The sequence below is a fragment of the Eucyclogobius newberryi genome, unplaced genomic scaffold (genome assembly GCF_026437365.1).
Source record: "Eucyclogobius newberryi isolate DKJ021-1_F unplaced genomic scaffold, fEucNew1.0.hap1 SCAF_3, whole genome shotgun sequence".
Classification (NCBI taxonomy): Eukaryota; Metazoa; Chordata; class Actinopteri; order Gobiiformes; family Gobiidae; genus Eucyclogobius; species Eucyclogobius newberryi.
Window position 1 is genome coordinate 34,401,926 of NW_027315945.1, and position 110,000 is coordinate 34,511,925.

Consider the following 110,000-nt stretch of genomic DNA (forward strand, 5'->3'; position numbering starts at 1 on the left):
AGGGCGTCTGCTGCAGCGCCACGGAACCCGGGGGCCACTTCTGGAGCTGCAGCAGGGCGAGGTGAAAGTACACGTGTGACTGGCATGAGGTACTCGAGTACGAGTCAAGACACTGAGCCATGAGATACTCGAGTACAAGGCAAGACACTGAAATACTCAAGTACAAGTCAAAACACTGAAATACTCAAGTACAGGTCAAGACACTGAAATACTCAAGTACAGGTCAAGACACTGAAATACTCAAGTACAGGTCAAGACACTGAAATACTCAAGTACAGGTCAAGACACTGAAATACTCAAGTACAAGTCAAGACACTGACCCATAAAATACTCATGACTTAAGACATAACTTATCAAATACATAATGCGATTGATTAGGACAAACACATTTTTTTTTACATTTCCAAATAATATAAACCATGAAATGAGTTAATAAACACAATTATATCTGAAGGAAAACATGAAAGAAACAGAAATGTTGAATCATCATGAAAATTATCAACGTAATCGACCAAAACATTAAAGCTGCAACAATTATGACCAATCAACTGTCAAAGATAGTAATACTTTGATGACTATATATATATATATATATATAAAACTACCATTTATAACAAAAACTGTGGCAACAATAACAACATTCTGATTGGTCCAAAGTGTATTTATTACTCAAGAGGAGGAAGTACAGTTTCTCCAGTCACACGAGTGAATGTCAGTGAATAATGAGACAGAATAACAATGAAGGAAGAGCGGTCAGCGACTGTCTGGACACTGGTCAGAACGCCCATTACGAGCGAGGGAAAACCCAAACGAGAGGAGCAAAGAGGTGTCCAGACCTTGAAGGATTCGTCATGCTCTCAGTTCCACGGAGCATTCGGGGCCCGAGGATGAGGGGAGTTTACGAGGTGGAAAAGCTGAGACGCAGAAGAGCGGCAATCGCACGAGTGTGTCTGCACGCTCCACTGCAATGTGCATGATCCAAACAAACAAACAAACAAACCTGTGCAATTCTGATTTATAGATATGTAAGAATGGGCTAGTGGCTTTAGATTGAAACGCCCCTCTTACATGGCAGAGATTTGTTTTATTTAAGTTATATTTTTGTCTCATTGAAGTTATTTAGTCCAAATTAAAAGTACTTTTCTAATGTGGGCCGTTACCTGCTTGTTTCCATGGAGATAATCAGCGGTATCATCCAAGTCTCAAGAAAAACTCAAAGTCCAAGTCAAGTCCAAGTCAAGTCCAAGTCAAGTCCAAGTCCAAGTCAAGTCCAAGTTAAGTCCAAGTCAAGTCCAAGTCAAGTCCAAGTCAAGTCCAAGTCAAGTCCAAGTCCAAGTCAAGTCCAAGTTAAGTCCAAGTCAAGTCCAAGTTAAGTCCAAGTCAAGTCCAAGTTAAGTCCAAGTCAAGTCCAAGTCCTCTGATTTGAGTTTATGATTTGAGTTATTTCACCAAATGACCAGATGCAGTTCGGGTTTTTGTAAATGGTTCTGCTTTAGAAAAAAGTGCTGGAATAAGTTAATAAAGGAGTGAGAATGACATGTTCCAGTTTGTTTATGTAAAACTAAACAATAAAAAGAGAAGACTGTTCTAGAAAACAAACAAATGACATTTTTTGAGGAGAAACAGCAAGTCGCCTCAAGTCACAGGGTCCGAGTCCAAGTCCAGTCTAAAGTTATAGTCCATTTTACCAGGTCAAGTCAAAATAGTGACTCTGCAGAGACATGAAGACCCTCCATCAAAAAAGTTTTTATATTGACTTTGATATTTACTTATTTAGCTTTTTTTAAAATGTTTTATATTTATTTATTTTATTTATTTTATTTATTTTATTTATTTTATTTATTTTATTTATTTTATTTATTTTATTTATTTTATTTATTTTATTTATTTTATTTATTTTTTATGCATTTAAGGAATAGGGGACCAGTGCACATTAATTAACATTTTAAATAAAAATAAATACAAAAAGACAAGTAAATACAGTTTTTTCCCTAATATATTATATTCCCTATGTATTTGATTGTGTCCAAATATATATTGAACTCTGTATAATCCTGTTATTCACAGACAAAGCACAGTTACAGTTACATTGCATTTCCTGGTACGACTCTGTAAAACGCTGACTCATGCTTCACTCGTCTCATTTATGATTTTGAATTCATCTCGTCCAACCAGATGTTTTCTTTGTTTAAAGCCGGATGTTTATGTTTAGTTGCAGCTCTATATGTTTTCACTTCCCTCTCATCTCGCACTTTCACTCATTCTCATTTCACCTCCGTGTCTCCCTGACGACCGGCGCGAGGCCCTGACGACCGCTCTCGATATGATTGCCAAACTCGACAGGTGAGTGCGCCGGATTCGCCCGCGATTCAGACCAGTCGCTGTTTTATTAATCGATAATATAAAGTTAATTTACATTCTCACTAAATAATCGAACAGTGGTGGTTTTCCATGCTGTGGGCCGCGTACAGTGGTTTCAGTGTAACTTGTGAAAGTGAGAAAATGCTGAGTAAAAGTTCTCACGACTAACACTGATTTATGCAGCAGAGTTAAAAATAACACGAGCACTAAAATTAAAGTTGCGTAGTATAAACATGTGTCCACGTATTAGAAGTGCTGATCTAATTTAAAGAACCAAATAAATGATTTAAATGTGATGTATATTGGGGTTTTTGTCTGTGGGTTTTTTCCGTCAACTCTCAAGTGCATTTACATGTTTAATATGAATATGTACTATTATTATTTCTTTATTTTCTGATGCCACGCCCTTATTTCTACTTATGTTCCACCTGGTTCAGCTCGTTATGTGTGTGTGGTTTTTTTGCATTCTTTAGTGGGTTTTTATTTATTTATTTATTTTCTGTTGTGTTAAGTTGTTGTTTTGTTTTTATTGATCTAAATTCTAATAAAAATAAAATAGCTAAAAACCCACGCATCGGGTCAAATCCTCCAGCAAAGTGTTCCTGACCAAGCTCAAGATCTACAGCCAATAATAATATAATAATATGTAACTTTCCTTAACCTTAAACATGTTAAAGCTGAAGGGCCTCATTTTCAAACTGTGAAATAAGGAAGTGTGTATTCAACCCTTTATAAGGAAGTGGGTATTTAACCCTTTATAAGGAAGTGTGTATTTGAACCCTTTATAAGGAAGTGTGTATTTAAACCCTTTATAGGGAAGTGGGTTTTTAAACCCTTTATAAGGAAGTGTGTATTTAAACCCTTTATAAGGAAGTGGGTATTTAAACCCTTTATAAGGAAGTGGGTTTTTAAACCCTTTAGAAGGAAGTGTGTATATAAACCCTTTATAAGAAAGTGGGTTTTTAAACCCTTTATAAGGAAGTGGGTTTTTAAACCCTTTATAAGGAAGTGGGTATTTAAACCCTTTATAAGGAAGTGGGTTTTTAAACCCTTTATAAGGAAGTGTGTATTTAAACCCTTTATAAGGAAGTGGGTATTTAAACCCTTTATAAGGAAGTGGGTTTTTAAACCCTTTATAAGGAAGTGGGTATTTAAACCCTTTATAAGGAAGTGGGTTTTTAAACCCTTTATAAGGAAGTGTGTATTTAAACCCTTTATAAGGAAGTGTAGGAAGTGTGTATTTAAACCCTTTATAAGGAAGTGGGTTTTTAAACCCTTTATAAGGAAGTGGGTATTTAAACCCTTTATAAGGAAGTGTGTATTTGAACCCTTTATAAGGAAGTGTGTATTTAAACCTGTATAAGGAAGTGAGTATTTAAACCTGTATAAGGAAGTGGGTATTCAAACCCTTCATAAGGAAGTGGGTATTCAAATCCTTTATAAGGAAGTGGGTATCTAAACCTTTATAAGGAAGTGGGTATCTAAACCTTTATAAGGAAGTGGGTATTTAAACCTTTATAAGGAAGTGGGTATCTAAACCTTTATAAGGAAGTGGGTATTTAAACCTTTATAAGGAAGTGGGTATCTAAACCTTTATAAGGAAGTGGGTATTCAAACCTTTATAAGGAAGTTGGTATCTAAACCTTTATAAGGAAGTGGGTATTCAAACCTTTATAAGGAAGTGGGTATCTAAACCTTTATAAGGAAGTGGGTATTTAAACCTTTATAAGGAAGTGGGTATCTAAACCTTTATAAGGAAGTGGGTATCTAAACCTTTATAAGGAAGTGGGTATTTAAACCTTTATAAGGAAGTGGGTATCTAAACCTTTATAAGGAAGTGGGTATCTAAACCTTTATAAGGAAGTGTGTATTTAAACCCTTTATAAGGAAGTGGGTATCTAAACCTTTATAAGAAAGTGGGTATTTAAACCTTTATAAGGAAGTGGGTATCTAAACCTTTATAAGGAAGTGGGTATCTAAACCTTTATAAGGAAGTGGGTATTTAAACCTTTATAAGAAAGTGGGTATCCAAACCTTTATAAGAAAGTGGGTATTTAAACCTTTATAAGGAAGTGGGTATCTAAACCTTTATAAGGAAGTGGGTTTTTAAACCCTTTATAAGGAAGTGGGTTTTTAAACCCTTTATAAGGAAGTGGGTATTTAAACCCTTTATAAGGAAGTGGGTTTTTAAACCCTTTATAAGGAAGTGTGTATTTAAACCCTTTATAAGGAAGTGTGTATTTAAACCCTTTATAAGGAAGTGGGTATTTAAACCCTTTATAAGGAAGTGGGTTTTTAAACCCTTTATAAGGAAGTGGGTATTTAAACCCTTTATAAGGAAGTGGGTTTTTAAACCCTTTATAAGGAAGTGTGTATTTAAACCTTTATAAGGAAGTGGGTATCTAAACCTTTATAAGGAAGTGGGTATCTAAACCTTTATAAGGAAGTGGGTATTTAAACCTTTATAAGGAAGTGGGTATCTAAACCTTTATAAGGAAGTGGGTATCTAAACCTTTATAAGGAAGTGGGTATTTAAACCCTTTATAAGGAAGTGGGTTTTTAAACCCTTTATAAGGAAGTGTGTATTTAAACCCTTTATAAGGAAGTGTGTATTTAAACCCTTTATAAGGAAGTGGGTTTTTAAACCCTTTATAAGGAAGTGGGTATTTAAACCCTTTATAAGGAAGTGTGTATTTGAACCCTTTATAAGGAAGTGGGTATTTAAACCTGTATAAGGAAGTGAGTATTTAAACCTGTATAAGGAAGTGGGTATTCAAACCCTTCATAAGGAAGTGGGTATTCAAATCCTTTATAAGGAAGTGGGTATCTAAACCTTTATAAGGAAGTGGGTATCTAAACCTTTATAAGGAAGTGGGTATTCAAACCTTTATAAGGAAGTGGGTATCTAAACCTTTATAAGAAAGTGGGTATTTAAACCTTTATAAGGAAGTGGGTATATTAACCTTTATAAGGAAGTGGGTATCTAAACCTTTATAAGGAAGTGGGTATTTAAACCTTTATAAGGAAGTGGGTATCCAAACCTTTATAAGGAAGTGGGTATCTAAACCTTTATAAGGAAGTGGGTATTTAAACCTTTATAAGGAAGTGGGTATCCAAACCTTTATAAGAAAGTGGGTATTTAAACCTTTATAAGGAAGTGGGTATCTAAACCTTTATAAGGAAGTGGGTATCTAAACCTTTATAAGAAAGTGGGTATTTAAACCTTTATAGGGAAGTGGGTATCTAAACCTTTATAAGGAAGTGGGTATTTAAACCTTTATAAGGAAGTGGGTATTTAAACCTTTATAAGGAAGTGGGTATCTAAACCTTTATAAGGAAGTGGGTATTTAAACCTTTATAAGGAAGTGGGTATTCAAACCTTTATAAGGAAGTGGGTATCTAAACCTTTATAAGGAAGTGGGTATTCAAACCTTTATAAGGAAGTGGGTATCTAAACCTTTATAAGAAAGTGGGTATCTAAACCTTTATAAGAAAGTGGGTATTTAAACCTTTATAAGGAAGTGGGTATCTTAACCTTTATAAGGAAGTGGGTATCTAAACCTTTATAAGGAAGTGGGTATTCAAACCTTTATAAGGAAGTGGGTATCTAAACCTTTATAAGGAAGTGGGTATTCAAACCTTTATAAGGAAGTGGGTATCTAAACCTTTATAAGAAAGTGGGTATCTAAACCTTTATAAGAAAGTGGGTATTTAAACCTTTATAAGGAAGTGGGTATCTTAACCTTTATAAGGAAGTGGGTATCTAAACCTTTATAAGGAAGTGGGTATTTAAACCTTTATAAGGAAGTGGGTATCTAAACCTTTATAAGGAAGTGGGTATTTAAACCTTTATAAGGAAGTGGGTATTTATAAATAAATAAATAAGGATCGTTGCCATTGCAACTGGCAATTTAACTAATAATTTGACTATTCTTTTAACATAAATAATCATTATAACATTTACTTCATTGAAGTAGAGTGCAGATACAACTAATGAAACTAAATAAAACAAAAATATGCACTGCTAAAAAGAGTCTAAATTTAACATTTGTTGGATTAACTAATGTGTTGTTTGTTTGTTTGTTTGTTTGTTTGTTTGTTTGTTTCAGCGTACTTTTACAAAAGAAAAAGTTCATCTACCACTATAAGAACATGCGCTGGGCGAAGGGTCGACATGAGACGTACTTGTGCTTTGTGGTGAAGCGACGAGTCGGGCCGAACTCTCTGTCCTTCGACTTTGGACATCTCCGTAACCGTAACGGCTGCCACGTGGAGGTATGTACAACCCACGCCCGGTCAGGTCTGTGGAGAGGCTGCCACGTGGAGGTATGTACAACCCACGCCCAGTCAGGTCTGTGGAGAGGCTGCCACGTGGAGGTATGTACAACCCACGCCCGGTCAGGTCTGTGGAGAGGCTGCCACGTGGAGGTATGTACAACCCACGCCCGGTCAGGTCTGTGGAGAGGCTGCCACGTGGAGGTATGTACAACCCACGCCCGGTCAGGTCTGTGGAGAGGCTGCCACGTGGAGGTATGTACAACCCACGCCCGGTCAGGTCTGTGGAGAGGCTACCACGTGGAGGTATGTACAACCCACGCCCAGTCAGGTCTGTGGAGAGGCGATCACTGTACTACTGCCATCAGGCCGCCTCACAGGTCAGGTCTGTGGAGAGGCGATCGCTGTATTGCACTGCCATCCGGCCGCCTCACAGGTCAGGTTTGTGGAGAGGCGATCGCTGTATTGCACTGCCATCCGGCCGCCTCACAGGTCAGGTCTGTGGAGAGGCGACACGTGTAACTGAAGCACAAGGTGGTGCTTCTACATTAAAGTGAATGGAGCAGTAGTTCTGATCCTCTGTCTGTGCCGTGTGTTCAGATCCTGTTCCTCCGTCACCTGAGCGCCCTCTGCCCCGGCCTCTGGGGCCTGGGGGACTCTGAGGAGCGCCGGCGCCTCAGTTACTCCATCACCTGGTTCTGCTCCTGGTCCCCGTGCAGCGACTGCTCCATCAAGCTCTCGCAGTTCCTCGCGAAGACCCCGAACCTGCGTCTGCGGATCTTCGTGTCGCGGCTGTACTTCTGCGACCTGGAGGCGAGCGTGGAGCGAGAAGGCCTGAGGATGCTGCAGAGAGCCGGCGTGCACGTGAGCGTCATGAAGTACAAAGGTAGAACGTCAGCGCCATGGAAACGCTCACATTGATTTACATAATATTATAGTGTAAAAAGGTGTCATAGGAATCAAACAACTTCACATTTGCTTCATCCTTTGTTATGCATTTATCTATCTGTCTAAAATGCTGTGTCCATAATGTGAGAATACAAAATGTGTATAAACTAGTTATTTCACAACACTGTCTTCATCATAAACCTCACCTTTGCTCTTCAAATGTCTAAATATCACTGTTTTGTCTGTTTTTGTAGATTACTTTTACTGCTGGCAAACATTTGTGGCTCGAAACCAGACCAACTTCAAGGCCTGGGAGGGACTTCACCAGAACTCAGTGCGTCTGACCAGGAAACTGAGTCGCATCCTCCAAGTGAGCGTCTTCACAAGCGATAAATGCTATAAATATCATTATTATTAGTGCAGTTTGTGGCTGACGATGCACTCTCTCTGCTCTTACAGTCGTGTGAGACAGAGGATTTAAGAGACGCCTTCAGACTCCTGGGGTGGCTGTGACTACCATTGTGTCGACTGAACGTGGTCCTGACCCTTCTCCTGAGAATGAACCTGAGAAAAGCCAATGCTCACTTTTTATAGCATTATTCTTGTACCTTTTGATGTGAAAATAAACCCTTAAGTATTTGCACAGAAACTCAATGCTCTTTCTTTTCCCTCAATGTAAAAAATAGGTCTGGAAATTAAAATAACTGATTGAATAGTTCTGTTTAAGTGACAGGTTTGTGAATGGGATCTGGGTTTGTAACTGTTTATAATGAGTCTTTGTGATTGTTAAGGTTGTAAAAAGTAGGCTATCAATACCAGATACTAATAATACTAAAACAAGAATCAAAACTATGTAGATACACATAAATATGAAAAAAATTGGATCTTTCCTAAATAACTTTAAAATAGTCAGTATAGTTAGTATAATGACCACACTATTATATATTTATATTAGGGAATAAATACATATAGATATATTTTAATCTAAATGTGTGTGAGTGAACTGTGCTGCTGTCTTGGCCAGGAATATTTATGGTTTCCTAAATACATTAATCATAATAATTATGATCTGATATTAAAAAAAAAAAGGAAATCATTTAGATTTGAAGGTGCTCTAGGTCTATTTACCACCTGCATATGGGAAATAAAGCACTTTTTTATTCTAACAGTCTAACCACTGTAAATTGAAATACAATAAAACTAGGCTTTTTGCAGTGCTACATTTCGCACGCCTCTCCACCATCATCATCCTCACGCCGTGCGTAACCGCGGCGGCCGCGATCACGTGCGTAACCGCGGCGGCCGCGGTCACGTGCGTAAACGCGGCGGCCGCGGTCACGTTACGCACGGCTCATCCCCGCCGCGCGCAGCCGCTCGTTTATCCGCCGCCGAACACAGTCAAGATGGCGTCCGAGGGTCAGTCCGAGTACGAGTCCGTGCTCTGTGTCAAACCCGAAGTCAACATTTACCGGATCCCGCCGCGAGCCTCAAACCGGGCCGTGAGGTGAGTGTGTCCTCCCCCCGTCTCCCCCCGGGCGCACCGTCCCGCGTCCCCCCCTCCGCCCCCCGGGTCTCCATCCGCGGCCGCAGCGCTGGAGGAGGAGGTGGAGGAGGAGGAGGAGGAGGAGGAGGAGGAGGAGGCGACGCGCGCGACCTCCAGCCTCTGTCCGGTGCTGATTTACGTGTCCGTGCGTAAAGACCGCAGCTCGCGAGCCCTTGTTTACGCGGTGCGCTTTACAAGGTCACGCAAACGTGCCACAAACAGCGCGCTCGCCCTGTAATTAAGCAGCTCATTAAGCAGATGATCTCGTGAGGATGGAGCACGCGCCTTCACCCCGCGTTTACCGTCTTCTATGAGGAGTCCGCGCGGTCCAGCGTCACGTTATGAGCCGCATTCTGAGGACTTTTCACCGTTCAAAAGAGAAAAGAGCAATACATTACTTGTTTTTCATTCTACTAGAACCCATAAAGAGTCTTTATTATCTGGTTTAACATTTTAGCACAAAATTACTATGTGTTCAGTTCTTGTGGCGTTAATATCTATTGTAATTGCGTTGTTGTGACCAGATTATGGAAAGAATGCTGTCCGTAACCATAGTGATGTCAAGATTGTTAGGTTAATCGACAATCGTGATGATTCAGGTCACAATATAATCGTAAGGAGCCAAAAATATAATAATTCTGATCATTTTAGAGGCAAAATTACGTATTTTTAGTTAAAAAATAGACAAACAACTTTTTGGAATCTGGCTGTTTTTGTCGTATTTCATTTTAGTTTGTCTTTTGAAAGTTCAGTTTGGTAAAGCCGGTCACAAACTTGAACAACAGTGACACATCAGACCACAGGAATGAAAGAAAATTAAATATGTCGCTGTTGTTTAGTCTCAATAATCGTGAATAATCGTTAAATCGTGTAATCGTAACGCTGACATTTTATATTGTGCCGTGCTTCTCTGTAACTATGACCATCACACTGTCCATCTTTCCCAGGGTATTTAATTAAACCTATTTGTTCTTCTTCTTTTAGGCCTATTTCAGAGTCAGTTTGTGCTTAAATTCACAAAACATTTGAAACATTTGTGGGACGGTCGTCAAAGCAACGGCACATTTCAAATCAAACCAATACATCTTTCGAAAGGGCTTTATAGGTATAGGCCAGGGCTTGATTTGAAATCCGGTTTGGGGAAACGCACTGCCCTTTCTCTTGACTTTTGGCGGAAAGATTTCGGTGTAGCCGGAAACTATCAGTGAATTTACACTGGCGTCTAACGGAATGGATCTGGCAACGCGTTTTGTCCCCAACAGCAGCTTTAAATCTCCCGAAAAAGCAGAAAATGTGATTTGAAATGCGGCGTCCGTCTGTGCCCGGGTCCAGAACGAACTGATCAAGGGCGGTTTCAAAAGGGTGTTAATGCCTTTTACCGCTTTATGATGAGGGCGAGTCAGAGCGAAGAGGACAAAACGGCAGCGTCTCAGCTCCACAAAACGACCACACGTTTTCTCAATCTCCAAAAGGTCCAGAAACAGCTTCAGGTTTAGTCCTGCAGGTCATTTTAATCGGTTTCTTGATTTTATTTAATTTATTTTTCGATATACAGATGATCAGAAAACTACAAATGTCTCGGCTCAGGCACAAAGCGCGAATGGACCATAAAATGACCAACAAAAGTGCAGGAATATGACTTTGTACTGTTGCATTTGTGTTTGTTTTATCGCATAAAAGCTCTTTTCGCGGTCGTTTCAATCGTTTTAAACCAGAAGCATACGCGTAATATTCCCATTTCGACATTGCACACGTTATTATGTTTTATGTTTGACTTGAGCTGACGTTCACTGACCCCCGCGGACACGACTTCGGCAGTACGACTCCCTGGACGCTCGTCTGGCTGACCGCTCGCCGGCCGCATGAGCGATAGCATCGAGAGGATGATTTGTTACTCGCGGCCGGGGAAATCAATGTATAATACTCACAAGATCATCGGCGCATTGAGAACTCACTGTAATATCGTAAAATCTTTTGTCTTTCTTTTAGAACACAACTTAGAGTGTGCTTTTATAACATCATGAGTTATATCATAGGACTGCAATTTATCCTTATGATTAGTCAAACTATTATTTTATTAAGAGATTTTTTTGGCCCTGGTTTTAATGGACAGGAAAGTTTAGGTTTTTTTTCGGGATTACCAAACAACAGCGCCAAACTATTATTTCTGTTACAATATGAATACGAATGAAGTGTATTATTGATAAAAAAAAATCTTTATTTATGTTTCCATTTTTTACTTAATAATTTTGGTAAACAAAGGTCTTTTTATGTTGATTTGTTTGTTTGTTTGTTTGTTTGTTTGTTTGTTTGTTTGTTCATGCCAGCACCACTCCACAAAGAACGGCTAAGACTCTACAGAGAAAACGATCATTAAAACAATATAAAATAGAATCGAATTTCATAGTCTGTATAATGCAGATATATGAAGATAAGTTTGTTATCTTAAGTTCGGGAGCAGGGCCACACCCCTTTCACGCCCCTTCCTGCGGCTACACTATTCAAGCATCCAGTTCACACACATCAGCGTTCGTGACTTCGTGCCCCTCATTACGACCCTCTTTTAATTATTCTCCTTTATCTCCTAGATGGGGGGATCGAGGCCCGAGAGCCTACAGCCCTCATCGCCAGAAGCCCCAAAACAGCTTCAACTTCTGTACATTTGTGTTCTTCATGCTTCTCTTACGCCAATAAACACTTTTGCTAGTGAACTGCTACGATTATCAAAATACAATTACTAATATTTCTTATACTCGTCACAATGAGTCAGGTCATCGTCGCAGCCTTTTCAGAATCTTTTATGGACATCACAAGATCTGTTTTGTCTCGCAGTGTTGTTGGCCATCCCCAGCCCTACAACGGATACAAACAGACAATGTTGTAGTCGAGACGGCGAAAAGAGCAGATTAGAAACAGAACTTGCAATGTAATCTTTTAAATGAGGGTATGACGTGATATTTGTGGTCAGTTTGTGGTCCGTTCACGTTTTTGCCGCGCTCGAACCACAATCACGATCATGGGCACGTTTGAAAGCAGCACGTTTCCGATCTACCGCCTTCAAACGGTCTGATGGCACACGCGCCGAGTCTCGCACGCGCCTTCACTAACCGTCTTGTCTGTCCAGAGCTGCGGACTGGAAGCTGGACGCCCCAGACTGGCAGGGGCGCATGCGCGTGACGGCGCGGGGGAAAGTGGCCTACGTGAAGTTGGAGGACAAGATCTCTGGTACGAGCGGCACCGATACATGACACGCACAGGTACACGTAGAGGTTTACGCAGACGACAGCGCGACATGCAACGTTTTAGCGTTTAGCGGTAAAGCCGTTCGAGTGTTGGCGGTGAGTAATGACTTTTTCTACAGCGAGGGCTCCAAACACAGCGGAAATATGAAATGTAAAAGTCTACACTCTGGATAAATATTTAGTTTGAAACAGCTGTGGAAAAACAGATAATCAAACAGGAACGCACACACTTACTGATGCAGACACACACACATCACCTTCTGAGTCTGTTTGTCGAGGAAATGAATTGTGTGGCAGCTGAAGTGTCCTTTATCTCCCCCTGCCGTTAGCAAACACGTCGGAATAATGAGAGAAAAACTACTTTTCCGTTTTACGCTTTACCCAATAAAATTAACCCTTAATGGACAAAAATGAGGCAAAAAAATTCTAAATGACGTATATTGTTGGTATCTTATATTGACCTGTGATTATAACGGTAAAAATAATCGATACGCAGTAAATGATCAAGACTCAAAATGTCAGTATTGTGACATCGACGACACAACCTGTGGCGCACGTTTGATCGTCTTTGTTAGACAGTAAAGCAACGCAATTTAGTGGGTGACGAGCGAGGAGAGACATTCGGCATTGTTGTCAGCATTTCGAGTCGATCTCACCGGCGAGATAAAAGATTGTGTATCGCGACCAGACCCGGAGCTTTTACTTACAAAACATGGAAATATTTGTTAATAAAGACAATAAATGATGAAAAAAGAAAAGTAAACTCAAAATAAATACAGAAAAATATGCATTTGATGGTCATTTTTAAACATTTCTTTCCAGGAGAGTTATTTGCACAGGCGCCGATCGATGAGTATCCGGGCATCGCCGTGGAAACAGTGAGCGACTCCAGCCGCTACTTCGTGCTTCGAATCCAAGACGAAAACGGTGAGGAACGGCGTTGACTTTGTAAAAGTTTAATAAAAACACAATCACGTAATCGAGGCAAATGTGAAGTGGAAAATGTGTGATTTCAATGGGGAAAGTATGATTTGCCAAAGATCATCACAAAAATATAAAAAATAAAGGTTTTTTTTTGGCAATTGATAACCAGATACATGTGAGGGATATAACATTGTGTTTATTCCATGATTTGTTTATTTATTTGGAGATTATGTGAGACATTTAGCATTATAAGGGCAAGGTTCAGATTTTTAGGGGTTTTACTGGACAATAGATTACAGAAACGTTGTCCCCAATGTTGTTTTTCATTATATCTGCAGACAAACTTTACTATAAATACAATTTTGAGGCTTTTTTTTCATGTTTTGAAACAGAAAAGCAAAGTAACTAAACTTTCTATCCTGGAAACTCACTAAAATTTTTACTTATTTTAGTTATTAAAGACCCCACATCCTTATCATTTAGATCAGTTCATCACAGAAAATGTGTTATGAGTCGACTTCATTTCTCCTCCAATTTGAACATTCTCCTCAACATTCTGATTACATTATTATTATTATTTATTATTATTATTATTATTATTATTATTATTATTATTATTATTATTATTATTATTATCATTATTTGTATTATTATGTTTTGTTTTTATATATTTATTTTTTCATTTTGTCATTGTTATTATTATTATTATTATTATTTTAAAGGATCTATTTCTAAGGTCAATTAATTTATTTTTTTTAATTCTGTGTTTTTTTTAATACATTCTTTTCCCCAGGTCGTAGTGCATTCATAGGCGTCGGTTTCGGAGACAGAGGTGACTCTTTTGACTTCAACGTAGCTCTTCAGGACCATTTCAAGTGAGTATTTCAATAGCAGTTCTAATTCTAACATTTTAGCCAAACGTTTACGATCACGTTTACGTTTCCTCTTCTTGCAGATGGGTCAAACAGGACATCGAGCTGAAGAAACAGGCCCAGACTCCAGACACGACTCCGAAACTGGACCTGGGATTTAAAGAAGGCCAGACGATTACCCTGAACATTGGGGTGATTATCATAACAATTTTCGTAACAATGCATTTAGTCACAATTTGGCCCCGCAACAGTCTCCCGATGTTTTCCACGCATCCCCTTTTCGGTCCGCCTCTTTTTAATGCTCTGAGTGAGTGACAGGGCCGTTTTAAATACCCGAAACGAAAAAATAGTCCGGAAAAAGAGCTGTCGTAAAGCTCCTCACGTCGTCAAAAATGTATGTATGTGAATACTAATGACAGAGCCTTTCTTTGTGGTGTGAAGATCAGATAATGTCGCTTTAATAGCAATAGTATTCAACTTCTAAAATCAAAATAGCGACATTAGCGCTGATAAAACTGTGCTGCACTTTGGAACAGTTGTTTTAAAGGCGGCGTGCGTCTTCCTTCTTCACATTTACTCAAGAAATAAAATCTAAATTGCACCTGAACTCCACTTTTTCTTCGTAAGGCTGTAATTCCATGTTTTGTGCATGGCGCCGATGTGGCTAAAGCTAGCGTAAAAAAACGACTTCCGGTCTATTTGCAGCTTTTTTCCGCATTTATTTCCCCTTCTCTGCTGTTTTAACATATCTTTGTGTAACGGGTTTGGCTGATGTGAGATTCATCATAAGATATGTTAGCTCTCGTCGCAACAGCTGTCGCTAACACACGCTAGCTTTGTTTTGCTAGTCGCGTGTCCGCTCAACATCATTGTTTTCTGTTTCTATCTGCTTTATGCCGTCTTGTTTTCTGCGTTCTCTCTGGTCCAATCGCCTCGCTCAAAAGCCAAAAGCGAGCCAGACATCTTTGGGTCACTAAATAGACCCGTTTGGACCAATCGGCTTCTGCGCGACCAGTGGAAACACGCCCAAACTCTTCACTCAGATTATTGCACACGCTTTATTTGCATGCGCTTTAACGCTTTGTATCGATCATTTCAGCAATCGAAGAAGAGGGAGCGGTCTCGTCCCCAGAGCTCTGGCGGTCTGGGGCTCCTCCCACCACCACCCGGAGGGAAACTGGCCCCGCCCCCTTCTAAAGCCGCCAATAACAACACACAGCCAGCCACAGAAGGAAGTGACGCAGGTACGACAGCTTCTGGTTAGGGTCATGTTTCAGTGGGTGATGTGCCATGGTTATGTTTCAGTGGGTGCTGTGCCATGGTTAGGGTCATGTTTCAGTGGGTGCTGTGCCATGGTTAGGGTCATGTTTCAGTGGGTGCTGTGCCGTGGTTAGGGTCATGTTTCAGTGGGTGGTGTGCCATGGTTAGGGTCATGTTTCAGTGGGTGCTGTGCCGTGGTTAGGGTCATGTTTCAGTGGGTGCTGTGCCATGGTTAGGGTCATGTTTCAGTGGGTGCTGTGCCGTGGTTAGGGTCATGTTTCAGTGGGTGGTGTGCCATGGTCTTGTTTCAGTGGGTGCTATGCCATGGTTAGGGTTATGTTTCAGTGGGTGATGTGCCATGGTTAAGGGTCATGTTTCAGTGGGTGGTGTGCCATGGTCATGTTTCAGTGGGTGCTGTGCCATGGTTAGGGTTATTTTTCAGTGGGTGGTGTGCCGTGGTTAGGGTCATGTTTCAGTGGGTGATGTGCCATTGTTAGGGTCATGTTTCAGTGGGTGTTGTGCCATGGTCATGTTTCAGTGGGTGGTGTGCCATGGTTAGGGTTATGTTTCAGTGGGTGGTATGCCATGGTCATGTTTCAGTGGGTGTTGTGCCATGGTTAGGGTCATGTTTTAGTGGGTGTTGTGCCATGGTCATGTTTCAGTGGGTGATGTGCCATGGTTATGTTTCAGTGGGTACTGTGCCATGGTTAGGGTCATGTTTCAGTGGGTGCTGTGCCTTGGTTAGGGTCATGTTTCAGTGAGTGGTTTGCCATGGTCATGTTTCAGTGGGTGCTGTGCCATGGTTAGGGTCATGTTTCAGTGGGTGGTGTGCCATGGTTAGGGTCATGTTTCAGTGGGTGGTGTGCCGTGGTTAGGGTCATTTTTCAGTGGGTGATGTGCCATGGTTAGGGTCATGTTTCAGTGGGTGTTGTGCCATGGTCATGTTTCAGTGGGTGGTGTGCCATGGTTAGGGTTATGTTTCAGTGGGTGGTATGCCATGGTCATGTTTCAGTGGGTGTTGTGCCATGGTTAGGGTCATGTTTTAGTGGGTGTTGTGCCATGGTCATGTTTCAGTGGGTGTTGTGCCGTGGTTAGGGTCATGTTTCAGTGGGTGTTGTGCCGTGGTTAGGGTCATGTTTCAGTGGGTGTTGTGCCATGGTCATGTTTCAGTGGGTGTTGTGCCGTGGTTAGGGTTATGTTTCAGTGGGTGTTGTGCCGTGGTTAGGGTCATGTTTCAGTGGGTGTTGTGCCATGGTTATGTTTCAGTGGGTGCTGTGCCATGGTTAGGGTTATGTTTCAGTGGGTGGTGTGCCATGGTCATGTTTCAGTGGGTGTTGTGCCATGGTTAGGGTCATGTTTTAGTGGGTGTTGTGCCATGGTCATGTTTCAGTGGGTGATGTGCCATGGTTAGGGTCATGTTTCAGTGGGTGATGTGCCGTGGTTAGGGTCATGTTTTAGTGGGTGTTGTGCCGTGGTTAGGGTCATGTTTCAGTGGTTGTTGTGCCGTGGTTAGGGTCATGTTTCAGTGGGTGTTGTGCCATGGTTATGTTTCAGTGGGTGCTGTGCCATGGTTAGGGTTATGTTTCAGTGGGTGGTGTGCCATGGTCATGTTTCAGTGGGTGTTGTGCCATGGTTAGGGTCATGTTTTAGTGGGTGTTGTGCCATGGTCATGTTTCAGTGGGTGATGTGCCATGGTTAGGGTCATGTTTCAGTGGGTGATGTGCCGTGGTTAGGGTCATGTTTCAGTGGGTGTTGTGCCATGGTTATGTTTCAGTGGGTGCTGTGCCATGGTTAGGGTTATGTTTCAGTGGGTGGTGTGCCATGGTCATGTTTCAGTGGGTGTTGTGCCATGGTTAGGGTCATGTTTTAGTGGGTGTTGTGCCATGGTCATGTTTCAGTGGGTGATGTGCCATGGTTAGGGTCATGTTTCAGTGGGTGATGTGCCGTGGTTAGGGTCATGTTTTAGTGGGTGTTGTGCCGTGGTTAGGGTCATGTTTCAGTGGGTGTTGTGCCGTGGTTAGGGTCATGTTTCAGTGGGTGTTGTGCCATGGTTATGTTTCAGTGGGTGCTGTGCCATGGTTAGGGTTATGTTTCAGTGGGTGGTGTAACATGGTCATGTTTCAGTGGGTGTTGTGCCATGGTTAGGGTTATGTTTCAGTGGGTGGTGTGCCATGGTCATGTTTCAGTGGGTGTTGTGCCATGGTTAGGGTCATGTTTTAGTGGGTGTTGTGCCATGGTCATGTTTCAGTGGGTGATGTGCCATGGTTAGGGTCACGTTTCAGTGGGTGATGTGCCGTGGTTAGGGTCATGTTTTAGTGGGTGTTGTGCCATGGTCATGTTTCAGTGGGTGTTGTGCCGTGGTTAGAGTCATGTTTCAGTGGGTGGTGTGCCATGGTTAGGGTCATGTTTCAGTGGGTGATGTGCCATGGTTAGGGTCATGTTTCAGTGGGTGTTGTGCCATGGTTAGGGTCCTGTTTCAGTGGGTGATGTGCCATGGTTAGGGTCATGTTTCAGTGGGTGGTGTGCCATGGTTAGTGTCATGTTTCAGTGGGTGATGTGCCATGGTTAGGGTCATGTTTCAGTGGGTGGTGTGCCATGGTTATGGTCATGTTTCAGTGGGTGATGTGCCATGGTTAGGGTCATGTTTCAGTGGGTGGTGTGCCATGGTTAGGGTCATGTTTCAGTGGGTGGTGTGCCATGGTTAGGGTCATGTTTCAGTGGGTGGTGTGCCATGGTTAGGGTCATGTTTCAGTGGGTGTTGTGCCATGGTTATGTTTCAGTGGGTGCTGTGCCATGGTTAGGGTTATGTTTCAGTGGGTGGTGTGCCATGGTCATGTTTCAGTGGGTGTTGTGCCATGGTTAGGGTCATGTTTTAGTGGGTGTTGTGCCATGGTCATGTTTCAGTGGGTGATGTGCCATGGTTAGGGTCATGTTTCAGTGGGTGATGTGCCGTGGTTAGGGTCATGTTTTAGTGGGTGTTGTGCCGTGGTTAGGGTCATGTTTCAGTGGGTGTTGTGCCGTGGTTAGGGTCATGTTTCAGTGGGTGTTGTGCCATGGTTATGTTTCAGTGGGTGCTGTGCCATGGTTAGGGTTATGTTTCAGTGGGTGGTGTGCCATGGTCATGTTTCAGTGGGTGTTGTGCCATGGTTAGGGTCATGTTTTAGTGGGTGTTGTGCCATGGTCATGTTTCAGTGGGTGATGTGCCATGGTTAGGGTCATGTTTCAGTGGGTGATGTGCCGTGGTTAGGGTCATGTTTCAGTGGGTGTTGTGCCATGGTTATGTTTCAGTGGGTGCTGTGCCATGGTTAGGGTTATGTTTCAGTGGGTGGTGTGCCATGGTCATGTTTCAGTGGGTGTTGTGCCATGGTTAGGGTCATGTTTTAGTGGGTGTTGTGCCATGGTCATGTTTCAGTGGGTGATGTGCCATGGTTAGGGTCATGTTTCAGTGGGTGATGTGCCGTGGTTAGGGTCATGTTTTAGTGGGTGTTGTGCCGTGGTTAGGGTCATGTTTCAGTGGGTGTTGTGCCGTGGTTAGGGTCATGTTTCAGTGGGTGTTGTGCCATGGTTATGTTTCAGTGGGTGCTGTGCCATGGTTAGGGTTATGTTTCAGTGGGTGGTGTAACATGGTCATGTTTCAGTGGGTGTTGTGCCATGGTTAGGGTTATGTTTCAGTGGGTGGTGTGCCATGGTCATGTTTCAGTGGGTGTTGTGCCATGGTTAGGGTCATGTTTTAGTGGGTGTTGTGCCATGGTCATGTTTCAGTGGGTGATGTGCCATGGTTAGGGTCACGTTTCAGTGGGTGATGTGCCGTGGTTAGGGTCATGTTTTAGTGGGTGTTGTGCCATGGTCATGTTTCAGTGGGTGTTGTGCCGTGGTTAGAGTCATGTTTCAGTGGGTGGTGTGCCATGGTTAGGGTCATGTTTCAGTGGGTGATGTGCCATGGTTAGGGTCATGTTTCAGTGGGTGTTGTGCCATGGTTAGGGTCATGTTTCAGTGGGTGATGTGCCATGGTTAGGGTCATGTTTCAGTGGGTGGTGTGCCATGGTTAGTGTCATGTTTCAGTGGGTGATGTGCCATGGTTAGGGTCATGTTTCAGTGGGTGGTGTGCCATGGTTATGGTCATGTTTCAGTGGGTGATGTGCCATGGTTAGGGTCATGTTTCAGTGGGTGGTGTGCCATGGTTAGGGTCATGTTTCAGTGGGTGGTGTGCCATGGTTAGGGTCATGTTTCAGTGGGTGGTGTGCCATGGTTAGGGTCATGTTTCAGTGGGTGGTGTGCCATGGTTAGGGTCATATTTCAGTGGGTGGTGTGCCATGGTTAGGGTCATGTTTCAGTGGGTGCTGTGGCGTGGTTAGGGTCATGTTTCAGTGGGTGGTGTGCCATGGTCTTGTTTCAGTGGGTGCTGTGCCATGGTTAGGGTTATGTTTCAGTGGGTGATGTGCCATGGTTAAGGGTCATGTTTCAGTGGGTGGTGTGCCATGGTCATGTTTCAGTGGGTGGTGTGCCATGGTTAGGGTCATTTTTCAGTGGGTGGTGTGCCGTGGTTAGGGTTATGTTTCAGTGGGTGGTGTGCCGTGGTTAGGGTCATGTTTCAGTGGGTGGTGTGCCATGGTTAGGGTCATGTTTCAGTGGGTGTTGTGCCGTGGTTAGGGTCATGTTTCAGTGGGTGATGTGCCATGGTTAGGGTCATGTTTCAGTGGGTGTTGTGCCATGGTCATGTTTCAGTGGGTGGTGTGCCATGGTTAGGGTTATGTTTCAGTGGGTGGTGTGCCATGGTCATGTTTCAGTGGGTGTTGTGCCATGGTTAGGGTCATGTTTCAGTGGGTGTTGTGCCGTGGTTAGGGTCATGTTTTAGTGGGTGTTGTGCCATGGTTATGTTTCAGTGGGTGTTGTGCCATGGTTAGGGTTATGTTTCAGTGGGTGGTGTGCCATGGTCATGTTTCAGTGGGTGTTGTGCCATGGTTAGGGTCATGTTTTAGTGGGTGTTGTGCCATGGTCATGTTTCAGTGGGTGATGTGCCATGGTTATGTTTCAGTGGGTGCTGTGCCATGGTTAGGGTCATGTTTCAGTGGGTGCTGTGCCTTGGTTAGGGTCATGTTTCAGTGGGTGGTTTGCCATGGTCATGTTTCAGTGGGTGCTCTGCCATGGTTAGGGTTATTTTTCAGTGGGTGGTGTGCCGTGGTTAGGGTCATGTTTCAGTGGGTGGTGTGCCATGGTTAGGGTCATGTTTCAGTGGGTGGTGTGCCGTGGTTAGGGTCATTTTTCAGTGGGTGATGTGCCATGGTTAGGGTCATGTTTCAGTGGGTGTTGTGCCATGGTCATGTTTCAGTGGGTGGTGTGCCATGGTTAGGGTTATGTTTCAGTGGGTGCTGTGCCATGGTCATGTTTCAGTGGGTGTTGTGCCATGGTTAGGGTCATGTTTTAGTGGGTGTTGTGCCATGGTCATGTTTCAGTGGGTGTTGTGCCGTGGTTAGGGTCATGTTTCAGTGGGTGTTGTGCCGTGGTTAGGGTCATGTTTCAGTGGGTGTTATGCCATGGTCATGTTTCAGTGGGTGTTGTGCCGTGGTTAGGGTTATGTTTCAGTGGGTGTTGTGCCGTGGTTAGGGTCATGTTTTAGTGGGTGTTGTGCCATGGTCATGTTTCAGTGGGTGTTGTGCCGTGGTTAGGGTGATGTTTCAGTGGGTGTTGTGCCATGGTTATGTTTCAGTGGGTGCTGTGCCATGGTTAGGGTTATGTTTCAGTGGGTGGTGTGCCATGGTCATGTTTCAGTGGGTGTTGTGCCATGGTTATGGTTATGTTTCAGTGGGTGGTGTGCCATGGTCATGTTTCAGTGGGTGTTGTGCCATGGTTAGGGTCATGTTTTAGTGGGTGTTGTGCCATGGTCATTTTTCAGTGGGTGATGTGCCATGGTTAGGGTCATTTTTCAGTGGGTGATGTGCCGTGGTTAGGGTCATGTCTTAGTGCGTGGTGTGCCATGGTTAGGGTCATGTTTCAGTGGGTGATGTGTCATGGTTAGGGTCATGTTTCAGTGGGTGGTGTGCCATGGTTAGGGTCATGTTTCAGTGGGTGATGTGCCATGGTTAGGGTAATGTTTCAGTGGGTGGTGTGCCATGGTTAGGGTCATGTTTCAGTGGGTGATGTGCCATGGTTAGGGTTATGTTTCAGTGGGTGGTGTGCCATGGTTAGGGTCATGTTTCAGTGGGTTTGTGCCATGGTTAGGGTCATGTTTCAGTGGGTGGTGTGCCATGGTTAGGGTCATGTTTCAGTGGGTGGTGTGCCATGGTTAGGGTCATGTTTCAGTGGGTGGTGTGCCGTGGTTAGGGTTATTTTTCAGTGGGTGGTGTGCCGTGGTTAGGTCATGTTTCAGTGGGTGGTGTGCCATGGTTAGGGTCATGTTTCAGTGGGTGGTGTGCCGTGGTTAAAGTCATGTTTCAGTGGGTGATGTGCAATGGTTAGGGTCATGTTTCAGTGGGTGTTGTGCCATGGTCATGTTTCAGTGGGTGGTGTGCCATGGTTAGGGTTATGTTTCAGTGGGTGGTATGCCATGGTCATGTTTCAGTGGGTGTTGTGCCATGGTTAGGGTCATGTTTCAGTGGGTGTTGTGCCGTGGTTGGTTTCATGTTTTAGTGGGTGATGTGCAATGGTTAGGGTCATGTTTCAGTGGGTGTTGTGCCATGGTCATGTTTCAGTGGGTGGTGTGCCATGGTTAGGGTTATGTTTCAGTGGGTGTTATGCCATGGTTATGTTTCAGTGGGTGTTGTGCCATGGTTAGGGTTATGTTTCAGTGGGTGGTGTGCCATGGTCATGTTTCAGTGGGTATTGTGCCATGGTTAGGGTCATGTTTTAGTGGGTGTTGGCCATGGTCATGTTTCAGTGGGTGATGTGCCATGGTTATGTTTCAGTGGGTGCTGTGCCATGGTTAGGGTCATGTTTCAGTGGGTGCTGTGCCTTGGTTAGGGTCATGTTTCAGTGGGTGGTTTGCCATGGTCATGTTTCAGTGGGTGCTGTGCCATGGTTAGGGTTATTTTTCAGTGGGTGGTGTGCCGTGGTTAGGGTCATGTTTCAGTGGGTAGTGTGCCATGGTTAGGGTCATTTTTCAGTGGGTGATGTGCCATGGTTAGGGTCATGTTTCAGTGGGTAGTGTGCCATGGTTAGGGTCATTTTTCAGTGGGTGGTGTGCCATGGTTAGGGTCATTTTTCAGTGGGTGTTGTGCCGTGGTTAGGGTCATGTTTCAGTGGGTGGTGTGCCGTGGTTAGGGTCATTTTTCAGTGGGTGATGTGCCATGGTTAGGGTCATGTTTCAGTGGGTGTTGTGCCATGGTCATGTTTCAGTGGGTGGTATGCCATGGTCATGTTTTAGTGGGTGTTGTGCCATGGTCATGTTTCAGTGGGTGTTGTGTCGTGGTTAGGGTCATGTTTCAGTGGGTGGTGTGCCATGGTTAGGGTTATGTTTCAGTGGGTGGTATGCCATGGTCATGTTTCAGTGGGTGTTGTGCCATGGTTAGGGTCATGTTTCAGTGGGTGTTGTGCCGTTGTTAGGGTCATGTTTTAGTGGGTGTTGTGCCATGGTTATGTTTCAGTGGGTGTTCTGCCATGGTTAGGGTTATGTTTCAGTGGGTGGTGTGCCATGGTCATGTTTCAGTGGGTATTGTGCCATGGTTAGGGTCATGTTTTAGTGGATGTTGTGCCATGGTCATGTTTCAGTGGGTGATGTGCCATGGTTATGTTTCAGTGGGTGCTGTGCCATGGTTAGGGTCATGTTTCAGTGGGTGCTGTGCCTTGGTTAGGGTCATGTTTCAATGGGTGGTTTGCCATGGTCATGTTTCAGTGGATGCTGTGCCATGGTTAGGGTTATTTTTCAGTGGGTGGTGTGCCGTGGTTAGGGTCATGTTTCAGTGGGTGGTGTGCCATGGTTAGGGTCATTTTTCAGTGGGTGATGTGCCATGGTTAGGGTCATGTTTCAGTGGGTGGTGTGCCATGGTTAGGGTCATTTTTCAGTGGGTGGTGTGCCATGGTTAGGGTCATTTTTCAGTGGGTGTTGTGCCGTGGTTAGGGTCATGTTTTAGTGGGTGGTGTGCCGTGGTTAGGGTCATTTTTCAGTGGGTGATGTGCCATGGTTAGGGTCATGTTTCAGTGGGTGTTGTGCCATGGTCATGTTTCAGTGGGTGGTGTGCCATGGTTATGGTTATGTTTCAGTGGGTGGTATGCTATGGTCATGTTTCAGTGGGTGTTGTGCCATGGTTAGGGTCATGTTTTAGTGGGTGTTGTGTCATGGTCATGTTTCAGTGGGTGTTGTGCCATGGTTATGTTTCAGTGGGTGCTGTGCCATGGTTAGGGTCATGTTTCAGTGGGTGCTGTGCCTTGGTTAGGGTCATGTTTCAGTGGGTGGTTTGCCATGGTCATGTTTCAGTGGGTGCTGTGCCATGGTTAGGGTTATTTTTCAGTGGGTGGTGTGCCGTGGTTAGGGTCATGTTTCAGTGGGTGGTGTGCCATGGTTAGGGTCATGTTTCAGTGGGTGGTGTGCCGTGGTTAGGGTCATTTTTCAGTGGGTGATGTGCCATGGTTAGGGTCATGTTTCAGTGGGTGTTGTGCCATGGTCATGTTTCAGTGGGTGGTGTGCCATGGTTAGGGTTATGTTTCAGTGGATGGTATGCCATGGTCATGTTTCAGTGGGTGTTGTGCCATGGTTAGGGTCATGTTTTAGTGGGTGTTGTGCCATGGTCATGTTTCAGTGGGTGTTGTGCCGTGGTTAGGGTCATGTTTCAGTGGGTGTTATGCCATGGTCATGTTTCAGTGGGTGTTGTGCCGTGGTTAGGGTTATGTTTCAGTGGGTGGAATGTCATGGTCATGTTTCAGTGGGTGTTGTGCCGTGGTTAGGGTCATGTTTTAGTGGGTGTTGTGCCATGGTCATGTTTCAGTGGGTGTTGTGCCGTGGTTAGGGTCATGTTTCAGTGGGTGTTGTGCCATGGTTATGTTTCAGTGGGTGCTGTGCCATGGTTAGGGTTATGTTTCAGTGGGTGGTGTGCCATGGTCATGTTTCAGTGGGTGTTGTGCCATGGTTAGGGTTATGTTTCAGTGGGTGGTGTGCCATGGTCATGTTTCAGTGGGTGTTGTGCCATGGTTAGGGTCATGTTTTAGTGGGTGTTGTGCCATGGTCATTTTTCAGTGGGTGATGTGCCATGGTTAGGGTCATGTTTCAGTGGGTGGTGTGCCATGGTTAGGGTCATGTTTCAGTGGGTGATGTGCCATGGTTAGGGTCATGTTTCAGTGGGTGGTGTGCCATGGTTAGGGTCATGTTTCAGTGGGTGATGTGCCATGGTTAGGGTCATGTTTCAGTGGATGGTGTGCCATGGTTAGGGTCATGTTTCAGTGGGTTTGTGCCATGGTTAGGGTCATGTTTCAGTGGGTGGTGTGCCATGGTTAGGGTCATGTTTCAGTGGGTGGTGTGCCATGGTTAGGGTCATGTTTCAGTGGGTGGTGTGCCATGGTTAGGGTCATGTTTCAGTGGGTGGTGTGCCATGGTTAGGGTCATGTTTCAGTGGGTGGTGTGCCGTGGTTAGGGTTAATTTTCAGTGGGTGGTGTGCCGTGGTTAGGGTCATGTTTCAGTGGGTGGTGTGCCATGGTTAGGGTCATGTTTCAGTGGGTGGTGTGCCGTGGTTAGAGTCATGTTTCAGTGGGTGATGTGCAATGGTTAGGGTCATGTTTCAGTGGGTGTTGTGCCATGGTCATGTTTCAGTGGGTGGTGTGCCATGGTTAGGGTTATGTTTCAGTGGGTGGTATGCCATGGTCATGTTTCAGTGGGTGTTGTGCCATGGTTAGGGTCATGTTTCAGTGGGTGTTGTGCCGTGGTTAGGGTCATGTTTTAGTGGGTGTTGTGCCATGGTTATGTTTCAGTGGGTGTTGTGCCATGGTTAGGGTTATGTTTCAGTGGGTGGTGTGCCATGGTCATGTTTCAGTGGGTATTGTGCCATGGTTAGGGTCATGTTTTAGTGGGTGTTGTGCCATGGTCATGTTTCAGTGGGTGATGTGCCATGGTTATGTTTCAGTGGGTGCTGTGCCATGGTTAGGGTCATGTTTCAGTGGGTGCTGTGCCTTGGTTAGGGTCATGTTTCAGTGGGTGGTTTGCCATGGTCATGTTTCAGTGGGTGCTGTGCCATGGTTAGGGTTATTTTTCAGTGGGTGGTGTGCCGTGGTTAGGGTCATGTTTCAGTGGGTAGTGTGCCATGGTTAGGGTCATTTTTCAGTGGGTGATGTGCCATGGTTAGGGTCATGTTTCAGTGGGTGTTGTGCCATGGTCATGTTTCAGTGGGTGGTGTGCCATGGTTAGGGTTATGTTTCAGTGGGTGCTGTGCCATGGTCATGTTTCAGTGGGTGTTGTGCCATGGTTAGGGTCATGTTTTAGTGGGTGTTGTGCCATGGTCATGTTTCAGTGGGTGTTGTGCCGTGGTTAGGGTCATGTTTCAGTGGGTGTTGTGCCGTGGTTAGGGTCATGTTTCAGTGGGTGTTATGCCATGGTCATGTTTCAGTGGGTGTTGTGCCGTGGTTAGGGTTATGTTTCAGTGGGTGTTGTGCCGTGGTTAGGGTCATGTTTTAGTGGGTGTTGTGCCATGGTCATGTTTCAGTGGGTGTTGTGCCGTGGTTAGGGTGATGTTTCAGTGGGTGTTGTGCCATGGTTATGTTTCAGTGGGTGCTGTGCCATGGTTAGGGTTATGTTTCAGTGGGTGGTGTGCCATGGTCATGTTTCAGTGGGTGTTGTGCCATGGTTAGGGTTATGTTTCAGTGGGTGGTGTGCCATGGTCATGTTTCAGTGGGTGTTGTGCCATGGTTAGGGTCATGTTTTAGTGGGTGTTGTGCCATGGTCATTTTTCAGTGGGTGATGTGCCATGGTTAGGGTCATTTTTCAGTGGGTGGTGTGCCATGGTTAGGGTCATGTTTCAGTGGGTGATGTGCCATGGTTAGGGTAATGTTTCAGTGGGTGGTGTGCCATGGTTAGGGTCATGTTTCAGTGGGTGATGTGCCATGGTTAGGGTCATGTTTCAGTGGGTGGTGTGCCATGGTTAGGGTCATATTTCAGTGGGTTTGTGCCATGGTTAGGGTCATGTTTCAGTGGGTGGTGTGCCATGGTTAGGGTCATGTTTCAGTGGGTGGTGTGCCATGGTTAGGGTCATGTTTCAGTGGGTGGTGTGCCGTGGTTAGGGTTATTTTTCAGTGGGTGGTGTGCCGTGGTTAGGTCATGTTTCAGTGGGTGGTGTGCCATGGTTAGGGTCATGTTTCAGTGGGTGGTGTGCCGTGGTTAAAGTCATGTTTCAGTGGGTGATGTGCAATGGTTAGGGTCATGTTTCAGTGGGTGTTGTGCCATGGTCATGTTTCAGTGGGTGGTGATCCATGGTTAGGGTTATGTTTCAGTGGGTGGTATGCCATGGTCATGTTTCAGTGGGTGTTGTGCCATGGTTAGGGTCATGTTTCAGTGGGTGTTGTGCCGTGGTTGGTTTCATGTTTTAGTGGGTGATGTGCAATGGTTAGGGTCATGTTTCAGTGGGTGTTGTGCCATGGTCATGTTTCAGTGGGTGGTGTGCCATGGTTAGGGTTATGTTTCAGTGGGTGTTATGCCATGGTTATGTTTCAGTGGGTGTTGTGCCATGGTTAGGGTTATGTTTCAGTGGGTGGTGTGCCATGGTCATGTTTCAGTGGGTATTGTGCCATGGTTAGGGTCATGTTTTAGTGGGTGTTGGCCATGGTCATGTTTCAGTGGGTGATGTGCCATGGTTATGTTTCAGTGGGTGCTGTGCCATGGTTAGGGTCATGTTTCAGTGGGTGCTGTGCCTTGGTTAGGGTCATGTTTCAGTGGGTGGTTTGCCATGGTCATGTTTCAGTGGATGCTGTGCCATGGTTAGGGTTATTTTTCAGTGGGTGGTGTGCCGTGGTTAGGGTCATGTTTCATTGGGTAGTGTGCCATGGTTAGGGTCATTTTTCAGTGGGTGATGTGCCATGGTTAGGGTCATGTTTCAGTGGGTAGTGTGCCATGGTTAGGGTCATTTTTCAGTGGGTGGTGTGCCATGGTTAGGGTCATTTTTCAGTGGGTGTTGTGCCGTGGTTAGGGTCATGTTTCAGTGGGTGGTGTGCCGTGGTTAGGGTCATTTTTCAGTGGGTGATGTGCCATGGTTAGGGTCATGTTTCAGTGGGTGTTGTGCCATGGTCATGTTTCAGTGGGTGGTATGCCATGGTCATGTTTTAGTGGGTGTTGTGCCATGGTCATGTTTCAGTGGGTGTTGTGCCGTGGTTAGGGTCATGTTTCAGTGGGTGTTGTGCCGTGGTTAGGGTCATGTTTCAGTGGGTGTTATGCCATGGTCATGTTTCAGTGGGTGTTGTGCCGTGGTTAGGGTTATGTTTCAGTGGGTGTTGTGCCGTGGTTAGGGTCATGTTTTAGTGGGTGTTGTGCCATGGTCATGTTTCAGTGGGTGTTGTGCCGTGGTTAGGGTGATGTTTCAGTGGGTGTTGTGCCATGGTTATGTTTCAGTGGGTGCTGTGCCATGGTTAGGGTTATGTTTCAGTGGGTGGTGTGCCATGGTCATGTTTCAGTGGGTGTTGTGCCATGGTTAGGGTTATGTTTCAGTGGGTGGTGTGCCATGGTCATGTTTCAGTGGGTGTTGTGCCATGGTTAGGGTCATGTTTTAGTGGGTGTTGTGCCATGGTCATTTTTCAGTGGGTGATGTGCCATGGTTAGGGTCATTTTTCAGTGGGTGATGTGCCGTGGTTAGGGTCATGTCTTAGTGCGTGGTGTGCCATGGTTAGGGTCATGTTTCAGTGGGTGATGTGTCATGGTTAGGGTCATGTTTCAGTGGGTGGTGTGCCATGGTTAGGGTCATGTTTCAGTGGGTGATGTGCCATGGTTAGGGTAATGTTTCAGTGGGTGGTGTGCCATGGTTAGGGTCATGTTTCAGTGGGTGATGTGCCATGGTTAGGGTCATGTTTCAGTGGGTGGTGTGCCATGGTTAGGGTCATGTTTCAGTGGGTTTGTGCCATGGTTAGGGTCATGTTTCAGTGGGTGGTGTGCCATGGTTAGGGTCATGTTTCAGTGGGTGGTGTGCCATGGTTAGGGTCATGTTTCAGTGGGTGGTGTGCCGTGGTTAGGGTTATTTTTCAGTGGGTGGTGTGCCGTGGTTAGGTCATGTTTCAGTGGGTGGTGTGCCATGGTTAGGGTCATGTTTCAGTGGGTGGTGTGCCGTGGTTAAAGTCATGTTTCAGTGGGTGATGTGCAATGGTTAGGGTCATGTTTCAGTGGGTGTTGTGCCATGGTCATGTTTCAGTGGGTGGTGTGCCATGGTTAGGGTTATGTTTCAGTGGGTGGTATGCCATGGTAATGTTTCAGTGGGTGTTGTGCCATGGTTAGGGTCATGTTTCAGTGGGTGTTGTGCCGTGGTTGGTTTCATGTTTTAGTGGGTGATGTGCAATGGTTAGGGTCATGTTTCAGTGGGTGTTGTGCCATGGTCATGTTTCAGTGGGTGGTGTGCCATGGTTAGGGTTATGTTTCAGTGGGTGTTATGCCATGGTTATGTTTCAGTGGGTGTTGTGCCATGGTTAGGGTTATGTTTCAGTGGGTGGTGTGCCATGGTCATGTTTCAGTGGGTATTGTGCCATGGTTAGGGTCATGTTTTAGTGGGTGTTGGCCATGGTCATGTTTCAGTGGGTGATGTGCCATGGTTATGTTTCAGTGGGTGCTGTGCCATGGTTAGGGTCATGTTTCAGTGGGTGCTGTGCCATGGTTAGGGTCATTTTTCAGTGGGTGTTGTGCCGTGGTTAGGGTCATGTTTCAGTGGGTGGTGTGCCGTGGTTAGGGTCATTTTTCAGTGGGTGATGTGCCATGGTTAGGGTCATGTTTCAGTGGGTGTTGTGCCATGGTCATGTTTCAGTGGGTGGTATGCCATGGTCATGTTTTAGTGGGTGTTGTGCCATGGTCATGTTTCAGTGGGTGTTGTGTCGTGGTTAGGGTCATGTTTCAGTGGGTGGTGTGCCATGGTTAGGGTTATGTTTCAGTGGGTGGTATGCCATGGTCATGTTTCAGTGGGTGTTGTGCCATGGTTAGGGTCATGTTTCAGTGGGTGTTGTGCCGTTGTTAGGGTCATGTTTTAGTGGGTGTTGTGCCATGGTTATGTTTCAGTGGGTGTTGTGCCATGGTTAGGGTTATTTTTCAGTGGGTGGTGTGCCATGGTCATGTTTCAGTGGGTATTGTGCCATGGTTAGGGTCATGTTTTAGTGGATGTTGTGCCATGGTCATGTTTCAGTGGGTGATGTGCCATGGTTATGTTTCAGTGGGTGCTGTGCCATGGTTAGGGTCATGTTTCAGTGGGTGCTGTGCCTTGGTTAGGGTCATGTTTCAATGGGTGGTTTGCCATGGTCATGTTTCAGTGGATGCTGTGCCATGGTTAGGGTTATTTTTCAGTGGGTGGTGTGCCGTGGTTAGGGTCATGTTTCAGTGGGTGGTGTGCCATGGTTAGGGTCATTTTTCAGTGGGTGATGTGCCATGGTTAGGGTCATGTTTCAGTGGGTGGTGTGCCATGGTTAGGGTCATTTTTCAGTGGGTGGTGTGCCATGGTTAGGGTCATTTTTCAGTGGGTGTTGTGCCGTGGTTAGGGTCATGTTTTAGTGGGTGGTGTGCCGTGGTTAGGGTCATTTTTCAGTGGATGATGTGCCATGGTTAGGGTCATGTTTCAGTGGGTGTTGTGCCATGGTCATGTTTCAGTGGGTGGTGTGCCATGGTTATGGTTATGTTTCAGTGGGTGGTATGCTATGGTCATGTTTCAGTGGGTGTTGTGCCATGGTTAGGGTCATGTTTTAGTGGGTGTTGTGTCATGGTCATGTTTCAGTGGGTGTTGTGCCATGGTTATGTTTCAGTGGGTGCTGTGCCATGGTTAGGGTCATGTTTCAGTGGGTGCTGTGCCTTGGTTAGGGTCATGTTTCAGTGGGTGGTTTGCCATGGTCATGTTTCAGTGGGTGCTGTGCCATGGTTAGGGTTATTTTTCAGTGGGTGGTGTGCCGTGGTTAGGGTCATGTTTCAGTGGGTGGTGTGCCATGGTTAGGGTCATGTTTCAGTGGGTGGTGTGCCGTGGTTAGGGTCATTTTTCAGTGGGTGATGTGCCATGGTTAGGGTCATGTTTCAGTGGGTGTTGTGCCATGGTCATGTTTCAGTGGGTGGTGTGCCATGGTTAGGGTTATGTTTCAGTGGATGGTATGCCATGGTCATGTTTCAGTGGGTGTTGTGCCATGGTTAGGGTCATGTTTTAGTGGGTGTTGTGCCATGGTCATGTTTCAGTGGGTGTTGTGCCGTGGTTAGGGTCATGTTTCAGTGGGTGTTGTGCCGTGGTTAGGGTCATGTTTCAGTGGGTGTTATGCCATGGTCATGTTTCAGTGGGTGTTGTGCCGTGGTTAGGGTTATGTTTCAGTGGGTGGAATGTCATGGTCATGTTTCAGTGGGTGTTGTGCCGTGGTTAGGGTCATGTTTTAGTGGGTGTTGTGCCATGGTCATGTTTCAGTGGGTGTTGTGCCGTGGTTAGGGTCATGTTTCAGTGGGTGTTGTGCCATGGTTATGTTTCAGTGGGTGCTGTGCCATGGTTAGGGTTATGTTTCAGTGGGTGGTGTGCCATGGTCATGTTTCAGTGGGTGTTGTGCCATGGTTAGGGTTATGTTTCAGTGGGTGGTGTGCCATGGTCATGTTTCAGTGGGTGTTGTGCCATGGTTAGGGTCATGTTTTAGTGGGTGTTGTGCCATGGTCATTTTTCAGTGGGTGATGTGCCATGGTTAGGGTCATGTTTCAGTGGGTGGTGTGCCATGGTTAGGGTCACGTTTCAGTGGGTGATGTGCCATGGTTAGGGTCATGTTTCAGTGGGTGGTGTGCCATGGTTAGGGTCATGTTTCAGTGGGTGATGTGCCATGGTTAGGGTCATGTTTCAGTGGGTGGTGTGCCATGGTTAGGGTCATGTTTCATTGGGTTTGTGCCATGGTTAGGGTCATGTTTCAGTGGGTGGTGTGCCATGGTTAGGGTCATGTTTCAGTGGGTGGTGTGCCATGGTTAGGGTCATGTTTCAGTGGGTGGTGTGCCATGGTTAGGGTCATGTTTCAGTGGGTGGTGTGCCATGGTTAGGGTCATGTTTCAGTGGGTGGTGTGCCGTGGTTAGGGTTAATTTTCAGTGGGTGGTGTGCCGTGGTTAGGGTCATGTTTCAGTGGGTGGTGTGCCATGGTTAGGGTCATGTTTCAGTGGGTGGTGTGCCGTGGTTAGAGTCATGTTTCAGTGGGTGATGTGCAATGGTTAGGGTCATGTTTCAGTGGGTGTTGTGCCATGGTCATGTTTCAGTGGGTGGTGTGCCATGGTTAGGGTTATGTTTCAGTGGGTGGTATGCCATGGTCATGTTTCAGTGGGTGTTGTGCCATGGTTAGGGTCATGTTTCAGTGGGTGTTGTGCCGGGGTTAGGGTCATGTTTTAGTGGGTGTTGTGCCATGGTTATGTTTCAGTGGGTGTTGTGCCATGGTTAGGGTTATGTTTCAGTGGGTGGTGTGCCATGGTCATGTTTCAGTGGGTATTGTGCCATGGTTAGGGTCATGTTTTAGTGGGTTTTGTGCCATGGTCATGTTTCAGTGGGTGATGTGCCATGGTTATGTTTCAGTGGGTGCTGTGCCATGGTTAGGGTCATGTTTCAGTGGGTGCTGTGCCTTGGTTAGGGTCATGTTTCAGTGGGTGGTTTGCCATGGTCATGTTTCAGTGGGTGCTGTGCCATGGTTAGGGTTATTTTTCAGTGGGTGGTGTGCCGTGGTTAGGGTCATGTTTCAGTGGGTAGTGTGCCATGGTTAGGGTCATTTTTCAGTGGGTGATGTGCCATGGTTAGGGTCATGTTTCAGTGGGTGTTGTGCCATGGTCATGTTTCAGTGGGTGGTATGCCATGGTCATGTTTCAGTGGGTGTTGTGCCATGGTTAGGGTCATGTTTTAGTGGGTGTTGTGCCATGGTCATGTTTCAGTGGGTGTTGTGTCGTGGTTAGGGTCATGTTTCAGTGGGTGTTGTGCCGTGGTTAGGGTCATTTTTAGTGGGTGTTGTGCCATGGTCATGTTTCAGTGGGAGATGTGCCATGGTTAGGGTCATGTTTCAGTGGGTGATGTGCCGTGGTTAGGGTCATGTTTTAGTGGGTGTTGTGCCATGGTCATGTTTCAGTGGGTGTTGTGCAATGGTTAGGGTCATGTTTCAGTGGGTGTTGTGCCATGGTCATGTTTCAGTGGGTGATGTGCAATGGTTAGGGTTATGTTTCAGTGGGTGTTGTGCCATGGTCATGTTTCAGTGGGTGGTGTGCCATGGTTAGGGTTATGTTTCAGTGGGTGGTATGCCATGGTCATGTTTCAGTGGGTGTTGTGCCACGGTTAGGGTCATGTTTCAGTGGGTGTTGTGCCGTTGTTAGGGTCATGTTTTAGTGGGTGTTGTGCCATGGTTATGTTTCAGTGGGTTTTGTGCCATGGTTAGGGTTATGTTTCAGTGGGTGGTGTGCCATGGTCATGTTTCAGTGGGTATTGTGCCATGGTTAGGGTCATGTTTTAGTGGATGTTGTGCCATGGTCATGTTTCAGTGGGTGATGTGCCATGGTTATGTTTCAGTGGGTGCTGTGCCATGGTTAGGGTCATGTTTCAGTGGGTGCTGTGCCTTGGTTAGGGTCATGTTTCAATGGGTGGTTTGCCATGGTCATGTTTCAGTGGGTATTGTGCCATGGTTAGGGTCATGTTTTAGTGGATGTTGTGCCATGGTCATGTTTCAGTGGGTGATGTGCCATGGTTATGTTTCAGTGGGTGCTGTGCCATGGTTAGGGTCATGTTTCAGTGGGTGCTGTGCCTTGGTTAGGGTCATGTTTCAATGGGTGGTTTGCCATGGTCATGTTTCAGTGGGTGCTGTGCCATGGTTAGGGTTATTTTTCAGTGGGTGGTGTGCCGTGGTTAGGGTCATGTTTCAGTGGGTGGTGTGCCATGGTTAGGGTCATTTTTCAGTGGGTGATGTGCCATGGTTAGGGTCATGTTTCAGTGGGTGGTGTGCCATGGTTAGGGTCATTTTTCAGTGGGTGGTGTGCCATGGTTAGGGTCATGTTTCAGTGGGTGTTGTGCCATGGTCATGTTACAGTGGGTGGTGTGCCATGGTTATGGTTATGTTTCAGTGGGTGGTATGCCATGGTCATGTTTCAGTGGGTGTTGTGCCATGGTTAGGGTCATGTTTTAGTGGGTGTTGTGCCATGGTCATGTTTCAGTGGGTGTTGTGTCGTGGTTAGGGTCATGTTTCAGTGGGTGTTGTGCCGTGGTTAGGGTCATGTTTTAGTGGGTGTTGTGCCATTGTCATGTTTCAGTGGGTGATATGCCATGGTTAGGGTCATGTTTCAGTGGGTGATGTGCCGTGGTTAGGGTCATGTTTTAGTGGGTGTTGTGCCATGGTCATGTTTCAGTGGGTGTTGTGCCGTGGTTAGGGTCATGTTTCAGTGGGTGGTGTGCCATGGTTAGGGTCATGTTTCAGTGGGTGGTGTGCCATGGTTAGGGTCATGTTTCAGTGGGTGATGTGCCATGGTTAGGGTCATGTTTCAGTGGGTGGTGTGCCATGGTTAGGGTCATGTTTCAGTGGGTGGTGTGCCATGGTTAGGGTCATGTTTTAGTGGGTGTTGTGCCGTGGTTAGGGTCATGTTTCAGTGGGTGGTGTGCCATGGTTAGGGTCATGTTTTAGTGGGTGATGTGCCATGGTTAGGGTCATGTTTCAGTGGGTGATGTGCCATGGTTAGGGTCATGTTTCAGTGGGTGGTGTGCCATGGTTAGGGTCATGTTTCAGTGGGTGGTTTGCCATGGTCATGTTTCAGTGGGTGGTGTGCCATGGTTAGGGTCATGTTTCAGTGGGTGGTGTGCCATGGTTATGGTCATGTTTCAGTGGGTGGTGTGCCATGGTTAGGGTCATGTTTCAGTGGGTGGTGTGCCATGGTTAGGGTCATGTTTCAGTGGGTGGTGTGCCATGGTTAGGGTCATGTTTCAGTGGGTGGTGTGCCATGGTTAGAGTCATGTTTCAGTGGGTGGTGTGCCATGGTTAGAGTCATGTTTCAGTGGGTGGTGTGCCATGGTTAGGGTCATGTTTCAGTGGGTGGTGTGCCATGGTTAGGGTCATTTTTCAGTGGGTGATGTGCCATGGTTAGGGTCATGTTTCAGTGGGTGGTGTGCCATGGTTAGGGTCATTATTCAGTGGGTGGTGGGCCATGGTTAGGGTCATGTTTCAGTGGGTGTTGTGCCATGGTTAGGGTCATGTTTCAGTGGTTGGTGTGCCATGGTTAGGGTCATGTTTCAGTGGGTGGTGTGCCATGGTTAGGGTCATGTTTTAGTGGGTGTTGTGCCATGGTCATGTTTCAGTGGGTGTTGTGCCGTGGTTAGGGTCATGTTTCAGTGGGTGGTGTGCCATGGTTAGGGTCATGTTTCAGTGGGTGATGTGCCATGGTTAGGGTCATGTTTCAGTGGGTGGTGTGCCATGGTTAGGGTCATGTTTCAGTGGGTGATGTGCCATGGTTAGGGTCATGTTTCAGTGGGTGGTGTGCCATGGTTAGGGTCATGTTTCAGTGGGTGATGTGCCATGGTTAGGGTCATGTTTCAGTGGGTGGTGTGCCATGGTTAGGGTCATGTTTCAGTGGGTGGTGTGCGGTGGTTAGGGTCATGTTTCAGTGGGTGATGTGCCATGGTTAGGGTCATGTTTCAGTGGGTGTTGTGCCATGGTCATGTTTCAGTGGGTGGTGTGCCATGGTTAAGGTTATGTTTCAGTGGGTGGTATGCCATGGTCATGTTTCAGTGGGTGTTGTGCCATTGTTAGGGTCATGTTTCAGTGGGTGGTGTGCCATGGTTAGGGTCATGTTTCAGTGGGTGATGTGCCATGGTTAGGGTCATGTTTCAGTGGGTGGTGTGCCATGGTTAGGGTCATGTTTCAGTGGGTGGTGTGCCATGGTTAGGGTCATGTTTCAGTGGGTGGTGTGCCATGGTTAGGGTCATGTTTCAGTGGGTGGTGTGCCATGGTTAGGGTCATGTTTCAGTGGGTGGTTTGCCATGGTCATGTTTCAGTGGGTGGTGTGCCATGGTTAGGGTCATGTTTCAGTGGGTGGTGTGCTATGGTTATGGTCATGTTTCAGTGGGTGGTGTGCCATGGTTAGGGTCATGTTTCAGTGGGTGGTGTGCCATGGTTAGGGTCATGTTTCAGTGGGTGGTGTGCCATGGTTAGGGTCATTTTTCAGTGGGTGTTGTGCCGTGGTTAGGGTCATGTTTTAGTGGGTGGTGTGCCGTGGTTAGGGTCATTTTTCAGTGGGTGATGTGCCATGGTTAGGGTCATGTTTCAGTGGGTGTTGTGCCATGGTCATGTTTCAGTGGGTGGTGTGCCATGGTTAGGGTCATGTTTCAGTGGGTGGTGTGCCATGGTTAGGGTCATGTGTCAGTGGGTGGTGTGCCATGGTTAGGGTCATGTTTCAGTGGGTGGTTTGCCATGGTTAGGGTCATGTTTCAGTGGGTGGTTTGCCATGGTCATGTTTCAGTGGGCTGTGTGCCATGGTTAGGGTCATTTTTCAGTGGGTGGTGTGCCGTGGTTAGGGTCATGTTTCAGTGGGTGGTGTGCCATGGTTAGGGTCATGTTTCAGTGGGTGGTGTGCCATGGTTAGGGTTATATTTCAGTGGGTGGTATGCCATGGTTAGGGTCATGTTTCAGTGGGTGATGTGCCATGGTTAGGGTCATGTTTCAGTGGGTGGTGTGCCATGGTTAGGGTCATGTTTCAGTGGGTGTTGTGCCATGGTTATGTTTCAGTGGGTGCTGTGCCATGGTTAGGGTTATGTTTCAGTGGGTGGAATGTCATGGTCATGTTTCAGTGGGTGTTGTGCCGTGGTTAGGGTCATGTTTTAGTGGGTGTTGTGCCATGGTCATGTTTCAGTGGGTGTTGTGCCGTGGTTAGGGTCATGTTTCAGTGGGTGTTGTGCCATGGTTATGTTTCAGTGGGTGCTGTGCCATGGTTAGGGTTATGTTTCAGTGGGTGGTGTGCCATGGTCATGTTTCAGTGGGTGTTGTGCCATGGTTAGGGTTATGTTTCAGTGGGTGGTGTGCCATGGTCATGTTTCAGTGGGTGTTGTGCCATGGTTAGGGTCATGTTTTAGTGGGTGTTGTGCCATGGTCATTTTTCAGTGGGTGATGTGCCATGGTTAGGGTCATGTTTCAGTGGGTGGTGTGCCATGGTTAGGGTCATGTTTCAGTGGGTGATGTGCCATGGTTAGGGTCATGTTTCAGTGGGTGGTGTGCCATGGTTAGGGTCATGTTTCAGTGGGTGATGTGCCATGGTTAGGGTCATGTTTCAGTGGGTGGTGTGCCATGGTTAGGGTCATGTTTCAGTGGGTTTGTGCCATGGTTAGGGTCATGTTTCAGTGGGTGGTGTGCCATGGTTAGGGTCATGTTTCAGTGGGTGGTGTGCCATGGTTAGGGTCATGTTTCAGTGGGTGGTGTGCCATGGTTAGGGTCATGTTTCAGTGGGTGGTGTGCCATGGTTAGGGTCATGTTTCAGTGGGTGGTGTGCCGTGGTTAGGGTTAATTTTCAGTGGGTGGTGTGCCGTGGTTAGGGTCATGTTTCAGTGGGTGGTGTGCCATGGTTAGGGTCATGTTTCAGTGGGTGGTGTGCCGTGGTTAGAGTCATGTTTCAGTGGGTGATGTGCAATGGTTAGGGTCATGTTTCAGTGGGTGTTGTGCCATGGTCATGTTTCAGTGGGTGGTGTGCCATGGTTAGGGTTATGTTTCAGTGGGTGGTATGCCATGGTCATGTTTCAGTGGGTGTTGTGCCATGGTTAGGGTCATGTTTCAGTGGGTGTTGTGCCGTGGTTAGGGTCATGTTTTAGTGGGTGTTGTGCCATGGTTATGTTTCAGTGGGTGTTGTGCCATGGTTAGGGTTATGTTTCAGTGGGTGGTGTGCCATGGTCATGTTTCAGTGGGTATTGTGCCATGGTTAGGGTCATGTTTTAGTGGGTGTTGTGCCATGGTCATGTTTCAGTGGGTGATGTGCCATGGTTATGTTTCAGTGGGTGCTGTGCCATGGTTAGGGTCATGTTTCAGTGGGTGCTGTGCCTTGGTTAGGGTCATGTTTCAGTGGGTGGTTTGCCATGGTCATGTTTCAGTGGGTGCTGTGCCATGGTTAGGGTTATTTTTCAGTGGGTGGTGTGCCGTGGTTAGGGTCATGTTTCAGTGGGTAGTGTGCCATGGTTAGGGTCATTTTTCAGTGGGTGATGTGCCATGGTTAGGGTCATGTTTCAGTGGGTGTTGTGCCATGGTCATGTTTCAGTGGGTGGTATGCCATGGTCATGTTTCAGTGGGTGTTGTGCCATGGTTAGGGTCATGTTTTAGTGGGTGTTGTGCCATGGTCATGTTTCAGTGGGTGTTGTGTCGTGGTTAGGGTCATGTTTCAGTGGGTGTTGTGCCGTGGTTAGGGTCATTTTTAGTGGGTGTTGTGCCATGGTCATGTTTCAGTGGGAGATGTGCCATGGTTAGGGTCATGTTTCAGTGGGTGATGTGCCGTGGTTAGGGTCATGTTTTAGTGGGTGTTGTGCCATGGTCATGTTTCAGTGGGTGTTGTGCAATGGTTAGGGTCATGTTTCAGTGGGTGTTGTGCCATGGTCATGTTTCAGTGGGTGATGTGCAATGGTTAGGGTTATGTTTCAGTGGGTGTTGTGCCATGGTCATGTTTCAGTGGGTGGTGTGCCATGGTTAGGGTTATGTTTCAGTGGGTGGTATGCCATGGTCATGTTTCAGTGGGTGTTGTGCCATGGTTAGGGTCATGTTTCAGTGGGTGTTGTGCCATTGTTAGGGTCATGTTTTAGTGGGTGTTGTGCCATGGTTATGTTTCAGTGGGTGTTGTGCCATGGTTAGGGTTATGTTTCAGTGGGTGGTGTGCCATGGTCATGTTTCAGTGGGTATTGTGCCATGGTTAGGGTCATGTTTTAGTGGATGTTGTGCCATGGTCATGTTTCAGTGGGTGATGTGCCATGGTTATGTTTCAGTGGGTGCTGTGCCATGGTTAGGGTCATGTTTCAGTGGGTGCTGTGCCTTGGTTAGGGTCATGTTTCAATGGGTGGTTTGCCATGGTCATGTTTCAGTGGGTGCTGTGCCATGGTTAGGGTTATTTTTCAGTGGGTGGCGTGCCGTGGTTAGGGTCATGTTTCAGTGGGTGGTGTGCCATGGTTAGGGTCATTTTTCAGTGGGTGATGTGCCATGGTTAGGGTCATGTTTCAGTGGGTGGTGTGCCATGGTTAGGGTCATTTTTCAGTGGGTGGTGTGCCATGGTTAGGGTCATGTTTCAGTGGGTGTTGTGCCATGGTCATGTTACAGTGGGTGGTGTGCCATGGTTATGGTTATGTTTCAGTGGGTGGTATGCCATGGTCATGTTTCAGTGGGTGTTGTGCCATGGTTAGGGTCATGTTTTAGTGGGTGTTGTGCCATGGTCATGTTTCAGTGGGTGTTGTGTCGTGGTTAGGGTCATGTTTCAGTGGGTGTTGTGCCGTGGTTAGGGTCATGTTTTAGTGGGTGTTGTGCCATTGTCATGTTTCAGTGGGTGATATGCCATGGTTAGGGTCATGTTTCAGTGGGTGATGTGCCGTGGTTAGGGTCATGTTTTAGTGGGTGTTGTGCCATGGTCATGTTTCAGTGGGTGTTGTGCCGTGGTTAGGGTCATGTTTCAGTGGGTGGTGTGCCATGGTTAGGGTCATGTTTCAGTGGGTGGTGTGCCATGGTTAGGGTCATGTTTCAGTGGGTGGTGTGCCATGGTTAGGGTCATGTTTCAGTGGGTGATGTGCCATGGTTAGGGTCATGTTTCAGTGGGTGGTGTGCCATGGTTAGGGTCATGTTTCAGTGGGTGGTGTGCCATGGTTAGGGTCATGTTTTAGTGGGTGTTGTGCCGTGGTTAGGGTCATGTTTCAGTGGGTGGTGTGCCATGGTTAGGGTCATGTTTTAGTGGGTGATGTGCCATGGTTAGGGTCATGTTTCAGTGGGTGATGTGCCATGGTTAGGGTCATGTTTCAGTGGGTGGTGTGCCATGGTTAGGGTCATGTTTCAGTGGGTGGTGTACCATGGTTAGGGTCATGTTTCAGTGGGTGGTGTGCCATGGTTAGGGTCATGTTTCAGTGGGTGGTTTGCCATGGTCATGTTTCAGTGGGTGGTGTGCCATGGTTAGGGTCATGTTTCAGTGGGTGGTGTGCCATGGTTATGATCATGTTTCAGTGGGTGGTGTGCCATGGTTAGGGTCATGTTTCAGTGGGTGGTGTGCCATGGTTAGGGTCATGTTTCAGTGGGTGGTGTGCCATGGTTAGGGTCATGTTTCAGTGGGTGGTGTGCCATGGTTAGAGTCATGTTTCAGTGGGTGGTGTGCCATGGTTAGAGTCATGTTTCAGTGGGTGGTGTGCCATGGTTAGGGTCATGTTTCAGTGGGTGGTGTGCCATGGTTAGGGTCATTTTTCAGTGGGTGATGTGCCATGGTTAGGGTCATGTTTCAGTGGGTGGTGTGCCATGGTTAGGGTCATTATTCAGTGGGTGGTGTGCCATGGTTAGGGTCATGTTTCAGTGGGTGTTGTGCCATGGTTAGGGTCATGTTTCAGTGGTTGGTGTGCCATGGTTAGGGTCATGTTTCAGTGGGTGGTGTGCCATGGTTAGGGTCATGTTTTAAGTGGGTGTTGTGCCATGGTCATGTTTCAGTGGGTGTTGTGCCGTGGTTAGGGTCATGTTTCAGTGGGTGGTGTGCCATGGTTAGGGTCATGTTTCAGTGGGTGATGTGCCATGGTTAGGGTCATGTTTCAGTGGGTGGTGTGCCATGGTTAGGGTCATGTTTCAGTGGGTGATGTGCCATGGTTAGGGTCATGTTTCAGTGGGTGGTGTGCCATGGTTAGGGTCATGTTTCAGTGGGTGATGTGCCATAGTTAGGGTCATGTTTCAGTGGGTGGTGTGCCATGGTTAGGGTCATGTTTCAGTGGGTGGTGTGCGGTGGTTAGGGTCATGTTTCAGTGGGTGATGTGCCATGGTTAGGGTCATGTTTCAGTGGGTGGTGTGCCATGGTTAAGGTCATGTTTCAGTGGGTGGTGTGCCATGGTTAGGGTTATGTTTCAGTGGGTGGTATGCCATGGTCATGTTTCAGTGGGTGTTGTGCCATTGTTAGGGTCATGTTTCAGTGGGTGGTGTGCCATGGTTAGGGTCATGTTTCAGTGGGTGATGTGCCATGGTTAGGGTCATGTTTCAGTGGGTGGTGTGCCATGGTTAGGGTCATGTTTCAGTGGGTGGTGTGCCATGGTTAGGGTCATGTTTCAGTGGGTGGTGTGCCATGGTTAGGGTCATGTTTCAGTGGGTGGTTTGCCATGGTCATGTTTCAGTGGGTGGTGTGCCATGGTTAGGGTCATGTTTCAGTGGGTGGTGTGCTATGGTTATGGTCATGTTTCAGTGGGTGGTGTGCCATGGTTAGGGTCATGTTTCAGTGGGTGGTGTGCCATGGTTAGGGTCATGTTTCAGTGGGTGGTGTGCCATGGTTAGGGTTATTTTTCAGTGGGTGGTGTGCCGTGGTTAGGGTCATGTTTCAGTGGGTAGTGTGCCATGGTTAGGGTCATTTTTCAGTGGGTGATGTGCCATGGTTAGGGTCATGTTTCAGTGGGTGTTGTGCCATGGTCATGTTTCAGTGGGTGGTATGCCATGGTCATGTTTCAGTGGGTGTTGTGCCATGGTTAGGGTCATGTTTTAGTGGGTGTTGTGCCATGGTCATGTTTCAGTGGGTGTTGTGTCGTGGTTAGGGTCATGTTTCAGTGGGTGTTGTGCCGTGGTTAGGGTCATTTTTAGTGGGTGTTGTGCCATGGTCATGTTTCAGTGGGAGATGTGCCATGGTTAGGGTCATGTTTCAGTGGGTGATGTGCCGTGGTTAGGGTCATGTTTTAGTGGGTGTTGTGCCATGGTCATGTTTCAGTGGGTGTTGTGCAATGGTTAGGGTCATGTTTCAGTGGGTGTTGTGCCATGGTCATGTTTCAGTGGGTGATGTGCAATGGTTAGGGTTATGTTTCAGTGGGTGTTGTGCCATGGTCATGTTTCAGTGGGTGGTGTGCCATGGTTAGGGTTATGTTTCAGTGGGTGGTATGCCATGGTCATGTTTCAGTGGGTGTTGTGCCATGGTTAGGGTCATGTTTCAGTGGGTGTTGTGCCGTTGTTAGGGTCATGTTTTAGTGGGTGTTGTGCCATGGTTATGTTTCAGTGGGTGTTGTGCCATGGTTAGGGTTATGTTTCAGTGGGTGGTGTGCCATGGTCATGTTTCAGTGGGTATTGTGCCATGGTTAGGGTCATGTTTTAGTGGATGTTGTGCCATGGTCATGTTTCAGTGGGTGATGTGCCATGGTTATGTTTCAGTGGGTGCTGTGCCATGGTTAGGGTCATGTTTCAGTGGGTGCTGTGCCTTGGTTAGGGTCATGTTTCAATGGGTGGTTTGCCATGGTCATGTTTCAGTGGGTGCTGTGCCATGGTTAGGGTTATTTTTCAGTGGGTGGCGTGCCGTGGTTAGGGTCATGTTTCAGTGGGTGGTGTGCCATGGTTAGGGTCATTTTTCAGTGGGTGATGTGCCATGGTTAGGGTCATGTTTCAGTGGGTGGTGTGCCATGGTTAGGGTCATTTTTCAGTGGGTGGTGTGCCATGGTTAGGGTCATGTTTCAGTGGGTGTTGTGCCATGGTCATGTTACAGTGGGTGGTGTGCCATGGTTATGGTTATGTTTCAGTGGGTGGTATGCCATGGTCATGTTTCAGTGGGTGTTGTGCCATGGTTAGGGTCATGTTTTAGTGGGTGTTGTGCCATGGTGATGTTTCAGTGGGTGTTGTGTCGTGGTTAGGGTCATGTTTCAGTGGGTGTTGTGCCGTGGTTAGGGTCATGTTTTAGTGGGTGTTGTGCCATTGTCATGTTTCAGTGGGTGATATGCCATGGTTAGGGTCATGTTTCAGTGGGTGATGTGCCGTGGTTAGGGTCATGTTTTAGTGGGTGTTGTGCCATGGTCATGTTTCAGTGGGTGTTGTGCCGTGGTTAGGGTCATGTTTCAGTGGGTGGTGTGCCATGGTTAGGGTCATGTTTCAGTGGGTGGTGTGCCATGGTTAGGGTCATGTTTCAGTGGGTGGTGTGCCATGGTTAGGGTCATGTTTCAGTGGGTGATGTGCCATGGTTAGGGTCATGTTTCAGTGGGTGGTGTGCCATGGTTAGGGTCATGTTTCAGTGGGTGGTGTGCCATGGTTAGGGTCATGTTTTAGTGGGTGTTGTGCCGTGGTTAGGGTCATGTTTCAGTGGGTGGTGTGCCATGGTTAGGGTCATGTTTTAGTGGGTGATGTGCCATGGTTAGGGTCATGTTTCAGTGGGTGATGTGCCATGGTTAGGGTCATGTTTCAGTGGGTGGTGTGCCATGGTTAGGGTCATGTTTCAGTGGGTGGTGTACCATGGTTAGGGTCATGTTTCAGTGGGTGGTGTGCCATGGTTAGGGTCATGTTTCAGTGGGTGGTTTGCCATGGTCATGTTTCAGTGGGTGGTGTGCCATGGTTAGGGTCATGTTTCAGTGGGTGGTGTGCCATGGTTATGGTCATGTTTCAGTGGGTGGTGTGCCATGGTTAGGGTCATGTTTCAGTGGGTGGTGTGCCATGGTTAGGGTCATGTTTCAGTGGGTGGTGTGCCATGGTTAGGGTCATGTTTCAGTGGGTGGTGTGCCATGGTTAGAGTCATGTTTCAGTGGGTGGTGTGCCATGGTTAGAGTCATGTTTCAGTGGGTGGTGTGCCATGGTTAGGGTCATGTTTCAGTGGGTGGTGTGCCATGGTTAGGGTCATTTTTCAGTGGGTGATGTGCCATGGTTAGGGTCATGTTTCAGTGGGTGGTGTGCCATGGTTAGGGTCATTATTCAGTGGGTGGTGTGCCATGGTTAGGGTCATGTTTCAGTGGGTGTTGTGCCATGGTTAGGGTCATGTTTCAGTGGTTGGTGTGCCATGGTTAGGGTCATGTTTCAGTGGGTGGTGTGCCATGGTTAGGGTCATGTTTTAGTGGGTGTTGTGCCATGGTCATGTTTCAGTGGGTGTTGTGCCGTGGTTAGGGTCATGTTTCAGTGGGTGGTGTGCCATGGTTAGGGTCATGTTTCAGTGGGTGATGTGCCATGGTTAGGGTCATGTTTCAGTGGGTGGTGTGCCATGGTTAGGGTCATGTTTCAGTGGGTGATGTGCCATGGTTAGGGTCATGTTTCAGTGGGTGGTGTGCCATGGTTAGGGTCATGTTTCAGTGGGTGATGTGCCATGGTTAGGGTCATGTTTCAGTGGGTGGTGTGCCATGGTTAGGGTCATGTTTCAGTGGGTGGTGTGCGGTGGTTAGGGTCATGTTTCAGTGGGTGATGTGCCATGGTTAGGGTCATGTTTCAGTGGGTGGTGTGCCATGGTTAAGGTCATGTTTCAGTGGGTGGTGTGCCATGGTTAGGGTTATGTTTCAGTGGGTGGTATGCCATGGTCATGTTTCAGTGGGTGTTGTGCCATTGTTAGGGTCATGTTTCAGTGGGTGGTGTGCCATGGTTAGGGTCATGTTTCAGTGGGTGATGTGCCATGGTTAGGGTCATGTTTCAGTGGGTGGTGTGCCATGGTTAGGGTCATGTTTCAGTGGGTGGTGTGCCATGGTTAGGGTCATGTTTCAGTGGGTGGTGTGCCATGGTTAGGGTCATGTTTCAGTGGGTGGTTTGCCATGGTCATGTTTCAGTGGGTGGTGTGCCATGGTTAGGGTCATGTTTCAGTGGGTGGTGTGCTATGGTTATGGTCATGTTTCAGTGGGTGGTGTGCCATGGTTAGGGTCATGTTTCAGTGGGTGGTGTGCCATGGTTAGGGTCATGTTTCAGTGGGTGGTGTGCCATGGTTAGGGTCATTTTTCAGTGGGTGTTGTGCCGTGGTTAGGGTCATGTTTTAGTGGGTGGTGTGCCGTGGTTAGGGTCATTTTTCAGTGGGTGATGTGCCATGGTTAGGGTCATGTTTCAGTGGGTGTTGTGCCATGGTCATGTTTCAGTGGGTGGTGTGCCATGGTTAGGGTCATGTTTCAGTGGGTGGTGTGCCATGGTTAGGGTCATGTGTCAGTGGGTGGTGTGCCATGGTTAGGGTCATGTTTCAGTGGGTGGTTTGCCATGGTTAGGGTCATGTTTCAGTGGGTGGTTTGCCATGGTCATGTTTCAGTGGGTGGTGTGCCATGGTTAGGGTCATTTTTCAGTGGGTGGTGTGCCGTGGTTAGGGTCATGTTTCAGTGGGTGTTTTGCCATGGTCATGTTTCAGTGGGTGGTGTGCCATGGTTAGGGTTATGTTTCAGTGGGTGGTATGCCATGGTCATGTTTCAGTGGGTGTTGTGCCGTGGTTAGGGTCATGTTTCAGTGGGTGGTGTGCCATGGTTAGGGTCATGTTTCAGTGGGTGGTGTGCCATGGTTAGGGTCATGTTTCAGTGGGTGATGTGCCATGGTTAGGGTCATGTTTCATTGGGTGATGTGCCATGGTTAGGGTCATGTTTCAGTGGGTGGTGTGCCATGGTTAGGGTCATGTTTCAGTGGGTGATGTGCCATGGTTAGGGTCATGTTTCAGTGGGTGGTGTGCCATGGTTAGGGTCATGTTTCAGTGGGTGATGTGCCATGGTTAGGGTCATGTTTCAGTGGGTGGTGTGCCATGGTTAGGGTCATGTTTCAGTGGGTGGTGTGCCATGGTTAGGGTCATGTTTCAGTGGGTGTTGTGCCGTGGTTAGGGTCATGTTTCAGAGGGTGGTGTGCCATGGTTAGGGTCATGTTTCAGTGGGTGATGTGCCGTGGTTAGGGTTATGTTTCAGTGGGTGGTGTGCCATGGTTAGGGTCATGTTTCAGTGGGTGATGTGCCATGGTTAGGTCATGTTTCAGTGGGTGGTGTGCCATGGTTAGGGTCATGTTTCAGTGGGTGATATGCCATGGTTAGGGTCATGTTTCAGTGGGTGGTGTGCCATGGTTAGGGTTATGTTTCAGTGGGTGGTGTGCCATGGTTAGGGTCATGTTTCAGTGGGTGGTGTGCCATGGTTAGGGTCATGTTTCAGTGGGTGGTGTGCCATGGTTAGGGTCATGTTTCAGTGGGTGGTGTGCCATGGTTAGGGTCATGTTTCAGTGGGTGGTGTTCCATGGTTAGGGTCATGTTTCAGTGGGTGGTGTGCCGTGGTTAGGGTCATGTTTCAGTGGGTGGTGTGCCATGGTTAGGGTCATGTTTCAGTGGGTGGTGTGCCGTGGTTAGGGTCATGTTTCAGTGGGTGGTGTGCCGTGGTTAGGGTCATGTTTCAGTGGGTGATGTGCCATGGTCATGTTTCAGTGGGTGGTGTGCCATGGTTAGGGTTATGTTTCAGTGGGTGGTATGCCATGGTCATGGTTCAGTGGGTGTTGTGCCATGGTTAGGGTCATGTTTCAGTGGGTGTTGTGCCGTGGTTAGGGTCATATTTTAGTGGGTGTTGTGCCATGGTTATGTTTCAGTGGGTGTTGCTCCATGGTTAGGGTTATGTTTCAGTGGGTGGTGTGCCATGGTCATGTTTCAGTTGGTGTTGTGCCATGGTTAGGGTCATGTTTTAGTGGGTGTTGTGCCATGGTTATGTTTCAGTGGGTGCTGTGCCATGGTTAGGGTCATGTTTCAGTGGGTGCTGTGCCTTGGTTAGGGTCATGTTTCAGTGGGTGGTTTGCCATGGTCCTGTTTCAGTGGGTGCTGTGCCATGGTTAGGGTTATTTTTCAGTGGGTGGTGTGCCGTGGTTAGGGTCATTTTTCAGTGGGTGATGTGCCATGGTTAGGGTCATGTTTCAGTGGGTGGTGTGCCATGGTTAGGGTCATGTTTCAGTGGGTGGTGTGCCATGGTTAGGGTCATGTTTCAGTGGGTGGTGTGCCATGGTTAGGGTCATGTTTCAGTGGGTGGTTTGCCATGGTCATGTTTCAGTGGGTGGTGTGCCATGGTTAGGGTCATGTTTCAGTGGGTGGTGTGCTATGGTTATGGTCATGTTTCAGTGGGTGGTGTGCCATGGTTAGGGTCATGTTTCAGTGGGTGGTGTGCCATGGTTAGGGTCATGTTTCAGTGGGTGGTGTGCCATGGTTAGGGTCATTTTTCAGTGGGTGTTGTGCCGTGGTTAGGGTCATGTTTTAGTGGGTGGTGTGCCGTGGTTAGGGTCATTTTTCAGTGGGTGATGTGCCATGGTTAGGGTCATGTTTCAGTGGGTGTTGTGCCATGGTCATGTTTCAGTGGGTGGTGTGCCATGGTTAGGGTCATGTTTCAGTGGGTGGTGTGCCATGGTTAGGGTCATGTGTCAGTGGGTGGTGTGCCATGGTTAGGGTCATGTTTCAGTGGGTGGTTTGCCATGGTTAGGGTCATGTTTCAGTGGGTGGTTTGCCATGGTCATGTTTCAGTGGGTGGTGTGCCATGGTTAGGGTCATTTTTCAGTGGGTGGTGTGCCGTGGTTAGGGTCATGTTTCAGTGGGTGTTTTGCCATGGTCATGTTTCAGTGGGTGGTGTGCCATGGTTAGGGTTATGTTTCAGTGGGTGGTATGCCATGGTCATGTTTCAGTGGGTGTTGTGCCGTGGTTAGGGTCATGTTTCAGTGGGTGGTGTGCCATGGTTAGGGTCATGTTTCAGTGGGTGGTGTGCCATGGTTAGGGTCATGTTTCAGTGGGTGATGTGCCATGGTTAGGGTCATGTTTCATTGGGTGATGTGCCATGGTTAGGGTCATGTTTCAGTGGGTGGTGTGCCATGGTTAGGGTCATGTTTCAGTGGGTGATGTGCCATGGTTAGGGTCATGTTTCAGTGGGTGGTGTGCCATGGTTAGGGTCATGTTTCAGTGGGTGATGTGCCATGGTTAGGGTCATGTTTCAGTGGGTGGTGTGCCATGGTTAGGGTCATGTTTCAGTGGGTGGTGTGCCATGGTTAGGGTCATGTTTCAGTGGGTGTTGTGCCGTGGTTAGGGTCATGTTTCAGAGGGTGGTGTGCCATGGTTAGGGTCATGTTTCAGTGGGTGATGTGCCGTGGTTAGGGTTATGTTTCAGTGGGTGGTGTGCCATGGTTAGGGTCATGTTTCAGTGGGTGATGTGCCATGGTTAGGTCATGTTTCAGTGGGTGGTGTGCCATGGTTAGGGTCATGTTTCAGTGGGTGATATGCCATGGTTAGGGTCATGTTTCAGTGGGTGGTGTGCCATGGTTAGGGTTATGTTTCAGTGGGTGGTGTGCCATGGTTAGGGTCATGTTTCAGTGGGTGGTGTGCCATGGTTAGGGTCATGTTTCAGTGGGTGGTGTGCCATGGTTAGGGTCATGTTTCAGTGGGTGGTGTGCCATGGTTAGGGTCATGTTTCAGTGGGTGGTGTTCCATGGTTAGGGTCATGTTTCAGTGGGTGGTGTGCCGTGGTTAGGGTCATGTTTCAGTGGGTGGTGTGCCATGGTTAGGGTCATGTTTCAGTGGGTGGTGTGCCGTGGTTAGGGTCATGTTTCAGTGGGTGGTGTGCCGTGGTTAGGGTCATGTTTCAGTGGGTGATGTGCCATGGTCATGTTTCAGTGGGTGGTGTGCCATGGTTAGGGTTATGTTTCAGTGGGTGGTATGCCATGGTCATGGTTCAGTGGGTGTTGTGCCATGGTTAGGGTCATGTTTCAGTGGGTGTTGTGCCGTGGTTAGGGTCATATTTTAGTGGGTGTTGTGCCATGGTTATGTTTCAGTGGGTGTTGCTCCATGGTTAGGGTTATGTTTCAGTGGGTGGTGTGCCATGGTCATGTTTCAGTTGGTGTTGTGCCATGGTTAGGGTCATGTTTTAGTGGGTGTTGTGCCATGGTTATGTTTCAGTGGGTGCTGTGCCATGGTTAGGGTCATGTTTCAGTGGGTGCTGTGCCTTGGTTAGGGTCATGTTTCAGTGGGTGGTTTGCCATGGTCCTGTTTCAGTGGGTGCTGTGCCATGGTTAGGGTTATTTTTCAGTGGGTGGTGTGCCGTGGTTAGGGTCATTTTTCAGTGGGTGATGTGCCATGGTTAGGGTCATGTTTCAGTGGGTGGTGTGCCATGGTTAGGGTCATTTTTCAGTGGGTGGTGTGCCATGGTTAGGGTCATTTTTCAGTGGGTGTTGTGCCGTGGTTAGGGTCATGATTCAATGGGTGGTGTGTCGTGGTTAGGGTCATTTTTCAGTGGGTGATGTGCCATGGTTAGGGTCATGTTTCAGTGGGTGTTGTGCCATGGTCATGTTTCAGTGGGTGGTGTGCCATGGTTATGGTTATGTTTCAGTGGGTGGTATGCCATGGTCATGTTTCAGTGGGTGTTGTGCCATGGTTAGGGTCATGTTTTAGTGGGTGTTGTGCCATGGTCATGTTTCAGTGGGTGTTGTGTCGTGGTTACGGTCATGTTTCAGTGGGTGTTGTGCCGTGGTTAGGGTCATGTTTCAGTGGGTGTTGTGCCACGGTCATGTTTCAGTGGGTGTTGTGCCGTGGTTAGGGTTATGTTTCAGTGGGTGGTGTGCCATGGTCATGTTTCAGTGGGTGGTGTGCCATGGTTAGGGTCATGTTTCAGTGGGTGGTGTGCCATGGTTAGGGTCATGTTTCAGTGGGTGGTGTGCCATGGTTAGGGTCATGTTTCAGTGGGTGGTGTGCCGTGGGTAGGGTCATGTTTCAGTGGGTGGTGTGCCATGGTTAGAGTCATGTTTCAGTAGGTGGTGTGCCATGGTTAGAGTCATGTTTCAGTGGGTGGTGTGCCATGGTTAGAGTCATGTTTCAGTAGGTGGTGTGCCATGGTTAGAGTCATGTTTCAGTGGGTGGTTTGCCATGGTCATGTTTCAGTGGGTGCTGTGCCATGGTTAGAGTCATGTTTCAGTGGGTGGTGTGCCATGGTTAGGGTCATTTTTCAGTGGGTGGTGTGCCATGGTTAGGGTCATTTTTCAGTGGGTGTTGTGCCGTGGTTAGGGTCATGTTTCAATGGGTGGTGTGCCGTGGTTAGGGTCATTTTTCAGTGGGTGATGTGCCATGGTTAGGGTCATGTTTCAGTGGGTGTTGTGCCATGGTCATGTTTCAGTGGGTGTTGTGCCATGGTCATGTTTCAGTGGGTGTTGTGCCGTGGTTAGGGTCATGTTTCAGTGGGTGTTGTGCCACGGTCATGTTTCAGTGGGTGTTGTGCCGTGGTTAGGGTTATGTTTCAGTGGGTGGTGTGCCATGGTCATGTTTCAGTGGGTGGTGTGCCATGGTTAGGGTCATGTTTCAGTGGGTGGTGTGCCATGGTTAGGGTCATGTTTCAGCGGGTGGTGTGCCATGGTTAGGGTCATGTTTCAGTGGGTGGTGTGCCATGGTTAGGGTCATGTTTCAGTGGGTGGTGTGCCATGGTTAGGGTCATGTTTCAGTGGGTGGTGTGCCGTGGGTAGGGTCATGTTTCAGTGGGTGGTGTGTCATGGTTAGAGTCATGTTTCAGTGGGTGGTGTGCCATGGTTAGAGTCATGTTTCAGTGGGTGGTGTGCCATGGTTAGGGTCATGTTTCAGTAGGTGGTGTGCCATGGTTAGAGTCATGTTTCAGTGGGTGGTGTGCCATGGTTAGAGTCATGTTTCAGTGGGTGGTGTGCCGTGGTTAGGGTCATGTTTCAGTGGGTGGTGTGCCATGGTTAGGGTCATGTTTCAGTAGGTGGTGTGCCATGGTTAGAGTCATGTTTCAGTGGGTGGTGTGCCATGGTTAGGGTCATGTTTCAGTAGGTGGTGTGCCATGGTTAGGGTCATGTTTCAGTAGGTGGTGTGCCATGGTTAGAGTCATGTTTCAGTAGGTGGTGTGCCATGGTTAGAGTCATGTTTCAGTGGGTGGTGTGCCATGGTTAGAGTTATGTTTCAGTGGGTGGTGTGCCGTGGTTAGGGTCATGTTTCAGTGGGTGGTGTGCCATGGTTAGGGTCATGTTTCAGTAGGTGGTGTGCCATGGTTAGAGTCATGTTTCAGTGGGTGGTGTGCCATGGTTAGAGTCATGTTTCAGTGGGTGGTGTGCCATGGTTAGAGTCATGTTTCAGTGGGTGTTGTGCCATGGTTAGAGTCATGTTTCAGTGGGTGGTGTGCCATGGTTAGAGTCATGTTTCAGTGGGTGGTGTGCCATGGTTAGAGTCATGTTTCAGTGGGTGGTGTGCCATGGTTAGAGTCATGTTTCAGTGGGTGGTGTGCCATGGTTAGAGTCATGTTTCAGTGGGTGGTGTGCCATGGTTAGAGTCATGTTTCAGTGGGTGGTGTGCCATGGTTAGAGTCATGTTTCAGTGGGTGTTGTGCCATGGTTAGAGTCATGTTTCAGTGGGTGGTGTGCCATGGTTAGAGTCATGTTTCAGTGGGTGGTGTGCCATGGTTAGAGTCATGTTTCAGTGGGTGGTGTGCCATGGTTAGAGTCATGTTTCAGTGGGTGGTGTGCCATGGTTAGAGTTATGTTTCAGCATATTTATTTATTTGACCTTTTTTAATGTTTGTTGTGTTCTTCAGGCTTTTTACTGGATCTAGACTCAAACAGTTCAAACTTCTTCGCTGCGTCGAACTCGAGCTCCTCGGCGAGCTCAGATCTCTGGGGGGATTTCGACTCTGCTCCTCCAAAGTGAGGAAGTCTCTCTCTTTTTCCCATTTCATTTTGGGAACTTCCTTATGCAACACGATTTCCCCAACTGTGTTTCTCTGCTGAGCAGGGAAACACCAGATACTATAAACCTGCATTTCTGTGTCGTTCTCCTCTCGTCCTCGACACTATTTACCCCGGGAGGGCATCTGGCAGAAAGCCCGTTTATCTAGAATGTTGACTGTTGTTTTAACCCGCGTAGCTTCCTTTACTTTGTGACTTTTCCTGTGGATGTGCTGCCCGCTTGTTTCTATGGAGACGTTATTGTCTTGCCCGGAGTGTTCCACAGTGTGGCATTAGATTCATCCAGCTTTCATATATTACAGGTTTTTTTAATAGAAAAACAGTTAAGATAAGATAAGATAAGATATTCCTTTATTGTCCACACATGAGGAAAAGAACAGATAACTTATAGGAAGTTTAATAGAAGAACTCTTATAAACAAAAACAGAAACTCTTATTAACAAAACTCCTGTAAACAGGTCCTCTCATAGGGACTGGAGGGAAGAAAATAAAAATAAAGATAAAATAAAATAATAATAATACAAATAAAAATAGCTGGCATAAGACAAATAATACTAATATTAATGGTAAAGTAAACACTCTTATTTACAGCAGTTGTATGCACATGAATGAATGACATTAATTGCATGTGAGTACGACAGTAATTGCACATGAATATGACGGTATTGCACATGGTTAAGTCAGTATTGCACATGTTCAGGGCTAGAAAGTTTTATTGCTGTAAGTGGGGTCACATTCCTGTCTCCGTGGATACGTTTGGTTTAATCTTTGTTTACCATGTGCACATTAATCTCACTGAAGAAAAGACGGACAGAAGAAAGTTGCTTCAGCTCAGTAAAATAGAATTAATTAAATGGTAAATAAAATGACATTGTTCACACTAATATTATGTGCCAGATTTTACAGTTCATGATGTCGATTATCTCTGCAGTGCTTTTTCATGCTACGAGTGAAAGGATTCATTATTAAGGTCCATGGACAATGCCACACTGCGGAACATTCTGGCTGAAGCGCGCCCCCTCCGTGCAGACCAGACCCTCCACCGGAAAAGTGACGTAGTGCACCTTTAACCGACCCTTTCCTCCCTCCTAAACTCACTGTATTATACAACGTGTGTGTCAAATAAACGGATTTATGTACAGAGAAACTATACAGAATATACAGCGCGTGTAGATAATGCAGCGTTTGTTTCCACTGAAATCAGGATATTGGCTATGCACTGGCCAAACAGGGCTGATGGTGCGCTTTACCACCCTCTAGTGGCCACTCGTGTGAACTCGTAGGGTTAGTTCGGCGTCTAAAAGCAAAAATCTCACTGTAAAACGGTTCAATAACAGCACGTGCCGCACATGTCAGGACGCAGAGGGATTAATTAGGCCTCGCGGCTGACAAAAGTGTAGCCGCTTCACTTTTATCTGTCCCTGGAGATGTGCTAAACGTGTGACGCAGCCATAAAACCGCGGCTCCGTGAGTCGCTCATGTCACGACCTTCTACCGCGTCCGGTTTCACCATCACGTCACATCGGGCCGCGCCATGTCTGATATTTTGGCGGGATTGTGAAACCGCGCGCCAGTTCCCCCCCTATCGGTCCAGCCTCCGCCCTGCTCCAAGTGAGTGACAGGCGCTTTTGACCAATCACAGCTCTCAAACGAAGCAGACGAGCCTTGGGACAGTTATGCGGATATTAAAGGTGCACTGTAACTGTATTCTAGATTGGATTAGATTCGATGTTCCACAGTTTAGCTACAACTCCTTAGCAGGGCCTCATTTATAAAGACTTTCCACATTAAGTTTGTCATCTCTAAAAAGGACAATTTGAAGCTGAACTTTGCTGTGTCGGGAGTGAGTTTTAGAAGTTCGTGGAAGCTTCTGGTTCGTCCGAGTGGGCGCAGATTTATAAATGAAACCGCTGACATCATCGGCTTTTCAGGTCCTCTAGGACAACCATCCCCAAACATTTTCCTCACAAGGACCGAATGAAGCCACTAACAACAGCGTCAAACGTGTACATATAACTTTTAAAATACATTATTAGTTTGCTCTTTATTAGACTGGCTCTATATTTTCATGGTAAAACGCGTAGACTATCGGGACGTAGTTACAGACTATAAAACTGAAATAATTATAATAATACATTGTAAACATAGGTTACATTGGCCATTGGTTGGGGACCCCTGCTCTAGAACGTTATAGTGCACCTTTCTATCATCGTTATATTCGCAAATTGCAGTTCTTTTGGGAGATAATACGCCATGTTACATTGTCGACGCGTCCAACCCAAGACTCGAGTCAGTTCCGAAGATGAAAAAAACTTGCCAACTGCACCTCCTAAACCCGTTGTCCGTGACTCGCAAACTGTACAAAGTGTAAAGCCTAAATGTAAATCAATCGTATTCTAAACGCGTGAAACCAGTGCAGTCCGTGTGCGCGTGCGTGACGTAGTATTTAGCTGTGGCTCCGTGTTCGGGACGGCTGTGGTTTTGAAACGTCGGATACGGGGACTTGCAAAGAAAGCCAGCGTCAGTGTTTCGTTTCGTGTCCAGATGTTATCGCTGTATGTAAAATATGCTGTAAATGGAACTGAATATAACAAAGTAAAACTACTAAACCAGTCTTCTTCTTCTTTTCCCGTGTCTTCTGTGAGGTAAAAGTCACGCACACACGACACATGTAAGATTCATTAAGCGTTTTTATTCCAAACAAAAGTGCAGTACCGTGATATTTTCAGTGTGAAAGCTTTGAATAAATCATAAAATATTGACGTGGGTCGCTGTGTTGCTAAAGGTCTGTTGCTATAGCGGTGTAAAATAGACCATAAACCGTGTTGGGCCTGTGAAAACCGATAAATACAGATCAAATCGAGCGTGTGGCCGTGTGTGACGTGCGGCCGCGGTGTCGAGACAAGGCTTCTATGGACCCGAGGCTCCGCTAGAACTTGACTGCCCAGGTGTTGGGCTTGCCACCGCCAACGCCACCGCGACCACGGCAACGCAAACGCCTCCCCCGATTGGTCGCCCTCTCGATGCGTCTGGGCCAGCCGGAGCGCTCCCGGCACAGTTCAGCTGCGGGGGGAACACCAGAGGTAACTCACCATGCTAGAAATGCTAAATGCCTTGACTGAATGATTACATGTTTCAAATACCGTATTTTTCGGACTATAAGTCGCACCTTTTTTTATAGTTTTGGCCGGGGTGCGACTTATACTTATATTAATACTTATATACTTACTTACTCTGGAGCCACTTATATGTGATATTATTTGTTATTTTCACACTTGCAACCGCATTTCATACTCCAGTGCGACTTATATGTGTTTTTTTCTTCTCTATGATGCATTTTTTGGCTGGTGCGACTTATAGTCCGGAAAATACGGTAATTAAAGATGCAAAAGTGTTATTTCTTTATGTTCACTCGAGCAAAGGATCGTGGTCTATCTATGCCTCGGATTCTTTAGCTGTTTCGGCAACAAAACAAGGCTTTTAAGCAAAGAGAGACTTTCGAGGACACAAAAGCACATTATTATTTTGGTTATTGTTGCATAACTAACGCGGAGAATACTGCAGTACCTTTCATGTACTCGTCCTCAGAGCACACGATCCTGGTGCAGATCTCGTTGTTGATGACGTACATGCGCGAGAGGCTGTGACGGAAAAACGAGTGTTAAACCTGATCATTCTCGTCAATTACAGCCCTTTAGTTTCATCAACGTGTTTCCACATTAATATACATCTCTATGTACATATATCATCATATACTGTGTGGCACCTGTAGAGACAGAAGCCACCGATGCATCTCTTGGTTGGCTGATGGACGGAGTACATCCTGGTGCAGGGGTACATCTCCTCCCTGCAGTCTGCACCACAACATATATATGGATGTATTGGATGTAAGCATTTATTTCTATCAACGTCATGTATTATTTGCTTTGTTAAAACCTGTTACCACCCACCTGTCCGCCGGCGAACATTTTCTATATCTCAAATATTCTCTTACATCATCACTTTTATTTCCGTGGTCAATACCAGCAAGCCATACATCATTTTAAAGCTTATTTTCTCAACAAAACGAATATGTCATTGATTTACATTGAATAATATGCCCCAAGAAGCAATTGCCAATAGTTTGTGAGAAAGTCTCAACTTTTACAAACGCATGTCCTACCTGTTTGCTGTTTATGACGGACGAAACGGCTTTAATTCTGTACATCCTTGTACTCAGTCTGTCTGTAAGGCATCATTTAAAAACAATATCCACTTGTATTTTTCCTGAAGTTATCTGATTTCGAGATATTGTCAAGTAAACAAACTTTTCTTCGTTTCTCGCCCGACGAGAATGCGCTTGTCCGGCGCATTTCTCCGTCCATAACAAATTACCTGTTTGACTTATACGATAGTGTTTGACATCGATCTCTTCCTTAGACTGTTTCCTACAGAATGAGACCATCCACGATTTTTTCTGTCACCGGGTTTGTTTGCTACAGCCTCCGGAGGAAAAAAATTCGGCGCTTCCGAAGCGCGCGTCCATCTTTGTTTTTAGCCCTTAGCTTCTGCTAACAGGCACGCAGGAGACTTTGAGTGACATATTATTCTAGCCAATGAGGAGAGCTTTTTCCTGATAGGCGGGACAAAGGGTTTATTTACACAGAATCTTCTATATTCTCGTGCGTAAGGCTCCGGGAAGGCTGTAAAGAGCCAGATTTCTCGGCAGGATTTTGCGCATAACGTTTTCTGAGTTTATTAGCCTTTTGGATGTGCATTTTGTTAGATAGATGTATTATTATACCAATATAAAAATATAATAAAAATATTATAATTTTTTTTTTTTTTTTAACCTTTATATGGGAAATTCATGGGTAAACTCATATTTACACATTTTTACATATATTGTTTTTAGCAGTTATAATTGCTATTAGTGGCCTACAAAACATCAAAATGTATGTTTTATGATCATAGAGGAGCTAAAATTGTAATAAAACAGTTTGGCACAGTTGGCACATATTTGGATCACTTGTTCCGAATATACTTTTTGATACAAAAAGGTCAACAGCACCAAAATGCCTGTTCCTAGAGATCTGAAACTTTACACAGTTGTTGTCAACAAGATAAACATCATGTACAGTGAACAGCATATGCACACAATGAAGTATGTCATGCTCAGGACCATTACAAATTGACAATATTCAGGCGAGACTAAAAAAGGATGTTTTGTTTATGTTTGGGCCTCTGTAGTGTAAGTTCTGAAGCCCTGACAGTGTTCATGTGCACATCTGCAGAAACTAGAAGGCCTAAGCTTTCTAATGATGCATCACACTTGCATGTGGAACATAAGATCCTCTTTTAATAAGCAATGCCATTTGGGTATGTCCAACCATTGTGCACAGGGCGAAAATAGGTGGGTGGTAACAGGTTTGGTCTTTAAATATTTGCTTTGGCATCTCATGCTTTAGAGGCTTTATCAGCACAGAAGACATTGGAGTTCAGGACCACAGAGCGCCGTACATCTTCATCTTAAAGCCTCTAACCACTCTACCAAAGCAGGAGAAGAGATGTTTGAAAGAGGAGTTAAAGAGGCCATCTTTGTTCAAAAAGAATCATTAAATAGAAACGGGGGGTTAAGATTTAACCTTCCTGTTGTTTATAATGGAATTTTGAGTCCCTGGAGAGGTCGACGCCCAGGGCATTTGGAGGCTAATCAGTTACACAGAGAGGGGGAGAGGGAGCCAGGTACAATAGGTGGCTGACAGCCCATTAAAGGACTGATAGTGAACAGAGGCTAGGTTTAGTTTCTGTTGAAACCAATAACACCTTTTCATCAGGAGGTCCCGCCCAGTGGGCAGGGCCTACCCAGAGGAAAATAAATATCTGAGTTACCGCTCCTGATTCGCAGATTGAGAATGACTCTTGAATGAGAGTCGAAACGTGTCCAGATGATGCAACTGAATCTTTTTCTACAATGGAACACTCCTGGACGAATGAGAGATGACACCGACTTCTCATGCTGTTGAACTTAAATGAAACACATGACACGTCACTTACTTGAAGGTACAGCGGGGGCTTCAATGCGCTCTGGAAGGAAAAACAACACATTTCAGAAGACGATGAAACGATTCACATTCTGTTCCGACGCGTGAACTGTAAAGAGGAGTGAATTCAGTGGATGTGTCGAGTTTGAGAGATTTTAGAGTGTAACGGAATCAATGAGTCAAATACATTTAATCAACTATATCCATTTTACCAACAAGTAATACACTGTCATCCATAGATTAAACGTTGTATTCAGCTTGTATTTATTAACACATCAGATTATTTAACCTAAATTTTGGAAGGTAATTCGTTTAATCACGTTACAAATTTAAAAAAAAAAAATGGTGAATTCGTCCATTTTAACCCTTTCGAAGACGTGCTTGAACTGTTTTTATTCTTGATTTAAAGATGATTTGTTGAATATTTAAAAGGCAAAAGCACTTCAAATTCAAAATGCGACTGAACAAAGTCTCATGTGGTGTGTGTTGCAGTCGCTTATGAGTCAGATCTACGAGGCAAAGTGCGCGCGGCGTTACCGATCGTCGTCGTTGGCGTCTGGGCCCCGGCCGTGAGCGCTGGCGGGCACAAAACACACGGCGTTAGAAAACAAACCCGGGCGGCGGTGGTGGTGTGTTTGGGGTGGCGTTACCGTGGATACCGCAGAGGAGCAGGACCACTGGAAAGGCGCCCATTTCCCGCGACGTGCAAGGGCCTCGTGAGGGTTTATGAGCCGGAGGGAGTCTGGAGAGGAAGAGAGTCACAGAGAGGAACTGTTCAATATCCTCTGCAGCGCTTGTAAAAACACACACCGCAGCTTATACTTCGCCAACGAGAAAAAAACGTTATTTTTATTTAATACTAGCCAAACGTTGGACTCAAGTGCGGGTAAAGTTACACACATAGAAGTGCAAAGTACTTCATAGTTTTGGCCCGGGTGCGACTTATACTTATATTTATACTGATATACTCATACTCCGGAGCGACTTATATGTGATATTATTTGTTATTTTCACACTTGCAACCGCATTTCATACTTTAGTGCGACTTACATATGTTTTTTTCTTCTTTATTATGCATTTTTGGCTGGTGCGACTTATACTCCAGTGCGACTTATATATGTTTTTTTTTCTTCTCTACTATGCATTTTTGGCTGGTGCGACTTATATAAGTTTTTTTTCTTCTCTATTATACATTTTTGGCTGGTGCGACTTATACTCCAGAAAATACGGTACTCAAGTCAAAATACATTAGAGGAGATGAGAGTAACTGCTGTATTATTTCATTTAAAGGACAAAACGTTTTGAAAGGATAGAACACAAAAAAAGTGGAAAAACTAGTCGGAGAAGTACAATGTCATGAAGAAGCGGAGCGTAGATGAGCGGTGGCGGGTGATGAAGCCGACGGCGCAGAATGTGAACCGCTTCTGTAGCCGCAGCTGCCCCAGACGCCGGCAGAAATGGCTCGAGTGTAAAGGCAGAATGGCAGAAGTAGCTCGCTTCCAAGTAGCTTCCCAAAGGATTAAGGGATTATACTTCTGATGCTGCATAATTCAAATGGCATGAATAATTAGTGTGGTAAATGTACTCTTTACACGGCTCACTTTGTGCTCTGATAAATGCATAACGGCTCGAGTTGTCTGCACGATGTGGATATCGGTTAGTCCTCAGTTTGTTTGTTTGTTTGTTTGTTTGTTTGTTTGTCTGATTTTCTAACTTTCCGTTGGTTAAATCAACAACTCTGTGAAGCTCCGAGGCGACTGCTGTTGTTATTTTGGGCTCTGCAAATGTAAAAAACTGAATTCCTTCCGTCTCCGTCGCCGCCGCTTGATTCTTCTTTTCTGCTCGTCTCCATGGAGATGCCAGTGCTTCGCCTGCATGTTCCGCAGTATGGCATTGGATGTATGTATCTGTCTTGCCTTTACTCAAGTACAAGCATTTTCACTTCTGTAATCACGCTTAAAACATGGAGTTACTTCTCCGCAGATCTGACCTGTAACTTGGGCTCTTCTACTGTGGAAATGACACGATGCACTTTTAATTAACTTTACGTGTTTGAATAACGAGCGCTGCCTCTTTTCACCAAAGTTTATTGTGTTCCGACGATCAAGAACTAAAAACCTCAGTTACTTTGACACTTTTGTGCTTAACCTTTTGTTTTATGGGATGTTCTTTTTTAATTTAATTATTTTTTTTCTTTAATAAAAGATTTTGGTTTTAAAAATGACCCAATCTGTTTTCTCTGGCCCCGCCCTTGTAAGTCTGTCTTTCTTTTCTCTTTTTCCTTTTTGGTGTTTTTTATAATTTTTTTAATCTATTTTCTTTTCTTTCAGTTTGAAAAAAAAAAATGTTTTTAAAAAATCTAAAAAATAAAGAAGTTATTTTGACCTTAATACTCCCTTATTTTTCTTTTATTCCTTAACTTACATTATGTTCTCTCTGGTCAGGCTAATTTTTTGTGTTGTTGTTGTTGTTGTTGTTGTTGTTGTTGTTGTTGTGTGGTGGTTGTTGTTGTTGTGGTGTTGTTGTGTGGTGTTGGTGGTTGTTGTTGTGTTGTTGTTGTTGTTGTTGTTGTTGTTGTGTGGTTGTTCAGTGTTTTTGTTCTACGTTCTAATAAATTAAAAAAAATGCAAAAAAAAAAAACTATATAACAATAAGTCAATTAAAATAAACCAGATTGTTTTCTTTTTTGTTGTTGTTGACACATTTGTATTGCTTTATTTATTGACCAACTGGAGGGTTTGATTCTCTCTCAAAGCCACGTGCCCCTGGGCAACGCACTCCGATCTACCTCATGTTAAAGTAACGTGCTCGTCGTGAGAGGAAGGGCATCTGGCATTAAAAAAACAAACACAAATCCCTGCCTAAAACAGAGATGAAACGGCTCTGAGCAGAACAGGGCGAGCGGGATAATAAGTGTGTCATTCCAGCCTCAGTATGTCACTGCGGCTGCAGCGTCCAGCGCATGAGTTCCTGCTGAAGAATGTGTTCTTTCTGCGCCTCGTTTACACCATCTCCGCCCGCCCGTGTTTTCTACATTCTTCAAGACTTTCCCGTTACACGAATCCAGGAGAAAAGACGCAGAAAGACGTTGAAAATACATTCCTAAACATTGAGAGGAAGGACGGAGCACGTTTACACCAATTTGAGTGTGAAAACGGTGAAAAATGACGGTGAAAATGACATTAAATAAATTATCTAATGTCTCTGATGTGGAGTAATTGAAAGTAAATAAGCAAATTATTATGTGTTTTTCCTGAATTTAAGTCGTTTTAACCCGTTTTATGCTCGTTTCTTTGGCCGTCGACAGATCGTCCTTTAACTCCGCGGCTCCAAAGTGTTTGTTTTAGTGCGAGAAGAGAATAGTTTTATAATTGTAGCAGTTCTGATTTATACTCACGTCTTTGTGCCGTCGTCCAGCGCTTTTCTCTAATGAGTCCTTTGTCTTCACCTCTTTCTCCTCCTTCCTTTTCTTCCTCCTCCTCCTCCTCCTCCTCCATCTCGTCCCGTCGCACTTCTTCTTTCTCTCGAAGATCGTTCTCGAGATGACGTTATGTTCTGCCACTGAAACGATGATTATGACTTCATCTTCTGAAACGTCACAAACACAAACTCAGAGTTCTGGAGCCACAGATATGATGTAAATGAGTTATGGATTTGTCCTTTATTGGCCCTCATCAGTTCGTTATAGTCTTCTGGGGTCCATGAAATGTAAACAAAATACACTTTAAATTTCCACAGAGGACAATTTCATAAAGTGAGTGTCTACAGAGCCGCGGCGCGCGGCCGAAACTGCTAGGCTATTTTGTCCCGCGGCTCCTGAAACTGCTGCACTATTTGACCGCGCCGGGTTAGGGTTAGGATTAAGGTTAAGGTTAAGGTTAAGGTTAAGTGTTAGGATTAAGGTTAGGGTTAAGGTTAGGGGTTAGGGAGTTAGGGGGTTAGGGTTAGGGGGTTAGGGTTAGGGTTAAGGTTAGGGGTTAGGATTAGGGGGTTAGGGAGTTAGGGGGTTAGGGGGTTAGGGTTAGGGGGTTAGGGTTAGGGTTAAGGTTAAGGGTTAGGATTAAGGTTAGGGTTAAGGTTAAGGTTAGGGTTAGGGTTAGGGTTAGGGTTAGGTTAGGTTTAGGGTTAGGGAGTTAGGGGGTTAGGGTTAGGGGGTCAGGGTTAGGGTTAGCCATGAGGCTGGGTTAGGGTTAAGGTTAAGGGTTAGGATTAAGGTTAGGGTTAAGGTTAGGGTTAGGGTTAGGGTTAGGGGGTTAGGGAGTTAGGGGGTTAGGGTTAGGGGGTTAGGGTTAGGGTTAGCCATGAGGCTGGGTTAGGGTTAGGGTTAGGGTTAGGGTTAGGGGGTCAGGGTTAGGGTTAGCCATGAGGCTATTTGACCGCGCCGCGGCTCTGTAGCCACGGCCTTTAATAAATAGATGGTTAACAATTGCATTATAAAGAGTGTGATTAGGCGAAAAACAATAAAAAGATGAGGCAAAATGTTTAGCATTAAAGCAGCAGCTCCTCTGAGGACAGTGATTCACCTCTCGGTCTAAACACATTGTTTTTGAAAATATATAACCAGGATTATGAAATAATATAATTTCAAATTTGTATAATATTATATAATCTCTCTTACATTAGTGTGAACAGTGAAGAACACTCTCTGTCCTGGAGCGAGCTGAAGCTTTTGAAGATTCAGCATCAGCTCTGAGCAGCATCAGCTCTGAGCAGCATCAGCTCTGAGCAGCATCAGCTCTGAGCAGCATGTGCAGCATTACTCAGCAGAACACTTTTCCCCATCACGCTGACAATAACAATCTGACTGTTCTGCCTTTGAGACCTGTTCCACTAGTGCGCCCTCTAGCGTCAGACGAGAGTACAGTGCCCTCTAGTGTCAGACAGAGTACAGCGTCCTCTAGTGTCAGACTGAGAGTAAAAAGCACAGATTAAAAAAAGTTTAAAATAAATAAAAACATGTTTTATGTTTTAGATTCTTCAAAATTGCCACACTTTTCTGTGATATCTGCTTTGTGCGCTCTTGACTCCCGTTTATGGAGGAATCTTAATCTAAAATATGAACCATACTCCCACAGTTACCATGGTGACACCAGGCAAACACAGCCTGATGCGATTTAAAATCTAAAAATTTTGGGGGGGAAATTAAATGGATTTAACCTGAGATCAAGGCCCTGTTTAGTTTTATTTGAAAAGGACAATTCTGGTCAGATTGTGTCAATAAAACTCCAATTAAAGTCATCTTCAGACACAACAATGCGTCCAATTAGCCCCAAAATAATCTGGATAATTTAGGATTATTTAACATTATTATTATTATTATATCATTATTATTATTATTATTATTATTACTACTATTATTATTATTATTATTATTATTATCTTTGGCGCGAAAATGGTGAAAAAAGTTGTGACGTTTTGGTCCGACAAAAAACGTGTTGAATTTCATCCAATGAGGGCCGAGATGGTCTGAGTGACAGCTAATCTGACCAACCAGCCGACTGTTTACCACAACGACACGCCCCCTGGAGGAGAACAGGAAATGCTCGTGTGTTTTCTCCTTCTGGACCGAAGCGTGAGGTTAGTGCTGATCAAACACTCACAAATATATTATAATATGTTATTTATGCAGTTAAACAAGAGTAAAGTTTAATAAGACAAACGTGGATTGAAAGTACAGTTTAATAAGTCTGATCGATGGCAGAGTTTGAGCCTGATCTGGCGTGATTCTACCTTTGCGATTACATTTCTCAGCTATTGGTTTGTCCTACGGATCATTATTTACTTAAACACAAATCATTTTATAGAAGGTAAAGAAATACATTTTATATGATTATGTTGGAATCACCGATCGGGTGAGTTACTGGTGCAGGTTTAGTGAAGGATCAGTTGTTTTGTTATTACTTTATATGTTGTAACCTTAATTATTAACCATAGATAGTTGGTGTTTAACAATTTTACTTGAATAGTAATTCCTCTTGCAAAGAAAGACAATTTCCCTAAATTTAAAGCTAGGGGTGTGGTCAGAGAATAGTAGTCTAAACATATTTGAATAATGTTATCTTTAATCAGACTATGCAGACTCTAAAACACACGCCCAAGAACTTTTAATACAGATTTAGTTGCATTTTTAATTCCAAAACATAATAAGCAACTTCTGATTTTCACAAATATTACACTTTATTCGTAAACTTCCCTTCGGTTTCAGACTGCAATAAACAATACAATATTAATGACGCTTTAAGAGCTTAATATTTGTTCTTTGTGGTTGTTGTAGAGGACGAAAGATGGACGCAACACAGATGATGAACGACTCTGTCCTGGAGGAAGAGGAGGACGAGGAGGAGGAAGAGGACGACAGAGGAGCTGCTCTGGGAAAACTGTGCGTCTTGAAAAATCCACACGTTCCTGAAAAAGGTGAGTGATGAGAATGAATCACTTTTTTTGTTCATAGAAGATCTTCTATTGAGAGTGGTTTTCAAACTTCCTATAAGTGATCTGTTCTTCTGGATCTACCTCTGTATCTAGCTGCGTTGCATCAATGACATTTCCCCATGTGGGACAATAAAGGAATATCTTATCTTATTAATGTCGATTCACACTTCATGAGAAGCAAGAAGTTTGAACCTCTTCTTCTTTTTCTTCTTCTTCTTCTGTGTTTTATGGCGGTTGGTATCAAAGCGTTACACTACCGCCATCCACTGTAGTTTAAGACTTGTTGTTGTTTTATGGCTTTAGACTTTATTCTTTAGATTTTATTCTTTAGATTTTAGACTTTATTCTTTAGATTTTAGACTTTAGACTTTTTTCTTTATTCTTTAGACTTTATTCTTTAGATTTTATTCTTTATTTTAGACTTTAGACTTTATTCTTTAGATTTTATTCTTTAGATTTTAGACTTTATTCTTTAAGATTTTAGACTTTAGACTTTATTCTTTATTTTAGACTTTAGACTTTATTCTTTAGACTTTATTCTTTAGATTTTAGACTTTATTCTTTAGTCTTTATTCTTTAGATTTTAGACTTTAGACTTTATTCTTTAGTCTTTATTCTTTAGATTTTAGACTTCAGACTTTTTTCTTTATTCTTTAGACTTTATTCTTTATTCTTTAGATTTTATTCTTTATTTTAGACTTAGATTTTATTCTTTAGATTTTAGACTTTATTCTTTAGATTTTAGACTTTAGACTTTAGATTTTAGACTTTAGACTTTATTCTTTAGTCTTTATTCTTTAGATTTTAGACTTTATTCTTTAGACTTTGAACCTGTTTTATTTTGCTTTGTCTCATACATTTTGCACTTCATCAGAAGTGATCTGTTCTTCTGGATCTACCTCTGTATCTACCTGCGTTGCACCAATGAAATTTCCCCATGTGGGACAATAAAGGAATATCTTATCTTAACTCAGCTGTTGCTATGTTGTTGCTATGGAGATGACCAAAATCACAGTTTGCACAGTTTTGATCATTGGTACAGTATGCTTATCAAAATGGCTGGAATTGTATTAGTTTAAAAAAAAATCGTATCTTAAAATGCACAAAATGACGCAGTTTTATTCCTGAAAACGTTAAAAAGTCAGATTTTATTTGTGATTTTTCTCATCTTAAGCTGCCATGATTCAGTCTTGGTTTTGTCTATCAAATTATTATGTCCAAAAGTAAATTACAATTATTATTTTAACATTTACAAACACCAATCAATCCTTGAATAAACAGCAATGCATCAAAATCATTTCCAACCATTGACTGTGACTGTTTAAACACATTATATTGTATTACGTCGCAGAATGCCACCTCTACCTGGGTGAAAACGTTTTGGGCCGCGACCCCGACGCCTGCTCCATGTCTTTCCTGGCTCCGTCGGTGTCCAAGCAGCACGCCACCATCGCCCTGTCCGTGTACCGAAGGAAAGGACGCCAGGATGAAGTGGAGGCTCTGCTTTGGGACATGGGAAGCATGAACGGCACTCGGAAAGGACACTTGAAGCTAACGCCCAACGTCCGCTACGCCCTGAGCGAAGGAGACAGCGTCGTGCTGGCAGACATTCCCTGTAAATATACCAAAGGTGCCAGGGGAACGAGGACCCCCGGGACGCCGAACCTGGACGCGAGGGACGTCTTGAGAGAAAATGGTGGTCACTTAAGAGGGAATAAAGCAAAAAGTCCCGCCGGTGCTGCTAAAAGGGATGGATTAGCTGATGCAGAGGGTGCCCGCGGGACGCCTGCCAGGACGGGCGCTTTGTCGCTTGAACAAACCCCGACGCAGCCGCAGCCGTCGCTGGCGCCCGACTCTGAGTCAGAGTCTGAGGAAGCTGGAGACAGAAGGCCAAAGGCGGCTGGTACGTGCTGTCATTCCCACAGATTTATGTTTGCACAAGAAAGTATTATTTTACCCAATCTGTACAGTCAAAATGTCTGCGATCCAGAGAAGTGAATACATAGAATTTAGAATCTAATTTACAATTTAGTAAGGGACTACTTTACTATTTTCCTGTTTTAATTGTTATGGTTTTCTTCACTTTTATTCATCTTGAACAATGCACATAGTCAAAACATTTAATTTTAAGATAATATAAGATAACCTTTATTTGTCCCACAATGGGGAAATTCAAATGTTGCAACACAGATTAGGTACAGAAACATATTAGGCACAGAAAGTATAGCAATAAAAAAAACTGATAATAAGAAAAAAAACTCTTATACTCTTAATAAAAATAAAACTCTTTACTTACTTTACATTTTTTAAGAAAATTGGAAGCGTCCTCCTTATTCAGCAACATCTTTCCAACCAGACCACAGGCACTGAGCTGGGGAGATGTAACTTTAAACATTGACACTGTATTTAGCCTATTATTTTATTGAAACTGCATCTTTTATAGTGAAATAGGATCTAACACCACAATAAATTATTCAAATTTACAACAATAAGATAAGATAATCCTTTATTGTCCCACATGGGGAATCATTTCCCCTCATAACATGAACAAAACGACTAATGTAATGTAGAAACACTAGTTTTAGAGTAGGTTTAGATATTTCCTTCTTTATGACAGTGGAATGACACTTCAGAGACACTTTACAGACCATTGAACCCACAGACCGTAATCCTAACCCTCAATATCCTCCTTTTCTTTCAGTAAGTGATTCTGACTCCCACAAATCAAGTCCCATATGCTCCACGTTTACGAGTCCGACAAACGAAGTCGTCCCCGAGAGGTAATTGATCGACAAATGCCAGAGGATTTTATTTTAAATGTTCCAGTTCTCACGTTTGAGCCGTCCATTTTGTCTGCGTTGATTCATAGTGAAGACGAAAGCCCCATCACTCCGTCCTCGTCGTACAAAAATAGGACACGGCGCGTCAGCTTCAGCGCGGAGGAGAGTGACGGTGATATCGGCCGACGGGGGCGGGACAAAACGGCAGCGCTGGACGTCGTGGATGACAGCGAGGAGGAAACAGGAAGTGATGGCGGCGGTGCGCAGCCGGAGCGTTCGAAAGTGGAGCCCGATGCTGGTGTTCGAGCTAACGCTACGTCTGAATTCAACACGGACAGCGATACAGATGTGGAGGAAGAAGAGGAGAAGCTAATCTTCGCTAACGGCACCGCCGCTGCTGTGATGTCAAGCGACGCCCAAGCCACGAACAAACCCGAATTTCACATGGATTCAGACACCGATGTTGAAGATGATAACGATTCTATACTGCCAGATCACGCGGTTTCATCCGATAACGTTCCCAAAGAGTCCCAAGCTGCTCCTGTTCCCCAGCCGAACGTAATTAGCATGGATAGCGATACCGATGTTGAGGAAGATGAGGCGTCGCCGGCCGCCGCAGCTCCTCCCGAAACGTCAACCGGTGTCCGAGTCTCCTCGACCGCAGCCGAGTTTAACGTGGACAGCGACACGGATGTGGAAGACGAGCTTTTGGTGTCCGCCGCGAAGGCCGTCGAATCACAAACGGCGAGCCGAGAAAGGCCCGAAACGTCCGCAGATCCGGATGACTTCAACGTTCATAGCGACACGGATGATGATGATGAAGAGGGAGAAACCGATATTACTCCCGCGACTCCTTCACGATTGGATGCAAAATCGCTCACGTCCAAGTCGGCAACTCCTCGAGGTGTGGAATATGACAGCGACACGGACGACGAAGGAATACTCGGCGTTCCCGTGTCCAGTAAACCACCGGTGGATTTGGAGATTTTGTCCAATAGCGACACGGACGTTGAAGACGATTCTCCGGATGTTAAACCCGCTTCGTCTGGACTTATTGCTGCCGATCGCGAAGTCGATAGCGCGGCGGGTACAGGTGTGAACGAGTCGGTCGCTGCAGCGTCGGAGGACAGCGACACGGACGTGGAGGACAACGAGGCGGAGTTTAAGGAGACGGAAGACGACGAGATGCCTGTCCTGCGAAGGGAGATAACGCCGGGTGTTCAAGGTGTCTTACTACAGAACTGCTCGACTCCCATACAAGGTGAGGAAATTATGTTTTATTTGTACATTTTCAAGGGCGTGGCATGTTTATTTGTAGAGCACAATGAATACACAAGGTAATTCAGGCATTTGCAATCATACAAATCAACAAACAAGAGTGTGTTAAGGCTGTCAGGAAACATCATAATAGTAGTCGACTTGTCAAAATATTTTTTTTATTGTACATTGAGACTATTTAAATTATTTTTTAACCAAATTAAGGTTGAAATATGGTGACTGAAGGCTTCTAGATAGAAAAGATATACCATATTCTCCGGAGTATAAGTCGCACTGGAGTATAGGTCGCACCAGCCAAAAAATGCATAATAGAGAAGAAAAAAACTCTCTCACTGGAGTATGAAATGCAGTTGCAAGTGTGAAAATAACAAATAATATCACATATAAGTCGCTCCGGAGTGTAAGTATAAGTATATAAGTATAAATATAAGTATAAGTCGCACCCGGGCCAAAACTATGAAAAAAGGTGCGTCTTATATTTCCGGAAAATACGGTATGTATAAAGTGTATTATTGATAAAAATCTGAAATTGTTTATTCTTTTATGACCTTTTGATGTAATAATACCACTGACTTTTGTATGCGTTTTAAAGTCTGTATAGTCCAGATAATTATTAAGATTATCAAAATACGACTTCAATTACTTTTTTATGGCCCGAGATTGTGTTCCATTGTTTTTTTACACCACTATTATATAATTGTATTTTTTATTCATCTTTAAATATTTAGCTAATATTTTTAGGGCAATGCATGTGTGGGCTTTAAATATTTTACGCAGGACATTGCAATAAGAAGTTCGGTTGAGCATTTTGTCAATTGACTGGAATTTTTTATAATATTCGTTTTTCATCTTCAGAGGGAAATATGGAAGAATTGGAGACTCAGGCCTTTTTAAGTGCATCTATATCAGCATTTAGACGTAAGCAAATCTATTTTTATGTAGCTCTAGATTTGGATCTTTGTTTAACATATTTTCCCGACTGACAGATGTTTGAAAATAACTGATACTTTATTAACTGTAACTAGTCTGAAATAATGTATCCAAATCTCTATATAATCTATAATTATTCACCTAAACGAGTCTTTCACAGACAATGGCATTAAAGCTTTTTCTGATTCTGATTCTGAGAACGTCTATTGAGCATTTTGTGATTTACTTTATAATTACTTTTTGCCATTTATAATATTTTTTTCGTTTTCAGTGGGAAATGTGGACGAATTGGAGACTCAGGCCTTTTTAAGTCCATCCATATCGGCATATAGAAGTAAGCAAATATTATTATTATATTATCTTTATGCATTGACCATTTACAACATTTTTAATCAAGCACTTCTGATTGTTCGTTAAATATTGGCAATTACATATTTACTTAATGCTGTTTTGCGTAGTTTAGATTGATCAAAAGTAGCTCTAGATTTTGTTAAACATATTTTTTTTCTCATTTCCAATTATTTTTCCATTAGACATTATTTGCAAACAGACATTTTTTTGTGAATTATTTTGTCAATTAATACATTATTTCAGTATCCAAATGTCTACACCGATTATTCACCTAAACTAGACAAAACAACATTATTATATACATTATATTCAAGCCATTTTAACTTGAATATTCCTGTGTATTTATTATCTGAAAAGTGAGTTTGTGTCTTCAGGTGCAGTGGCGCCGAGAACGAGTGCGTTGTCCTCCTGCTCCAGTCAAGAGGACGACTACGCTGTAGCGGAGACTCAGTCCTTCGTTTTACACGACAAAGCCCGGGACCCAAATGTGTCCCTCGGCTCCTCCGCGAACGAAAACGACGCGCCCGATTCCAGCGGAGGACAGTTCCGACTCGAGCTTTCGGACAGCAGTGCTCTCCAGCGCCAGGCGTTGGCGATGGAGAGCACCCAAGCGTTCATCAATGCCAATCTGGAAGAAACGCAACCCTACGCAGACGCTTGTGTTACCGACAAAAAGAACGCGACCGTAGACATCGCCTTGCAAGCAACACAAGCTTATTTAGACTTGCAAAACAGTGACGACGACGATGAGGAGGAGGATGGCCAAGAAGAAGAAGAAGAAGAAGAAGCAACGCAACCGCTTGACGATGCATCTGTAGCGCCAACGCAACCGACGTGCGGCGATAGTGAAAACTCTGCTCGCGCTTTTAGGCAGGAAACGGCAAAGCAAATCCAAGAAGAGGAGACTCAAAGGTTTACAGATGTGACTGTGGCTGCTACGCAACCAACGGAGAGTCAAGATGGCGGTGAAACAGATGAGGATTCTGCAGAGATTGAGGAGGAGACGCGAGCGAATGCGGATGTAACCGAAGCTCAAGCGGCACCGATGGAAACGCCGGCGGATTGTGAAAGCGATGAAGATTCTGCAGTCGTTTTCAGAAAGAAGGAAGTCTCTCAAATTCAAGGAGAGGAGACGCAACGTAATTCGGATTTAATTGTCGCCCAAACGGTCCCGATGGAAATGGAGGATACGGAAGAAAGCGATGACGACGGTCCAGTTTTCCGAAAGAAGAAGGTCACTCAAATTCAAGAAGAGGCGTCGCAGCAAAAGTCTGATTTGATTGTCGCCCAAACAGTCCCGATGGAAACGGAGGATATGGAAGAAAGTGATGACGACGGTCCAGTTTTCCGAAAGAGAACTGCAAAGAGACTTCAGTCCGAGGAAGAGGCAACGCAGTCGATAGAAACACTCAACGACGAAGAAACTGACGATGAGGAGGATTCTGCTCCGATGTTCAGAAAGAGGAAAGCGAAGCGCATCGCCACAATAGAAGACACACAGCCGTCTTTGGAGTCGGAGCTTGCCGTGGCGCCAACGCAGCCTATCCCTGTGACTGAAGAACGTACCGCAGAGGACGCAATTCCAGTTGGAAGAAGAAGAACAACGAGGAAACGAAAGGAGGAAGTTAACTCTGAACTTGCACCGACGCAGCCGGTGGTTTCGATCGACGACGGGGAAAGTGACGAGGAGATCGTAGCTCCCAGGAAACGAAAAGCGAGAAAGCTTGAAGATACGCAGTCGCTAAATTCGCAAGAAACAAACAATGGCGGAGAGGCGAGTGGCGTTGGCGTGAGGGCAAGGAGATGCGGGCGGAGATTGGCGAAGGAAAAGCAGGCGGAGGAGGAAGTTGAACCCACAAAGAGAGTGACCAAAGGCAAGAGCAAAGTAGCACAGGTTTCTAAAGGTAGAAGAGGTAGAGCAAAGGTGGAGCCGGCGGAGGAGAGTGACGAAGAGGAGGAGCAGGAGGTCACCAAAATGTCGACTAAACTTCTGACAGAAAAAGAACAGAATGAAACGGGTAAAAGGGGCGAGCGAGAAGAAAAGGAAAGGTTAGAAAAAGAGCGAATCGAACAAGAAGAAACAGTGGCTCGGATTCAGAAAGAAAAAGATGAAAAAGAGATGATGGAGCGGCAAAAGAAGGATAGGGAGGAGAAGGAGAAATTAGAAAAAGAAAGAGAAGAAATGGAGAGATTGGAGAAAGAAAGGGTTGAACGGGCAAAGAAGGAACTAGCCGCCAAACAGCGAAAAGAAAAGGAGAGAGACGAGGCGGAGAGAAGAGAAAAGCTAGAAAACGAGAGATTGGAAAATGAGCGGATTAAGCGGGAGAAGAAGGAACTGGCTGCTAAAGAAAAAGAGGAGAAGAAGCAAAAAGAGAAGCTGGAAAAAAGTGAGAGATTAGAGCATGAAAAGAGAGCGCGAGAAGAGCGGGAGAAAGTCGAAAAGGAACAAAAAGAAAGAGCGGCGCGAGACGGATTGGAAGCCGCCAAGAAACAAGAGGAAGAACTCCAGAGACAACAGGAAGACGAAGCCCCGAGAAGAGGAAGGAGAACCGGCAGGAGAACCATCGCAGTTCCAGATTCGTCCTCTACTGTGGCAGACGAAGACGACGTCCCGGCGAAAAGAACCAGGTCTCGATCCAACTCCTCGAACTCCGTCTGCTCCGAGAGGTCGGCGTCGAGCAACGTCTCCCAAGCGAGCAGCAGAGGACGAGGCCGGGGCAGAGGGGCGAGGAGGACGGAGGTACAGGTCGAAACGACGCCCTCTAGAGGCAGGAGGAGAACTGTAGCCTCCGCTCCGTCTCCGCCGAGGACGCTATCGCAATCTAGTTCGAACGCTTCCGAGTTTTCCGCGAGTAGCGTGAGCTCGCAGGGGAGAGGGAGAGGGGGAAGGCAGCGGGGGAGAGGGAGGAAGACCGAAATCGAGTGCGCAAATGAACGGGCGTCGACGAAGAGAGGAAGGAAAAGAACCTGCACTGAAGAGGAAGAAGGCGAGGGCGACGACAGCCAGGCGTCTTCGTCCACAAGGGGGAGACGTGGAGCGACGGAGGATTCCTCAAACTGCGCAGACGAGGAAGGGGAAGACGCGTCCGCCAACGGCACAGAGGGAAGAGGAGGGAGAATTAAACGGGTAGAGGCGAAAAAAGAATCGGGCGAAAAAACGCTGGAAGTCGAGGAAAACGGCGAGGATGAAGACGCAAGTTCGAGCGGTAAAAGAAAAGCCGCAGGGAGGAATACGCCGGCCAGGAAGATGACGAAAGTAGCGGAAGACGATGGCAAAAACGGTAAAGCGAAAGGGAAGAGCCGCGCGGCCACCGTCCCGGCGAAAAACAGTGAAAAACCAGGCGACGTCAGCAGCTCATCGGCAAACAACTCCATGGAACAGGAAGAAGAGGTGATCAAATGAAACTCTAGATTGGATCGCAGTACATTAAAGGCGGTTTATTAGATTTAGGTTATGCAAAGTAACTGTTCATAGCGTTTACCGGGCGCGGCGCTTTCCCCTTCTTTAGCTTTTCCAGTCTGCGGAATGCCACGTCAGCATTAGAGATGTTTGTTGATGACTTGGGTCGAGGGAGTGACCGGATTTATTCACTCGCCAGTTAATTTTGGTTAAAAAATATAAACAAATGACACCAAATACATGATGCTAATTAGATCGCCTGCTCTGCACAACCTAAAATACGTGTATTATTTCTTTTTTACCTTTTATTTTATGTTGAACTCGACACAAAACAACCCTATTACAATTATGAACGACAAATGTATAATTTGGACAGTTTAGTTTTTGTAGTTTGAGTTAAATGGCAAAAAATAGCTGTAAAAAATTCTTCCTTTTAGTTATTATTTTAGATTACTTTACTTAGATAACTTTTTAGTCTTGATCGTTCACATTAGTGCGAGAAATATAATTATGCATTATTATATTATTATATATTATATTTTTAGTCATTTTTTAAATATGTTCCATCTATCATCACTTTTTTTTTTTTTTTTTCTATTTTTGAAATGTATACAAATAAAAACCGTAAATGGGACTAGAGAGCAGGACAAAAATAAATTAATAATAAAAATAATAGAAATAATGAAAAATAATTATAATGGTACATACAATACGTCAAACATAAATTTTTAGTTATCTTCCAAATTAAGTCCGAATGTAATTTGTTTCTGATGTTTATTACAATGTCAGTCCAGTCCTGTTCCATCCGTCATACTTTAACACCACTGTTGTCATGGTTATAAGTTTCCGTCTCTTCTGTCCATTAGCCGCCTCAGACGCTGAGGAGCAGCGTTTCCCGGAAGCGAAGCTCGGCCGATTCAGAGTCTGATTCTTTACCCAAGACGCCGCGCTCTTCCACCGCGTCTCCGAGCGCCGTGTTTGCGAGCGCAGCGTCTCCGAGGACGCGGCGCTCTTCCACCGCGTCTCCGAGCGCCGGGCGAGCCAGAACTGCCACTCAAGCTTACAAGGTCTCCATCCAGTTTGAAGTTTTTTTTTTTTAAGGTCACTTTTTTCAGTATCTGTGCAAGGCAAATTCAACTCCTAAATATCATTATTTATTTATTAATTTTTTCTTTCTATTATTTAGGTTTTGTTTTTTTTATTATTTATTATAATTTTTGTATCTTATTTATTTCTTTATTTTTCTATTTATTATATTTTTTTCTATTTATTATTTTTTCTATAATTTTTTTCTTTATTTTTTTTTCTATTTTATTTTTTCTATTATAATTTTTCCTATAATTCTTTTCCTATTATTTATTATAATGTTTGTATCTCTATTATTATTTATTTCTATTATTTTTTCTATTATTTATTATCATTTTTTCTATAATTTTTCTCTCTTTCTTTTCTATTTAATTTTTTTTTTTTCAAATTTTTTTTTCTATTATTTTTTTCTTCACTTTTTTTTTCTATGATTTATCATTATTTTTACAATCCATCAGAACCGTGCTCAAATGTGCAGGTGCATGTTCTTTGATAATGTCTTGGAATTATAACGGAATTGATTGTAAAATAAACGGAAACAAGTTTAGTCACAACTAACAGATTTGTTAAAAATAATCGTCAAATAATTTATGAATCGAATTATCATCAAACCAAGTCAAAAACATGCTCCGTTTTAAGAGAAGACGTTATCTGACTCGGACAACACCAGAATGACTCAAACTGACAGGAAACAAGCAAATGTTTATCAACTTATTTTAATTCCTATTTTTCATGATTCTTTTGCTAGCAGGTGTCTCTCTGTACATTTAAATATATATTATTCCTAACTTTTCTCTCTGGTTCTGTTCTGTCTGTCATGCGTTTTATGTTTTTAAACTGTTAAAAAATAAATACATAAAACAAAAATAAAGGATCAACAAACCAAAATGGCCCATAGAACTTTTAATACTCGCGCCCTGCCCCGCCCCTCGACCGCGCCCTTGTACACCTTCTGTTTCACGTCCTGTTTCACGTCCTGTTCCACGTCCTGTTTCACGTCCTGTTTCACGTCCTGTTTCACGTCCTGTTTCCTGTTCCACGTCCTGTTTCCTGTTCCACGTCCTGTTTCCCGTCCTGTTTCACGTCTTGTTTCACGTCCTGTTTCCCGTCCTGTTTCACGTCTTGTTTCACGTCCTGTTTCACGTCCTGTTTCACGTCCTGTTTCACATCCTGTTTCACATCCTGTTTCACATCCTGTTTCACGTCCTGTTTCCTGTTCCACGTCCTGTTTCCTGTTCCACGTCCTGTTTCCCGTCCTGTTTCCCGTCCTGTTTCCCGTCCTGTTTCCCATCCTGTTTCACGTCTTGTTTCACGTCCTGTTTCACGTCCTGTTTCCTGTTTCCCGTCCTGTTTCCTGTTTCCCGTCCTGTTTCACATCCTGTTTCACGTCTTGTTTCACGTCCTGTTTCACGTCCTGTTTCCTGTTCCACGTGCTGTTTCACGTTCCGTTTCACGTCCTGTTCCTGTTTCACGTCCTGTTTCTGTTTCACATCCTGTTTCACATCCTGTTTCCTGTTCCTGTTTCACGTCCTGTTTCACGTTCCGTTTCACGTCCTGTTCCTGTTTCATGTCCTGTTTCTGTTTCACATCCTGTTTCACATCCTGTTTCCTGTTCCTGTTTCACGTCCTGTTTCACGTTCTGTTTCACGTCCTGTTCCTGTTTCACGTCCTGTTCCTGTTTCACATCCTGTTTCACGTCCTGTTTACGTCCTGTTTCACGTCCTGCAGGTGCTGTTCACCGGCGTCGTGGATGAGGACGGGGAGAACGTGCTGACCCGACTGGGCGGGGCCATGGCCGAAGACGTGGCCGACATGAACTGCTTGGTGACCGATAAAGTGCGCCGGACGGTCAAGTTCCTGTGCGCCGTGGCCAAAGGGATCCCCATCGTCACGACGCGGTGGCTGGAGAAGGTGCACCCACGTTTGAGCCACAAAAACACACTTTGCACTACTCTTAATTCAATAACGCGTTTATTAAATGTTGTGGTTTCAGAGCGGGAAAGCGGGCGCCTTTTTGCCACCTCATACGTTCCTGGTGAAAGACCGCGAGCAGGAGAACAAGTTTGATTTCAACCTGCAGGAGTCTCTGAGAGCGGCGGGCGGTCGGCCTCTGCTGCAGGTGCGTTTTACCTCATCGCAAAAGGGCGTGGCTCGTATTGGAACGCGCTCGTTTGTCGTCCTCGCCGGTAGGAACGTAGAGATCGGAGTGGTGTTTTTTTTCCTTTTCTGCGGCGCGGTCGTCGAGTGATAAATCCCAGAGGAGAAAAGAGTCGTCCAAAAAGCGAGTCCGTTTGTTAGCGTAGACGTTAGCGGCGTAAAAGTAACCGATCTCCTGGCTTTGGAAATCGAAGCGTTTTCAAGTAGGAATTGCGAGGACGACCGGAACGAGTTGATGATGACGAGTTGAAATAAAGGTCATCAAGTTTTATCGATATCAGAATTCTACACTTTCCTATAATTATTTAGAACAACAATTTATATATTAACTCTTTCACATTTTTTTATTTTTTATTTTGACAGTTTTTTCATCTCTGAGATCGTTCCATAGTTTGCAAATACATTTTAAACTATTACTTTATTGTGGAATATTTTCAAAACTGCTAAACAAAGGTGCTTTTATGTGTCGTTGATATTTATTTACAGTTTATAAATTGTAAAAAATAAAAAAGTAAAAAGGTTAAATACATAGAATCAGATTAAGTTTCTTTTTGCCTCATCTTTTTAAATTAAAGCGCCCCCTACAGGTCGGACGACTCACTGAACTAAAATGTAATTAAGATAAATATATTTTGAATTTTGCTAAAAAGTATAACAAATTTATCACAGAATAGCAGTTTTTTTTAGGTTTATAATTTCACTTCCTGTTTGTAATTGATGACATCACAGTAGGAAATTACCCAGCAAACACTGGGCAAAAACTCATCTAATGTCACAATTTTTTTTGTTAAAATATATGAGAGCAACTTTATTTTGTTGACTTAATCTTTAGAGAGTCAAAATGTACTTTCTTTTGTGTAATTTATGCATAAACTTGGAATGAGTGTCCCTGGTGTGATGTCACTTCCTGTCATTTTCTACAGATTTTTCAAAGTTTTCTCCACAAATACCTGCTTGATTGGTGCAAAACTATAATTTATGTGTATGACAGGTATAAACACACCAAATAAAGTCAAAATTTGAAAATCATAAAAGCCTGTCATACGTCACTTTAAGGAAACTCAGTGTGTGTGACAAAACCACTATCTTTTCATCAGAGCCTTCTATTGATTTTCCAAAATGAATTCTGTTTTTGCCCGCTGCCCTTTGTGTGACCCGTGGCCATTTTTATCTTTCAGGGATATGGGATCCATGTCACAAAATCCGTAAAGCCAGAGCCAGATAAAATGAAGGATATCATTTCCTGCAGCGGAGCCGTGTTTCTGCCTAAAATGCCCTCGTCCAACAAGGTAAAGCCGCTCTGCACCAATCATACCTTTTTAAATATTAGATTTATGATTAGTCGACGAGTCAAACGGTCATTTCTATCGTACATTAAGACTTTTTAAATATATTTTGGCCCAAGTAAAGGTTGAAATAGTGTGATTGAAGGCGTCAAGATGGAGAATATTTATGAAGTGTATTATTGATGAAAATGTTTTTATTTTTAAATTACCGTATTTTCCGGAGTATAAGTCGCACCAGCCAAAAAATGCAGAATAGAGAAGAAAAAAACATAAGTCGCACTGGAGTATAAGTCGCATTTTTTTGGGAAATGTATTTGATAAAATCCAAGACCAAGAACAGACATTTCATCTTGAACTGCAGTTTAAAATAATAAGAGATGAGAGAACATGGTGAATAGGTGTACATATGCTAACGCTAACACCTTCAGCTACATGAGGCACAGACAGAACTGTGGTAAGTGTCTGGTATGTTAACGTAAAATATGAACAGTTATTCAGATAACTATAGCATAAAGAACATGCTAACAAGTTTACCAAAGCATCAGTTTTACCCCAAATCACTAAATCCACTGAATTCTTCTTCCTCCGTGTCACTTCTAAACAACTCCACAAACTCCGGAGGAAGAGGAAGTGCAGATTCTTCTTCTGCGTCGCTTAGAGCCTAGAGCGCCCTCTTGTGGTTGTCATGTCACAATAATAAGACGCACCCTGACCAAATTATGAAAAAAGATTTATAATCCTGGAACTACGCAAAATACAATTATTTTTTTATTTAATAGACTACGCAATTAGTCGATAAATTCATGCAGCCATGGCACACATTTATTCTCTACTCTGATTATAACAGGATTTCCAAATGGCATGTGACTTATTCGATTAGTTTGTTGAAGAAAGACCTGACTTATGAATGCATTTTTACGATTTTTAGTCAGCTTTTTCTTGTTTGTTTACTTCTTTTACAATGAGTTTGAGCTGTATAATTCCTAAATGACCGTGCCCTTGCCCTCGCTTTGTTTGAAGGTCGCGTTCTCTCTGTAATCTGTGCCCGTAACGACCGTAACCGACGTATCTGTTCCAGCCCAACACGGTGGTGGTTTCCTGCGAAGAGGACCGGTCCCTGTGCGCGGCGGCGACGTCCCGCGGCCTCCCAGTCGTTAGCAGCGAGTTCATCCTCACCGGAATCCTGCGGCAGAAACTGGACCTGGAGGCTCACAAGCTCGACGGGCCAGCGACCGCGCCCACTGCGGGGGGGCGTGGCAGAGGCCGAAAGAAGAAGTGAGCTAACGGAAAGCTTACAGACTCTAATGCAGTGCAGCGGCTGACAAACGTTTTACATCCAGGACCTTCCAAGTGCCGAACGAGCTAAACCTGGACTATTTAAGACTGTTCCGGGGCTAAACGAGATCTGAACCAGGATTAAATCGGTACTCACCGTTTCTGCCGTCATTTTAAAATAGGACAAGCCCAAAACTGCAGCGGAAAACCACCAGAACGATGCCGCGTAGCACAGTTTGAGAACCGTCGATCTAGTGAAGAGTCCAATGTATGATCTGCATTTTAAAAGACTGTATTATATTTCATTGTATCATAGGTAAATAGTCTGAGCATTTCAGGATATTATGAGATTAAAATTGAACTTTGACCAAGAATGTAGAGATTTGAAATGTAAACCAGGATTTGCCTCGAAAAAGGAAACCACGATGACCAAAGACTGTGTACACTGCAAAAGCGTAATGTCTACGTGAGCTGTTATAATGTTTATGGATTTGGTTCAAGTTATTTGTGTCGGGTTTCAACGTGTTTTCCATGGAGTAGAAGTGAGAGAAGTACTGAAAAACTGATATTATAATTCTTGTTTTGGAGATGTGGAAAATTTGAAAATCATGTGCAAAATTAGAATATCATGTGAAAATTCTATCATCAAAAGCAGAAAAAAATGACCCCAAATAATCGTAAATGTAAGTGACACTTTTGTGGCTAATTAAAGTAATATTTTTGTCAACCTCTACCATGGAGTAGCTTTATTTTGATTTACTTTTTTACTTTTTTTGAGTAGACAATGTTAACGGTAACTGTAACACCACAATTACAGGTAACGTTTGGTAAATGGTCACATTTATATAGCGCTTTTCTACCGTCAAGGTACTCAAAGTGCTTTACATCAAGGAACCAGTCACCCATTCACACACATATTCACACCCCAGATGTTCGCAGACACTGGGGGGCGAGTTGGGTTAAGTGTCTTGCCCAAGGACACAACGGCAGTATTCACATGAGGCAGCTGCGATCGCACCGCCAACCTGCGGGCCAGTGGATCTGACCGCCGACCTTTGGATCAGAAGACGAGCACTCTACCACTGAGCTACTGCTGCCCAATGTTTGGGACATTTTAATTTTTTTAAATTACGAAACCTGTCAAAAATGCCTTGGAAAAAGTTTTTTAAAAATAAATAAATCTAGATGAGGCTGAGCAAAATAATGTCTTTTTGCCGTAACCCGACCGACCCGGTATAAAACTAGCCGACTGGAAAAAAAAATATCAGCATTTTGTTAAAATAACGCCAAATACTTTCATTTTTCAATTATTTTGCCGACTCACCAACCGGTCTTTCCTGAAGCGCTGTGTAGAATAATTTTATAGCGCTGGTGAACCTATCTTTCATCCCCAAAAGACTGATAACTCATCGCGTAGCGCATGTGCGTTTTCATTTTCGGTCCTCCATATGCGTCTGTAACAAACCAGCCCATGCAGGAGGAACTGTTGAAGCCTGACCCCTGGTGGTCACACAGAGTCAAAAAATGGCAAAATATTGATCTTTTTTTCCCCTTCAAAGTAAAAAAAAATAAGAATTTACCTACCGACCGGCCCACTTAAAAAATTTGGGTCGGGTTACAGCAAACAGACAATTTATTTTGGGGGTTATCAAAATCGCACCAAATTGGTTACCGTATTTTCCGGACTATAAGTTGCACCGGAGAATGAGTCGCATCAGCCAAAAAATGCAAAATAGAGAAGAAAAAAGTATGAAAATAACAAATAATATCACATATAAGTCGCTCCGGAGAATAAGTATATAAGTATAAATATAAGTATAAGTCCCACTCCGGCCAAAACTATGAAAGGTTTGGTAGTAGGTGTGATTTATAGTCCAGAAAATACAGTCTATTCCGTCATTTTAACTTGTGTAGATATTATGTTTGGCTGCGAATATCCTTGTGTTTAGGCTGCGTTCACACTCAAACTTGTGACTAAAATACGGACTAAAACAAGGACTAAATCAAGGACTAAATCAAGGACTAAATCAAGGACTAAAACAAGGACTAAAACAAGGACTAAAAACCAGGACCAAAACCAGGACTCAAACACGGACTCAAACACGGACTCAAACACGGACTCAAACACGGACTCAAACACGGACTCAAACACAGACTAAAACCAGGACTCAAACCAGGACTAAAACACAGACCGGAGCGAGAACAAACCTGGTCCACAGCGGGTCTAAGGCGGGTCTAAGCCGGGTCTAAGCCGGGTCTAAGGCGGGTCTAAGCCAGGTCCACAGCAGGTCTAAACCGGGTCCAAGGCGGCAGAAAGACAGACCCATTACGAGTGAGCGCGGCCTTCAGGTTCACTTCTCTGTGAATGCACTCTGCCACACGACCGTGAGATAAAGCTCAGAATCATGTCCTCGTGTCCAGCTCAACGCCAATAAACGTGAAACCTTTCGGACGGTCTCATTCCTCTTGTATCCATTAAAGTCCATTAAACGCTTCCAAAGCTTTCAGGTCCTCGGGGGAGACTAACTCGAGCTGGATATCTGGGCGCTCATTGCGATTACGTGCCTAATGTGTATATGTGCGTATCCCAATGTCCGATTGAATACGTGCGTTTTTCAAATCGTTCCGCCGTCATTTCGTGCGGTTACGAGATGCACAACCTCCGTGTCGAGCCCTTTCAATTAAAGGTCTTGCTAAATGGACTTGTTGAGCTTTTATTATCACACTGTAAATCATGTGCGTTTTGTTTTATTGGTGCATAGTTTCTTGGCTCGGGCGTTCGGTAAACCGTAAACGCTCCGTCACACACCGAGTCGTCATCGATATTTCCATCTGAATAACTTTGGAGCGAACTGTTATTGTTTTAGCCTGATTTGAATGGTCTCAAATGGTCTTCAGTGGCACTTTTCCTACACCTACGTTTGTTTTCATAGTTATGGTTTACACGCACGCACCAAAAGTCTGATCGTGATCTGATTTCCTCGCGGGTTCTCGGATTATTAAAGTGTCACGTAAACATCTGACGTGAGTGATCGGATTTCTGTCTGATCGTTCGGCCCGTGGTGAGTTTGATTCGGGACGGATACGCAAAAAGGGGAACTAATGAGGATAAGGAAATGATTTGACGAGTTTGCATGTAAACACACACCTAAAATCAGATCTAGTTTATTATCGGGTGATAATCTGATTACTCTTCTCAGATCTGGCCTTTTGAACAAAGATTTCTATTAAGCATTTTTAGCTCAATACTGTGGTTTTCAATGAACAAAATCATGATCTAAACCAGGGCTATTCACAAAATATCCCCAGCACAGCTTCAACGAATTAGTGTCAAAAATTGCCCATCCAGAACAGAACCAGAATTAAACTAGGACTAGACCAGCACCAATCAGCTCTGACCCAGAATCAAAACAGGTCCAAGTCCAAGTGTTAAACATGGACAAAACCAAGACCACATCAGGTGTAAACTACTGCTCACCCAGAATTAAACCAGTAAACTAGATTTATTTATATATATCTATGTATTTGGAAGATGGGGGCATTATGTTGAATAGCCCTGATCTATAACTGAACAAAGCTAAAATATGTCTGTCTCATAACTTGCCAATAGTCTGTAGTGTGTCGAGTTATTGTTGCTTTCATATTTACTGTAATTATGTGGCGATAATAACCACTTTACGGGAAGAATGCTGTCCATCTTTACCATTGACTGTCCGGTGTCTTCAAGAGCGGAACAGGCCGGGACCAACCGCTTCCAAACACTCAGGAGGAGGAGGAGGAGGAGGAGGGAGAGGAGGAGGGAGAGAGGAGAAGGAGGGAGGAGGAGGAAGAGGGGGAGGAGGAGGGAGAGAGGAGAAGGAGGGAGGAGGAGGAAGAGGGGGAGGAGGAGGGAGAGAGGAGAAGGAGGGAGGAGGAGGAAGAGGGGGAGGAGGAGGGAGAGGAGGAGGAGAAGGAGGGAGGGGGAGGAGGAGGGAGAGGAGGAGGAGGAGAGGAGAAGGAGGGAGGAGGAGGAGGAGGGGAGAGGTGGAGGGAGAGGGGGAGGCTGAGGAGGAGGAGGGGAGAGGTGGAGGGAGAGGGGGAGGCTGAGGAGGAGGAGGGGAGAGGTGGAGGGAGAGGGGGAGGCTGAGGAGGAGGAGGGGAGAGGTGGAGGGAGAGGGGGAGGCTGAGGAGGAGGAGGGGAGAGGTGGAGGGAGAGGGGGAGGCTGAGGAGGAGGAGGGGAGAGGTGGAGGGAGAGGGGGAGGCTGAGGAGGAGGAGGGGAGAGGTGGAGGGAGAGGGGGAGGCTGAGGAGGAGGAGGGGAGAGGTGGAGGGAGAGGGGGAGGCTGAGGAGGAGGCGACACCGGGAGAGAAAAACGTTTCCAACTCCGGCCGCATCCGCGCGTCTCCGCACGTCCCCGCGCGTCTCCGCGCGTCTCCGCTGACCACTGCGCGTCTCGGCCGGACCGCACCTCGCCTCCAGAAGAAAACCCCCCCACGCAGAGACGCAGGGGAAAAGGTAAGAGTCTCGCGCTGACACGTCGCGGGCCGTGTGTGCGCGTCCGCGTCCACTCGTGCGCGATTCCGGGGGACGCGTGCCCTTCCGTTGCGTCTGGTGCGTGACGGGTTAAATTCTGCAGTTTTCTGGCGGATGCGCGGTGTCCCGGCTCGGAGGTGAGTGCTCGCGTGTTCCACTCGAGACGCGGCGCTATTTAATCACCTTTGCGCCAATTCACATGTTTTGACGTGTTTAACGGAGACGCGCGGTTTGAGCCGCTTTGACGCGCGTCGTTGGCGGTGAAGCTGATGATTGTTGGTCATGTCAGAGCCCGGTCTGTGTCTGGGCGCGAGCCGCGGAACAGGTGTCGCGGGGGTTTGCGCAAAGAACGACACGCGCCGGAATAAACGCGACCCGCGCCTCGGGACCGTCACTAATTTGGAAGTTGGTCGCACATTTCAGCCGATGTGTCAGGAAGATTTGAGAGGAGGGGATGAAACAGAAAGGCCTGACGTCATTGTCTGACATTGCGATGCAAGTTGGTGAGCCAGAGGCAGACTGTGGATGCCGATGGCGCGTTTGGCCCGTTGCTTTGAAAGATAAACCTTTCATTTTCACGTTATCCACGACAGAAAGCCACTGGCACGGGAGAGCACGAGGGGCGCGTGCACGGGGGGCATTGTTTTGTGATAAATTGAGCGCATTTTAGTGCTAATTTGGACTTGGATGTTCCTGTCTTTGCTCAGTGCCAGGTTTAGTCTCAGGTTTAGTCTCAGGTTTTAACGCGCCCTAAACCTGGACTAGATTAGGATTTTAAAAGGACTAAAACGGACCAAATAACGACCTTCACCTGCAACGCCTCCATCCTAGAATGACTCACTCTCACTGTCTAATTGCGCTCGTTTGGTTTGACGATTATACTCCGCTGTCACTGGCCCGAAGCACTCTTTTTGCGCACTTTTCATCCCAAGTTGCACAGCGCGCGCCCCCATCAGCACCATCACCTCCATCACCACCATCACCTTCATCACCTCCATCATCATCATCACCACCACATTCCTCTGATTTCACCTTAAGCCATATGGTATTAACACATCTGTCCCGTCCTCTCTAGTGCGCCCTAAAAACAAACACCCGCTTTTGCGCCTCTCCGTGGTGGACGTGAGTTTTGACGTAAACCGTGGAAACAGTGGACCCCCCCCCCCCCCCCCCCCCCCCCCGGTGGTCTTAAGAGGCAAACGTGGATCGTGTACGTGCGGCTGTCGCGTTGGTGCAGTGCTGAACAGTCGTGATTTATGCGCGTCCGGCCTCAGAGCGCATCACGCGGCGCATCACGCGGCGCGTGACGCGTCACTACGTGAAACAGAGTCATACATATTTCCCCCCAAAACACGCGTGTGAAAGAAGGTGACTTTGAATAGAATTTGAGTGAAAGTGGTATTTGTCGTCAGTTTATCATTTGTAGGAATGTTTTGGAGGATTTTGGACGTGAGTGTCGTGAAGATAAGAATATACTATAGTGACAATATACGATAGTGACAATATACGATAGTGACAATATACGACAGTGACGATCTACGACAGTGACGATCACAGTGACGATCTACGGCAGTGACGATCTACGACAGTGACGATCTACGACAGTGACGATATACGGCAGTGACAATCTACGGCAGTGACGATATACGGCAGTGACGATCTACGGCAGTGACGATCTACGACAGTGACGATCTACGACAGTGACGATATACGACAGTGACGATATACGGCAGTGACGATCTACGGCAGTGACGATCTACGACAGTGACGATCTACGACAGTGACGATCTACGACAGTGACGATATACGACAGTGACGATATACGGCAGTGACGATATACGGCAGTGACGATCTACGGCAGTGACGATCTACGGCAGTGACGATCTACGACAGTGACGATATACGACAGTGACGATCTACGGCAGTGACGATCTATACGGCAGTGATGATATACGGCAGTGACGATCTACGGCAGTGACGAGCTACGGCAGTGACAATCTACGGCAGTGACGATCTATACGGCAGTGACGATCTACGGCAGTGACGATCTACGGCAGTGACAATCTACGGCAGTGACGATCTATACGGCAGTGACGATCTACGGCAGTGACGATCTATACGGCAGTGATGATATACGGCAGTGACGATCTACGGCAGTGACGATCTACGGCAGTGACAATCTACGGCAGTGACAATCTACGGCAGTGACGATCTATACGGCAGTGACGATCTACGGCAGTGACGATCTATACGGCAGTGATGATATACGGCAGTGACGATCTACGGCAGTGACGATCTACGGCAGTGACAATCTACGGCAGTGACGATATACGACAGTGACAATCTACGGCAGTGACGATATACGACAGTGACGATATACGACAGTGACAATACTGTATACTATATCGACGGCCTCCAAGCGTTTTCGTGCTACTTTCCAGGCCCTGTCATTCCATCCTCAGTAAAAACACTTCCTGTCTGTAAGTGTGAAGTGTGTAAAGTGTAAACCTCATGAGGCTGACGGTGTTATGTTCTGAGATATGTAAGAGAGACACACGACAGCCTTGTTTTCCACGTTAGTCTTAAGGGTCTTTTGTATTGTTCATATTCTGCACTTGGCAAACAGAAAATGTCAGAGGTGTCCAAACTGTGGACCGCGGACCAAATCCACGCATCATAAGCAGTTGTTTCTATGGTGCCATTACAGCCTCCATGACATAATCTGTTATGGAGTGATGCAGAGTCTCACCATCTGAATGACTGTCTGTTGACCACCAGTATGTGGTCCATGTGTAGTCCTGACTCTGGCACCAGCAGGAGGCCGGTCCATGTTTAGTCCTGACTCTGGCACCAGCAGGAGGCCGGTCCAAGTGTAATATAGTCCTGGCTGTATCGTTGTGTTCTAGTAACGCTTGTTTCCGGATCTAAGGTAGAAAATGAAAGCAGAAATGATGAGTTCGTTGGAGACAGAAGTTTCTTTGTGCTCTGCTCTGCATCTGCTGTAATTCAAAGTACTTCCGCAAATGCCGTGTAAATGCCCTGGACAAAGACCGGCCTGTCTTTCAAAGAAATCCCGGCTTGTCTGGAGATGGAGAGGGGTTCGAGTTCATTTAAGGATGCAGCGGAGACGATGCGGGAGGATGTGTTTGAGGAAAATGGAAAGCGAGCAAAAGGATTCCGTTGAGTGCCAAAGAATGAGACAACGATGAGTGGTGGAGCGAAAGTGCTGAGAGACAAACACTGAAGTTAGACGTTCCAAATGCACGAACGATGGAAACGCTTGGCACCGTGTGAGACCTTTGCAGAGAGAACGCGCTGCAGCGGCTGAGCGGTTGGCATCCGGGGTCTTTTGTGTCGTGTTTGCGTGTGCTTCTTGGCGTGGGTTTGGCAGAAAATTACGTTTATTGAACTAAAAACAGGCGATCGATCAACAGTGGAGAGTTGTTGGTGACACACTGCGGAGGAATAGGAAAAAATAGAGAAACCGCTTGGAAACTATGTGATTTCTCGAGGTGTTGGGCGAGGTGGTCCCTGTTTGTGATGCCAATCCGTGGTTTCTCGAGGTGTCGGTCGAGGTGGTTGTGTGGCAGAAGAACTCGTTGACGCTGGCTTCTGTATTTTAATCATTTTAATTTCAATACAACAGACAAGCCGACATCAGATCTGGAGACACCCCGATCCTAGTTTTACATGAGTTTTTATAGCAAGAACCTTCACAAAAGTCAGATCCCCCATTGCCCTTTGACCTCTCCTAATGTTTACCAGATGTTCAGGCCCCAGGGTGTCAGGAAAAAACAGAGAAAAACTAATTATTTCTTGACAGATACCTCAGAAACTCACCAAAAATAAATAAATTAGTAAAAATAAAGACTAGTTTCTTGTCTTAACACAAAGATTACATGAATATTAGCGTGTGACATCATTGACAATACAACACAAGTTTATACGACTATTAAATGCTGTGGCAGTTTGTTTAAATTATGTGAACCAATAGCAGTTAACCAACTAGCGTGCTATTCAAGGGATAATGCACTTTGTAGCTCCTGGTTACATATTTTAGACCTCTCAAGTTAAGATTTATCATATATCGCCAACCACAGGATGAAGTAAAGCCTGTTTCCGTGAGTATTTCCCACATTTTCACATGTTACTAAGGTATTTCCATCGTATTACCGTCTCTGTGTGGTGTACCGAACGTGTGTGCCACCGATAGATGGCTGTGGCAGACCCCAAAGGACACGCTGATCCCGTGTGGTGTGGCGTGTCCGAGCAGAGTGGTGAAACGGAGCGGATTTAGGGTGGCTCCGGGTCACAGGGTCCAGATTGGTCACTGCTCTGCGCCCACGACCGTCACCAACAGATGGACACGGGTCAGTTATTCACAGCCGACCTCTGCTGTTTCACATTCATCGAGTCCTCTCCTTCCTTACAATGATCATAGCTTGAAATTAAAGTGCTGTGGACCTGTGGAGTTTGCTTGTTCTCCCTGTGTCTGCCTAGGTTTCCCCTCCCACTAAAAGCATTTACAATAGGCTCCTCCCCCCGGGGGCAGGACAGGAGAAAGAGATGCTAAAGCTCAGTGGGACGTTCTCGGTTAAATAAAGGTTTAAACTTCAAGGTAAACATTTTTCATCCTAAAAAGACAGGATATTTTGCTCCTCATATTCTGTTGTACAAAACGACCTCTGCAATGTGGTAGTTAAATAAACAATTGTCGTGATATATTGTGATTTGGTGTGATATATTGTGCAGACCTAAGTCATATATGACATTGTCACTTTCTGTCTGAAAAAACGAATACTAAAAAACCCTTTGACAATTAACTAATGAAGTTGTGATTGATTTATTGATTTATTGATTTGGGGGTTTTCTTTGCGTCACAAGTATTGCAGAGCAAGCACTAATCCATCCATTAACAGATTGAGAATATGTCATAAATATAAATAAATAATGAATTCAGCCATGACTGTATGTTACAAAAGCTTCAGCCTGTGGAGACCACCCTGAGTCTTTAGGCTTTAGGCTTTAGGCTTTAGGCTTTAGGCTTTAGGCTTTAGGCTTTAGGCTTTAGGCTTCTTTTTCTTTAGAAAAAGAGTTTTATGGCGGTTAGTATCCATGTGTTACATTACCGCCACCTACTGCAGTTACGGTTTAGGCTTCAGTCTTGAGTCTTTAGTCTTTAGTCTTTAGTCTTTAGTCTTTAAGCTTCAGTTTTTAGTTTTTAGTCTTTAGTCTTTAGTCTTTAGTCTTCAGTTTTTAGTCTTTAGTCTTTAGTCTTTAGTCTTTAGTCTTTAGTCTTTAGTCTTTAGTCTTCAGTTTTTAGGCTTTAGTCTTTAGGCTTCAGTTTTTAGGCTTTAGGCTTTAGGCTTCAGTCTTTAGGCTTTAGGCTTTAGGCTTTAGGCTTTAGTATTTAAGCTTTAGGCTTTAGTCCTTTCCTGTCTTTAGTCTTTAGGCCTTTCCTGTCTTTAGTCTTTAGTCCTTTCCTGTCTTTAGTCTTTAGTCTTTAGTCATTTCCTGTCTTTAGTCCTGTCTTTAGTCTTTAGTCTTAGTCCTGTCTTTAGTCTTTAGGCTTGTGCCTGCAGAGGCCGTCTCATGTCTGACACTCAGTCTAATGTGAGATCTTAATTACAGCTCATTAGCAGCGTGTGAAGCTCTCAAGCATCATTCATGTTATTTCCGTGTAAACCAAACGGACGTGAGCAACTCCAGCTGCTGTGCCATTCTGGACCACACACGGGACGCAACATACAACACGCACCACAACACGGGACGCAACATACAACACGCACCACAACACGGGACGCAACATACAACACGCACCACAACACGGGACGCAACATACAACACGCACCACAACATGGGACACAACATTCAACACGCACCACAACACGGGACAGAACATACAACATGCACCACAACATGGGACACAACATACAACACGCACCACAACACAGGACACAACATACAACACGCACCACAACACGGGACACAACATACAACACGCACCACAACACGGGACGCAACATACAACACACACCACAACATGGGACACAACATTCAACACGCACCACAACACGGGACAGAACATACAACATGCACCACAACATGGGACACAACATACAACACGCACCACAACACAGGACACAACATACAACACGCACCACAACACGGGACACAACATACAACACGCACCACAACACGGGACACGACATACAACACACACCACAACACGGGACACAACATACAACACGCACCACAACACGGGACACATCATACAACACGCACGACAACACAGGACACAACATACAACACGCACCACAACACGGGACGCAACATACAACATGCACAACAACACAGGACACAACATACACCACGCAGGACAACACGGGACACAACATACAACACGCACCACAACACGGGACGCAACATACAACACACACCACAACATGGGACACAACATTCAACACGCACCACAACACGGGACAGAACATACAACATGCACCACAACATGGGACACAACATACAACACGCACCACAACACAGGACACAACATACAACACGCACCACAACACGGGACACAACATACAACACGCACCACAACACGGGACACGACATACAACACACACCACAACACGGGACACAACATACAACACGCACCACAACACGGGACACATCATACAACACGCACGACAACACAGGACACAACATACAACACGCACCACAACACGGGACGCAACATACAACATGCACAACAACACAGGACACAACATACACCACGCAGGACAACACGGGACGCAACACACAACACGCACGACAACACGGGACGCAACATACAACACGCACAACAACACGGGACACAACATACAACATGCACAACAACACAGGACACAACATACAACACGCACCACAACACGGGACGCAACATACAACACGCACGACAACACAGGACACAACATACACCACGCAGGACAACACGGGACGCAACACACAACACGCACGACAACACGGGACGCAACATACAACACGCACGACAACACGGGACGCAACATACAACACGCACGACAACATGGGACGCAACCTACAACACGCACCACAACACGAGACACAACATACAACATGCACCACAACATGGGACGCAACATACAACACGCACCACAACACGGGACACAACATACACCACGCACGACAACACGGGACGCAACATACAACACGCACGACAACACGGGACGCAACATACAACACGCACCACAACACGGGACACAACATACACCACGCACGACAACACGGGACACAACATACACCACGCACGACAACACGGGACGCAACATACAACACGCACGACAACACGGGATGCAACATACAACACACATGACAACACGGGACACAACATACAACACACACCACAACACAGGACGCAACATACAACACGCACCACAACACGGGACACAACATACAACACATGATACGACATACAACACGCACCACAACACGGGACACAACATACAACACGTGATACAACATACAACACACACCACAACACGGGACACAACATACAACACGCACCACAACACGGGACACATCATACAACACGCACGACAACACAGGACACAACATACAACACGCACCACAACACGGGACGCAACATACAACATGCACAACAACACAGGACACAACATACACCACGCAGGACAACACGGGACGCAACACACAACACGCACGACAACACGGGACGCAACATACAACACGCACAACAACACGGGACACAACATACAACATGCACAACAACACAGGACACAACATACAACACGCACCACAACACGGGACGCAACATACAACACGCACGACAACACAGGACACAACATACACCACGCAGGACAACACGGGACGCAACACACAACACGCACGACAACACGGGACGCAACATACAACACGCACGACAACACGGGACGCAACATACAACACGCACGACAACATGGGACGCAACCTACAACACGCACCACAACACGAGACACAACATACAACATGCACCACAACATGGGACGCAACATACAACACGCACCACAACACGGGACACAACATACACCACGCACAACAACACGGGACGCAACATACAACACGCACGACAACACGGGACGCAACATACAACACGCACCACAACACGGGACACAACATACACCACGCACGACAACACGGGACACAACATACACCACGCACGACAACACGGGACGCAACATACAACACGCACGACAACACGGGATGCAACATACAACACACATGACAACACGGGACACAACATACAACACACACCACAACACAGGACGCAACATACAACACGCACCACAACACGGGACACAACATACAACACATGATACGACATACAACACGCACCACAACACGGGACACAACATACAACACGTGATACAACATACAACACACACCACAACACGGGACACAACATACAACACGTGATACAACATACAACAGGCACAACAACACGGGATACAACATACAACACGGGACACAACATACAACACGGGATACAACATACAACACACACCACAACACGGGACGCAACATACAACACACACCACAACACGGGACGCAACATACAACACACACCACAACACGGGACGCAACATACAACACACACCACAACACGGGACGCAACATACAACACACACCACAACACAGGACACTTTAAAGCCACTCCCCATTTTCACTGTTGTGTTTTGCTCTGTGTTTCATTAAATTGCAACGGCTTTAATTATTTAGATTTAGATTTAGAAAGAAAGAACAAAACATTTAGCCTTTTTCTATAAGACATCTTTTTGTGCCTGTAGTTTAGATCTTTACAAACATGTTCTGAAATGCATGTGATTCTTTATCAGTTCAAATTTCAAAATCGCAAATCCAATACTTGCAGTTCGTTTCCCCCAAAAAGCGGTGCCACATTTCAGCCAAAAAATAACCTAAAATATTGGTGTTTTTATTGAGGTAAATTACCTTGAAAAACATGTTCCAAATGATTATATTAATTAACTTCCGATGACAATAACGTCACCGTGCAGCGATACGGCGATAATTCCATATTGCTCATGACAATACATACGACATATCATAAACATAGAAAATGAAATGGTAAATAATAAAGTGATCGATGTGGCCTTATGTTATGGAATATGGTTCAATAATGCGTCTTAATCCAAGTTGCCTCCATTTGGACTCACTTTTCACTCATCGTGCGGTCGGCGTTTCGGCCTTCGTTTCCTTTATCCAGGTAATGACATTTAGAGCGATTTGGAGACGGTCTGCAGTACGACGCCTGCTCTCAAAGACGTCTAATGTGATCGTGTTCAAGTGAAACCGAATCAACAACGTGAAATCAAAGACCTAGGGGGAAAAAGGCATTTCATGAACGCCCGCGAGCCGTCCACGATAGGTCCTGAGGTAGGTGGACTTAGGTCATCTTTTCAGTAGGTCCTGAGGTAGGTGGACTTAAGTCATCTTTTCAATAGGTCCTGAGGTAGGTGGACTTAGGTCATCTTTTCAGTAGGTCCTGAGGTACGTGGACTTAGGTCATCTTTTCAATAGGTCCTGAGGTAGGTGGACTTAGGTCATCTTTTCAGTAGGTCCTGAGGTACGTGGACTTAGGTCATCTTTTCAGTAGGTCCTGAGGTACGTGGACTTAGGTCATCTTTTCAGTAGGTCCTGAGGTAGGTGGACTTAGGTCATCTTTTCAGTAGGTCCTGAGGTAGGTGGACTTAGCTCATCTTTTCAGTAGGTCCTGAGGTACTTGGACTTAGGTCATCTTTTCAGTAGGTCCTGAGGTACGTGGACTTAGGTCATCTTTTCAGTAGGTCCTGAGGTAGGTGGACTTAGGTCATCTTTTCAGTAGGTCCTGAGGTACGTGGACTTAGGTCATCTTTTCAGTAGGTCCTGAGGTACGTGGACTTAGGTCATCTTTTCAGTAGGTCCTGAGGTAGGTGGACTTAGGTCATCTTTTCAGTAGGTCCTGAGGTAGGTGGACTTAGGTCATCTTTTCAGTAGGTCCTGAGGTACGTGGACTTAGGTCATCTTTTCAGTAGGTCCTGAGGTAGGTGGACTTAGGTCATCTTTTCAGTAGGTCCTGAGGTACGTGGACTTAGGTCACCTTTTCGGTAGGTCCTGAGGTACGTGGACTTAGGTCATCTTTTCAGTTGGTCCTGAGGTAGGTGGACTTAGGTCATCTTTTCAGTAGGTCCTGAGGTAGGTGGACTTAAGTCATCTTTTCAGTAGGTCCTGAGGTACGTGGACTTAGGTCACCTTTTCAGTAGGTCCTGAGGTACGTGGACTTAGGTCACCTTTTCAATAGGTCCTGAGGTAGGTGGACTTAGGTCATCTTTTCAGTAGGTCCTGAGGTACGTGGACATAGGTTACCTTTTCAGTAGGTCCTGAGGTACGTGGACTTAGGTCACCTTTTCAATAGGTCCTGAGGTACGTGGACTTAGGTCACCTTTTCAATAGGTCCTGAGGTAGGTGGACTTAGGTCATCTTTTCAGTAGGTCCTGAGGTACGTGGACTTAGGTCACCTTTTCAGTAGGTCCTGAGGTACGTGGACTTAGGTCATCTTTTCAGTAGGTCCTGAGGTACGTGGACTTAGGTCACCTTTTCAGTAGGTCCTGAGGTACGTGGACATAGGTTACCTTTTCAATAGGTCCTGAGGTACGTGGACTTAGGTCACCTTTTCAGTAGGTCCTGAGGTACGTGGACTTAAGTCACCTTTTCAGTAGGTCCTGAGGTACGTGGACTTAGGTCACCTTTTCAGTAGGTCCTGAGGTACGTGGACTTAGGTCACCTTTTCAATAGGTCCTGAGGTAGGTGGACTTAGGTCATCTTTTCAGTTGGTCCTGAGGTACGTGGACTTAGGTCACCTTTTCAGTAGGTCCTGAGGTACGTGGACTTAGGTCACCTTTTCAATAGGTCCTGAGGTAGGTGGACTTAGGTCACCTTTTCAGTTGGTCCTGAGGTACATGGACTTAGGTCACCTTTTCAGTTGGTCCTGAGGTACGTGGACTTAGGTCACCTTTTCAGTAGGTCCTGAGGTACGTGGTCTTAGGTCACCTTTTCAATAGGTCCTGAGGTACGTGGACTTAGGTCACCTTTTCAGTTGGTCCTGAGGTACGTGGACTTAGGTCACCTTTTCAGTTGGTCCTGAGGTACGTGGTCTTAGGTCACCTTTTCAATAGGTCCTGAGGTACGTGGACTTAGGTCACCTTTTCAGTTGGTCCTGAGGTACGTGGACTTAGGTCACCTTTTCAGTAGGTCCTGAGGTACGTGGTCTTAGGTCACCTTTTCAATAGGTCCTGAGGTACGTGGACTTAGGTCACCTTTTCAGTTGGTCCTGAGGTACGTGGACTTAGGTCACCTTTTCAGTTATTCCTGAGGTATATGGACTTAGGTCACCTTTTCAGTAGGTCCTGAAGTACGTGGTCTTAGGTCACCTTTTCAATAGGTCCTGAGGTACGTGGACTTAGGTCACCTTTTCAGTAGGTCCTGAGGTACGTGGACTTAGGTCACCTTTTCAGTAGGTCCTGAGGTATGTGGACTTAGGTCACCTTTTCAATAGGTCCTGAGGTACGTGGACTTAGGTCACCTTTTCAGTAGGTCCTGAAGTACGTGGTCTTAGGTCACCTTTTCAATAGGTCCTGAGGTACGTGGACTTAGGTCACCTTTTCAGTAGGTCCTGAGGTACGTGGACTTAGGTCACCTTTTCAGTAGGTCCTGAGGTACGTGGACTTAGGTCACCTTTTCAGTAGGTCCTGAGGTATGTGGACTTAGGTCACCTTTTCAATACACAGAGAGTGTTTTTTCTCTAACGTGCTTTATACTTCAAAACTCTGAAGTGGACAGTGTGTGTGTTGAACCTTGTGCTTGGACATCGTCGGTTTATCTACGGCTTTTTCTGCATTTCACGCCATTTTGTAAGACTCTTCTGTGGTTTGTTGCTGTGTCGTCAGTTGTAAAACACTCCTGGTTGGTTTGCAGCTCTGTGAAAATACTATACTGTTGCTTGACATGCCAAAAAATGTCTATAGATAACAATTTATTTATTTATAGTCCTAATATCGCCCAGCCCTTCGCTAACTGCACGTTTTCACTGCTCGTTTGAATACTTTGAGCGCACATCCCTGCAGATGATTCCTCTCTCCGCGCAGATTCCGGCGCGGCGTGCGTGACCTTGACTCGCTAATGCAGCAGTGTCTGGCTGTTCTCTGCAGGTGTGAGCGGCGTCCCTCGGGGGCTTTCGGGGGCCTATTTCTGTGGCTCTGTGATGTCTGCGCGCACACAGGACCCTCTCTTTCTCTGTGTGCGCTCTGACTCATCTGGACGCCCCCGAAACAGAGACAAACACCGCCTCATCCTCGGTCCTTACGCTGCGCTCAGACGGGGACAAAGCTGGGGCTAAACCTGGACCGTACCATCGCGAGAACGGGGCCCGAACCAAGTCTCCATCAGAGTCTGAAAGCAGGATCAGTAGGTCGTGTTAGCGCTGGATTTCAGACGATATCAATGCAATTTATAACATTAAAGTGCCTGTGACAGGTTTTTAGGATTGTCTAATTTTGACTTTATTTGGTGTAGTTATACCGGTTGTACATATAAATGACAGTTTTACACCAGTCGAGTAGGTATTTGTGGCGAAAACGTTGAGGAATCTGTAGAAAATGACAGGAAGTGACATCACAATAGGGACATCATTCCAGTCAAAGTTTATGCAGAATTTACACAAATAAACCATTTTTTTGACGCTCTAAACATGAATTCAACAAAATAAAGTCGCTCTCACATATTTTTACCCGTCAAATAAATTGCTGGGTAATTTCCTAGTGTGATGTCATCATTTACAAACAGGAAGTGAAATTTTGAACTAGCGGAATTCAAATTATATCTATCTTTTTTGTCTCGATTAATCCCTGTAACTTGTGCCGCTGTTTCTTTAGTCATTATGAATTAGTTTCTTAGTAAAATGCTAATGCTAACTAGATTTTTCATGGCCGATTTCTGCATCCAGAGAAACCGATGGTGGATAAATCGATGTTTGGAGAGCGATATATATCAGGCTGATTATGATTATTTTACTCAAATTATATGATTAGAATTGCTACAACCTCAACCACAAACTTGTTTTACTACAAACTGGATAAAGCAGTATAATTATTATAGGATTATAGGAGCAGTATAGTTATTATAGGATTATAGGAGCAGTATAGTTATTGTAGGATTATAGGAGCAGTATAGTTATTATAGGATTATAGGAGCAGTATAGTTATTGTAGGATTATAGGAGCAGTATAGTTATTATAGGATTATAGGAGCAGTGTAGTTATTATAGGATTATAGGAGCAGTATAGTTATTATAGGATTATAGGAGCAGTATAGTTATTATAGGATTATAGGAGCAGTATAGTTATTTTAGGATTATAGGAGCAGTATAGTTATTATAGGATTATAGGAGCAGTATAGTTATTATAGGATTATAGGAGCAGTATAGTTATTATAGGATTATAGGAGCAGTATAGTTATTGTAGGATTATAGGAGCAGTATAGTTATTGTAGGATTATAGGAGCAGTATAGTTATTGTAGGATTATAGGAGCAGTATAGTTATTGTAGGATTATAGGAGCAGTATAGTTATTGTAGGATTATAGGAGCAGTATAGTTATTATAGGATTATAGGAGCAGTGTAGTTATTGTAGGATTATAGGAGCAGTATAGTTATTGTAGGATTATAGGAGCAGTGTAGTTATTGTAGGATTATAGGAGCAGTATAGTTATTGTAGGATTATAGGAGCAGTATAGTTATTATAGGATTATAGGAGCAGTGTAGTTATTGTAGGATTATAGGAGCAGTATAGTTATTGTAGGATTATAGGAGCAGTGTAGTTATTGTAGGATTATAGGAGCAGTATAGTTATTGTAGGATTATAGGAGCAGTATAGTTATTGTAGGATTATAGGAGCAGTGTAGTTATTGTAGGGATTATAGGAGCAGTATAGTTATTATAGGATTATAGGAGCAGTATAATTATTATAGGATTATAGGAGCAGTGTAGTTATTGTAGGATTATAGGAGCAGTATAGTTATTGTAGGATTATAGGAGCAGTATAGTTATTGTAGGATTATAGGAGCAGTATAGTCCTGTTTTGTGCACGTTCAATAAAGTTGTACCTCTATCTCTCTCTCTCTAATCAAATCTTTTATATTTTCTTGTTTTATTGCAAAACGATCTAATAGAAACCTCTTAACGATGTAAAATGTACTACAAATAGCATTTTATATCAAATACAATGCAATTCCACCTTTTTTTTAAATCTGAACTTGTTCCACGCCCCCCCGGCACGTGCTCGGCCCCCATACCCCAGGTTGAGAAACACCGGGTCAAATCACAGGCCCAGTCGTCGCACTAAAACCGGTTTGAGCTTTAGCCAGTTTGTGCGGGCGCTGTGTCTTTGGGCAAGGCACCTGACCATCCTGTGCAAAATACGACACGAGACCATGTGACGGTGGCGTTTTCGCTCTATAAATCCAGACTTTAATTATGTTTTAGTGCTAGTTCATGTATGTTCTATCACACGCAGCCACGTGTGAATATATCGGGTTTATGTTCTCAAATGCGACGTGACCGCGGTGTCGTGAAACTGGCAAGACATCTGCCAGTTTATGATTTCACGCATCATTACATATTGTCACTCTTCAGGGAGAAGATTAAGGGAAAGCGCATGTAACAAAAGACACTGGAGGAATTATATCAGTTTTAGTGTTATATATTCATAACACGGTGACTCATCGTTTTATGACACTCCAGAGAAAAACAAAAAACACATCATTATGATCCAAGCTTCATTTAAATGTGCTCTCTGTTCGGTTTACTTGTCTTCACAGAGACGTTACCGCTTTTGTGGCGTTTATTCAGTTACACAACTACACCTCCGCAGATCTGACCGTTAATTTGGCCTGATGGCGTCACGAGCTTGTTGCGTCACTCGGATTTTGATTGAAATCGAGGTTCCGTCGTGTCTGTACCGTATTTTCTGCACAATAAGGCGCACTGGATTATAAAGAGCACTGTCAACGAATGGTCTATTTTCAATCATTTTCCATATACCGTATTTTCCGGACTATAAGTCAAAAAATGCATAATAGAGAAGAAAAAAACATGTATAAGATGCACTGGAGTATGAAATGCGGTTGCAAGTGTGAAAATAACAAATAATATCACATATAAGCCGGAAAATACGGTATAAGGTGCACTGTCGTTTTGTGAGACAATTAAAAGCTTTTAAGTGCGCCTTATAGTGCGGTAAATACGGTAATTGTCAGCAGTACAAAGTTTGCAACCAGTATTCTGTCAGTAAAAGCGTTTGACTCTTTAAAAGTCTGTCTTGTTTGTGAAAATCATACTGAAAATCGAGATCAATGCGAAACAAACCGAAACAGAGCGATTCGTGATTTTCTCATTCTGTCGTTTCTTCTAGTCTGACCCACCACCAGGATGAGGACCGTCAGCGGGATTGTGCTCAGTGTTCTCCTTTCGACAGGTAAAAGCCACGCCCGTATTTTTCATCAAATGCACGACAATAGCATCATTTGTAAGCTAACAAAAGGCTATGTTGTTTTGTTTTACAGCCCTGTCTGTCCCTCTACAATGTAAGCACAAGTCTTTATCAACCTTTTTGTGAAATTACAATAATTAAATGACTTTCAGAGATAATTTACATGATTGGTTCTCGGATTATCCTACTATTTATTTGTTATTTCACTTTTCACAATAGATTACAATCCCTATAACGTGATAATCTTTCTCATTACCCTCAGTAAATGTATTTATCTCACGTAAAAAACATTGTAGCAGTTGTAAAATCTACTCATTTTGGCTTTTTCCTGGTGTTCCGCAGCGTCCGATGAAACCAGGATCCTGTTCTATGGGGAGGACTTCCACATTTTTCTGCGCTCCCTGAATGTGGAGGTGACGTTCCGTAACCGGACGGCCCCGCGCTCCCCGTCCTCGGACGAGCCCCTGATGCGCGGGGGTAAGTTGGTGAGCGAGCGGGTCAAGCTGAACAGCCCCCTCAGTCACCTCATTATCGAGTCGGTGAAGGAGGCGGACGAGGGGCTGTACACGCTCAAAGACCCTCAGAACCCAGAGGACGCCAAGCACATCACTCTGATCGTGAGAGGTAAGGAAACGCCACAACTGACCTACAGCAGGACACGGCTTATGAAAACTTGACTTTTTTGTGCGCTCTTAAACATGTTCTATTGTTCTCTCATCAAAAACACGTACCTGGAGTTGTGTTTTGCTCAGTTCATGCTTGTTTCGTTACTCGAGCTCATCTGAGCCTCACAACCATCACAATCAGACCTGAAGATAGCATGAGGGCTATGTTCATAAACCTTCCTGGGACTGTGGTCCAATGGTGCTCACAACAAATGAAAGACTCTCTTCATTTTTTCTAAAGACCTGATTTATTAATTTTAATTAAAGCCACAAGAATGCCTAATATGTCTTGACACTATACTTCACAGCTCTTAAGTTTAAGAAGTTTTAAGCAAATCGAGGGATCCTATAAATAATATTTGTATCTGCAGATCACTGACACATGTGATTGTTTTAGTTGTTTGTTTGTTTGTTTGTTTGTTTGTGAGTTTCCCTGCGCTCTGCCTCTGCTACAGTTCCACAACATGTATGGACCCAGCAGTGATCCCTGGGGCAGAACACCTATAATGCTTATTTTTTATTTTTTACTTTTTATTAATTAAATGCAGCTTGATTTATGTAAAATTCTGATAAATATTTACCAAATAGACTTAACAACCAAACAAATTAGTAATTAGAAAAACATGATAACCTGCTGTATGTGCTTTAAGATCAAAACTGGTCTCACTTTTTGAGCAATTAAAAAACAAAGAAAGAGAATCCTTTAAACTTGTCTGTGCTTTTAAATGTAAACTATGTTTTTATTTCTTCTTAAGTGCCTCTTTCTGAAAATCTAAAAAATGCTTTTATCATATCTGTGCTGTTGGGTCAATCCCTTTGCCTCAGGTCACCCTTGAAAAAGAGGTCTTGATCTCAATGGGTTCTTACTGGTTAAATGAACGTTAATAAAAAACCATCTGATCATATTTCATGCTCGGCTGACGCTGCTTTCAGTCTATATAATATACATAATGTCCCTCTAATATTCAATGGCAATAATTTGAACAAAAAAAGAAACAAACACAACCATTTGAGATACAGTAGGTCTATTTTGTGTCATGTAAATGTGTTATGAAATGTTTTTGAACTATGGGCTGAATCACTTGTATTAGTGCATTAGAAATACTAAAGGATGCAGCAGAAGCAGGTTTATATAAGTGTTAAATGTGGAAGAAGTGTCTCTGGGCGGCGTGTCTGCTGCAGTGTGATTAGAGAGCTGATGGAGCAGAGCTGCTGAGCTGTGCATGAAATCTGCTCTGGTAAAGGTGAGTGCAGAGCCACAAGCTGCTGCGGCTCATCCTCCTCTTATTATTGGAACATAACTGACAGGCCCTAAATATGATGTGCATTTCCCTCATTTAGTTTAATGTTTTGTTTTGTGGATTGAAGCTATGGAGCTATTCCTCACTGCAAAAACAACATTGGAGTAGTAACGTCTTCTACAGTAGTAAATCTAAAAGACTTTTAATATACATTTAAGGAAATATTGTCAAAACTATATCTGAGGTGACTGGATGTTGCTGAATTTTAATAAAATGTATTTAGCTTAATGCTATGGCTTTTCATCATATTTGTCAATATTAAAATAGTCTATTAAACAATTTTGTTGTTGTTCATATTTCAATTTGTGTCATAATTTTAACTGGAAAATAATCATAATATTTTAATAAATCTTAATCTACTGGCAGATTTTTTTCCTCTTGGAATGCAAACTTGGGCCATTGACTTAAAAAGAACAACTAAAAAACAATTTAAAAAAACAATTTAAATACTTAAATTAAATCTCCTTTAAAAAAACTTTTTTTTTTTTAAAAACAATCTTATCTGGTCTGAAGTCTGTCAAATTGTCAGAATTGATTTTTATTTTATTTTTTCCATTTGTTGTATGTTTCAAATCCATATTACCTTCGTCATATTAAGCCGAGAAACAATTGTTTTTGAGCCATTCTTTTGCTTTCTTTGGGTCCTAATCCTAACCTAGTCACTTAGAGCAGACCCTTTGCCCTCATTGACCCGGTTTACCTCCTGTCGTGGTTACAGACTGTTCAAACGAGCAGACGGTGAAGTACGGGGACAGTTACCACATCTCCCTGGACATGCCTCCTCCTCCCCCGGCCCCCACCATCACGCTGGAGTACAGGCCCATCTCTGTGGAGGCCAACCAGACCTCCAAGTGAGTCACACAAGTTCAGACCACTGTGTTTGGAACGTTTACATAAAGTCATTATGTTTAAGAGCTGGCTAAAAATGCGAAATCTTTACCACAATTTAGCAGTTTTTTAGGTTTATAGTTTGACTTCTTAATCACACCAAGCAATTCCATGACTGTTAACCAAGAAACCATTTTGTGCACTGGGCTAAAACTCCTCTAGAATTTCACTCTGCTCTAAATCAGTCTCATTTTCAGCACCGGACAGCGCAACTTTTCTTCACCAGCGGTTAAAGCTCTAACCTTTTGATGAGGAGTTCAATTCCCAGATTCCAGATTCCAATCGGAACACTAAACTTTCCAATCTCGTACTTAACAAGATTTAATCCATTCAACTTCAAGCCTGATGTATTAAAGTATTAACTTGGGGGAAAAAGAAGCAGAACTTAAATTTTGATGCCCTTTTCTCTAAGATTTAGTATATTCAAATAATAAACCCTTTTTGTAATATTTTATATCTAATATGTCAACAAACTGAAGCAATACATACAATTCTGGCTATAATATATATTTGTTTATACACACCCCAAATATGTTCAATTATTTTAACATTGCGTCGACATCTCTAAAGATTTTTTTTCCTACTTTTTTTCCTACTGCAGTGTGTCATAATAAACAAAATTTAGTAAAATAACAGTAAAAATGTGCTCATTATTATCTATAACGAGTCACATGGTTTGACCCTGTTTAACTCATGTATTGTCAGTTCAGATATTACTGGTTTACCAATATAAACAGTAAATATTGAACACGAATCCTTTATCGAATCGAATGATGTGCAGATACGAGTTTGTAATACTTTATGCATACGTTTAACAGTAAAACGTAGCTTACTTCCTGCTCTGCTAAATGTAAAATAATGTAAAAAAGAGTGCGTCCAAAATTTTTTGATGGATACAAAGCCAAAGGTCTCTGTCCTCAGACCGGCCCTGGTGCTGCTGGCCGCCTCGGGGACCCCCAGAGACGGTTACCACGACCGCATCGTGGTCGGGGACAAACTCCTGACGCTCAGAGCCGTGACGGGCGCCGACGAGGGCAGCTACACCATCCGAGGGGCCAAAGGAGAGATCAAGACCAAGATGTGCCTCAACGTGCGAGGTGAGTCGGACCTGTGCGGCCCTTAAAACCGTGTAACCTTTGTCCATCGATCTTATTTGTTCAATGCTAAGATGTAATTGGAAAGATGAGAACATTGCAATTTATCTGTTTTTACCTTGAAAATAGTGTAATCTGGTGAAACGGAGACAACTAATACACTGCATTATTCAAACAAACAATATTAAACCTGATTTTACATGTTTGTTTAAGTTGAAATTATTACCTGTGTTAATTTAATCTTGCTCTAGTGATTGTGCAGTTGAATCCCTGCATTAAAAGTTACACAGTACGTCTTTAAGCTCCCTTCAAATCAAATCAAATCAATTTATTTTTGTAAGGCCCAAAATCACAACAACAGTTGCCTCTGAGGGCCACAGGGAGAAATGAATCAACAATGTCTGTGGTGGCGATGAAGTCAGACAATGTCTGTGGTGGCGATGGAGTCAGACAATGTCTGTGGTGGCGATGAAGTCAGACAATGTCTGTGGTGGCGAGGGACGATGTCCCAGGGTCCTCTGTCCTTAGACTCTCCTTCTCGGCCAGGAAAAACTACAAAAAAAAACCTCTTTGGGAAAAAAGCGTAGAAACCTGGAGGAGTTCCAGTGAAGGAGAGATCCGACTCTCACAGACGGACAGACGGACACGAGGAGACTGGAGCTGGACCCTTCTTATGCTCTATTCAGACGTTTTTACAGGTCAGAGTATTTCAGTCTTGATAACTGTGTACAGAGTCAAACGTGTACAATAAACTCCAGTGGGCACAATGGAAAGCGGTTTAAATGAGGCCTCAGCATTTTCGATGACCTTCTGCGTCCGTGTCTCCAGAGCACCAGCACTTCCTGGAGCTGCCGCAGGGGAAGAGGATGAAGATAAGCCTGATCCTGAACAGCTCCCTGGTCCAGCTGTTCTACACCCGCAGCTCGGACCCCGCCCCGCGGACCTCGCACCTCCTGCTGGACAAGGGCGACTTCACCAACGTACGCCATGTCAAGATAACGTCGCATCATCAACATCACTTTATCAACATCACTTTATCAACATCACTTTATCAACATCACTTTATCAACACCACTTTATCAACATCACTTTATCAACACCACTTTATCAACATCACTTTATCAACATCACTTTATCAACATCACTTTATCAACACCACTTTATCAACATCACTTTATCAACATCACTTTATCAACACCACTTTATCAACATCACTTTATCAACATCACATCATCAACACCACTTTATCAACATCACTTTATCAACATCACTTTATCAACATCACTTTATCAACACCACTTTATCAACATCACTTTATCAACATCACTTTATCAACACCACTTTATCAACATCACTTTATCAACATCACTTTATCAACATCACATCATCAACACCACTTTATCAACATCACTTTATCAACATCACTTTATCAACATCACTTATCAACATCACTTTATCAACATCACTTATCAACATCACTTTATCAACATCACTTTATCAACATCACTTTATCAACATCACTTATCAACATCACTTTATCAACATCACTTATCAACACCACTTTATCAACATCACTTTATCAACACCACTTTATCAACATCACTTTATCAACATCACTTTATCAACATCACTTTATCAACATCACATCATCAACACCACTTTATCAACACCACTTTATCAACATCACTTTATCAACATCACTTTATCAACATCACTTATCAACATCACTTTATCAACATCACTTTATCAACATCACTTTATCAACATCACTTATCAACATCACTTTATCAACATCACTTATCAACACCACTTTATCAACATCACTTTATCAACATCACTTTATCAACATCACTTTATCAACATCACTTATCAACATCACTTTATCAACATCACTTTATCAACATCACTTTATCAACATCACTTTATCAACATCACTTTATCAACATCACTTTATCAACACCACTTTATCAACATCACTTTATCAACATCACTTTATCAACATCACTTATCAACATCACTTTATCAACATCACTTTATCAACATCACTTTATCAACATCACTTTATCAACATCACTTTATCAACACCACTTTATCAACATCACTTTATCAACATCACTTATCAACATCACTTTATCAACATCACTTATCAACATCACTTTATCAACACCACTTTATCAACATCACTTTATCAACATCACTTTATCAACATCACTTTATCAACACCACTTTATCAACATCACTTTATCAACATCACATCATCAACACCACTTTATCAACATCACTTTATCAACATCACTTTATCAACACCACTTTATCAACATCACTTTATCAACATCACTTTATCAACATCACATCATCAACACCACTTTATCAACATCACTTTATCAACACCACTTTATCAACATCACATCATCAACACCACTTTATCAACACCACTTTATCAACACCACTTTATCAACATCACTTTATCAACATCACTTTATCAACACCACTTTATCAACACCACTTTATCAACATCACTTTATCAACATCACTTTATCAACACCACTTTATCAACATCACTTTATCAACATCACATCATCAACACCACTTTATCAACACCACTTTATCAACACCACTTTATCAACATCACTTTATCAACACCACTTTATCAACATCACTTTATCAACATCACTTTATCAACACCACTTTATCAACATCACTTTATCAACATCACTTTATCAACATCACTTTATCAACATCACTTTATCAACATCACTTTATCAACATCACTTTATCAACATCACTTATCAACATCACTTTATCAACATCACTTATCAACACCACTTTATCAACATCACTTTATCAACATCACTTTATCAACATCACTTTATCAACATCACTTATCAACATCACTTTATCAACATCACTTTATCAACATCACTTTATCAACATCACTTTATCAACATCACTTTATCAACATCACTTTATCAACACCACTTTATCAACATCACTTTATCAACATCACTTTATCAACATCACTTATCAACATCACTTTATCAACATCACTTTATCAACATCACTTTATCAACATCACTTTATCAACATCACTTTATCAACACCACTTTATCAACATCACTTTATCAACATCACTTATCAACATCACTTTATCAACATCACTTATCAACATCACTTTATCAACACCACTTTATCAACATCACTTTATCAACATCACTTTATCAACATCACTTTATCAACACCACTTTATCAACATCACTTTATCAACATCACATCATCAACACCACTTTATCAACATCACTTTATCAACATCACTTTATCAACACCACTTTATCAACATCACTTTATCAACATCACTTTATCAACATCACATCATCAACACCACTTTATCAACATCACTTTATCAACACCACTTTATCAACATCACATCATCAACACCACTTTATCAACACCACTTTATCAACACCACTTTATCAACATCACTTTATCAACATCACTTTATCAACACCACTTTATCAACACCACTTTATCAACATCACTTTATCAACATCACTTTATCAACACCACTTTATCAACATCACTTTATCAACATCACATCATCAACACCACTTTATCAACACCACTTTATCAACACCACTTTATCAACATCACTTTATCAACATCACTTTATCAACACCACTTTATCAACACCACTTTATCAACATCACTTTATCAACACCACTTTATCAACATCACTTTATCAACATCACTTTATCAACACCACTTTATCAACATCACTTTATCAACATCACTTTATCAACATCACTTTATCAACACCACTTTATCAACATCACTTTATCAACATCACTTTATCAACATCACTTTATCAACACCACTTTATCAACATCACTTTATCAACATCACTTTATCAACACCACTTTATCAACATCACTTTATCAACATCACATCATCAACACCACTTTATCAACATCACTTTATCAACATCACTTTATCAACATCACTTTATCAACACCACTTTATCAACATCACTTTATCAACATCACTTTATCAACACCACTTTATCAACATCACTTTATCAACATCACTTTATCAACATCACATCATCAACACCACTTTATCAACATCACTTTATCAACATCACTTTATCAACACCACTTTATCAACATCACTTTATCAACATCACTTTATCAACATCACTTTATCAACATCACATCATCAACACCACTTTATCAACACCACTTTATCAACATCACTTTATCAACATCACTTTATCAACACCACTTTATCAACATCACTTTATCAACATCACATCATCAACACCACTTTATCAACACCACTTTATCAACATCACTTTATCAACATCACTTTATCAACATCACTTTATCAACATCACTTTATCAACATCACTTATCAACATCACTTTATCAACATCACTTATCAACACCACTTTATCAACATCACTTTATCAACATCACTTTATCAACATCACTTTATCAACATCACTTATCAACATCACTTTATCAACATCACTTTATCAACATCACTTTATCAACATCACTTTATCAACATCACTTTATCAACACCACTTTATCAACATCACTTTATCAACATCACTTTATCAACATCACTTATCAACATCACTTTATCAACATCACTTTATCAACATCACTTTATCAACATCACTTTATCAACATCACTTTATCAACACCACTTTATCAACATCACTTTATCAACATCACTTATCAACATCACTTTATCAACATCACTTATCAACATCACTTTATCAACATCACTTTATCAACACCACTTTATCAACATCACTTTATCAACATCACTTTATCAACATCACTTTATCAACACCACTTTATCAACATCACTTTATCAACATCACTTTATCAACACCACTTTATCAACATCACTTTATCAACATCACATCATCAACACCACTTTATCAACACCACTTTATCAACATCACTTTATCAACATCACTTTATCAACACCACTTTATCAACATCACTTTATCAACATCACTTTATCAACATCACATCATCAACACCACTTTATCAACATCACTTTATCAACATCACTTTATCAACACCACTTTATCAACATCACTTTATCAACACCACTTTATCAACATCACTTTATCAACATCACTTTATCAACATCACTTTATCAACATCACATCATCAACACCACTTTATCAACACCACTTTATCAACATCACTTTATCAACATCACTTTATCAACACCACTTTATCAACATCACTTTATCAACATCACTTATCAACACCACTTTATCAACATCACTTTATCAACATCACTTTATCAACATCACTTATCAACATCACTTTATCAACATCACTTATCAACATCACTTTATCAACATCACTTTATCAACATCACTTTATCAACATCACTTATCAACATCACTTTATCAACATCACTTATCAACACCACTTTATCAACATCACTTTATCAACACCACTTTATCAACATCACTTTATCAACATCACTTTATCAACATCACTTTATCAACATCACATCATCAACACCACTTTATCAACACCACTTTATCAACATCACTTTATCAACATCACTTTATCAACATCACTTATCAACATCACTTTATCAACATCACTTTATCAACATCACTTTATCAACATCACTTATCAACATCACTTTATCAACATCACTTATCAACACCACTTTATCAACATCACTTTATCAACATCACTTTATCAACATCACTTTATCAACATCACTTATCAACATCACTTTATCAACATCACTTTATCAACATCACTTTATCAACATCACTTTATCAACATCACTTTATCAACACCACTTTATCAACATCACTTTATCAACATCACTTTATCAACATCACTTATCAACATCACTTTATCAACATCACTTTATCAACATCACTTTATCAACATCACTTTATCAACATCACTTTATCAACACCACTTTATCAACATCACTTTATCAACATCACTTTATCAACATCACTTTATCAACATCACTTATCAACATCACTTTATCAACATCACTTATCAACATCACTTTATCAACACCACTTTATCAACATCACTTTATCAACATCACTTTATCAACATCACTTTATCAACACCACTTTATCAACATCACTTTATCAACATCACATCATCAACACCACTTTATCAACATCACTTTATCAACATCACTTTATCAACACCACTTTATCAACATCACTTTATCAACATCACTTTATCAACATCACATCATCAACACCACTTTATCAACATCACTTTATCAACACCACTTTATCAACATAACATCATCAACACCACTTTATCAACACCACTTTATCAACACCACTTTATCAACATCACTTTATCAACATCACTTTATCAACACCACTTTATCAACACCACTTTATCAACATCACTTTATCAACATCACTTTATCAACACCACTTTATCAACATCACTTTATCAACATCACATCATCAACACCACTTTATCAACACCACTTTATCAACACCACTTTATCAACATCACTTTATCAACACCACTTTATCAACATCACTTTATCAACATCACTTTATCAACATCACTTTATCAACATCACTTTATCAACATCACTTTATCAACACCACTTTATCAACATCACTTTATCAACACCACTTTATCAACACCACTTTATCAACATCACTTATCAACATCACTTTATCAACACCACTTTATCAACATCACTTTATCAACATCACTTTATCAACATCACTTTATCAACACCACTTTATCAACATCACTTTATCAACATCACTTTATCAACATCACTTTATCAACATCACTTTATCAACATCACTTTATCAACACCACTTTATCAACATCACTTTATCAACATCACTTTATCAACATCACTTATCAACATCACTTTATCAACACCACTTTATCAACATCACTTTATCAACATCACTTTTATCAACATCACTTTTGCAGAGGAATTGTGGAAGTCTAGATCAGGCCTGACGCATTATTCTGCATTATTATCTCCCGAAAATGTTCTAAATTCGTACAAACCACCAACTGCAATAAATAGACGGTAGGATTAGACAATTAAGTGCTTTGTTTGTATCTGTAATGTGTCGTACACGTTATTTATTCATATTCGTATTCGTATATACGTATATTTATTACATTGGGGCGGCAGTAGCTCAGTGGTAGAGTGCTCATCTTCTGATCCAAAGGTCGGCAGTTCGACTCCCCGCTCGGTCAGAGCGGTCAGATCCACTGGCCCGCAGGTTGGCGGTACGATCGCAGCTGCCTCATGTGAATACTGCTGTTGTGTCCTTGGGCAAGACACTCGCCCCCCAGTGTCTGCGTATATCTGGGGTGTGAATGTGTGTGTGAATGGGTGACTGGTTCCTTGATGTAAAGCGCTTTGAGTACCTTGACGGTAGAAAAGCGCTATATAAATGTGACCATTTATTTATTCAACTGTCTACAGCTCAAACCTCATTATAGTGCAGAGAAATAACCAAAGAAGTACCCCAAAATGTTGTTTCCACCTACTGGGTTGATACACAGTAGTAATCATTGTCAGTCTTATTCAGTTAATTGACTAATAATCATAAGAAGTATTACAAATTGGGGGTTAAATTTCAGTTATATCTATGCTTTGCAAACATGAACCTGAATGTAATGTGTGCTTCTTATCAGGCTGCTTATGTCACTTTTGCTTTGTCATTCATAAAGTAGAGTTTGTAAAGCTCAATGAAAGTGAGTTCAGTTTTGGCGTCAACAATCGGAAATAATCGTAAAATCGCTGTGTTTTTTCCCTCACGATTATCGTAAAACACAAAAAGCTTGATTTCAGGATTATTTACAATTATTGACCAAACAATTGCCTGATGGCTTTTCCCCTGTGTGACCAGTGCGAT

The 110,000-nt window shown here is 44.1% G+C and overlaps 5 protein-coding genes across 6 annotated transcripts in view; 4 read left to right on the top strand and 1 right to left on the bottom strand.

Moving 5' to 3' along the window:
• The first annotated feature begins 6,451 nt into the window (after positions 1-6,451).
• On the top strand, positions 6,452-8,103 carry aicda (activation-induced cytidine deaminase). The gene is made up of 4 exons (XM_072460876.1): positions 6,452-6,636; positions 7,237-7,522; positions 7,779-7,894; positions 7,984-8,103. The coding sequence occupies exons 1-4, from the start codon at positions 6,514-6,516 to the stop codon at positions 8,035-8,037; spliced, it is 579 nt and encodes a 192-aa protein (XP_072316977.1). The 5' UTR covers positions 6,452-6,513; the 3' UTR covers positions 8,038-8,103.
• A 777-nt stretch (positions 8,104-8,880) lies between these two features.
• On the top strand, positions 8,881-51,172 carry LOC140373828 (adaptin ear-binding coat-associated protein 1-like). The gene is made up of 7 exons (XM_072460522.1): positions 8,881-9,028; positions 12,192-12,292; positions 13,132-13,236; positions 14,027-14,108; positions 14,189-14,297; positions 15,205-15,349; positions 50,875-51,172. The coding sequence occupies exons 1-7, from the start codon at positions 8,928-8,930 to the stop codon at positions 50,985-50,987; spliced, it is 756 nt and encodes a 251-aa protein (XP_072316623.1). The 5' UTR covers positions 8,881-8,927; the 3' UTR covers positions 50,988-51,172.
• A 2,544-nt stretch (positions 51,173-53,716) lies between these two features.
• Positions 53,717-60,506, bottom strand: mfap5 (microfibril associated protein 5). The gene is made up of 7 exons (XM_072461210.1): positions 60,446-60,506; positions 57,699-57,790; positions 57,586-57,624; positions 57,062-57,091; positions 54,792-54,879; positions 54,593-54,666; positions 53,717-54,088 (listed from the first exon to the last, which is right to left on the bottom strand). The coding sequence occupies exons 2-7, from the start codon at positions 57,739-57,741 to the stop codon at positions 53,955-53,957; spliced, it is 408 nt and encodes a 135-aa protein (XP_072317311.1). The 5' UTR covers positions 57,742-57,790; positions 60,446-60,506; the 3' UTR covers positions 53,717-53,954.
• A 2,824-nt stretch (positions 60,507-63,330) lies between these two features.
• mdc1 (mediator of DNA damage checkpoint 1) lies at positions 63,331-78,716 on the top strand. Of its 2 annotated transcripts, XM_072460737.1 has the most exons (12): positions 63,331-63,462; positions 64,832-65,383; positions 66,182-66,260; positions 66,350-67,521; positions 68,394-68,456; positions 68,740-68,802; positions 69,194-72,210; positions 73,086-73,286; positions 75,034-75,216; positions 75,299-75,424; positions 76,641-76,751; positions 77,827-78,716. In XM_072460737.1, the coding sequence occupies exons 1-12, from the start codon at positions 63,333-63,335 to the stop codon at positions 78,025-78,027; spliced, it is 5,898 nt and encodes a 1,965-aa protein (XP_072316838.1). In that variant the 5' UTR covers positions 63,331-63,332; the 3' UTR covers positions 78,028-78,716. The 2 variants fall into 2 exon arrangements, with proteins under 2 accessions (XP_072316838.1, XP_072316839.1); XM_072460738.1 differs by lacking the exon at positions 68,394-68,456.
• A 3,936-nt stretch (positions 78,717-82,652) lies between these two features.
• Positions 82,653-110,000, top strand: part of LOC140373965 (uncharacterized) — a 33,564-nt gene continuing 6,216 nt past the window's right edge. The window contains exons 1-7 of the mRNA XM_072460722.1: positions 82,653-82,673; positions 98,051-98,113; positions 98,202-98,222; positions 98,471-98,752; positions 100,813-100,945; positions 101,904-102,079; positions 102,905-103,056. Coding sequence (XP_072316823.1) covers positions 98,068-98,113; positions 98,202-98,222; positions 98,471-98,752; positions 100,813-100,945; positions 101,904-102,079; positions 102,905-103,056 — 810 coding nt within the window. The 5' untranslated portion in view covers positions 82,653-82,673; positions 98,051-98,067. The remainder of the gene's footprint in view (positions 82,674-98,050; positions 98,114-98,201; positions 98,223-98,470; positions 98,753-100,812; positions 100,946-101,903; positions 102,080-102,904; positions 103,057-110,000) is intronic.

Excerpts from the sequence above, each read along its gene's own strand:
- LOC140373828 (XM_072460522.1), top strand. The coding sequence starts at position 8,928 with ATGGCGTCCGAGGGTCAGTCCGAGTACGAGTCCGTGCTCTGTGTCAAA. Across the intron at positions 13,237-14,026 it reads TCGAATCCAAGACGAAAACG|GTCGTAGTGCATTCATAGGC; the intron begins GTGAGGAACGGC and ends TCTTTTCCCCAG. Across the intron at positions 15,350-50,874 it reads CACAGAAGGAAGTGACGCAG|GCTTTTTACTGGATCTAGAC; the intron begins GTACGACAGCTT and ends TGTGTTCTTCAG.
- mfap5 (XM_072461210.1), bottom strand. The coding sequence starts at position 57,741 with ATGGGCGCCTTTCCAGTGGTCCTGCTCCTCTGCGGTATCCACG. Across the intron at positions 57,625-57,698 it reads GCTCCTCTGCGGTATCCACG|CGCTCACGGCCGGGGCCCAG; the intron begins GTAACGCCACCC and ends TGTGCCCGCCAG. Across the intron at positions 54,667-54,791 it reads GGTGGCTTCTGTCTCTACAG|CCTCTCGCGCATGTACGTCA; the intron begins GTGCCACACAGT and ends TTTCCGTCACAG.
- aicda (XM_072460876.1), top strand. The coding sequence starts at position 6,514 with ATGCGCTGGGCGAAGGGTCGACATGAGACGTACTTGTGCTTTGTGGTG. Across the intron at positions 7,523-7,778 it reads GAGCGTCATGAAGTACAAAG|ATTACTTTTACTGCTGGCAA; the intron begins GTAGAACGTCAG and ends CTGTTTTTGTAG. Across the intron at positions 7,895-7,983 it reads AACTGAGTCGCATCCTCCAA|TCGTGTGAGACAGAGGATTT; the intron begins GTGAGCGTCTTC and ends CTGCTCTTACAG.
- mdc1 (XM_072460737.1), top strand. The coding sequence starts at position 63,333 with ATGGACGCAACACAGATGATGAACGACTCTGTCCTGGAGGAAGAGGAG. Across the intron at positions 65,384-66,181 it reads CAGAAGGCCAAAGGCGGCTG|TAAGTGATTCTGACTCCCAC; the intron begins GTACGTGCTGTC and ends CTTTTCTTTCAG. Across the intron at positions 73,287-75,033 it reads CTGCCACTCAAGCTTACAAG|GTGCTGTTCACCGGCGTCGT; the intron begins GTCTCCATCCAG and ends CACGTCCTGCAG.